Source organism: Manis pentadactyla, chromosome 5 (genome assembly GCF_030020395.1).
Source record: "Manis pentadactyla isolate mManPen7 chromosome 5, mManPen7.hap1, whole genome shotgun sequence".
NCBI classification, from domain to species: Eukaryota; Metazoa; Chordata; class Mammalia; order Pholidota; family Manidae; genus Manis; species Manis pentadactyla.
In genome coordinates this window covers 146,323,746-146,459,193 of record NC_080023.1, presented here as the reverse complement: position 1 = coordinate 146,459,193, position 135,448 = coordinate 146,323,746, and the positions used below count along the sequence as shown (strand labels likewise).

The following is a 135,448-nucleotide window of genomic DNA, read 5'->3' as shown; positions in this document are numbered from 1 at the left end:
CAAACAAGCATTTAAAGGTCAATTGCTAGAAATTAAAGACTTGGCACCCTCACTTTCTGAAGAATCAGCATCTACACAGAACTCAGAGTTTAAGATTTTCTGATTACTTTAAAATATCACTGCTTAATTTCTTAACACACTCCAACCACTCAAAAAATACATGCAATATAAAAGGAATATAAGAACAATCACACTAAGAAAACAAATTAGAGCTAAAGCCTGTAATAATAAATACACTATCCAGGGAACAAGAGCCTCCCCCTAATCACTTTCCAGGGTTAAATCAAGAAGACATTAGGGTATGGCATACAAAACATGATGGGTGTGCAAGCAGGTTGGTCCAACTGCTTTCCCAAACACAAGATATATTAAGTTATTTTAAAAATCCCAACACCTCTCTTTGATGTTGATAAAACTAACCTTAATGAATTTCTGCTAACATAGCTTAAAAATCCCTTAATAAAAAGGATGGTAGAGGTTAATGCAAATTCATACTTCGTAGCAATGAATTCAACCGGTGATCCATTTTAGGATAATGGAGTTTAATAAAATGACAAATATGCTAGTCTAAATACTAAAACCTCACTTTGAAACATGCATCAGCAGATATATAGAAAAACTTGGTAGGAATTCAGCTTTAAATTAATTAACTTATCTTATGTAATTACAATAACTATACAGTATGCACAATCAGAAAATTTTGATACTCACTGGAATTCCAAGTTGTTCAACATCTAAATCCATTAATTTCATTTCATAATCTGAAACCTTTTCTTGATCTACCAAAAGAAAGTATAATGTTGAAAAACACGTTGTTTATTACGATGTAAACTTTACACCCATCACAACATAAAATTTTTTCACAGCTCTGAGAAATACCGGTATTGCATTTTAATTTTCTCTAACAACTCAGTAAAAGGGTATGACTTACTTGGAGCTTCAAATACTAATGCCAAGGTGTCTGCATTATCTTCAGCCCTTAGTGTAATGATGTCTTCATTGCCAGCACATTTCAGTATTTTGGACATGCTAGAACACAGAAGACACATGTTTTAACATCAACACCATCTTCTCAAGATCGTTAGATTTTTAACGCAATTAAAACAAGGGATTACCATTTTTACCAACTGGACGGTCTGCCGAATGGATGAATTGGGTAAACGTACTGCAGGATTTTGGGGTCCAACCTAGTAATACTTAAACTAAAAAGCCCACACCTTGCCACAAGCAATTTCACTTTTAGATGTACATAAAAGAGCCGTATTGTATGAATTGCAGATCCCTGTGGTGGGTGCAGTAAGTAACTGGGCCTGGACGATCACGTAAAAAAAATCTAGTATTCCTTTTAAAACACACTTCATTAGTACGGGTAAATATTTCTCATAAGCTTTAAATATGTGTAGGTACTGTACAGGTAGTTATTGAAAAGTTGAAAGCCACTGCCCTGGAGAACTGTTTCCTCAAATTTGAGAACTTAAGAGTGCCCTCTGTTAACCCTGCGAAAGACCAGAAACGTATTACTCCGTAGGTTGGGTGACAGAACTGGGCACATTATAAACCGCTTAAAGTCGACCAGGACCAAGGTTTCTCAACCAGTGGCTGCTCGCACTTAATGACCGTAGAGCCGCTCAAGTCTTTCGCCTGCACGGTCGAGAAGTCCGTCATTTTCCCGCCACCACCGCTTTGTGACTTTGGCGCGGAAAGATCCGGTTCGCGCCGCAGTCAGCGCGGGCTTTCCGAAACGCGCGCTCCGCTGGGTCCCGCCCTCCGACGTCGCAGGCCAATGAGGAGGCGCCGATGGTCCATGCCAGCCAATGAGGGCCCCGGCTCAGAGGCGCTCCCGCCAAGATCCGGAGGTGGGGGTGGGCGAGGGACCCGCTCCCTTCTGCCCTGGAGCTCACCTGGTGAGGTTCACTCCCATGGCCAAGTTGCGGTCGCAGCGGTACGTGTCGAAGCCCTCGGACCGCAAGGTGAGCTGCACCAGGGAGACGTGGGACGAGTCCATGCTCTGCAGGTTCACGCCGCTCGAGCTGATGTCCCAGCAGGCCTCGTTGATGAGGTCCTTAAGTGCCTCCAGCACCTTCTTCAGGATGGAGCCCTGGACCAGACGCGCCTCGAACATGGTGGCGGAGTTGCAACAACGCGGCTACAGACAGGAATAAGGAGTAAAGTGTAGCCGGCTTTGGCGTCACAAAATGAAGACGAGAGCCTGAGAACGAAGATCACCAACAGCCCGCTGCGCCGGCAACTGTTTAGTACCGCTGCGTCTGCGAGCGCGCGCGCTCAGCCCCAGCGCCCCATGTGGAGACGTCATCACGCTGTTCCGCCCACTGCTTGGGCGGAGAGACTCCAGGGCCAATCGCGTCCCAGCTCTTTGAGAGGCCCGCCCCCTCAGGACATCCATTGGAGAATGCTAGTGTGGGGGTGGTGGGGGCAGGAGGGTGGCTCCTCTGCGGGGCGGGCGAAGCAGCTTAGGGCGGGAGTCCCAACGTTTTTCGTTCCGTCAAGCTTGGGACATGTCCCCGACCGAGGTCGTTGAGCTACAATTTTGTGCTTCCTCAACCTTCCAAGTCAGGAGTAGAAAGTTTCTAGACGCGAAAGTGAAAGTGAAACGCAAAATCCAGCCATCAAGAGGAAAAGTCTCCTTGGAACCTGAAGAGTACTACTGCTTTGAACTTTACACTATTTTTACCATTGTAGAAGTGACGCGCTCCTAAAAGTAAAAATGATAAAGCGGTGTACAGTTACGATTTTAAAGACGTTATTTCGGCTCCCACATAATTTCTTAAAACACCCTCCACATACACACTGTATACAGCTTTCTAAATTTTTAATACGAACGTTTTTAAAAAGGGGTCATTACCGTAAACATTTCTGCAAAGTACTTAATAAACTTTAATTTTATGCCATCTTTTCTGCCAACACCTCTTAAAAAGGTGACATTCTATGTATGTATCTTAATTGACCAATTGTAGTTACAAGCACCTTTGAACGCTTGGTGATTTTTGTGAGGTCAACTCCTTGAAGTAGTTTTTCTTGCCGGGGAAGAGCATATGCATTAAATTTTTTATAAATGTTGCAAAATTGACCGCCAAAAGATTGCAATTTCCCTTCCAGCCGAGACTACGAATGAGCATACTCATTTCCCGTATTTTTCTAGCTATAGTTATTAGCAATGTTGTTTTTAAATCGTGCTCATTTGTGTGAAAATTTAAATTTGCATATGAAAAAATTGTTACAGGTTGGATATCCTTCATGTATTTCCTGACCTTCGCATGTTAATTTTTTTAAATTGAACCTTCTAATGGTTAAAAGGAACACTATCATTTCTCTATTAGATATGTCTCCCATTTGTTACTACTTTTTTGCTTTGATTGCAGCATTTCACTTCAGTTCCATTTGGTGCCTTATCTTGGTCTGTAGAATTCTTTAGTTTTTCTACCATATATCTAGGTCTGGATTTACTTTTATTTATCTTGTTCAGGAAATTTTGTATCCCCAAATCAGAAGATTCATGTAATTGCATCAAGTCTAGAGTATTCTGAACCATTATGGCTTCAGATATTGCCTTTCCCTACTCTAATCTCTCTGGCAATTCTATTAAATGTATCTATTTCATTGAATTTAAGATACCTTCAATTGTCAGATGTACGGCTGTTTTATGTAGCTCAAGAAAGAAAAGAAAATATCAAACTGTTAGGAAGAAAGATAGACTTGAGCAGCCGGGAAAGGGGAAGGTAAGTTCAAGGAAAAAACTGCCCAAACTATGCCCATGTAGGGGAGTCCCATGTGAAGACTACAAAGGCTTTGCAGAGAAATAAATTCTTAGTGAAAGGAAAGGAGCGACACACAGCAGCAATTCACGAGAAAATTCCGCTTTATTAGGGAAAGGTGCTGGGTTATATAGGAAGGGGCATGGGGTGATTGTGGTGTCACTTTTACGGGGCTGGTGGCTATTGGCTAGGTGCTGGGATTAGGAGGGCAAGGGGTGATTGGGGTTCAGGTGGCGCCGGCGGGAACCGAGGACCCGGAAGAGAAGCAGGAATTTCGCCATCTTATGGGTGGGGGCCCTTCATTCCCCCCTTTCTCCTCTATGGGTTCTGGACGTTGCTTTCTCTCTGACTGCTTCCTGCTGAATGGGGGTGGAGAAGGGAGTGAGGGCTTGAGAACTGGGAGGAAAGGGTTGATAGGACTCCCCACAGTAAGGACGAGTAGATGTGGACTTCCTCAGGTTGGAAATCAATGAAGGTTCCCTGTAACCATAGGTTGAGGACTTGTTGATTCTAATGGTGCCAAGAGGATACGGGTGCCAGAAGCCAGGCGTCTGAGGCCATTGTTTCCAGGAACAGTTTCTAGCGGAGAGAGGGGTCCATCTCAGCGTGTGGTGAGGAGGTTACGTGAGGGTGAGGGGTCTTCTGTGGCTAAAAGCTGGTAGTTCCTGAGTAAAAGCTGGTTGAAAGTTTGATTAGAGATTTTACCAACTTGGGATTTGATAAACTTTACAAGGCAAGAAGAGACAGGCGAGGAGAATGATTATTATAGGGCCTGCAATGGGCCAAAGCCAGGTAAGGAAGGGGTTTGTTAGTATTGAAGAGAATGGGTTGGAGGAGTAATACTGTGGGTACCGGGAGTTACTCATGTAGTGAATGGCGCAAGACCTGTAGGGACATCCCCCGTAGGTGTCTGGCCATCGCCTGCAACAGGCTTGTTTTTGGTCATAGAGGAAGCAGAGGTAGGGAGAATAAAGGTAGCTGCTAGTGAACACTTCGGGGGAGGGAGGAAAGTGGAGGTATAAAGGCTCGGAGCAGCCTTTCAGAGGGCAGTCTGATGTGGCAATGAGGGCAGTAATTTTTGTTAGATGCTGTGTGTAAGTCTGTCTGACTTTGAATCGCCATACAAAGGAGGCTGGGGTGGCGGGGAAGACAATAGGACTGAGGAAAAAAGCGAGAGAGAGTGAGGGAACGGTAAAGGAGGAAAAAGTCATGATTCGGGTATGGATGGCAAAGGGGGTGAACGGGATTTTGGAGGAAAGAGGACAGTAAGGTCAGGAGTCTGGAGGGAGGGAGAGTCTGTAAACTTTTGTAGGTTAAGAGATCCTTTAGGTGATGTGGGGACAGAATAGTAAGGGGCACCCCAAATGTCAGTTTATGAGCTTTCTTCTGCAAGAGCTGTCCAGCGGCTAATGCCCGTAGGCAGGGGGCCCATCCCCAAACTGTGGGGTCTAATTGCTTGGAAAGATAAGCTACTGGGGCAAAGGATGGGCCATAATATTGGCCTAGGACTCCTAAAGCTTGACTGGACCTCTCATGAATGTATAATGAGAAGGGCTTCGACAAATCAGGAAGATGGAGAGCTGGGGCTTCCACAAGGGCTCGACGGAGCTTAATGAAGGAGTGGCGGGGTGAGGAGGATAATGGTTCTTCAGGGGGGCCCTTGCTGAGGTCAGGTAGGGGTCTTGTCAACAGGGAGAAGTTAGGGATCCATGCTCTAAAATACCCAGCCAGGCCTAGAAAGGAAAGGATTTCTGTCTTGGTTTTGGGAACGGGCAGGTCAGAGAGGAGCCGTTTTCTGTCTAAGGTAGTGGACTTTTTTTGTTGAGATAGAAGAAATCTGAGGTAAGAGACAGAAAGGGAAGAGATTTGAGCTTTGATGGGGGATACCCGGTAACCTCTGGAAGCTAGAAGGTTAAGTAGGGAGGCAGTGTCAAGTTGAGACTGTTCTCACGAGGGACTGCAGAGTAGAAGATTGTCCACGTATTGTAATAAGGCGGACTCGGAAGCCTTGTGGCAAAACTGTCCAAGTGAGTTGTTCAGAATGTCTTGTGTATGGGTCCGTCCAGGTGAAGGCGAAAAGATCTTGGGAGGAGGGGTCCAGAGGGATAGAAAAAAAAATGTGTCATTGAGATCTAGAAATGAGAAGTGGGAGGCCGAGGCAGGGATCTGCGATAAAAGGGTGTATGGATTTGGGACTAAGGGATGGATAGGGACGATGGCCATGTTGATGAGGCGAAGGTCTAGGATGAGGCGGAAAGATCTGTTGATTTTTTTAACAGCTAATATGGGGATATTAAACGGGGAGTGAGTGGGTCTGAGGTAATTTTTGTTTAAAAGATTTTGAATGATGGGTTGGAGGCCTATGAGGGCTGAAGTGGTTAGTGGGTATTGGACCTGACAGATATACTGAGAGGGGTCATGTAATTTGATAGAGGCAGGAGGACATAGAGCCACGGAGGGGCTTGTAATGTCCCAAACTCTGGGATTTACAGGGTGTATGAGGGCGGAACTGGAGCTTTCATTGGGTAGAGGGGGGTCGTCGGCTATGAGGGCCATCAGAAAGGGAGTACTGGGGGCTGTGGGAGTGGATATAGTTATGGAAACATGGAGGAGAGAAAGGATGTCCCGTCCTAGTAAGGGGATGGGACACTGGGGCATAACCAGGAAGGAGTGGGAGAAAGGTATGGGATTGTCTTGGATTGTGCATAAAACGGGGGGTTTAATGGGAAAATCTGTTTACCTCCTACCCCAACTATAGGAGTAATGGCAGGCGTGGTAGGGCCCCGGTATTCTCGCAAGACTGAGAAGGTGGCTCCTGTATCTAGGAGGAAGGAGATGGGGTGACCATCTACTATTAGAGTAACCCTGGGCTCCTGTTTGGTGATGGAAATGGTCGGGCGAGAAGCTCCCGGGCCCCGTCAATCTTCTTCTGCCAGCCCCACTACGGAGGGCTTAGGATGGGGGTTGTTCGTCCAGCCTCCCCTTCAGGTGGCTGGGCAATCAGACCCCCAATGGCCCTTTTTGTGGCATCTGGGGCATGGGGTGGTAGGAGATCTGGGGGAGGGGCACGCCTTTGACCAATGTCCTTCTTGTCCGCACTTGAAACAAGCTCCTGAGGGGGGCTTGTTTGTAGAAGAGCGCCCAGGTTGTGGTTTTATCAGCTGGGCCAACATTTGGAAATTGGCCTGATCAGCCTTTTGTTTACGGCATTCTTTCTCCTCCTCCCGGTTATTGAAGACTTTAAAGGCCACTGTTAGGATCTCAGTCTGTGGGGTAGTGGGGCCCTGTTCTAACTTTTTGAGTTTAGCTTTAATGTTGGGGTAGCTTTGAGCTAGGAAGTATGTCATAAGGACATGTCTCCCGTCAGGCGTTTCTGGGTCCAGGCTGGTATACTGTAATAGGGCTTGAGTGAGTCTGTCTAAGAACTCAGAGGGAGTCTCCTCCCTCCTTTGAATTATGTCTTGGAGCTTTTGAAAATTGACTACTTTACGAGCTGAGTTTTTCAGACCTGCTACTAAGCAGCAGGCGAAGATATCTTGAGAGCGGAGACCCACGGCAGTGGGGGACTGAATGGTTCTGGCTCAGTCTGTGGGGGAGAAACAGGTGATGGGGGCGAAGACGGAGGAGGCTCCTGGGACTTAGAGGGGGGCTGAAAGGCTCAGGCTTGATCTGCAGGGGAGTGAGGTGGGGGAGGAGATGGTGGTGGAGGAAGGGGGAGGGGCTGTTGTAGGAGAGGAGGGGGAAGGGAGTGAATGGGAGGCTTCTGTGGGGGAGACGGCTTGCAGGCTAGGAGAACTTGGGGGGAGGCGGGGGGAGGAGGCGGAAAGCTTTGGTATAGGGAATCTCCTTCCAGTTTTTCAGGCGCTGGCAGTAGTTAAAGAGATCGCGAGTGATGTTAGGATCAAGAGTTCCCCCTGCGGGCCATTGGTTGTTATTGTCTATGGGGTGTGTCGGCCAATCTTGGGAGCAGTATTAACGGAGAAGTTTTGGTTTTATATCAGGTGTCAGGGAGAGGGTGGCTAGATACTTGAGCAGGCATTCAAGAGGTGAACTTCCAGGGAGGGATGAGGAGGCTCCCATGGCTAAAGGACAGAGAAGGAGACAAACAGGGGAAGACGAACGGAGATCCTCGGACTGGAGCAGACGGCAAGGAGACAAAGGGCGTCCCCGATGACCCTTGGTGGTCTGCGGAAACTTGTATACGAGTCAGAATTTCTTAGGAAGTGTGGGTCGTCACCCAGACTTCTCTAAGAAGGCAGAGTGCTGGAGTCACGAGGTACCTAGTACTAGGAATTTTCGGCGAAAGGAATTTTCGGCGGAAGGAACAGAAGGAAGGGAGGGGGGAAAGGGGGAGCGTTCTCATCCGCAAAGGAGTCACCTTGTTTATGGCTGTTGGAGGAGGGGACTGAGTGTCCGCCGCAGCCGTGAAGGCCTAAGGTGGGGAGAGTTCCCTCCTTGTCCCCGAGCGTCAGGGCCTTGCTGGACGATCACGGTCAATGGCGCTGCGATAGCTCGGGGAAGAGTGGCCCACTCCGGGGGAAAACTTACCCAAAGGCCAAAGAGGAGTGGTGAGTGTGAGGAGCCAGCGCCAGAAAAAGAGGATGAGGGCAAGCTGCTGCTGGTGTCGGGGGGAAGACGGGGCCCAGTTAGGGTGTCCCGTCTCCCGGGTTTCGGCACCAATGACAGGAAAAGAGCAACACACAGTAGCATTTCACCGGAGAATTCTGCTTTATTAGGGAAAGGTGCTGGGTTATATAGGAAGGGGCATGGGGTGATTGTGGTGTCACTTTTACGGGGCTGGTGGCTATTGGCTAGGTGCTGGGATTAGGGGGGCGAGGGGTGATTGGGCTTCAGGTGGCGCTGGCGGGAACCAAGGACCCGGAAGAGAAGCAGGAATTTCGCCATCTTATGGGTGGGGGCCCTTCACTTAGCCTACTGGGACCAGGCCATACTGGTCCCAGTCTGATCCCAATGTGGACGCAATGGAATGACACTAAGAACTGCCCCAAACACACCGCACTGATGCTGGGGTTCTTGTTTGTGGAGTCGAAGAATGAACTTAGCAAACACCCTAGGTAGGAGAGCCAGGGCAGCGGCTTTTATTTAGAAATAAAGTGAGAGGACAGAGCACCTGGCTCTTGCCAGGAGGGGACAAGAGAGCCCCAGGGTAGTGCGTTGTCTAGGGGATTTATAGGCAGTTGAGGATTTTGAGGAACTGATAAAGGATTTAGGGTGTGGACTTATTAAAAGTGGCCTTAGGATGTTTGTCCTTGATGAGATATTAAAACCCTTTTAGCATGCTAAAGTGAATCTTACATGTGATTACAAACAATCAGCATAATAAAAACATGGGCTACTTTCCTTTATCTGGGGAATATCAACTGATCTAACTGAAGAATGACTCTAGAGCTTAATGTTTAACACAAGAGTTTTGGTAGGGGGTTTCCTTGCATGTAGTTACATTGCTCTGACTGTAAGTGTCTTGCCTTGCTTTTTCCAGAGGCCCTCACCCTATTATGACTACACCCACGGTCCCTGTCTCAGCATCATGGAAAAGCCATGAGCACTGTAAGGCTGGAGGCATTGGAGGGAGAAGGGCGAGGACAATGCCGGCGGAGCAGATATGGTACCAAGTAGCTCTGTGCTGTATGGGGAAGGAACAAACAGCTCTTCCTGGATTCCAGTCCCGTGATGTGCTGACAAACCCCGGATGCAGACCCCCTCCATCTGGAAGGAGGAGACCTCTGGCTATCCATCACCCAACCCTGAGCCAATAAAAATTCCCCACCTACCTCTAGCACGGCCCACCTCCCCTTCCCTTCCCTGTTCTCTTAAAAACTCCCTGCCTCCCCTCCTGGACGCGACTTCCCTGGCCTGTGATAGCTAGACCGGAGGACCTCACCCAGGAATTGTGCTCAAATAAATTGCCTGGCCCTTTGTTGCCTCTTGTCGCCTGCTTATTTCGGCTAGAATTTATCTTACAAGCACTGAGAGGGATGGCTATATAGCTGGACCTGTCAATCAGATAACCCTACCTTGTCAGTCAAAGAGGCGCCTCCTAGCCAGATTGTAATATAAGGGCTTCCCACTTAAAGGATGGAGCCCTTTAACCTTGACTCTGGCCCACTCCACTCTTGGAGTGTATTTAAATAAAACTTCCACTCTGCTTCGCTGTTGTATCTGGGCCTTTCAGTTCTTTGTTTTGGTAGGGACAAGGATGGAGAAAAAACTGGACTGCAGTGAAACTGTCACACAATGTGTTGTTTAGAATTTCAGTTTTGTAATTATCAAAAATTTTTAGACTTTGAAGGTGTGAAGGTAAAGAAAAAAAACAACTTGTATTATGTATTGCTTTTGTGCATATGTGAAATATATATATAAATAAAATAGTTTAAGGCATTCCTAACATTACATTCAGTTTCCCACTCAGTTGCTGTCATGTAACATCATATTATGTTGTCAAGGGTGTTGATGATGGAGCATTCTCAGTACTATTCTATCATCTTTGGAACTTCCAAGTCTCTGCCACCCACTTGTACATTTTTTTAATTAAAAAATTTTTAAATACAATTTATTTAAACTAAAAAAAAAAAAAAAACCCAGTTCATCCATTTCTCCCCTCTCCCCACTCCCTGCCCCTGGCAACCACCAATCTATTTTCTATCTATGAGCTGGTTTTTTGTTTTTGTTTTGTTTTTTTTAGCTTCCACATACAAGAGCAGTCATAAGGTATTTTGTCTTTCTTAGTCTGACTTACTTATCATAATGCTCTCAAGGTCCATCTATATGTCACAATGGCAAGATTTCATTCTTTTTTATGGTTGAATTATATTCCATGGATATTGTACACCTTTATCCATTCATCCATGGAGGGACACTTAGGTTGTTTCCATATCTTGGCTATTGTAAACAATGCTGCAGTGAACGGGTGTGCAGATATCTTTTGGAGTTAAGTGTTTTCATTTTCTTCAGTTAAGTCCCCAGAGGTGAAATTGCTGGATCACATGGTAGTTCTGTTTTTAATTTTTTGAGAACCCTCCATACTGTTTTCCATAGTAGCTGAACAAGTTTACATTCCCACCAACAGCACATTTTCTCCACATCCTTGCCAATCTGTTATTTCTTGTCATTTTGATACTGGCCATTCTAATTGGTGTGAGGCAATATCTCATAGTGGTTTTGATTTGCATTTCCCTGATGATTGGTGATGTTGAGCTTTTTAAATATACTTTTTGGCCCTCTGTATGTCTTCTTTGGAAACATGTCTATTCAGATCTTCTGCCTGCTTTACATCAGATTATTTTTTTGCTATTGAGGTAAGTACTCTATGTATTTTGGATATTAGCCCTTTGTCAGATAATTGCTTTGCAATTACTTTCTCCCATTCAGTAGAATGCCTTTTCATTTTGTTGGTGGTTTCCCATTTGTAAATTTTGATACTGACACTTTTTTGCTTTCCGTGTGATCAACTATCCTTTTGCATATATTTTAATATCAAAATGTAACAGTTTCATCTATTTGTGAGTATTTTCCTTTCTTAGGTCTTTTAGAGTGTCCAGTCCTTTGCAAGATAGGGAATGTGTTCATTCCTCCAGCAAGGAACATTTGCTTCACTTATAAAAAATGTATGCTCTGCTACCCTATTTCTGTGGTCTTTGTCTACATAATAACATTTTGGTTTAATGCCAAATCAAAGTCATCTATTTGAAGTCATCTATTTGAAGACATTTTAAATGACAATTAATCTCCACTCATGTGGTACCCACAATGAACATGATTAGTTGAAATGAGGGCATATGAATGGCTATAACCTAGGTCAGAGACGGCCTCTCCAAGGAAACAGCATTTTACCTTCAATGCTAGCTGTTTGGAAAGTGGAAGAAAGAGTATTCTAGGCTGAAAAAATAGCATGTTTAAAAAGTATAGCATGCTTAGAAGCTGCTCAGATAAGAGTTTGTTTTAGAATTCAAATATTTTTTTGAATTCAAAGTTCATTGAATTCCTGCTCAGCATAGGGCAGATCCCTTGCCAACTCCTAAAGCCAGGGTCACCTGGTGTCCAGTGTCTGCTTGATTGCATGGCATGGGAACTAAGCCCCTACCATCCTGGAATTGGGGGAAACCTCAGAGCACTGGTTGAAGTAAGATTATGTTCTGAGAACTTCCCAAAGGCAAAGAAAGGAGACTTTTGGGCAGACTACTAAAGAGCATGATCACATAGCTGCAATCTCATCCAGGTCACACAGGTGACAGGAACTTGCAAGCTCAAATCAGAGATCTCAGTAGCCCTTCCCTACTGGTCTGAAGTAGAAGAGAGAAAGAGATAAGACTATTGTTTAAATCTAGAAAACTGAATGAAGTAGTGAAGTAACAAAGATGGCATGAGGAAAGGCATCTCTTTTTAAGCTCCCCACAGTCCTGGAAGAGTGTGGAGACAAAACATAATAAGCTGAGCAGTAAGGTTTTATTTCAGGCAAAGTACACACTTTCAGAAAGGGGAGTGTGGGCAACCTCAGAGAAGAGGTGCACTTAAAGGCTTAGGATTCATGTTTTTTAAAATGATTTCAACAATGCGGCAAAGGACCAAGGGAGTTTAGGCTTGACATGATGTCTTTCTCTGGTGAGAGATCTTGTATCACCATACATAGCCAGTCCTCTAAATATTCTGTAAGATAAACTTAATACAAGGAATTTAATGATCCTGTTGTCCTCCAAGTTACTGGTTAACCTCAAGCAGTGGGGACATATCATTTAGGACTCTTGTCCTGCCTGAAGATATGGTTGGTTGTTGGCTAATTGTCATAAAATGTTATGTCTTATCTCCTAATTCCCTGATTTTTAAAAAGTGGAATCTTAGCCTTAAGATGGAGTGCCTCCTGTTTTTAGTATATATACCTAGGCATTTTTCATCATGGTCAGGAAAAGTTAATCATGATGCTTGTTCCATGTCCCTGTTCCACATCACAATTGATGCCAGGGTTTTTGTTTGCAGAGTCAAAGAATGAACTTCACAAACATTCAAGGTAGGAGATAAAGCAAGAGGACAGAGCTTCTGGCTGAGGCCAGGAGGGGACAAGAGAGTCCCAGGGTGGTCCGTTGTCTAGAGGTTTTATAGGCGGTTGAGAGACAAAGGGCTAGGGATGTACACCTGCTAAGTGGTCCCAAGATGTTTATCTTTGAAGAGACATTAAGTTTCTTATTACTCTTCCTGGTTATTTACAAGAAATTTACTGCTCTGATTTCCTCCCAGGATAGCGGCTTCCTGGTCTGGGAGCATATCACTCCAGACTGCCTGCTTTGCTCCCAAGGTGGGGTGAGTTATTGTCTGTTAAAGAGCATGTTAAGAAACTTACTTTTTAACTAATTGGGTTTAAAGATGCAATCTTATTTTCAAGATGGAATCCTTCCTGTTTGTTTTGGGCTTGCTTGTTAAATTGCCCAGGTGGCAAATCACTTGACTAGGGCTGGAGGAAGAAAAGCAGCACCTGGGTAAAGTCAGAAAAATAAGCTGTGCCCCCCAGCAGGCCAATCAAATCCCACAATGGATTATCTTGCTTGGTCTTTTTCCAGAGGCCCCCACCCTACTCTGACTACACCCATGGTCCCTGCCTCACAATGATATTAGTCAAAATGGTGACCACACTCTTAATCTCATTGGATTAAGTTTTAAAATCACAATCAGCATGTTATTTACTTTTATAAATAACATTAAAAGACAAAACACCAAAGAAAAGCTTTCTGTAAATAAATTATGGCTTGAAGAGAGTAGTCTGTTTCTCCAAAAAACAAGTATTTGTGCAAAGTTTTTAATAGGAAGCAAAGCATACTGAATTCTGTGTTTTCAATACCTATTTTGCTGCTACTCTAAAGCACTATTACAGGAACTTGGGAATATACTCTTATAGAAATCAAGAGAATATAATGGTTTTCTCAGAATTATCACAACTTTCCCACAAACCCTCAGCTCAGGTCAAATTTGGTAATACAAAAGTACAACTCCTACGTATTCAAGTTTCACTCCTTGTTAAATTACAATATGCTTAAGAGAAGGGACCCCATTTTATGCTTGCTTATATGACTTACAAGGCAGTGCTTGCACAAAACAAGTATTAACAGTTTAGGAAGGTGGGAAAAAAATATAGTGATTAGTGTAGGCTTTGGTAACAGATCTGTGTTCCAACTCCCTGTGGGCACTTTCTAGCTGTGAGACCTTAGGTAAATCATTTTCTTTTAGGAGAAACTGAATTCATTCTACAAGTGCTTAGAATATGTCTGGTACAAAGAGGATTCAGCTGTGAGCTAGGTAGACAGCATTCCTATCCAAAAAAGTCAACAGGGGAAAAGACAGAAGAAGAATCTGAAAAATTGTGTAAGATCATTTTAACTTCCAAGTATTATACGGATTAAATTTGATAAACGATTACTTAGTTCAGGGCCTTGAACATAATTATGCTCAATAAATACTAGAGACATCTAGGCGGAGCAACAGGCCCAAGTTTGGGTTTAAATCATTTTTTTATAACATGATACCCTTCTTACACAAGAGGGCTCCCCAGGCCTTTCTGCTCAGGGCCTGACAAATGTCTTTTTATATGTGTGAGGGAACAGCACTTGCTAATGATGCCGCGAAGTCGAGAGCAGGGAGCAGCAGGGAACCCAGAACCTCTGGGTAGCCTCGTCTCATGCTCCGCAATCCGTTATGGCTAATGACCCAGGGCGCCAGCACCCGCCACCCGCAGTCAGGCCGGAGCTCCTATTGGCTCGTCTCCCTCGGAACTCACGCCTTTTCCCGCCCCCTCACGCGGCTATCCAATGCACGTCTTTCCACTGCGCTCCACCCCGTTCCCCACAGCCCCGCCTCCCTGGCGGATTCGCCCCATTGGTGGATATCCGGAGCCGGGATGGCGGCGGTGCGCGTGCGCGCTCACTGTCGGGCACTCCTGCCGAGAGAAGCTAACTGGCCGAGGCTGGAGGAAGCTGGCCGAGGCTGGGGGAGGCCGACCTCGCTACGCTCGGGTGAAAGGGCTGCGGGGCTGGGTGGGACCGAGTTCCAGGACTGACGCCCGGGGCTGCCGTGAGTGCTGCGAGCCGCTGCGGAGCCGCGCGCCGCTCAGGCGGGGCGGGGCCGGCCCAGCGGCGTTCGCGCGTGCCCGTGCCGAGGTGCCCGCTCCGGCTGCAGCGCTCCTTGCCTGCGGCGACGTCGCACCGGTGTCTCCAGCATGACCGAGCTGAGGCAGAGGGCGGCCCGCGAGCCGGATGCAGCGCCCGAGGATAAGGTAGCGGCGGTGTCGGGCTGGGAGCGGAGGGTCCTCGGGTGCGGGGCCGCGGAGCGCGCGTCTGAGGTCAGCGGCTCGCAGTCCTGGGACTCGGATGTGGGGGTGGTATCTCGGGGCGCGGGAAGGAGCGCGCGGCGGCGGGGGGCTTGAGCACGGCCGCCTACCTTGCAGGGCTGGCTGGGGGTCCGCGTCCAGTCCTCCTCCTCTCCGGGGCCTTTCTGGGTGTGAATACTTCTAGAACCCCTCAGAGCTTTCTCTGGCGACTCCTCTGAGCTCGACTTAGGCTCTTCGCTCCCCTTTACAGTGTTATCCTTTGGGGAAGATTATCGAGACAAAACTGTGGGATTTGCCTCTTAGGACGTTTAAGGCCCTTCTTGAAAGTTAAATGCGTTGGCTTTGAGCAGAGAAGTCTCTTGACTTGTGGAGTCAGCCGGTGTTGGAAAGTATACTCAGTAGATGGGCTTGTTTCCTGCTTCAAGTGTGGGCATTGATGGGGTAGAGGAGGAGGGTAAAAAGGCCATCATGGCGGGGACGCAGCTGGTTGGGGGGGTGGGGGTGACAGATGAGGGGAGCAGACTCCTTTCGCTGAAGTGAAAGGTTTGTGTAGGGGAGTTGAAGAAGGTGGAAAGTGGTTGTATTACTGTGAATGTTGAATGACAGCCAGGGTTGGGACTTGGTGGTACTATTTTGAGCCTTGAATTAGCAGTGGTCAGGAGCAGTGTATTTGGTAAATTGACCTGGTGGTGATGTGCAGAATGGGCTAAGGGAGTCCGAACCAGCGTGAAAGAGACTGGGTAACTCGGGCGTTGCCAGTGCAGCACCTGCAGCTATTTTCTTTGGACTACATGTTGCTTTAAAAACCGGAAGATTACTCCTACCAGTCTGAATTTCTTGCTTGTTTGGATAATTGGAAGATCTGCCATCACATTCCCACCTGATGAACAAACGTTTGGCTGGAGCTGATGAACAGCTGGCCCCTCCAGTGTCTCTACATGAGGCCCACTACAACCATATATGTGGCTTGCAGATTTGATAACTGGAGGAAAGAGACATACAGAGACATCAGGAAGGATGAAATCACAAGACGGTGACAGGGAGGCAATGGAGCAGGTAAACTAAGAGGAATGTTTTGGGTGAAAGAGAATGGGGTGTTAAAACAACTTCTTTGTTGTTGCTATTGATGATGGATCATCCAAGGTGGGCTCTCCGTACTGGTTTTTAGAATAAATTCTGGAGAAAATTTAGGGTTTCAGCACAAGTTCAGGAGTTGCTTGCAGAGACAAGGTACCTTGAAATCTCTAATCTTCCCATTAAACATTGTGGTTGAGCTTGAAAGAACTCTGTCCACATCCTGCATATGCTAGTTGGTCAGTGTTCAGATGTTTGGAGGTTATGTAGCCCTAATTAAGGGTGAAACACCAGACTTGATGTTAATGGGACTTTGTGGGCCTAGAAGGTGTGAGAAGAGGTAGAAAAAAGAAGGCATGCTAGCTAGTGGGTTGTATTTTTGAAAAACTATTTTACCCGTAAAAACAAAGCAGAGTCACATGCACAAAAGAACCCATGGGATTATGAGGTGAAATAAAAATTTTAACCTCCCTACCCGACTCCTTGGGTCCAATCCCAGAGAAAAGTACCAGTTAATTCTTAAATACTTTCTCATTCCATTTTTTAGGTAGGGTAGGCATGAGGAGCTGTCCAGCTAAGGGTGACTTAATTTTTTACAACTGCTCTTAAACCATTTATGTAATGACAGAATGCGTGGGGGTTTAAGTCCACTGAGTGCTGCTCCCTAAAACACAGCAGCTACTGCATTCTTTTAAAACCTGATGTCATCCATTAGCCCTGAGCAAGACCCTTAGCTCTTCACCCCATCACTCAGTATCTCTGAAATAATCGTGTATGGTATATTTTTAATAAGATATGTTTTAAGAACTGCAAAATACTTTTATTTGCCCTTGATGAATGTAATGTATATAGTGAAGTTTTAAAAATGTTGATTCATTCAATTTCATAGTTTGAAAAACCTACTTCCAGCATTCTGGCTTTGCCAATATTCTTGTGTGAGAACTTGAGCAAATTAGAAATAATAAAACAAGGATATCTTTTTAGGGAAATGAATTGATAAATAAGAACTTTATTATTTCATAGTAGAACTCAGAAAACAGTATCAGGTGAACTCATTAAAAGAAGTAGAAAAAATTTGGAAGATTCTTTAAAATGATACAGCTGCTTAAATGTGGCAAAATTGTAGATAAACATTAGCTTCAGAATGATCTGGTGAATGTTTATTATTAAAGTCAGAAGGTATTTTGTTATATTTAGCATCTTAGAATGGAATTTTCAGAGCCAATTGCTAATAAAGGAAATGTTTCCCTCTGGGAACTGTGCTTACAATTTTAAAGTCCCAAAGCACAGTATTGTTGCCAAACTTGGAATTTAAGCTTTGGGAATAATTCTCTTCCTGCCCAACCATGTTTTTCCAATGGAGTTTAGGAAAGAAAAGGATGAAACATGGGTCAAAAGATTGGCATCTTAAAATGTATCATTGGCTTGACATTTCAGTAAACTTTGTTATGGAGGTTAGAGAGAAGTTTCTGGGGTTTTCTGCTGAACTTAGGTGCTGGAGTGCTATTTAAATTAGAACTTTTACTTGTTGTAAGACTTCCTTTCTAGATGGATGAAACCAGTTTGGGGAGGAAATAATGACATCATTTAGAAAGGGGAGTTTAAATTTTAACTGAAGACAATGGTTAAAAAGCAGGGGCATAAGAGTCAGTCAGATCCATCTTGAGCCTGGGCTCTGACACTTACCAGTTGAGTAACTGAGCAAATCACTTGATTTGTGTAAAAGCCTCAGTTTGACCATCTCGAAATGGGGACTGATAAAATAGCAAGTGCTTCAAAGGATATTCAGGTGGGTTAAATGAGTATGCATGTTACATGGTAGGGCAGGAACTGTCACATTGTAATAATGTGTTAGCTAATTGCTTCTGCTTGAACTACAGTATTACAGCAAAAACTTTAATATTTGCCTTCCATCCTTGGAATATGATTAAATCTTCAAGTTAGAAGTGTTTGGAGTCATCTTTTCCTGCTTGACACCTTTTAAGTAAAGTGGTACAGACAGGAATTGGCCATTTGTGACCTATATTTTTCATTTCATTTTCTTACTGAGTTTTTCAGTGCTCAGAATCACAGTTAGCTTTGGCTGCAGAAGGAGCATTGCTGTATGCAATTATCTTCCCTTCATAGCCCTAGCTATAATACATTTTAGGACAATGGTGAAAAATTAAAAGTGGTTTTTTGATAGACAAGAGGGAGCTAGTGAAATAAAATTTTACTCTTAAGTGCTATAACTACTTCAGATGTAGGAGAAATGCTTTCTTTCAGAAAGAATTTTTTACATTAAGAAATACTTTGAGTATTGAAGAAAAATTAGGAAACCTTAACTATTGTTCTCAGACTTAAATAGGGGGGGAATAATGATATTGATTTGTTATATGACCCACCATTTTTTTATTGAAGTATCATTGATATACAATCATATGAAGGTGTCACATGAGCAACATTGTGCTTACTACATTCACCCATATTATTGAGTCCCTCTCCACACACCATTGCAGTCACTGTCCATCAGCCTAGTAAGATGCTATAGAGCCACTACTTGTCTTTTCTGTGCTATACTGTTTTCCCTGTGACCCCCTACATTATGTGTATTGATCATAATGCCCCTTAATCCCATTATCCCTCCCTCCCCACCCACCCTCTCTTACTCCCTTCCTTTTGGTAACTGCTAGTTCCTTCTTGGAGTGTGTGAGTCTGCTGCTGTTTGTTCCTTCAGTTTTGCTTTGTTGTTATATTCCACAAATGAGTGATATCATTTGGTACTTGTCTTTCTCCGCCTGATTTATTTCACTGAGCATAATACCCTCTAGCCCCATCCATGTTGTTGCAAATGGTAGGATTTGTTTTCTTCTTATGGCTGAATAATATTCTTTTGTGTATATGTACCACATCTTCTTTATCCATTTATCTATTGATGGATACTTAGGTTGCTTCCATATCTTAACTGTAGTAAATAGTGCTGTGATAAACATAGGGGTGCATATGTCTTTCTGAATCTGTGGTCTTGTTTTCCTCAGGTAAATTCCTAAGAGTGGAATTCCTGGGTCAAATGGTATTTCTATTTTTAGTTTTTTGAGGAACCTCCATATTGCTTTCCACAATGGTTAAACTAATTTATATTCCCACCAACAGTGTAGGAGGGTTCCCCTTTCTCCACATCCTTGCCACCATTTGTTGTTGCTTGTCTTTTGGATGTTGGGCATCCTAACTTGTGTGAGGTGATATTTCATTGTGGTTTTAATTTGCATTTCCATGATAATTAGTGATGTGGAGCATCTTTTCATGTGCCTGTTGGTCATCTGAATTTCTTTGGAGAAGTGTCTGTTCAGATCCTCTGCCCATTTTTTAATCGGGTTATTTGCTTTTTGGGTGTTGAGGCTTGTGAGTTCTTTATATATTTGAGATGTTAACCCTTGTATATGACCCACCATTTTGTTTCTTTTCATATTGATCAAGCAGTCTAATTTTATTTTAAAAATTCATTTGCTTTCTGATATAAACTACTTAAAATTAATTTTTTTTAAAAAGCTAATTTTGTTTAAAATGTCTTGTGTTTGTACAAATTTGTGACATTTCCTTAGAAGAATTTACATCTCTTTAAAATGTTAAATTGCTCTCATTGGATGTTAGAAGGGATCTTACAGGTCATTATTTGGTAGAAGAGGATACCAAAGACCAAAAATTTGTTACTTGCCAAAGGCCGCTTATCTGGTTAGATGCAAAATAGTATGAAGGTTTGCTAATTCCTGTTTTTTCTTTTTCTCATGTTGCAAAATTCTCCCTTCCAGGGTGCAAACCCACTTGCAGACTTTAAAAGGTCCTGCAGTGATTGACTTTGATAGAAAAAAATAATCAAAATATCAGCTGTTTTTCTTATGAGGCTACAAAAAAAATCAGAAAAATAGCAAAATCTTAAAAAATGTTAAGTGTATGGAAAAAAATAAAATCTCAGGTAGTAAATGTGGAGGTTCTGAGAAGAAAAATTTTTTGGTAGGAAAAATTAAATAGGTCCTGTTTTCTTAGTTATTGGATGATGGATGATTTATGTATTTTGAAGCCCATCTCTGAGAGCAGCCACTTGGATATCCTTGAAAGGAACTCCTGGCGCAGTGTGGTCCCCTCACTCAGAGCTGCATGGGAGGCTGCTCAGAATAAATGCTTTCTGTTTGATGAGTCTCTTAGTATCATAACCTTTGTCCTAGCAATAAACAGTCATTCTGTATTCAACCACCTTTTCCTTAGAACATTAACTGAATCCAGTGTCAACTGGATACAATCTCCATTAGCTCTGAGGGAGGGCTGGTCTTTGTGTTCATGAAGAGAATGTTATGGATTTTATACCAGTTTTAGCTCCAGGTAATCCATGGTTTCTTCTGTTATTTGAAGAAATTATATAACTTTGAATGCACTGGGAGACTTTTGAAATGAATTGTGTAACTAATTCACAGTGCCAATGAACATCCTTTAAATTGTTTGAAAAAATGTGAGTGTCAATATAGTAGTGTTCCCCTTATCTGAGGGGGATATGAAAGGAAAGGAGCGACACACAGCAGCAATTCACTGGAGAATTCCGCTTTATTAGGGAAAGGTGCTGGGTTATATAGGAAGGGGCATGGGGTGATTGTGGTGTTACTTCTACGGGGCTGGTGGCTATTGGCTAGGTGCTGGGATTGGGAGGGGGGAGAGAGGTGATTGGGCTTCAGGTGGCACCAGCAGGAACCGAGGACTCGGAAGAGAAGCAGGAGGTTCGCCATCTTATGGGTCGGGGCCCTTCAGGATACATTCCAAGACCTCCAGTAGATGCCTGAAACCATGGATAGTACCAAATTCTATATACACTGTGTTTTTTCCTATACATACACAGACCTATGATTTAATTTAAATGTGTAGTTAAATTTATCATTTAATTCATAAATTAGGCACAATAAGGAACTAACAACAATAACCAATAATAAAATAGAACGATTATAACAACGTGCTTTAACAAAAGTTATGAGAATGTGGTCTTTCTCCCTCAAAGTATCTTGTTGTACTGGACTCATTGTACTCATCGCTTCTTGTAATGATGTGGGGTGATAAAATGCCTGTGAGATGAAGTTGGGTGAATAATGTAGGCATTTTGACATGTTGTTAGGCTACTATTGACTTTCTGATGATATGCTAGAAGGAGGACCATGTGCTTCCAGACAGTGCTTGGCCAGGGGTAACTGGGACTGCAGAAAGTGAAACCATGGGTAAGTGGGGGGACTATTCTATTTCCAATTTGCACACTCTTCCATCTTTTCTAGGATCCACAGAAGCGGGAGTAAATTGAACTTGTTAGTGATCCAGGGAGCTTGCTGAGTAACTGCTCTACACACTGCTTCTTAACTTGTTCCCTGTGCTGTGCCAGCCTCCCTGAACCCTTCTTGACTGGTGCTGGGGGTTTCTGGGGGTAAGAAAGCACAGCCTTTCACACATACTGCCTCGGGTTTAGAAAAGAGATGGAGAGACCCTGAGTTACTTATTTTGCCAGCGTCTTGTTGGAAGAATACTAATTTGTTCCCAGTGTCAGAGTTGTTGCCGTCCAAGCCTTGTCACGTGGTGGTTGCTTGGCTGGAGTAGTGGTGCAATGCCAGTGAGGGCAGACCTGGTCCCCATCAGGCAGCTTTCCCTGACAGTCCCTTATCTTTGTTATGCTGTTTGCACCAACAGTGGGGATGGCATAGGGCCCACTAAGTTGAATGACCTTTTAGAGAAAAAGTTGAACTTTATTATGTTATTTGACTAGGCAATGCACATTCAGAATTTGAAGGGTGTAAAGGGTTCAGTGTGAACGTCTCCTTCTCTCCTACTAGTCCTCTCTCCACAGTTAGCCCCTTGAGCAGTTGGTGGTACAGAAGCACCTGATGTATCCTTCCAAAATCAAATGTTCTTGTGATATGTTGCCCTCTGGCCACAGCTCCTTTGTATTAGGATCACTACAGGGCCACTTTGGGGCTTCTCTGTGAAGACTTCCCTGTATTTTTTTTTTTTTTTTTGGTATCATTAATCGACTTCCCTGCATTTTTGAAAAGTCTTTGAAACTTTGGCTTTACTGGCAACCCTCTTTGCTCCTGGGTTCTGATGTTGAGAGGACATTGACCCTCGGTTCCTGGGTAGGTGACTCTCAGAGCCTCATTCTCACAGTCTGTGCCCTACTAGTCTTGTGGTTTTAGTGGTCTGCTGCAGGACATTCCTAGAGCATGTCCCTCAGTCATAGCAAACTTACTTTGTCTCATATCCGAATTCTATCTTTGCAGATGTTGACCCTCCTCCTCCTGTCGCCTCTGCAAGTAGAATCGGATCTCTGAGTTGCTCCAACTTGAAACTCATTAGACCCTATCTGCTCTCTTACCTCGTCCCAGGTCACAGGTTCTAACTGGGTGTTATGTAGAATCCTTATCTGTTGCTCTTGCATATTTAACGTAGTCCGGGATTTGATGCCTGTTTTGTTGTAAACCTTCTAATTGAGCTCACAACATTCAGGATTTGCTCTCAGTCCCTTTTAGCCCACCAGTTCTTTTGTATGTTGTGTCAGCTCTGAAATCATCCTGTGATTTACAGGGGGTGGGTGGAAGGAATTCTGGTCCCTTTTGCAGGTCTTTTAGACTTGGTCCTTCATAACCTTCCCTCCTAACTGGCCCTTCTCCCTCTTGGTGCTTCTGTGGTACATACCTTGGCTCTTGCCGTTCTGAGCCCCTGAAATGCACTTTCTCTGTCATCGCCTCCCTACCTCCACCTGTTTAATTCTTTCTCAGAATCCAGTTCAGATCTTCCCCATCTCAGTACTTCATCCAGGCATGTATTCATTGTAGAAATCACATAAATGTGTACATATGAGGATGAAATCCATCTGCGATCCCATCATTCAGAGATACAACCATTGTTCAAATGCATATCTCTCCTATGCATATTGCTACACATGGCTGAAATAATAGTAGTGACCTTGTATGATCTGATAACTAGCCTTTTATGCACTCAGAAGCATTTTGCCACATTGTTAAGGTTCATTAAATTCTTTGTAAACATTTATTTCAAAATTGTTTTTAATTATGAAAGAAAAAGATAAAAATAAAAGATGTAAGTCCGGGGAAAGGAAATCCCAGGAAAAATACCCCTAAAACCAAAATCAGTCAAAGGGAGAAATAAAGTTTAAAACCTGTTTATTGCTTACAAACTGCAGTCTGCGGCCGTATCTTTCCTGCTTCGGCTGAAGTAAATCAGACCTCCCTCTAACCTCTGAGTTTCAGGTAAACCCTTGGTTGCCCAGGTAATTAATTACCCATTGATACTGAGATGAACCATTTTCCACCCCTTAGGAACGCCTGTTGATATGCAGATACCCTAAAGCCAGGCAAGATATTCTGAAAATACTACAATTTTACACACAGGCCACCCCTCCAGAAATCTCGCCTTACAATTTTCTCGTTCCCCTTCTTCCACAATGGTCCCTGGGTGGGAAACCAGAACATTGTGACCAGACTAATAATATACAATAGCAACAGAAATAAAATCATGATAATCCTCAAGCTGGAGGATTCAGCTAGTTTCAAAGTCTTACGCAGATTAAGTCTAAAGCTCATGTATTCCATAGGCAGGCAGTAGCTGAAGAGGTAGAGGGTTCAGAGCAATCATCACGTGGCAGCTGCAGCCAGGGGCCGCATCCAGGCCACAAGGACTGTAGGAGAAAATAACCTTAAGGGCGATAAGATACATGTTTTAATGATGCCAGCATAGGCAAATCTTGTCTATCAGGTAGGATACATGCAAGAGAGTGGTCTTATGATAAAAACAGTGGCAGGAATGGGATCTCGTCCTGGTCTAGTATACCAAACTTTCACCCCCCTCCCTGTGGGAATTACAGATGGGTCAACATATAGGGCTGCTGGAGGTACATGCACTGGCTGTAAAGATGAAACTTTGCCACAGGATGCTTTTATCTCCTGGACATTTTGGGTACACTACTGTGATCTTTGGGGGCCACTCTGCTGATACTCCAGGAATACACACAAGGCCAGCTTCCAGGTCTTTTCTCCAAGGTGCCAGAAGGGCCAGGCATCGCTGGTTGTCCATGTGTCGAAATGTCAAGGGCCATGTCCATTCAACAGTGTCTCCAGGGTTTAATGCTGTAGGGGCTGGCAGCAGGATGTTGCTTTGTTGTCCATATCCTGGCTTTAATAACTCTGGTTTGGACGTACAATAGTATAGGAGAGGCAGCAAGGTATATGAACATATCCACAGGGCTCAAAGCTCCTTTACATGGCTTTTCATTCAAACGCTGTAGCACTGTCCATAGGTGAACTGACCAGCCCCATACACTATTGGTGTCTGACTTCAGGCCAGATTTCAAAAAACTGTTGTACCTCTCTATCATGCCTGCCCCAGCAGAGTTATATGGTACATGAAATTTCCACTTTATTCCTAATTGCTGCACCCATCCTTGTAATGCATGTCCAGTAAAGTGGGTGCCTTGATCTCTCTCAATCACCTGTGGCCAGCCATAGGCTACAAAGAGATGCTCTAGGCTCCTCTTGGTGGTTTGCTGATCTGCACGATGTGCAGGAAAAGCAACCAATAGTCCAGTAGCTGTGTCCACACAAGTCATGGCGTACTGATAACCTCCTGATATGGGCAGAGGCCCCATATAGTCTATCTGCCACCTGACAAGGGGTACTGATCCCTTTACTATTGTTCCATGTTGCTGTGGGACTCAGTGTAAGTCCCTCTTAGAGCACACAAGGCACTCCTGGGTTCTGCTGACTTCTTCAAAGGTCAATGGCAAGCCCCACTGACGGGCTACAGCTCACATTATCTTTTGCCCTGAGTACAACAAACGCTGGTGTAGCCATTGGGTGACATCAGAGACAGGCATTCCTTCTAGCCAGCATACCTGGGTCAATGTGTCTGCTTCATCATTCCCTTCGGATGCCAAAGGCATATGTCCAGTCACATGATATATGGTAACAGTCTTAGTCTGACCAGAGGCCCATAGGTCATACCACAATTCTTGCCCCCAAAGGGGCCGATGTCCAACCATCCACTTGGCATGGTACCATGTCAGTAGCCACAGGGTCAAGCCCTGATAGATGGCCCAGCTGTCAGTGCAGACAGCTATGGGGGAAGGTTCCTACGTGATCATGAGCCCCATACTGCCTGCATGTCAGCTCATTGGCTGCTCTTCCCCTCTCCATCCTCCATCCATATTGTCTCAGTCTTAGGGTGGAAAGTCACAGCCCTCCACTTCAGGGGCTGCCCATGACTGGAGCTGTCTGTATACCAAACATCTTCAGATACAGGGGCTTTTCCACCCTGATAAGGACTTTTGGCTACCAATGGCTCAAAAGCAATCTCTTCCTGCTTTCCATTGGTATACGTCACTGGCCTCAGTAAGCGGTGGAGTTCTCCACTTAAGGAGCTAGTAGAGAGGGTGCTACACTGCTGTAAATATGTACCCCATTTGGTCAGTGTAGGCATCTGTGTGTGCCATGCCCCTCCGTGGCTGTTGGGGCCAGTCTCGCACCCACTCTGCAGTGGGATAGGTACTTATTACCTTGGTTGGTGCTGTTCTGGCAATGGGCTCCATAGCCAGCAAGGCGTGGTAGACAACAGCCAGTTGCTTCTCTATTAAGGTGTACCAGACCTCTGCTCCTTTCCATAGTTGTGACCAGAATCCAATAGGTTGGCGTGTTCATTCAACCTGCTGCCACAGACCCCATCCATAACCATCTTCAGCTACATGAACATATAGTTCACAGGGCCTTGATGAATCCATTACATTCAAGGCCTATACGGCCTTGACTGCCCGCTTTGCAGCAGTAAAAGCAGCTGCACATGTCTCATCTCAGTCCCACCTGATGCCCTTTCATACCAACCTGTATAAGGGCTTCAGAATTTGTGCCAAGTGCAGGATAAACACTACAGTAGTCCAAAAGACCCCAAAACTCTTGTAATACTGCCATAGTGGTAGGGGTGGGGAAAGCCTGGACCTTGTCTATGACTGCTTCAGGAACAACTTTAGTTTTACCCAACCAGACAACCCCCAAGAATTTCAGAGACAAACCAGGTCCCTGAACCTTGGTGCTGTTCACAGCCCATCCTTTTTCCTGTAGATGTTGCAACAGTCCAGGAACTGCCCCTTCTAAATCTGAAAGAGAATCAGATGTGAGCATAATATCATCAATGTAGTGATACAGCTGCACTGTTTGCGGTTTCCTCCATGTGGCCAAGTCCTGGGCTGCAAGTCCATGACAGATGGTGGGACTGTGGAGGTATCCTGTGGAAGGACAGTGAATGTCCACTGCTGGCTGGTCTTCCCACGTGAAGGCAAACTGTAGCTGGCTTTCCTGTGCTATGTCAATAGAGAAGAAAGCATTAGCAAGGTCTATTACATAATCATACATTCCCAGCTCATGGCTGAGGGTGTCCAGAATGTCGGCTATAGAGGGGACAGCAGCATGCAAAGGGGATGTGATTTTGTTCAATTGCCTGTAGTCCACAGTCATATGCCAGGAGCTGTCTGGCTTTCTCACGGCCACACTGGGGAATTAAAAGGACTATGAGTGGGCTTTATGATGCCCACCTTCTCCAACTCCTGCAAAATCTCTCCAATTTCCTTGTGCCCCCCACCCCCGCAGGCAATTACATTGCTTAATATTTGTCACCTGCCAAGGTACAGGCAGAGTTACAGGTGGGTGCTTAGCACGTCCCCTCAGAACTGCCTTTATCACACGTACCCTCATTCTGAACTCACCTGCAGTGGTCTGTAACCACAGGCCCTGCAGGATATCTACCCCAAAATATATTCAGGGATGGGAGAAATGTACATGGTATACTCCTTTGGGGGTAAACGCCCTATCCCCAGTGAGATTTGGGCTTTCTTCACTCTAATTGCCTTACCCCCATAGCCATCTATCAAAGCAGGGTCTTAGGAAAATGCTCAGGGTTGCCATAAATCAGAGAACACTCAGCTCCTGTGTCCATCAGCACCAGGACACATTGTACATTCACAGGGGACCAGTGAATTGCTAATTTTACATACATGTGGCATCCAGTCCTCACCATGTCCCCCAAGGTGGGGACCTTGAGCCCTGCATCAGTCGAACCACGAAACCCAGTCCTCCTCCTGTGGGGTGAGGGCTCAGGTGAATCCTGAGTACTGTCTCCCAGGAAGTTTTGCAGGGACACAGGTGAGGCCTTGATCCCAGTTTCTGTGTCCTGGACCTCAGTGGCTGGAACTGCTGCTCTGGCTTTAATTGGTGCCACAGTTCTAACAAGATTCTGTTTGGGTGCCCATCAAATTTTTCTTAAACTACCCCAGCCTTTACCAAATCAACCCACACTTGGGTCCTCGAGACCTTCGCAGGGCCTTGTGCACCTCTCCTTTCACTTGTAGCCTGTACTTCTTTCTGTGCCCTTATCGTTTCAATCTCCCCAAGATCTGCCAAAGTATGAGTCACTTATGGGTTGCCCTGGGTGGGGGGCAAGAGTAATCACAAGGGGCCCAAAGAGAGATGTGGGAGCTGTATGCAGCACCAGATTTCTCATTCCTACAGTGAACACCTCCTCATCAGGGCCTTGGGGTCCATATTAAAGATGATATTTTTCATACCCAATTCCTACAGTACCTGTTGGAGCTCTGCATATGTTTTCCAACTACTGGGTAAATATGGTAAATCACCCTGATCTGGCCAAACTACCCTAATGGCAGCTGTCATCCATTCCAGAAGTGTCTGATTCCCTGAGGCATGGTGGGCATTTTGCAACTGCTGCCAGAGGGAAGGGTGAGTCATTAGGGAAGCCATTCTACTCATCCCAAAACCCGAAATAACAATGTTTTCCACCCCCATATCCCAGAGACATAAAAGCCATGTGGGCAGAGATTCTGATGGCTTCTGCCTATACTGGACACTCATGTCCACCAGCTCATCCTGTGTTTAGGCACAGAACATGGAATGCTCCACAACCTGGGGAGGCGGATCCTCCCCATGAGGAGCCCGTGGTTGTTTTGTTTTTATTTTCTTAATTACAGCTGGGTGGGCCTTTAAAACAGAAGAGGATGGTACTTCCAGCAGTGGCCTCGGTAGCAGATCCGCCTATGGCCCCGCCTCCTCCTCTCCTCCCTCAGGCTCTTCTACCATCTCCAGGGCTGAAGGCACCACTCTTTCCTCCCCCTCCCCCACGGCCTCCTGAACACGGCTTTTTCTGCCACCTCCCCCCTCATGGCTGCTAAGGAATCTTCTAGGAGTATGACTTGCCTTTTCAGTAACTCACTCTCTTTGCTAACCCTCTTGATAATCCCCTCTTTCTCCTGTATAACATCTTCCACTATCTCAATGAAAAGAGACCCTACAATTCCAGCCTCTGCATGGCCCCCTAGGGTCTCCAAACAGCTTTCCAACTCAGAGGACTAATTCTGCAGCTTCTGGTGTTTCTACCCTTCCCCAGTTTTGGGGAAGGCCCCACCCCTCTAGGAGGTACTTTACCCTAGACCAGTTCTCCACTAGGGGCTCCCAAATTGGGAGCCTCACAGCTGGGGGGATAATAATACATGCAGCTGCACCTTTTGCCGCTGTATCCACTGGGGCCTCCCCACCATCCACAGGGGGTTTCTGGGCATCTCCCCATATCTCTAGGGGCAGCCCTCCCATAGGTTGCACCTATTATGGCAGATTTTGGGTTCAGAGGTCCTGCCAACTGCGCCAGATGTAAGTCCGGGGAAAGGAAATCCTGGGGCAAAATACCTCTAAAACCAAAATCAGTCAAAGGGAGAAATAAACTTTAAAACCCGTTTATTGCTTACAGACTGCAGTGTGGGGCCATCTTTTTCCTGCTCTGGCCGAAGTAAGTCAGACCTCCCCCTAACCTTTCATGTTCAGATAAACCCTCTGTTGCCCAGGTAATTACCCATTGATATTGAGATGAACCACTTTCCACCCCTTAGAAGCACTTATTGATATGCAGATACACTAAAGCCAGGCAAGATATTATGGAAATGTTACAATTTTGCCCACAAAGGTATTCATTGTAGAAGCACCAAGAAGAAAAGAAATCACCTAATCTTGTCTAAACTCAGAGAACCACTGTTTATATTACGGTGTGTAACCTTCCTTTTTATACACAATGCACATTCCTGTACTGTGTGTGCATTTTATAACTCATTTTTTAGCTTAAGAATATGTCCTAAACATTCATTGTTCAGGTCTTTAAACATTTTAACCCAGCATTATTTTTAATGATTATGTGTCATTTTGTTGTGTGGCTGTACCTTAATTTATTGAAGCAATTAGACATTTCAGTTGTTTTAAGTTTTTTGCTGTTGTGAGCAAGCTGCAGGAAATACTTGTTAAAAAAAAAAAACCTTTCAGCATATGCAGGATATCTTTAGATAAGTTGTGCATTTAGAACTGCAGACTCAAAAAGGAATGTACATTGTTTAAGCTTTTGACACAAACAATACATTTCCTTCCCCAGTAAATTTGTAGTCACCATTACTACATGAGAGTGTCCTTGCGGTTTCTACCCCAGGATAAAGGAATACTGAGTATTCATTTGTTTCCTGATCTCAGGAGAAGCATGGTAGTCTAGTGGTTACCAGCACATACTCAGAGTTGGACTACTTGATTTATAACCTGGCCTCACCACTAATTTACCTCATTTTCCTCATCTGAAGAAGGGGATTTAGGGAGGTTTGTTCTGAGGCATTATCATGCCTGAGGCCTTTCCTATATGAATAGTACCTTAGAGTAACCAAATAGTGGATTTGAAGCTTCTCTTTATGGAATAAATGGAAAAGCAGTGATAAAATATTAATATTGTCAACCCCCATTGAATTAATAGAGGAAGTAATTACCAATGCTTCCAAGTTCACAGAGGCAACTAGATACTGTGTATCTCCTAATGGAAGTGTATAATACTACCAAGTGGAGGAATCTTGTTCAAAAATCATACCTGAGCTTGATCAAGACTCTAGTTCTAAGTTCTAGTTTACAGGAAGTTCAAGGGACAGAACACATTGAAAAACACCACTAGACAAATGATCTGGTTGTTTTAGAAAATAAATGGCAAGGAGAAACCCTTCTCTTCTACTAAAAACAAAACAAAAGGGAGAGAGGGGAATGATAGATATGGAGTGTAAAACCTACAGATTAAGTGATTTAAGGCGTATTAGTGATTTCTGGGTTTTCTTTCAATCCTAATTCAGTCAAACTGCTATAAAGACAAAAAATTGAAATATTGGATATTTATTATAAAGATATTGTTAATTTTTTAAGGTGTGATAATGGTATAGTGACGTTTAAGAATCCCTGTTAAAAACACTATAAAGGAAACAGTTGATAAATTGAGCTACATTAAAATTAAGAACTTATGTTTATTGTACTATGAAGAGAATGAAAAGGAAAGCCACAGGCAATGAGAAGATATTTATAAAAAATATATCTGACACAGGAGTCATATCCAGAATCTATGAGGAATTCCTATAAAACGGGTGTATAAAAAAGAACACAATTCAGAAATGGGCAGTTCAGATGGTCAATAAGTATAAAATGTGCCCAGCATCATTAGTAATCAGGGAAATGCAAATTAAAACTACAATAAGATATTACACACCCACCAGAATGCCTAAAATTAAAAAGACTGTAAATACTAAGGGTTGGTAAGTATGTGGAACAAATGGAACTGTCATATTCTGCTTGTGGGAGTATACATTGGTACAGTCACTCTGGAAAATAGTTTAGCAATTTACTAAAGCTAAATACACACAAACCTTATGATCTGGTAGTTCAATTCTTAGGTGATTACCTGGTAGAAATCTGCATATATAGTCACCAAAAGACAAGTTCATTGAAAGCCATGGTCTTTGTAGTAACCCCAAATTGCAAACAACCCAAACTGTGAATAATGCTGCTATGAATGTGGGTGTACAAATCTCTGTTGGCATCTTTTCTTTCACGTATTTTGAGTGTATACCCTGAAGAGGAATTTCTGCATCACAGTAATTCTATCTTTAATTTTTTGAGGAGCCACCATACTTGTATATTCTTGTGTTTTAGAAACTTATGTTTTAATTTCTAATAATGGCAAGTATTGAGAGCCTATGTAAACAACTATGGAAGTTCTCAATAATTCAGGGTGTAAGGAGATCCTGAGAGTAAAAAAAAAGTGCAGGTACTGCTGCATTAATGAACTGCGTGGCTCACCAAGGAAGACAAGGGTTAAACCAGTCGTTGTTGTTAATGGGTGTAGATAGGGCCGGGTTGAGTAGGGTGACACACCTTTTCTCCAGTCTCCCAGTTTGGATGATATATTATACTGTTGCCCTAATGATGGGGTCATCCTTGTCATGTAGACCGTCAGCCTCAGTAACCAGTCAGCTTTGTTTTGGTGATGCTGTAGAGCTTCCTGAACTGGCAAGCTTTCATCTTCCTATGGACCATGCTTGAGGATGAAAAACCGCAGAATGAATATTTGTTACATTCCTGGTTGTGGTATTAAACATTTCTTTGTATGGTGCTAATAAGACATCAAGCCATTTTTAAAAAGAAAGCTTCATCGTATCTTCACAGAGCATATGTTGCCAGCATGGCTCTCAAAATACCAGAACCTTTGGAGACTATACATCCCTTTTGAAATTTGACTAATGATTTGAAATTTGTCTAATGATCCTGACCTCCTAGTGTTATTTGAAACATAACTCAAAAATTTGCAGCAGGGGGCTACTTATCAGGGCCATGATGTCATTACAAGGCCTGACCTTGCAGTGACCAGCTGGCTACTTGTATATATTTCTAGAGGTGTGCTCACTGCATTAGTAAAAGTATTGGCTCTTATTTTATAGGGGTGGACAAAAATCCCTGAAATTTAAGTTAGAATTTGAACCCAGGTAGGCTGACTCTGAGTTCCATACCTTTTGCCTTAGCCACTTTGCCTTCCTGGCCACCTAGTCCCTCAGTCATTTTTCTTCCATGGTTTGGCCCAAGAGCCCCTAACACAGGAGGACCTGTGAGCATCTCAGGTTAGTCAACAGGACTGTGGGGATGGGAGAGCCCTTGCCTCACTCTGCACCAGTCTTGGAGACAGGGGTGGTGGGGGCTGGTGACAGTGGCTACTGCAACCCTTGTGGCCTGCAAGCTGGAAGCAGGGGCATCTCTACACAGCCCTGCAGGCTGTGCCTTCTATGGCTGGTGCCCTCAGACCCGGAGACCCAGCACCTTTGTGGATGTCTTTTGACTCCTACACCCTGTTTCTCTGTCTCCTTCCCTTCTCCGGCTTCCGTGGAAACTGGCTGTCTGAATCCTGGTTCAGGGCTGTTTCCTGCCATTGCTTCACAGATAGAGTCTCTGGATTTGGACTCCTTGTTTTGGATTTTTGTAGCCCTCTAGAATCAGTAAAGGCATGTTGATCTGTAGTGGGGGTTCCTGGCAGGGTGGCAAAACTGAGTGTCCCAAGGGGAACAAAGTAGGCAGAGCTCGAAGGCACAGCACTCCTGCTGACTTGGTCGCATACCCCTGATCACACAGACTTGCTGTTCTAGCACATAGGGTTGTCAGGAAAGTGAATGGTGCTAAGTCAGTTATGAAGATGAGCAACTGGCGGGCAGTGAGAAGCAGGCGTCTAGTTTCCAGAGGAATTTGTTGAGCTTAGTGACTAGAGTTATAGAGCAAAAAGCAAAGACTGGTATGTCAGTATTTATTTTTAGTATTGAAGAACCATGCTACTTGAACTTTTGATGTGTTTTCTGTCAATCCCAATATTTTGTTAAAAAGTCTTTAGAATTTATGAAATTAAAAAGACAGTAAAACTAAGTCGTTCAGATGCACAAAGTTTGGACATACTGTGGAATATCGAATAAAAACTTAAATACATAAAAATGTGAATACTGAACATAAAAATTACTCTTCCTGTGTAGGTTAGGAGATAAAATAAGTTAAATTTAATTTTATTCAAAAATAGTATTTACTAAAATGCACCAAATTAACTACATTTACTAAGTTCAAAGTTAAAATGTACACATTTAACTTGCAAACTCTTTTCAAGCATTTATCAGTGGTGACATTGATTTATATAGATTTTGTTTCGCTTTTTTCCCGGTGCTGAAAAACTAACTTTGGGAGTGCAGGAACAATGAGACCCCTGAACCCCAGCTCTTTTCCATCTCCAAAGAACCCCACCTGTTGTTGAATAACTTTGAGAAAAAAAATTTGGTGGGGCACAGATCGCAGCCTTTTCATTGCTAGTGTGCTAGGGTTTTTTGTTCAGAGACAGCATTTCCTGGTGGGGTTGGTAGTGGTCAGGTTCATCATTAGTTTTGAAGTTTTTTGAACTGGAGTAAGAATCAGTCTTCAGACAAACGTTTTGCTTTAGCCATTGATTTTCTTCGTCTTGCAGAGGATTTTGGAGAGAAAGCAGCTTCCCAAAGAGGCTACTACCTAGGGGTGGCAATTCTCAGATGTGAACAGCATTCTGGGTGAAGGACCACACAGGTGCCATGTTTGTATGTTTTCAATTTTCATCTGTAAACGTGAGCAGTACCGTGTCTCTCCTTATTCCTGCCCCTTCAAGAACAATCTGTAGTTGTGTGGTGGTCTGGTTTACGACATATTTTGTTGCAGGGCCTTTCGGCCTTTTTTGTGGCTTTGATCCGCAGGAATAAATGTGTTTTACACTGTGTTCCAGTACAAGCTTGCATGTATATGCTACTATGAAACAGAAGTTTCATGACGCAATGCTTTTATTGTTATATACTTAAAAGTTTTCTGTTTGGTTTGACTCTTACTCTGTTTCCCATGTAAAGTTTTTATTGAAGTGTAACATGTACAGAAATGTGTCTGTAACATAACCACACAATGGGATGACATTTCCTTTTTTTAATTAAAGTATCATTAATACACAATCTTATGTTGGTTTCAGATGTACATCACAGTGGTTCAGCAGTCCCTGTGATCAACTTAGTTGTAATTATGAATTATTGTGTCCTTTTTTCCCTCCACCTCTTGGTAACCACTAGTCACTTCTCAGTGTCCATGAGTCTACTGCTGTTTTGTTCCTTCTGTTTTGCTTTGTTTTTATATTCCACAAATAAGTGAAATCGTGATACTTGTCTTTCTCTGCCTGGCTTATTTCACTGAGCATAATACCCTCCAGATCTATCCATGTTGTTGCAAATGGCAGGATTTCTTTTTCTTTTCATGGCTAAATACTATTCCATTGTGTATATGTATCACTTCTTTTTTATCCATTAATCAATTGATAGACACTTAGGTTGCTTGCATATCTTGGCTATTGGAAACAGTGTTGCAATAAACATAGGGGTGCATATATCTTTTTGAATCAGGGATTTTGTTTTCTTTGGATAAATTCCTAGGAGTGGAATTACTGGGTCATATGGTATTTCTAGTATCAGTTTTTTGAGGAACCTCCATACTGCTTTCCGCAGCAGAAGTACCAATTTGCAGTCCCACCAACAGGGTAGGAGGGTTCCTATTTCTCTGCATCATTGCCAGCATTTACTGTTTCTTGTCTTTTGGATAGTGGCCGTTCTAACTGGTGTGAGGTGATACCTTGTGGTTTTTATTTGCATTTCCCTGAAAATAAGTGATGTGGAGCATCTTTTCATTTGCCTGATGGCCATTTGTATTTCTTCTTTGGAGAAGTGTCTGTTTAGATCCTCCACCCATTTTTTAATCAGGTTAGTTGTTTTTTGGGTGTTGAGGCTTATAAGTTCTTTATATATTTTGGATATTAACCCTTTATCAGAGGACTTGTTTATAAATATATTCTCCCATACTGTAGGATGCCTTTTTGTTCTGCTGACGGTGTCCTTTGCTGTACAGAAACTTTTTAGTTTGATGTAGTTCTGCTTGTTCATTTTGTATTTTATTTCCCTTGCCAGAGGAGATGTGTCCAGTAAAAAGTTGCTCATGCTTACATTCAAGGGGTTTTTGCCTATGTTTTCCTCTAAGAGTTTTATGGTTTCATGACTTATATTCATTGATCCATTTGAGTTTACTTTTGTGTACGGAGATAGACAATCATCCAGTTTCATTCTCTTACATGTAGTTGTCCAGTTTTGCCAACAACAGTTGTTGAAGAGGCTGTCTTTTCCCCATTGTGTTTTCATGGCTCCTTCATCCCATATTAATTGACCATATATGCGTGGGCTTATATCTGGGCTCTCTATTCTGTTCCATTGACTTGTGGGTCTGTTCTTGTGCCAGTACCAAATTGTTTTGATTACTGTGACTTTGTAGTAGAGTTTGAACTCAGGGAGCATAATCCCCTCAGCTTTGTTCTTCTTTCTCAGGATTGCTTTGGCTAGTCAGGGTCTTTTGTGGTTCCATATGAATTTTAGAACTATTTGCTCTAGTTTGTTGAAGAGTGCTGTTGGTATTTTGATAGGGATTGTATTGAACCTGTAAATTGCTTTAGGCAGTTGGCCATTTTGACAATATTAATTTTTCCTAGTCATGAGCCAAGGATAGATTTCCATTTATTGGTGTCTTCTTTAATTTGTCTCATGAGCATCTTGTAGTTTTCAGAGTTAAGATTTTTCACCTCTTTGGTTAGGTTTATTCCTAGGTATTTTATTATTTATTTTATTATTTATTTATTAATTATTTTTTTAGTTTTATGGTATAATTAATCTACAGTTACATGAGGAACATTATGTTTATTAGACTCCACCCATCACCAAGTCCTCCCCACAAACCCCATTACAGTCACTGTCCTTCAGCATAGTAAGATGCTGTAGAATCACTACTTGTCTTCTCTGTGTTGCACAGCCCTCCCCATGCCCCCACACACATTATACATGCTATTCGTAATGCCCCTTTCTTTTTCCCTCCCCTTATCCCTCCCTTCCCCCATCCTTCCCAGTCCCTTTCCCTTTGGTAACTGTTAGTCCATTCTTGGGTTCTGTGTTTCTACTGTTGTTTTGTTCCTTCAGTTTTTTCTTTGTTCTTATACTCCACATATGAGTGAAATCATTTGGTATTTGTCTTTCTCTGCCTGGCTTATTTCACTGAGCATAATACCCTCTAGCTCCATCCGTGTTGTTGCAAATGGTAGGATTTGTTTTCTTCTTATGGCTGAATAATATTCTGTTGTGTATATGTACCACATCTTTTTTATCCATTCATCTACTGATGGACACTTAGGTTGCTTCCATTTCTTGGCTATTGTAAATAGTGCTGCAATAAACATAGGGGTGCATATGTCTTTTTGAATCTGGGATCTTGTTCTATTTGGGTAAATTCCTAAGAGTGGAATTCCTGGGTCAAATGGTATTTCTATTTTGAGCTCTTTGAGGAACCTCCATACTACTTTCCACAGTGGTTGAACTAGTTTACATTCCTACCAACAGTGTAGGAGGGTTCCCGTTTCTCCACAACCTTGCCAACATTTGTTGTTGTTTGTCTTTTGGATGGTGGCAATCCTTACTGGTGTGAGGTGATATCTCATTGTGGTTTTAATTTGCATTTCCCTGATGATTAGCGATGTGGAGCATCTTTTCATGTGCCTGTTGGCCATCTGAATTTCTTCTTTGTAGAAGTGTCTGTTCAGCTCCTCTACCCATTTTTTAATTGGATTTTTTGCTTTTTGTTTGTTGAGGTGCATGAGCTCTTTATATATTTTGAATGTCAATCCTTTATTGGATTTTTCATTTATGAATATATTCTCCCATACTGTAGGATGCCTTTTTGTTCTGTTGGTGGTGTCCTTTGCTGTACAGAAGCTTTTCAGATTGCTATAGTCCCACTTGTTCATTTTTGCTTTTGTTTCCCTTGCCCGGGGAGATATGTTCATGAAGAAGTCACTCATGTTTATGTCCAAGAGATTTTTTGCCTATGTTTTCCTCCAAGAGTTTTATGGTTTCATGACTAAAATTCAGGTCTTTGATTCATTTCGAATTTACTTTTGTGTATGGGGTTAGACAATGATCCAGTTTCATTCTCTTACATGCAGCTGTCCAGTTTTGCCAACACTAGCTGTTGAAGAGGCTGCCATTTTCCCATTGTATGTTCATGGCTCCTTTATCATGTATTAATTGACTGTATATGTTTGGGTTAGTGTCTGGACTCTCTATTCTGTTCCACTGGTCTGTGGCTCTGTTCTTGTGCCACTACCAGATTGTCTTGATTACTGTGGCTTTGTAGTACAGCTTGAAGTTGGGAAACGAGGTCCTCCCCCAATTTATTCTTCCTTCTCAGGATTGCTTTGGCTATTTGGGGTCTTTTGTGGTTCCATATGAATTTTAAAACTATTTGTTCCAGTTCATTGAAGTATGTTGTTGGTATTTTGATAGGCATTGCATTGAATCTGTAGATTGCTTTAGGCAGGATGGTCATTTTGACGATATTAATTCTTCCTAACCAAGAGCATGGGATGAATTTCCATTTATTAGTGTTCTCTTTAATTTTTTCTTAAGAGTGTCTTGTAGTTTTCAGAGTATAGGTCTTTCTCTTCCTTGGTTAGGTTTATTCCTAGGTATTTTATTCTTTTTGATGCAACTGTGAATGGAATTGTTTTCCTGATTTCTCTTTCTGTTAATTCATCGTTAGTGTATAGGAAAGCCACAGATTTCTGTGTGTTAATTTTGTATCCTGCAACTTTGCTGAATTCAGATATTAGTTCCAATAGTTTTGGAATGGAATCTTTAGGGTATTTTATGTACAATATCATGTCATCTGCGAATAGTGACAGTTTGACCTCCTCTTTACCAATCTGGATGCCTTGTATTTCTTTGTTTTGTCTGATTGCCATTGCTAGGACCTCCAATACTATATTGAATAACAGTTTGAAGAGTGGGTATCCTTGTCTTGTTCCCAATCTTAGAGGAAAAGCTTTCAGCTTCTTGCTGTTAAGTATGATGTTGGCTGTGAGTTTGTCATATATGGCCTTTATTATGTTGAGGTACTTGCCCTTTATACCCATTTTGTTGAGAGTTTTTACCATGAATGGATGTTGAATTTTGTCCAATGCTTTTTCAGCATCTATTGAAATGATCGTGTGGTTTCTGTCCTTTGTTTTGTTGATGTGGTGGATGATGTTGATGGATTTTCGAATGTTGTACCATCCTTGCATCCCTGAGATGAATCCCACTTGATCATGGTGTATGATCCTCTTGATGAATTTTTGAATTCGGTTTGCTAATATTTTGTTGAGTATTTTTGCATCTGTGTTCATCAGGGATATTGGTCTGTAATTTTCTTTTTTGGTGGTATCTTTGCCTGGTTTTGGTATTAGAGTGATGCTGGCTTCATAGAATGAGTTTGTAAGTATTCCCTCCTCTTCTATTTTTTGGAAAACTTTAAGGAGAATGGCTATTATATCTTCTCTATATGTCTGATAAAATTCAGTGGTGAATCCATCTGGCTCAGAGCTCTTGTTCTTGGGTAGTTTTTTGATTACCGCTTCAATTTCTTTGCTGGTAATTGGTTTGTTTAGATTTTCTGTTTGTTCCTTGGTCAGTCTTGGAAGGTTGTATTTTTCTAGGAAGTTGTCCATGTCTTCTAGTTTTTGCAGCTTGTTAGCATATAGATTTTCGTAGTATTCTCTAATAATTTTTTGTATTTCTGTGGGGTCCATCGTGATTTTTACTTCTCATTTCTGATTCTGTTGATATGTGTAGATTCTCTTTTTCTCTTAGTAAGTCTGGCTAGGGGTTTATCTATTTTGTTTATTTTCTCAAAGAACCATCTCTTGGTTTCATTGATTTTTTTTCTATTAATTTATTGTTCTCAATTTTATTTATTTATTCTCTGATTTTTATTATGTCCCTCCTTCTGCTGACTTTGGGCTTCATTTTTTCTTCTTTTTCCAGTTTCAATAATTGTGACTTTAAACTATTCATTTGGGAATGTTCTTCCTTCTTTAGATATACTGGGATTGCTATGTACTTTCCTCTTAGAACTGCCTTCTCTGCGTCCCACAGAAGTTGGGGCTTTGTGCTGTCGGTGTCATTTGTCTCCATATATTGCTTGATCTCTGTTTTAATTTGGTCACTGATCTATTGGTTATTTAGAAGCATGTTGTTAAGCGTCCATGTGTTTGTGAGCCTGTTTGTTTTCTTTGTACAATTAATTTCTAGTTTTATGCCTTTGTGGTCTGAGAAGTTGGTGGGTAGAATTTCAGTCTTTTTGAATTTACTGAGGCTCTTTTTGTGGCCTAGTATGTGATCTATTCTGGAGAGTGTTCTATGTACACTTGAGAAGAATGTTTTTCCTGTTGCTTTTAGGTGTAGGGTTCTGTAGATGTCTGTTAAGTCCATCTGTTCTAGTGTGTTATTCAGTGCCTCTGTGTCCTTACTTATCTTCTGTCTGGTGGATCTATCCTTTGCAGTGAGTGGTATGTTGAAGTCTCCTAGAACAAATGCATTGCATTCTATTTCTTCCTTTAATTCTGTTAGTATTTGTTTCACATATGTTTGTGCCCCTGTAGTGGGTGCACCCCTTGTTGGGCTGACCCCTTTATCATTATGTAATGTCCTTCTTTTTCTCTTGTTACTTTCTTTGTTTTGAGGTCTATTTTGTCTGATACCAGTACTGCTGCACCTGCTTTTTTCTCCCTGTTGTTTGCATGAAATATCTTTTTCCATCCCCTGACTTTTAGTCTGTGTATGTCTTTGGGTTTGAGGTGAGTCTTGTAAGCAGTATATAGATAGGTCTTGCTTTTTTATTCATTCTGTTACTCTGTGTCTTTTGATTGGTGCATTCAGTCTGTTTCCATTTAGGGTGATTGTTGAGAGAGATGTACTTATTGCCATTGCAGGCTTTAGATTTGTTGGTACCGAAGGTTCAAGGTTAGCTTATTTACTATCTAACTGTCTAACTTAACTTGGTTATTAAGCTATTGTAAGCACAGTCTGATGATTCTTTCCCTCTCTTCTTATTTCTCCTCCTCCAATCTTTATATGTTAGGTATTTTATTATGTGTTCTTTTGTGTTTCCTTTGACTCCTTTTGTGAATAGTTGATTTTATTTTTTTGCCTTTAGTTAGTATTTGGTTGGTCTGCTTTATTTGCTGTGATTTTGTTTTCTCTGGTGAAATCTATTTAGCCTTAGGAGTGCTTCCATCTAGAGAAGTCCCTCTAAAATACCCTGTAGAGGTGGTTTGTGGGAGGCAAATTCTCTAAACTTTTGCTTGTCTGGGAATTGTTTAATTCCTCCTTCATATCGTGCTGGATACAGTATTCTTGGTTCAAGGCCCTTCTGTTTCATTGCATTAAATATATCATACCATTCTCTTCTGGCCTGGAAGGTTTCTGTTGAGAAGTCTGATGATAGCCTAATCGGTTTTCCTTTGTAGGTGACCTTTTTTCTCTCTCTGGCTGCCTTTAATACTCTGTCCTTGTCTTTGATCTTTGCCGTTTTAATTATTATATGTCTTGGTGTTATCGTCCTTGGGTCCCTTATGTTGGTAGTTCTGTGGGCCTCCATGGTCTGAGTGACTATTTCCTCCCCCAGTTTGGGGAAATTTTCAGCAATTATTTCTTCAAATACACTTTCTGTTTCTTTTTCTCTCTTCTTCTTCTGGTACCCCTATAATGCGAATATTGTTCTGTTTGGATTGGTCACACAGTTCTCTTAATATTGTTTCATTCCTGGTGATCCTTTTATGTCTCTCTGCATCAGCTTCTCTGTGTTCCTGTTCCATTAACAGCCTCTTGCACCTCATACAGTCTGCTCTTAAGTCCTTCCAGAGATTGTTTTATTTCTGTATTCTCCCTCTGTACTTGCTCCTTTAGCTCTTGCATATTTCTCTGCAGATGCATCAGCATCGTTATGACCTTTATTTTGAATTCTTTTTCAGGGAGATTGGTTAAGTCTATCTCCCCAGGCCCTGTCTCGGGGGTTGTCTGGGTAATTTTGGACTGGACCAAATTCTTCTGCCTTTTCCTGGTGATAGAGGTAGCTGTAGGCAGGTAGTGCATGTGTCAGCTGGGAGAACAAAGTCCTTTACTGCTTTCTGGTTGCCTTGTCCTTCTCTGCTGCCTGTGTCGGTTACCTGCACTCCTGGAGCAGCCTCTGGGTTAATACCCTAAGCTGCTATGGGTGGGGTCTCCATCAGAGTAGTGCAGAGCCCTGAGGGGAGTGGCAGGCATGCCAGGTGTGCTCTCCTGCGAAAGCAGCGCCTCCGCCTGGCAGCTGTGTGCTTGCTGCGCCTTTTGGTCTGGCCCGGGCGGCTGCGCACTGGGCTGAGATTCTGGGTGGCTGCTGGGGGCGTGACTTTTCCTGGGCTGCTCCTCCGCCGGCTCCCGTGGGCCGCTCCCAGGCCCCTCTGGCGCCATTGGCTCATGTGGGCCGGTCCCGGGCCACTCAGCTGCCGCTGCTGTGGACTCACGTGGACCTCTCCTGGGCCCATCTGGCACCACCGCTGCCACCAGCTCTCACAGGCCTCTCCTGGGCCCCTCTGGCACTGCCACTGGCATGCATGGCTGCTCTCCTGCTACTGGGCCGGTGTGTCAGGATCTGCACCAGTTGGGGGAACGACTGGCAGGCTGCTTATCACTGTGAGGGGCTTCAGAGCCGCACTGCCGCTCAGGGGGTTAGATCGCCTAGAGTTCCCCGGGTTTCCCAGGTGCTGGGCTGAGTGTGCCATGACGACTTTGTCCAACTGTGAGGTCCCTGTCCCTTTAAAACTTGCAAAAAGCACTCGCTTTTCTTTTGTCCAAGGGGCACCAGTTGCGGGGACCAGCTCGCAGGTTTTGCTTTTCCGTTTCTCTAATATCCTGCACACCGTGCACTGTGTGTCTGCGCTCCCAGTGTGGATTACTAGAGCTGGTTGTTTAGCAGTCCTGGGCTCCCTCTCCCTCCCCTCTCCGACTCCTTTCTTCCCACCAGGGGGCTGGGGTGGGGGGGGATGCTCAGGTTCCACTGGGCTGCAGCTTGTATCTTACTCCATTTGTGTGATGCTGAGTTCTCGCAGATGTGGATGTAGCCTGGCTGTTGTACTGTATCCACTGGTGTCTCTTTTAGGAATAGTTGTATTTGTTGTTATTTTCAAAAATATATATATATTTTTGGGAGGAGATTTCTGCTGAACTACTCACGCCGCCATCTTGGCTCCTATTTTATTTTTTTGATACAGTTGTAAATGGAGTTGTTTTCCTGATTTCCCTTCCTGCTAGTTCATTGTTGTGTATAGGAATACAACAGATTTCTTTGTGTTGATTTTGTATCCTGAAACTTTGCTGAATTCAGTGATTAGTTCTAGTAGTTTTTTGGTGGATTCTTTAAGGTTTTCTATGTACAATATCATGTCGTCTGCAAATAGTGACAATTTAACTTCTCCCTTACCAATTTCTCTGAAATTGTGATTTCAGACTATTTATTTGGGATTGTTTTTTTTTCTTCAGGTATGTGGGACGACTTTTCATAAAGTAAGCTCATGTGTACAAGCGAGCCCCCAGGTCAAACAAAACATGACCAGTGTCTGGGAAGTCTCCCTCATAATTTCTTCTAATCACTCTGCTCTCTCAGGGGTAGCTACTAGTGTCTTGCCAGTGGGTTTCAGCCCTGGACAAGTTCACTATGGATTCAGTGAGACTGAAAAAAATGACAGTGGAATGTTCTTGGGGTGAAAAGGTTTATACCCAGTTTTGTTATCATGGTGGCAGGTCAGGCACAGAATCCCACCCACCTTGGAGCAAGTCTGCATACAGCAAGCCAGCCTCTGCCTCTGGGCCTCTCTGTCTCTGCAGCCATCTCAGTCTCTGCTCTCCTGCAGCCATGTAGCCCAGAGCACTGGGCATAGCTCTTTATATAGAGTCAATAGCAACATATTTATCACATGTGTATAGTGAGCAAGCTGACCCAGGCCAGATGAGAATCCCTTGGCCATAGGATCCTTCATTTTCTCCACAACTAGCCTGACTTCTAGCACTGTATTTTACTTCATTTTTGGCTAGTTTTGATCCACTGAATTGAATTTTTTGAGTTTCAGTTCCAGTACATCTCAGTTCACAGCCCAAAAAACATAGCCTTATCTTAATATTATCTCCCTAATATCACTGAGATAGTAATTGTATATGTTTTATAGGTGCAAAAATTGGGGCCCTCAAGGTATTACGATGTCTCCCAAGATCACACAGGTGGTACTGGTCTCGCCTTTAAAGAGTGACCTGCTTCTTGAAAGTCAGTTGCAGCCTTTTTTTAAGCTCCTGTCTTGTTTATCACTCTCTCTTGTGCTTCCAGGATTTATATTCATTATTAATGTAGCTTTAGTGAATTCTGTTATTACCATTCTTAAGTACCAAGAATGTTTTTTTTTGTTTGTGGTTTTGTGATTATGAGTTGTATACATTTACTCATTGCTTTGGAGGTTGTGTGGTTTGGAGGCTTTCCTGGTGTTCATCCTCTGCCTCCCTAATAGAATGAAACTCTACAGGGGCATAGATGGCATGCAGTTGTGACTGATGACTTAGACTGGCTGTTCACATCCTTGTCACTCTCACTGTGCAGCAAAGTATTGTGTTTCCTTGTTTTGCCTTCCCAGCCTGTGGAAAGATTTCTTCCCATCCATATCTCCCTCAGGCTTCAGAATACCTGCCTGCAGGGCCTAACTGCTGAGCTGCCCTGTCATCCTCAAATCTTTCTGGTTGGTCATTGCTCCCAGGCAGGGCCTCTCCCAGTAGATGCTATGAGAACAGCAAGGGCTGATGTCCCACAGTCTGCACCAGCAAGTCCTTATTAGACATCAAGCTTGTAGACCCTTTTGGGTTGTGAACTGTTCTCTGGCTCTCTGTCCATTCTTAGCTCAGGCCTAGTTTTGAGAGCCTTGACCTTCTGAGTTCTCCACCCTTGATAGAGTCCTCTGGAGACAGGCAGTTTGGAAATGTCCTCAAGGCAGGTATGCTAATAGCCAGTGGTCTGATAAACTCTTGGATGCGGTCCTGAGCACTGAAGCCCAGAGTCTGTACAGTTGGGGCAGACAGCCTCTTCCGTCCTAAGCTCTGCACAGGCAGAAGAGCAATGAAGATTCCACATGTTGAGAACACAACAGGTCCAAAGTGCAGCTGTGTATGCTAAGTCCTATCTAAGTCCTATCTCACCAAACGGAGACTTAATTACAGTTTCTGCTCTCCCAGAAATGGAATGTTAAACTGCAAATACCAGTCAGGACTCTTCTGGCCAGCACTAATTAGGGATCCTGCCTGTTAGACCCCCTTCCCTCCCCTAAAGGAAAATGATCTTGCAATAACCAATCCAGTTTTTTGTCTTGTGTACCTTCCTTATCCCCACTGTCTTCTCCCTGTAAGAGTCTTTCATTTTGTATAGTTCCATGGAGCTCCTTTTATCTGCTAGAATGGATGCTGCCTGATTCATGAATCATTAGATAAAACCAGTAAGAGCCTTAAAAGTTACTCCGCTGGATTCTGTTTAACAAAGGAAACTAGGATAAGGTCCTGCAAAAGTGTTGCAGCAGTGCAGCATAATGCTTGGGCAGAAGATTTGCAACCCCAGACATTTAAAAGAAAGCTCTGTTGTATTGGTGAAGCAGGTAAGCTTTGGTTGTCTAGAAATTTCACTATGGATTAGCAGGTTTTTCCTTGATATCAGGTGACTGAGGCGTTAGAATTTATTCTATTCATCAGACCTCAGTCTTCAACCAAGATGGAGCTGAGTAGAGAGACAACAGCCTGTTCACAGTGTGAAGATTAAGGGGCTCATGCTATTGCATTTGTATTTAAGAGGCTGAGTAATTACTTTTTGGGTTGATGCTTTTATCTTGCTTAGAGCGGAAACCAACTTGGCATGGAGTTCAGCTTCTGGAAGCCTGAACTGCAGGAGGCAGCTGTCTCCTTTTTGCAAGAATTCTGAAAGAGAAAGCAGTCAGTAGCTTCTTAAGATTCCCTTCTCCTAGTACTCACCTTTATACTCCTGGATGTTTGATGGGTCATCTTTATGACATTCTTAAGAATTTAACATTCCTTCCACTTACAGAACCTGTATGTAAAAGTCTTTTATAATCACAATGAGATGTGGACATTTTGTGCAAAGTGGCTGGGACTGTGGTGTGATAAATTAAGCTTGCTATTTTAGGGTACAAACTCAGAAGTGGGGAACTCCTTAGTTATTCCTTAACCTGTCGTCTTTGCTCCCGTCCTCCTTTTGTGAAGAAACATTTATTGAGGACATCTCACGGAGATGATCATGTGGTTTTTGTCTTTCTTTTTGTTGATGTGGTGGATGATGTTGATGAATTTTTGAATGTTGTACCATCCTTGCATCCCTGGGGTGAATCCCACTTGGTCATGGTGTATGATCCTTTTGATGTATTTTTGAATTTGGTTTGCTAATATTTTGTTGAGTATTTTTGCATCTACATTCATCAGGGATATTGGTCTGTAATTTTCTTTTTTGATGGGGTCTTTGCCTGCTTTTGGTATTAGGGTGATGTTAGCTTCATAGAATGAGTTTGGGAGTATTCCCTCCTCTTTTATTTTTTGGAAAACTTAAAGGAGAATGGGTATTATGTCTTCTCTGTATGTCTGATAAAATTCCGAGGTAAATCCATCTGGCCCAGGGGTTGAGGACATCTCATAAGCCTGTTGCAGTGTTGTAGGCCGTGGGGATATAGCAGTGAATAAACAAAAGTCCCTTCCACATGAGCTTATGCTCCAGTGGGGGAGATAGACAAATAGGTAATAATTTTAGTTGGTAGTGATGTTATGAAGAATAAAGCAGGTGTTTCTTAATATGAGGGTAGTGCTTTGAAGTGTTAGCATTAGGAGAGGCCTTCCAGTATGCAGTCTGATTCGCTCAGCAGACGGATGTATTCTGTCTCTGCCTGGAACATTTCCCATTATTCAAGGGAAATGAGTAGAAATATGCACAAACCTATACATTCTTAAGGGCAGGAGTGAACCATTTAGAACTCTAAAAGTTCTATTAGAACTCTGCCTACTGAGTCATTCTTCCTGGCAACACCTTAGTTGCTGTCTGGAAATGAAATTCATTACCACCTGGGTTTTATGGGTGTCTTCTAAGGGCTCCCCCCTATCATTTTAACCTTTGGAAAGGTCTGAAAATGCAGCTCTTATAGTCTTAGTTGCATTTATATAACTGTAGCTCTAGGATTGTCTTCTCTACAAAAATGCTGGCATGCCATTATTCTAGGCCTTGTAGATAAGGCTGATGAATTTGATTAAAATTCAGTGAGTTAAAAAAAACACTCTTTGAGCTTTTACCACATTCAAGGCAAGGAGCTCTCAAGGCAAACAAAGATGAAGAGGGCAGTCCTTACTTTTTGTGTGTGTGCTTTGTTTTTTCTTCTTCTTTTTCTTCTTGGAGTGTCATTGATACACAATATTATATTGGTTTCAAATATACAACACAGTGGTTTAACAGTTACCCATATTATTAAATCCTCATCCCCTCTACTGCAGTTACTATCTGTCAATGTAGAAAGATGTTGCGGAATCATTGACTATATTTTCCATGCTGTACTGCCATCTGTGTGACCAACTTATATAATGATTGAGAACTTTTGTGCCCCTTTAACCCCCTCACCCTCCCCTGCTCCAGCCCCTCTCTTATGGTAAACCACCAGTCACTTCTAAGTGTCCTAGTCTACTGCTGTTCCGTTCATTCTGTTTTGCTTTGTTTTTATATTCCACAAAATGTGGAATCATTTCAGTCCCTACTTTTGATGAGTTTGAAATCTAAATTAGATTATGGAAAGTACCCTCTTGACATAAACACAAAAGGCAACAAATGGTATAAGGGAGGTACAGGTAACAGGTTGTGGGAAACTTACTGGAAGTGGAGATAGAGGTGGTGAGAAGGATCTTCGTATTAGTTTCCTGGGTCTGTTTTGACAAGTGACCCCAAACTAGGTGGCTTAAAAACAACAGAAATTTATTTTCTGCAGTCTGGAGGCTGGAAGGCTGAAAAGAAGGTGTCAGCCAGACCACACTACATTCAGAGTCTCTACAGGAGATTCTGTGCATTGCCTCTTCCCAGCTTCTGGTGGTTATTGGCATTCATTGGCTTGTGGCTGTGTCTCTTGCTCTGCTGTGCTCTGTCTTTACATTGCCCTCTCTGTGTGTCTGTGTCAGAATTCCCTCTCCCTCTCTCTCATAAGCATACAGGAGGTTGCATTTAGGATCAACTGGAAAATGCAGGATAAATGCCTCCTTTCATACCTTAATCACACTTTTTGCAATGTAAATTAATATTCACAGATTCCTAGGAAGTCATGTTATTTTGGGGAAGGGGCATTTTTAATTTCTGTCTACTATAGATGGGAATCAGGAAAGACTTTACTTGAGGAGTCTTAGTGGCTTCTAAGATGGGACTTGAAAGATGAGCAGGGAGGAGAAAAGGCAGGGAGCAAACGGGGGGGGGGGGGGGGAGAAGAGGGAAGGGTGGGGATGTAACCAGGGCCAATGGGTAGTTGTGCTGGGTTGGAGAATATGGTGTATGCAGGGTGTAGCAGATGGATTATGGAGGACCTGGAGTGGGAGACAGGCAAAAATGAGTGAGAAGGGGTGTAATCAGAGCTGTGCTTTATGAAGATCAGTCAGGAAGTGTACAGAGAATAAAGTAGAGATGGGAAGAATTGGTGGGGAAACTAGTTGGGAGGCTGGTGTAATAGAGAAGGGTTGATGTACAGACTTCAGCAAGGCTACTAGCAGTGGGAGTCGGAGGAAGGAAGGACCCAGCGGTGATAGTGAGGTAGAGCAGGACATGGGACAAGCATCATGATTAATTTTTCCAGCCTCTGATAAAAAATGCTAAGATATTAGTAGTGTAGTAAGAACAGAGGGGACTCTGTCTTAAGGCTCAGATTCCATTTTAAAAACCAGGGAGTTAGGAGGTAAGATTCCTAACATATTTTGTGGTAATTAGCCAATAACCAGCCCTATTTTAAGGCAGGCAAGCAGTTCTAAACGGTATGTTTCTGCTGCTTGAGGGTAACAATTATCTTGGAGAAGAATAGGGTCAATAAATTCCTTGTGTTGTTTATTTTACAGAATATCTAGGGGACTGACTGTGGATGGTGACATAAAGTCCCCCACCAGAAATAGACATCATGAGACCTCATGTCAGGCCTACACTCCCTTGGTCCTTTACCCCATTGTTGAAATCCTTAAAAGACCCCATTCTTGAAATCCTTAAAAGACACGAATCCTAAGCCTTTAAGCACACCTCTCTGAGGCTGCCCAGACTCCCCTTTGAGTATTTTGCCTTAAATAAAACCTTTGCTGCTCATCTTAGTGTTTTGTCTCCACACTCTTCCAAGCCTCTTGGGAGGTTATTAAGAAATAAACATCTTTCCCAGTAGTAAACATCTTTGTTACTTAACTGTTTCATTCACTTTTCTAGACTTAAGCATGAGTCTTCTGTCTCTGTGTTCTACTTTAGACAAATAGGGAAGGGCTTCTGAGAGCTCTGATTTGGGCTTGCAAGTTCCTGTTGCCTGGGTGACCTGGAAAGGACTGCAGTTGTTCAATCATTCTCTTTAGTAGCCTGCTTGAAGATCCCTTTTTTTTGCTTTGAGAAGTTCTCAAAACAATCTCACTCCATCCAATGTTCTGTGGCTCCCTCAAATCCTGGGGTGGTAGGGACTTAGTTCCCATACTGTGCAGATTCAAGTGAACACTGGACCACCAGGTGACCCTGGCTTCAGGAGTTGGCAAGGGATTTGCCCTGTGCCAAGCAGGAGTTCATTGAACTTTCCTTTTCTCTCTCCTTTCCCTTGCTTTCTACTCCTGCATGGATGCTGCCATTCGCTACTATTCTTTCTCATTAATTCCTTCCTTACCTAACTTATCTGATCTGTTTGAAATTCTTTCTTGATGGGTTGAGGTTTCATATAGCGCACTGGGAGAGAGCTCCTCAGACGCAGCTGCCGGCAACAATAGGGTCATGGAGTTTGAGAACTGATGAGGTGTAGAGCGGGGGTTTGGAGACTGGTGACGATCAGGTTCCCTGTGGAGCACATCTCAGATTAGGGCCTTGAAGAAAAGCAGAACAAAGAGCTAGTGTCGGAGGGAAAGGAGGTGATTAGTTTTGAGCTGTTGAGTCTGAGGTTGGACATTGAAGTGTCTTGGCAGATTGAAATGTAGTGCTGTAGCTTGGAGGAGAGGACATAACTAGTGTTATGGAAGATGGATCCATAGAGGAGAGGCTGATGGCAATGGATCACTCCCTAAGGGTGTGGTGTAGAGATACAAGCTTGCGGAGCACCAGCATTTAGGAAGTATGGGCAGGAAGAACAGAGCAGATGTGACTGGAGAGGAAGAAAACAGACTATTTTAGTTTTAAGTGCAGGAAGCCACTCAAACTTGATCAAAAGGGAACAAGGAATCCATTAGCTCATGTAACTTAAAAGACCAAGGGAACTCTAGCTTCAGGCCTAGTTTACGCTAGGGGCTCAGATGTCACCAAGCCTTGGTCTCCCTCCGTCTCTTGGCTGTCCTTCATGTTGGCTTCACGTCTAGGCTTTACCTGGTTGCAAGATTATCCATCAGGTGAAATTCCCATGGACGGTCCTGTCTTCTTGGGGGCTCCAGAAGAAGCATGGGGAGTCACTGATTTGTTCATGTGTTCACCTCTGCCCTGATGGTTGTGGTCAAGGGAGCCCAGTGCTCTAATTAGGTCTAAATTACTTGCTTACACCTGGTGGGGGAGGAAAAGATTGCCCCAAAACATAATTAAGGAACTATAATAAAAAAAGGGGGAACCAAAGATGCATAGTAAAACACTAAATGTGCACAATAGCAGGATTGATCCAAGCCCACCAGAGTCACCAAGGGTCCAGTCTGATAATGTATCTAAAACCCAGTATAAATAGTTTTTTATCCTGCCTTTTCATGTTGCTACCTGGTGTTCACAGTTGTCTTATTAAAAGGAACACAGAAAGTTGACTTACCCTGATTTACATAATAATTTTCCCTGACTAAGGACATAAAGCCTGTTTCTACCTTTTTATTTTTAGCAGTGCAGTAATGCACGTTCATTTCCCAGTTGTCCTCAGGCTCAGCCCCTTTGGTTGCTTTATCTATTCCTGTTGTGGTCTTGCTCCTCTTGTGTCTCTGTACTGTTTTAACCACTGTACTGCATGTATTTACCCTTAGGTAAGGTCTGGCCAGTGCTAACTAGACCATACCTGTGTTTGTACAGCCTAAGATTTAAGATTAATTCTTCGTTAGGTGACATGGAGCTTAGCATAAGCAACTCTATTTTGGGCCTGTTGTCTTGTTTTGAACAAATAGCATTAGTTTTGAACAGATAGCATTAGTTTTGTTTATTTGAACTGTGAACTGGTGATTGTCAACCAAAGTCCTTAAGTCTTTGTGTGTGTATGTTACTGTTAAACTGTGTCTCCCTCAGTTAGTGCTTCTGAATTGTCTTGTGCTTTTTTTAAAGATTTTTCTAGCTGGCCTAAGAATCAAATTTACATGAGACAGATTAACAGGAGAAAAAAAACAAAGTTTAATTGCACACAGACTAGGAATCCATAAACATGAGATTTCAAAAACAGTCAGGAACAGTGTGGTGTATATGTCATCCTGAACTGAGAAGTGGGGCAGGGGTCTGAGGCTTCAAAGGAAAAGGGAAAATGAAAGAGAAGATGTTTGGTAAACAAATGTTTGTTATGCCACCCAGAAACAATGGGACAGAGAGAGAGGAATTTTAACAGACTTAGCCACATCCGTCTCTGTCTACCACACTTAGTTCACATAATGTTATCTATGGTGGTAGTTTTCTCTTCAGGGAGCATATCTAAATTCTTTTGGGCAGTTAGGGGAAAGGTCAAAGTTTCTTTCTGTTTTCTAAGTCTTTGATTGTTTTCAGCTCTGAAATAATCTACATGTCATGGATGGCACATCTGGGGCAACTTGCCCTTGGTCCTTCCAAATTCATTTTAGTTCCCAGAGCCTGGGACATTACACTGAGGCTACTTTAATTTTTCTCTGCTGAGATGCTGGGTATCTGAAAGCAACTTGAGTTCAGCGAAGTGGCTCTTTTTTTAAACTTTTTATTAAAGGAACTTCTCAAACACAAACGAGAATAATTTAATTAGTTCCCTTGTGTGCGTTTGTAGCTCCGGGCTGGATGGGGTCCTGGCTCTGGGCAAGTTCACTCTGGATTCAGTGAAACCAAATAAAGACAATGGATCGTTGGCGGGAAGAAGAGGGTTTATATCCAGCTTTATTCTCCCTGTGGCAGGTTGAGCACTAGGATCACGTCAGCATCATCTGTCAAGTCTTCTGCTCCGAGCCCCGCGTAGAGCTCTTTATATATATAACACAGGCGATAATGACTTACTGCCAATGCATGTGCAAGCATGTGCCTGCGCCATAGGCCACGTATTACATCATTACATGTGAACAGTGGGTGAGTAGATTAGGATCCTGGCTATGGAACTTCCATTTTCCCTATAGCATTGTAATAAAAGCTCTTTAATTATTTTTCAAGAGATGATCTGGTATCCCAGCAACCTTCAGAGGTGGCCAGGGTGGGTTCTTAGAATTATCAGTATAAGCTCACAGATTTTCATATACATGTGTTTAAGTCACTTTTAGTTTATTATTAGTTATTTTAATACTCAAATTGTCTCATCTTTGGTCATTCAGAGTCTTATTTCTTAAATGGCTTTCTCATTTTCTCTTTCATCTTTTCACACGTAGCCATCATGATTTATCAAAAAAAAGAAAAATTTTTGCTCTCATAATTTCTTCTACAACTAATAGGACAATTTTGGGACTGAGAACACTGTTAACTTCTTGTTCTTCAAGGGAGAAATACTGGAATCTATTTGATTGGCACTTGTTTGCATGACTATTGGTTATGACCAGGAATACCAAAAAAAGTGACAATATAATATCCCGCTGCTGCAAACAGCTCAGGGTGCTTGCCCACTTACAGGGGCAGTGGTGTTGGGGTATTAGGCACTGGGGAGATAACTCTCATGTCCACTTGTCTAGTAGTCCTTCAGTGAGCATTGTTGGGGATAGGTGACAACAAGCCAAGGTACTGGATGGTAATTTATGATTTAGGGGTTCATCAGATGTGAAACCTAGTACCAATTCTGGTTCCACTTTTTGGCAGAAGTTGAGGGAGCACACTTGAGCCCAGTTTTGAGATTTGCAAATGTATTTTTCTTTCCCATCTTAGTAGATTTTGGGGTAGTACTTGATACTTTCTTCTTTGGAAGGACCTTATTCTAATAAAGAGAAAACTTTTAAAAATTTACTTTCTCCCCAGTAAGGCTGAAGACGAGAAGAGGGCCTATTGGACTCCAGCAGGATTTCAGGTTTTGGTGTCCATGCTCTAACTGTGGAGGACAATGGAAAAACAAGTGATATCAGAACAGAACCGTGTGCAGAACCTCCCAGGAGACAGGCAATTTTCCCACCTCTGGTAGTCTTTGCCCTGAATTAAATAATCCCACCTCTGGTAGTCTTTGCCCTGAATTAAATAATGTGTTCAGATGATGATTGGTCCTAGATTAGAGCTGTATGCTTCTTTTTTTAGTAAACAGATGCATTTGCTCCAAGAGAGGCTTAAATGGGGAAGGTGCGAGAGAGCTTGGGGAGAAAGGAGAACTCCCGTTCGTTTTGTGTCATCTAAATAAACTGAGGCTGGGACCCAGTCAGTGGTGTCTGTTTGAATTAGAAAACCTTTCATTCAAGCAGGCTTCCTCTTCCTTTTCTGAACTCTTCCTCAGTCATGCCTCTGTCACAAATCCTGGTGCCTTTTTAGAGCCCTGGTCAAGTTTTTTCTCCTCAATTCTTGTCCTCCCTGTAACAAAGAATTAAAAGTAGAGACATGTAGTAAAGCAGAGGGAAAGTTTTATTTGAAGACACTCCAAGGGAGGAGTGGGCCAGAGTTAAGGTAGACAAATGCCTTGATATGTTAGGCAAGAGGCCTTTTTATTACATTCTGGTTAGGAGGTGCCTCTTTGACTGACAAGGTGAGGCCATTTGATTGACAGGTTCATTTATATAGCTATCCCTCTCAGTGCAAATGTCCTTTCCCAGAGTGCACACAGAAAAGCCCACAGGGGTCGAGGGGGCAGCAAAACTGTAATCTTATTTTAATGAGATTATGATGAGATGTGGTTTCTTAGGTTTATTCCATGGTGTGAATTGGGATCTGGTTGGGACCAGTTTGGCCTGGTCCTGATAGGTGGAAGTTATTTCCCTGCAAAGCCTTTGTAGTCTTCCTGTGGGACTCCCCTACCTGATCAGATTTTGGCAGTTTTTCCCTTGAACCTTGTCTTTCCCTTTGCCTTCTGTTCATGTCTGTCTTTCTACCTCACTCCTATATCACCTGGGGGTACATTTGGCCACAGTGACTGAAAACCCAGAATAACGGTGTCTTACCAAGGTAGAAGCTCTTTCCTTTCTCGTGTAGTAAGCAGCCCAGGGCCCACACTGCTTTTGTCTTCCATAGGTGGTTTTTTTCATGGTTTTGTCCATTCATGTTGCCTCGTCATTTGTAACAGGTGGTTTTCACCTCCTAGGTCAAGATGGTTGCTGTAGCTCCAACTAGCGTGTTCACATTTCAGTCAACATGGAAGAAGGATGCTAGAGTCACACACAACACTTCTGCCAACATCTTATTGGCCACAATTGGAGATTGTGGTCTTGGTTCTAAGCCCAGCTAAACACCAGGGCTTCTGTTATGATGTCTAAGAAAGAAGAGATGGACAGTGGGACAATGGGCTAGAACCCTGAAATGCCTTATATAGTGCTTTTCAGAGTGCAGAATATGTTAAACTGCTGAATTCAACTGTATGTTGCCCAGCGATCTGTGAATCCAGTGAACCCTGGATCCTCTCTGAGTGATCAGCTGAGGCTGCTTAAGCAGATATGATGAGACCCCCTTACTGTCTTCTCTGTTGTAGGCATCACGCCAGATGTTGGTACCATGGTGAGGAAGTCAGTATGCTCCCTGCAAAGAGATTATGGTCTATAGGAGGAGACCATGTAATGTGGGGTGTGCTCTTGAGGAAGGACACGGGGCCACTGGGACACCCAGGCAGTTGGGGAAGGTTTGGAGAGATCCTAATGATAGATTAGAATTGGCCAGGAGAGAGGAGTGTCTACAGAGGGTGGTTTGCTGAGACCTGTCTACGTAGGTACAGAATGAGCAAAAGACCTAAAGGTGAGAAAGTGCAACTTGTTCTTGGAACTGGCTGTAGTTCAGAATGGCTGTGAGAAATGAGGCTGAAAGGATAGACAAGACCCTGATCTCAGAGCAGCTTGCACACCATTTAAAAGAGGGTAGCCCTACCCTGTAGTTTGGGCTGTCCTTTAGGCTACCACAGGTGGAAAATCACCTCTGTTGAGACCAGGGAGGCTTGGGAAGGAGTTCAGGTCAGAGAGTGACATGATCAGATTTTCCTTCTGGAAAACTCCTTCCTTGTGCAATGTAAAGGGTAGAGTGGAGGTAGGAGCCGGCGCAGGCTGAAGGGGAGGTGGCCAGCTGGGCTACCCCGGTAAGAGATGATGTTGGCTTCAGTTAAGGGAGTTCCCGAGGCTCTGGGAGGGAGATTGGGCTGAAAGCTGTTTGGGAGGGAGCCTGAGCAGACTTGGTGATAGAGGGTTCTAGGGGCTGAGGGTGGAGGCACCAAGGGTGATGGCCACATTGGTCACTTGATAATTTAGGGGAAAGGGAATGGATGTGATTTTGGATACATGGAGAATTTTAGGTGTCTGTGGGACACCCACGGGGAAACATCTAGTACATTTGGGTGTATGGGTTCTGAACTTCTCTTCTGAAGCTCAAGAAGAGGCAGCTGGAGGCATCAGAGTGAATGGGAGGAGTGGTAGTAGGAGACAAGAGTGCCTAGGACAAAATGCTGTGGAGCCCCCAAATTAAGGGACAGGCTGAGGAAGAGGAAGCTGCCAAGGAGAAGGCCAGCTAAAGGAGGCCTGGCTTGGGCAGGCAGGTGGGAAACAAGGATGTGCTGCTTGGAAGCCAGGGGAAGAGTGTTTCTCTGCAGTAGCATCAAAAGCTGCTTCCGGGCTGAGGGAGAGGAAGACAGAGCACATGGGTTTAGTAATCGGGTCATTGTTGATGGAGAGTGTCAGCCACATGGCTGGGTGTGATGTGGCTTCTGTGGTTTGAGGAATGTGCAGTGAGGTAGGGGGATGGGTGCCCACAGCTCTTCCCAAAGGTTCACCTGTGAAGCAGGGAAAAAAGTGCACTGGGTGAGTTGCCAGAAACTTTCAATTGGTGAGGCTGCTTAAATGTTTGTAAATTATGGCCTATGGCTAGGGGGAACAGGTAGGACAGAGGAGGAACAGAGATGATCCATGGAGTGAGGTCTCAGAGGAGGTGGGAGGAAAGGGGATGGTGAACAAGTGGGCAGCTCCCAACTGGGCTGTGCTGGACATCCTGAGACCAATTGTCCATTTGCAGGAGCTCTGTCTGGGCCTGTGGCCATCAATAGTGTGTTCTCTGCAAAGGTCCCTGAGGCCCCTTGTAAATAGTATTGTCTGGAGGTGAAATGGTCCATTGCCAGAGTTAGGTTTTAAAAAGCTGTATCTCCCACACAGGTGTCTTTTTGTTTCCTTTCTCTGGAGCTCATTGGTGTGGAGAGCAGTTACCTGTGGAGGTGCTTTACGTAAAGCAGTCTATGTGGAGTTGCTGAATGCATTTTTTTTTTTTGTAGATAATTATTTTTTATTGAAGGGTAGTTGACACACAGTATTACATTACATTAGTTTTAGGTGTACAACATAGTGATTCAACATTTATATACATGACAATTCTAGGTACCAGCTATCACCATACCAAGCTGTTACAATATCTTGACTATATTCATTACATCCCGGTTACTTATTATTTTACCATTGGAAGTGTATACTTTTTTTTTGTTGTTGTTGTGAGGGCATCTCTCATATTTATTGATCAAATGGTTGTTAACAACAATAAAATTCTGTATAGGGGAGTCAGTGCTCAATGCACAATCATTAATCCACCCCAAGCCTAATTTTCATCAGTCTCCAATCTTCTGAGGCATAACAAACAAGTTCTTACATGGAGAACAAATTCTTACATAGTGAATAAGTTCTTACATAGTGAACAGTACAAGGGCAGCCATCACAGAAACCTTCGGTTTTGCTCATGCATTATGAACTATAAACAGTCAGTTCAAATATGAATACTCAGTTGACTTTTATACTTGATTTATATGTGGATACCACATTTCTCTCTTTATTATTATTATTTTTAATAAAATGCTGAAGTGGTAGGTAGATACAAGATAAAGGTAGAAAACATAGTTTAGTGTTGTAAGAGAGCAAATGTAGATGATCAGGTGTGTGCCTGTAGACTATGTGTTAATCCAAGCTAGACAAGGGCCATAAAACATCCACGTATGCAGAAGATTTCTCTCAGAACAGGGGGGGTGAGGTTCTAAGCCTCACCTCTGTTGATCCCCAATTTCTCACCTGATGACCCCCCTGCGACTGTGCCTGTCTTAGGTTGTTCCTCCCTTGAGGAATCTTACCCGTCTCTGGCTAACCAGTCATCTTCTGAGGCCATACAGGGAAATGTAAAGTTGGTAAGTGAGAGAGAAGCCTTATTGTTTGAAATGGTTAGCTTTTTATTTCTTTGCATATTTATGCCCTGTAGCTTCTATGCCCAGCATTTGTCTTGAGGTATCTTTACCACTTGGAAGAATTATGATACTCGGTAAATTTGATATGAGGCACGAATTCTATTTAAGGGTTGTAATTAGGAAGGAAGAAGAAAAGCTATAGAAGTAGCAGGCAGCAGAAAACATGGGAAGATTGATTATTTCTTTGACATATCTTCTTGTAGAGTAACTTCAGCATGTATAGGTTTTAAGCTACTACTTAAATTGCGCACACACATTAACATAATAGGACTATAGTTACTTAACCAAAGCATACCTGTAATTACCAGCCATCTCCAGTGAAACCAAGAAAACCAGTGAGGCACCTTAGACATTTGTGAAAACTTATCTGTGATATGGTGGATATTGTCCAACTGAACTTGAACACTCTGAAAGAAATCAGACAAATTAAAGCAACCCATTCCTGGGGAATGTTCACATCCCTTATGTTCTGTTAACAGTAAATAGTCTGTAGTTGTAAGATTTTGGAGCACTACAATTTGCACTTCTCCTAATTCTTGATTTAGGATTTAGTTCCAACAGTATAGATCCAGTCAAATTTGTTGTTTTACTGTATGCACAGGCCAGCTTAGATATCTCCTTCCTCATTCCCATGGCAAGTCCAGGAACTGATGGGATGAGTGCATCTACAGCTGTAGGAGTGCATGGATTTTTGTTGGGGTTTTTTGATGATCATCTTCTAGCATGAGTCTTCCAGAGAGTGCTGATGTTGGAAGTTCTTTTTCATATCGTATCTTAGTTCATTATTGGGGTAGCCCAATTAGGCTTTGATCCTCTGTATAAACACAAACAGACCCTTTCCCTACACTTTTATATGCCCTTTATACTCTTGTGTAGAACTCATTGGAGGTTACCACACAGCAACTGCACTTTTCTTTTTTTTTTTTTGTATCACTAATCTACACTTACATGACGAATATTATGTTTACTAGGCTCTCCCCTATACCAGGACCCCCTATAAACCCCTTTACAGTCACTGTCCATCAGCATAGCAAAATGTTGTAGAATCACTACTTGCCTTCTCTGTGTTGTACAGCCCTCCCTTTTCTCCTACCCCCCCATGCATGCTAATCTTAATACCCCCCTACTTCTCCCCCCCCTTATCCCTCCCTACCCACCCATCCTCCCCAGTCCCTTTCCCTTTGGTACCTGTTAGTCCATTCTTGAGTTCTGTGATTCTGCTGCTGTTTTGTTCCTTCAGTTTTTCCTTTGTCCTTATATTCCACAGATAAGTGAAATCATTTGGTATTTCTCTTTCTCCGCTTGGCTTGTTTCACTGAGCATAATACCCTCCAGCTCCATCCATGTTGCTACAAATGGTTGGATTTGCCCTTTTCTTATGGCTGAGTAGTATTCCATTGTGTATATGTACCACATCTTCTTTATCCATTCATCTATCGATGGACATTTAGGTTGCTTCCAATTCTTGGCTATTGTAAATAGTGCTGCAATAAACATAGGGGTGCACTGATCTTTGTCATACTTGATTGCTTCATTCTTAGGGTAAATTCCTAGGAGTGCAATTCCTGGGTCAAATGGTAGGTCTGTTTTGAGCATTTTGATGTACCTCCATACTGCTTTCCACAATGGTTGAACTAACTTACATTCCCACCAGCAGTGTAGGAGGGTTCCCCTTTCTCCACAGCCTCGCCAACATTTGTTGTTGTTTGTCTTTTGGATGGCAGCCATCCTTACAGGTGTGAGGTGATACCTCATTGTAGTTTTAATTTGTATTTCTCTGATAATTAGCGAAGTGGAGCATCTTTTCATGTGTCTGTTGGCCATCTGTATTTCTTTTTTGGAGAACTGTCTGTTCAGTTCCTCTGCCCATTTTTTAATTGGGTTATTTGTTTTTTGTTTGTTGAGGCGTGTGAGCTCTTTATATATTCTGGACGTCAAGCCTTTATCGGATGTGTCATTTTCAAATATATTCTCCCATACTGTAGGGTTCCTTTTTGTTCTATTGATGGTGTCTTTTGCTGTACAGAAGCTTTTCAGCTTAATATAGTCCCACTTATTCATTTTTGCTGTCGTTTTCCTTGCCCGGGGAGGTATGTTCAAGAAGAGGTCACTCATGTTTATGTCTAAGAGGTTTTTGCCTATGTTTTCTTCCAAGAGTTTAATGGTTTCATGACTTACATTCAGGTCTTTGATCCATTTTGAGTTTACTTTTGTATATGGGGTTAGACAATGGTCCAGTTTCGTTCTCCTACATGTAGCTGTCCAGTTTTGCCAGCACCATCTGTTGAAGAGACTGTCATTTCGCCATTGTATGTCCATGGCTCCTTTATCAAATATTAATTGACCATATATGTCTGGGTTAATGTCTGGATTCTCTAGTCTGTTCCATTGGTCTGTGGCTCTGTTGTTGTGCCAGTACCAAATTGTCTTGATTACTATGGCTTTATAGTAGAGCTTGAAGTTGGGGAGTGAGATCCCCCCTACTTTATTCTTCTTTCTCAGGATTGCTTTGGCTATTCGGGGTCTTTGGTGTTTCCATATGAATTTTTCAATTATTTGTTCCAGTTCATTGAAAAATGTTGCTGGTAGTTTCATAGGGATTGCATCAAATCTGTATATTGCTTTGGGCAGGATGACCATTTTGACGATATTAATTCTTCCTAGCCACGAGCATGGGATGAGTTTCCATCTGTTAGTGTCCCCTTTAATTTCTCTTAAGAGTTACTTGTAGTTTTCAGAGTATAAGTCTTTCACTTCTTTGGTTAGGTTTATTCCTAGGTATTTTTTTTTTTGATGCAATTGTGAATGGAGTTGTTTTCCTGATTTCTCTTTCTGTTGTTATCATTGTTAGTGTATAGGAAAGCCACAGATTTCTGTGTGTTGATTTTGTATCCTGCAACTTTGCTGTATTCCGATATCAGTTCTAGTAGTTTTGGGGTGGAGTCTTTAGGGTTTTTTATGTACAGTATCATGTCATCTGCAAATAGTGACAGTTTAACTTCTTCTTTAACAATCTGGATTCCTTGTATGTTTTTGTTTTGTCTGATTGCCATGGCTAGGACCTCCAGTACTATGTTAAATAACAGTGGGGAGAGTGGGCATCCCTGTCTAGTTCCCAATCTCAGAGGAAATGCTTTCAGCTTCTCGCTGTTCAATATAATGTTGGCTGTGGGTTTTATCATAGATGGCCTTTATTATGTTGAGGTACTTGCCCTCTATTCCCATTTTGCTGAGAGTTTTTATCATGAATGGATGTTGAACTTTGTCAAATGCTTTTTCAGCATCTATGGAGATGATCATGTGGTTTTTGTCTTTCTTTTTGTTGATGTGGTGGATGATGTTGATGGACTTTTGAATGTTGTACCATCCTTGCATCCCTGGGATGAATCCCACTTGGTCATGGTGTATGATCCTTTTGATGTATTTTTGAATTCGGTTTGCTAATATTTTGTTGAGTATTTTTGCATCTACATTCATCAGGGATATGGGTCTGTAGTTTTTTTTTTGGTGTGGTCTTTGCCTGGTTTTGGTATTAGGGTGATGTTAGCTTCATAGAATGAGTTTGGGAGTATCCCCTCCTCCTCTCTTCTTTGGAAAACTCTAAGGAGAATGGGTATTATGTCTTCCCTGTATGTCTGATAAAATTCTGAGGTAAATCCATCTGGCCCGGGGGTTTTGTTCTTTGGTAGTTTTTTGATTACCACTTCAATTTCGTTGCTGGTAATTGGTCTGTTTAGATTTTCTGTTTCTTTCTGGGTCAATCGTGGAAGGTTGTATTTTTCTAGGAAGTTGTCCATTTCTCCTAGGTTTCCCAGCTTGTTAGCATATAGGTTTTCATAGTATTCTCTAATAATTCTTTGTATATCTGTGGGGTCCGTTGTCATTTTTCCTTTCTGGTTTCTGATACTGTTGATTTGTGTTGACTCTCTTTTCATCTTAATAAGTCTGGCTAGAGGCTTATCTATTTTGTTTATTTTCTCGAAGAACTAGCTCTTGGTTTCATTTTTTTTTGCTATTGTTTTATTCTTCTCAATTTTATTTGTTTCTTCTCTGATCTTTATTATGTCCCTCCTTCTGCTGACCTTAGGCCTCATCTGTTCTTCTTTTTCCAATTTCGATAATTGTGACATTAGACCATTCATTTGGGATTGTTCTTCCTTTTTTAAATATGCTTGGATTGCTATATACTTTCCTCTTAAGACTGCTTTTGCTGTGTCCCACAGAAGTTGGGGCTTAGTGTTGTTGTTGTCATTTGTTTCCATATATTGCTGGACCTCCATTTTGATTTGGTCATTGATCCATTGATTATTTAGGAGCGTGTCATTAAGCCTCCATGTGTTTGTGAGCCTCTTTGCTTTCTTTGTACAGTTTATTTCTAGTTTTATGCCTTTGTGGTCTGAAAAGTTGGTTGGTAGGATTTCAATCTTTTGGAATTTTCTGAGGCTCTTTTTGTGGCCTAGTATGTGGTCTATTCTGGAGAATGTTCCATGTGCACTTGAGAAGAATGTATATCCTGTTGCTTTTGGATGTAGAGTTCTATAGATGTCTATTAGGTCCATCTGCTCTACTGTGTTGTTCAGGGCTTCCGTGTCCTTACTTATTTTCTGCCCAGTGGATCTATCCTTTGGGGTGAGTGGTGTGTTGAAGTCTCCTAGAATGAATGCACTGCAGTCTATTTCCACCTTTCGTTCTGTTAGTATTTGTTTCACATATGCTGGTGCTCCTGTGTTGGGTGCATATATATTTAGAATGGTTATATCCTCTTGTTTGACTGAGCCCTTTATCATTATGTAGTGTCCTTCTTTATCTCTTGTTACTTTCTTTGTTTTGAAGTCTATTTTGTCTGATATTAGTACTGCAACCCCTGCTTTCTTCTCATTGTTGTTTGCTTGAAATATGTTTTTCCATCCCTTGACTTTTAGTCTGTACATGTCTTTGGGTTTGAGGTGAGTTTCTTGTAAGCAGCATATAGATGGGTCTTGCTTTTTTATCCATTCTATTACTCTATGTCTTTTGATTGGTGCATTCAGCCCATTAACATTTAGGGTGACTATTGAAAGATATGTACTTATTGCCATTGCAGGCTTAAAATTCGTGGTTACCAAAGGTTCAAGGTTAGCCTCTTTAGTATCTTACTGCCTAACTTAGCTCGCTTATTGAGCTGTTATATACACTGTCTGGAGATTCTTTTCTTCTCTCCCTTCTTATTCCTCCTCCTCCATTCTTCATATGTTGGGTGTTTTGTTCTGTGCTCTTTCTAGGAGTGCTCCCATCTAGAGCAGTCCCTGTAAGATGTTCTGTAGAGGTGGTTTGTGGGAAGCAAATTCCCTCAGCTTTTGTTTGTCTGGGAATTGTTTAATCCCACCATCATATTTGAATGATCGTCGTGCTGGATACAGTATCCTTGGTTCAATGCCCTTCCGTTTCATTGCATTTAATATATCATGCCATTCTCTTCTGGCCTGTAAGTTTTCTGTCAAGAAGTCTGATGTTAGCCTGATGGGTTTTCCTTTATAGGTGACCTTTTTCTCTCTAGCTGCCTTTAAAACTCTTTCCTTGTCCTTGATCTTTGCCATTTTAATTATTATGTGTCTTGGTGTTGTCCTCCTTGGATCCTTTCTGTTGGAGGTTCTGTGTATTTCCGTGGTCTGTTCGATTATTTCCTCCCCCAGTTTGGGGACGTTTTCAGCAATTATTTCTTCCAAGATACTTTCCATCTATTTTCCTCTCTCTTCTTCTTCTGGTACCCCTATAATACAGATATTGTTCCTTTTGGATTGGTCACACAGTTCTCTTAACATTGTTTCATTCCTGTAGATCCTTTTATCTCTCTCTCTGTCAGCTTCTATGCGTTCCTGTTCTCTGGTTTCAATTCCATCAATGGCCTCTTGCATCCTATCCATTCTGCTTATAAACCCTTCCAGAGTTTGTTTCATTTCTGCGATCTCCTTTCTGGCATCTGTGATCTCCCTCCGGACTTCATCCCACTTCCCTTGTGTATTTCTCTGCATCTCTGTCAGCATGTTTATGATTCTTATTTTGAATTCTCTGTCAGGAAGGCTGGTTAGGTCTGTCTCCTTCTCTGGTGTTGTCTCTGTGATCTTTGTCTGCCTGTAGCTTTGCCTTTGCATGGTGATAGGAATAGTTTGCAGAGCTGGGACGAGTGACGGCTGGAAGAACTTCCCTTCTTGTTGGTTTGTGGTCCTCCTCTCCTGGGAAAACAGCGACCTCTAGTGGCTTGTGCTGGGCATCTGCGCGCAGACAGGGCTTCTGCTTCCTGCGTGGCTGCTATGGAGTTTATCTCCGCTGTTGCTGTCGGCGTGGCCTGGTTCGGCCCTCGGCTCCAAAGTGGTGGAGTTGCGTTTGAGGGGGAGCGGCCTGGAGGCTATTTATCTCCATAAGGGGCCTCCCTGCTCCCTGCAGCCCAGGGGTTAGGGTGCCCAGAGATCCCCGGATTCCGTAACTCTGGATTAAATGTCCCGTCCTGCCCCTTTAAGACTTCCAAAAAGCACCCGCCAAAAAAAACGACCACAAAAAAAAAAAAAAAAATTTAAATTAAAAAGAAAAAGGGTGGCCGCTCATTTTTCTTTATTCCCCTGCGCCAGCCTCTGGCATCTGCTCACCAGTCTTGCTGCCCTGTTTCCCTAGATTTGGGGTCCCTGTCCCTTTAAGACTTCCAAAAAGCGCTTGCCAAAACAAAACAGCAAAAAAAAAAAAAAAAAGAAAAATTGGTCGCTCGATTTTCTTATGTCCTCCGGCGCCCGGCCTCCGGTGCCCGCTCACTGTTCTTGCTGCCCTGTTTTCCCAGTATCGAGGGCCCTGCACTCTGGCCCGGATGGCTGGGGCTGGGTGTTCGGCAGCCCTGGGCTCCGTCTCCCTCCTGCTCTGACTCCTCTCCTCCCGCTGGGAGCTGGGGGGAGGGGCGCTCGGCTCCCGCCGGGCTGGGGCTTGTATCTTACCCCCTTCGCGAGGCGCTGGGTTCTCTCAGGTGCGGATGTGGTCTGGATATTTTCCTGTGTCCTCTGGTTCTTTATTCTAGGAAGGGTTGTCTTTGTTATATTTTCATAGATATATGTGGTTTTGGGAGGAGATTTCCGCTGCTCTACTCATGCCGCCATCTTCCGCCCCTCCCCTGAATGCATTTTTTGTAGAGCACATAATCGACAGAAGGCTTTTGGAGAACCAGGGTATGGCCATATTAAGAATGATTCTAAGCTTTCTGAGTAGGGTTCCTCCTCCTACTTGATCCTTTGTTCAGACAATTGAATTTGTCAAATGGGATTAGTGTTAGAAAAGCTAGAAATATTTTCTTCGCTGTTCCTAGCACTATACAGACACACACAGACAGACACACACACACACACACACACACAGCTTTTTCAGGGAGAGGGACACGTAAGTCCCTGACACTCTTATTAAGGATAAACCAGTGTCTGGTAGAGTCCCTCCCGGGCATGAGTCTGTAAGTGGGGGAGTCAATTGCCCTGGCAGCTGCCATGGGGCTTGATCAAGAAGATTTAAGGTGGACAGGTTAGGCTCAGCCTGATGGACAAGGTTTATAATTTGCATCTAAAGCAGCACCAGACTTTTAAGTTCTGGAGTCATTCAGTAAATGAAACAGGAATTTGATTTAGTGCCAGTGAAGAGGACAGAGTTTTGGAAGCATAACCAGCCAAGTGCATGGAGCTCTGCCTTTAATGAAATTTCCTTGAAAATGAAAAAAAAAGGAAAGCCCACTGGATGTTATAGTTTCTTTCCCTAGTTTTTCACTCCTCTTAGGCAAACATAAAGAGAATATTAATATATTTTCTTTAGCAAGCTGTACAAAACTGAATAGCATCTGGTGAAGAAATGGGGCATGGAGGTACATGGGTTCCATCTGCCTGGATCCCGGGTGGCACAATGCCAAGAGCTCCTGTCCACCTGGCTACAGCCACATTTGTTTTGTCAAGCTTTGACTATCGCCCCTTGTGGGTGTCAATTGCAGAGTCTTGAGAAATTGCAAGGTCAGAGGGTGGGCCCCTGACACCGCTGATGACCAAAAGGGAGCCTCAGAAGGATGCTGTGTGGTCAGCCCAAAGCAGGCCTTCAGGACATCCTGAGAATTGAGGAGTGGGAAAAGATAGGGTCTTCTACCTAGAGAATGATAGTGAAAGTGAGTTCTACAAGTGCTGTTTGCAGTTCAGCCAGGTCCCTCCCCAGGCCAGGAAACGCAAACCGACCACAAGAAACCTCCCCTCCCAGCCTGCTGCTCCCTCGGGGCCTCCTTTGCTACCTCCTCTTGCTTCTGTAGAAGGAAGGCTTCTGTGCTTTTCTGAGCCCCCGCTTGGTTCTAGGGAGCCCCAGGTTGGTGCTCGGTTGGCCTCTGGGCAGTGATGGGGGCAGAGGAGCCCTGGAAGGCATGTAGGGAAGCCTTTTAAGCGTGGGTTTCTCCAGAAGTGTTGACAGGTCTTACTGAGCCCTTGGCACCCAGAACACACCATGTGTCCTTCACCCTAAGTGCTTTGCCTTTCCCTGTAGGGTCTAAATGATCCAGAAGGAAAGAGGCTTGGAGAGAGCTTTTCTTCCTTCCTTTTAAAGCAATACTTTTTGTTTCCTGTTTACGCCAGCACCACAACCCCCTTGGGAAATGGCTGAGAGACTGTGGAGGATGGGTGGTGATTGAGAATCTGAGAAACAGGGTCTGTTCCACTTAGCCTGTGATCTCGGCCCATGAGCTGAAAAGCTAAAAAGAAAGAAAGGAAGGAAGGAGGAGAGAAGCCTGGGAGCTGGGCTGAGACAGTTTGAAGCCTCTCCCTGCTGCCCTGTGTGGTCCAGGGAGCTGACCTGGGTCCTCAGACCTACCCTGCAGCAGGGAGCACAGGAATGGGGTTACTAGTCTTCTCCTGCTGCGAGGGCCGCTGTGGAGGCAGGGGCAGGAGGCCTGGTGCACGGGCTGGAAATCAGACTGGGTTCTGTATACTCTCAGTGCCGTCTGGGCACTTCGGTCCATGGCAGTTCAAGTAGAAATAATTATTAGCTCAGTAGTTCAACAAATGTTTGGGTGCCAGCTGTGGTCCAGGCACTGCTCAGTGCAGTTGGAAACAAGAGGCCCAGGGCTGCTGCACATTTTTTCTGAACATCCAAGTCTGGATTCATGTGGCCGATGCATAGTAAGCCAGTCTCTGAGTCACCCGGTTTATTGAAGTAGAGGAAGCTTTATTATCAGAGGGCAGTCCGATGAGAAGGCAAGGGACCTTTCCCAAATCTGCCTTAACAATCAGCCAAAGGATGGCAAAGGAATGTAATTAGAGCAGAACTTGGAAGGGCCTTGAAACTTTTTGGAGTTGTGTGCCCACCCCACCTTTCTGGAGCCACCTGAGGGGTCTTGGTTCATGCTGACCCCACATCTGGAACCAGTTCTGAAACATAGATGTTATCAACTCATATCCCCTCCACCCCATCCTATAACCAGCATCAGGGGAGAGGACAAAGGACAAGGTTAATAATTCCTGCAAGGTCGTGGAGCATGTCAGCGGACTGGGCAGGGGAGAGCCTGGTGGAGGTGTAAGTGCATAAGGAAATACACGTCCGGGTTCGACACCACTGTGTCCAACATGAATGTGATGTTTTAACCATGTGCCCCAGCTTGAACCAGCTTACCACATTATGTGCATGCACTGATAGCTCTGTCATAAAGCACACACAGGCAAGAAAATATGAATGAGATAAATAACAGTAGGCTCTAATGGTTCTTCCCGCACCTCCAGTTGCATTGCATACAGCCCACTTCAGGGAGCATCAGTATGGACTGCTGCCTTTGTTTTGGACCTCCACCTTCCATGGTAGCTTTGGAAAGTGGATCAGTTTTGAGTTGGGGCTGCCTATTTGATGAATGGAAGGTATGAAAGAGGAAGGCAGGCTGGCAGATGCTGAGCACACATAATTGGTTAGAATGTGGACCCAGCAAGGTCTGATGGCCACCATTCTTTCTCCCTCCACCCTCCCAGGAAGGTGCCTTGTATGCTGCCATGGTATGCTCCCGTCCTGGGGCTGTGGTCAGGCGGCCAGGGCTGGAGCAGGGGTGTTGCTTTTCAGTCCCGTTATTGTTTTCATAGACTTTCATTGATATTGCGTCTAATAATCCCAGCAACCATCCAAGATGAGGGATCCTTTCCCCACTGGGATAGAGAGTGGAAGCCTCAGCAGAGTGTAAGGCGCACTGGAGCCAGGACCTGGACTCTGCTCTGCCACCTGGCTGCTGCCTCCTGAGAGAGCTTTCCTTTGCATCTGTCTTGCCTTCTTCTGGAGGAGCAAACCGGTAAACATGCTCCACACCTCTGACTCTTGGTTCAGCATGTGACCCTTTTCTTCTGAGTGAGAACTTGGGCTCTAGGTCCCTGCTTCCTTTGGAGTCTGCTGTGGAAGCTGTCACCAGCGTTTGGCCTCCATTACTCAGGCGTAAGTAGCGCAAGTCGAAGTCCTAGTGTCCAAGTGTAAGGTCTTTGCCCATGAGTTCAAGGGGAGTCCAGAACATTGGAGGCTTCCATTTTCTCTGAACTTTCTTTTCCCTTGGCCTGCTCCCTTGTGACAGTCACACCTGGGTGGGGATTGGGGGCCAAGAGCCCACAGAGTTGGCTGATTTGCCTCCTCCCCATCCAGTTCTTTCTGGGCTGTGCCCTTTGCCCTTTCCCCTTGGCCCAAAAATTTGCCCTTCTGCCTTGTTCAGCCCTGTTTCAGTGTGTGCGAGAGTGGCTGGCTGTATAGGTGTTAATCTTCCTGCTCAGAGGGTGCTGCCAGGTGAGGGCTCTGGGAATGCTTATTCAGTGTGGCCAGGGATGAGGCCCCTGGAGTACTTGATTAGAGGCAGGTAAAATCTAGAAAGTTAATCTTCAGGCAGGGCATTTACCTCATTTCTTAGTTGTTTATCCCTGGCCTCTTGCGTCTTGTTAATACAAGAACCACAACCTCTTTGTAATAGTTCTATATTCCCGTTTACTCTTTCCGCTTCAGGGTACTTCTGTCTAGTTCACCCCTTCCTAGCAAGGAAGGAGAAATCTGGTACGGGTATGTTCCTGGACAAAAGGCTGGGCTAATGTTCATAAAAGGGCCTGGAAGGTCCAGGAAGACAGCCCAGAGCTAGAGCTCCCTGTCCCTCCCCTGCAGGGGCTCTCTCTGGGCTTCTTCCTGCTCTTCCTTGCCTGGGGAACCAGAGCCTTTGTGAGTCTCCTTGACAACAGGATGGATAAGTCAAAAATAACCTTGTGCTGGGGCCTCTTTGTGTGTGTGCATGCATGTGAGTGTGTATGCTCATGTACAGGCATGTGCCCTTTCACCTGCTGTCCTTGATCTCAATCACTGTGGCTTCTGGATGCTTCTGGAGAGCATCTCTGGGCAGCCTTGGTGGGGCCCAGGTGCTTATGTTTGAAGTCCCTTGGTTCAGGGGTCAAATTGAGATCATGCCATGCCATTACCTCATTATCACTGATGGTGTTGGGAAGTGTGGGTATTAAGGTTAACATAAAGAATGGGAAGCTATTCTGAATGCCTTGGTCTTCATTCAGCCTAACTGAAGAGGGATAATGCTGGAGGTGCTGTTGTGTTTCAAAACCTCTTGGGGTGGTGGAATAGGACACAGCCCTGGGTGGGAGTTTGCATCTCCAGGGAACCCCCCACAGGTAAGGGGGGCCCTTTCTGGATCCTGAAGTAAGGAGACACTTGTGGGACTTGTCCAGAGCCACATTGGCTCAGCTGTGGCAGAGTGACCCCATCATGTTTGCCTCAGATCCCAGGGCTGGGGCCACCTCTGTAGGTCCTTTACCCAAGCCAGCTGTTTCTTCTGTATCACCAGTCTCAGGAGCACTGGTTAGGGCCTTCTGTTTTGTGGTGTTCTCACAGTTGTAGGTCTAGAAATAGCTGTTACCGTGGAGGTAAGACTGGGGATCTCTACCACACCTGGAATTAACTCTGTGCTTCCCTCCTTCCATCCATAAGTAAGTATTTTGCTGTGTGCCAGGCACAAGGATGTCCTGAGAACAAGGTGCCATGGTCCCCATCTTTAGGAAGTAACAGTCAGTTACAAAATCTTCCCTTAAGTCCCCACTGTGTCCAGTGCAGAGGGGGAAAGGGAGATGGTCTGGGTGTTAAGTGAGGGAATGACTGGGGTGAGGTGTGGGTTAGGGAAGCGTGAGAGAACATGTCACTGACACAAAGTACTTAAATCTGGAATGTATAATAAACTCGTACAACTGAAAACAAGGCAGGAAGATAAGTAGAAAACTGGCCAGTGACTTGAGAGATACTTCATGAAGGAAGATATCCAAATGGCTGATAAATATATGAAATGGTGCTCATTTCAAATAATAGGGAAATACAAATTGTTAGTTCAACTTTAAAAAATAAGTAACTGTTTCTGTGTTTGCACATGTATGTTAGGAAATCTTTGAAGATGGAGTGAAACATCTTTCTGCCATTTCTAGTTTACTTCATTCTGAATTTCTTACTGAAAAATAAAAGGGATTCCACGATGCTTAAATGAAAAAGAAGTCTGGTGGGATGAACACAGTGAAGTCAGAAGACCTGGTTTAAGAGGAGATTGGGACCAGCCATTGAACTTCTCAGAGCTCCTGTTTTTTCATTTGTAAATAGGAATCTTTTGCCTTCCTTCCCTTCCTCACAAAACTGCTCTGACAGGTATGGGAAGCTGTCTTAAAACTGTGAAGGGCTATACAAATACTATGAAGTATTATTATATTCTTTCTAATTCTAAGTGATTTGATTTCTCCTCTACTTCTCACAGCAACTATCCTAAATTCCCCTAAGAACTAAGTGCTCTGAATAGTAGGATGGTCCCTAACGTTCAGAGCAGGCTGCTCCTTGGCCTCCCCTGTGAACTGGGAAACAGTGCTTTCGTGCGGGCATTCCCTGGCATGGCAGGTCCTGGGTGACAAATTGTTGAGTGAAATCGCAGGGTCTGCTGATGCTGGGCCTGGTGGCAGGACAGGGACTGGGGTGTACCAGTCCTGGTGAAGCCTTGACTCCAGTAAGTGTTACTACGTGGCTTCCATACTGACTGGGGCTCTCCTCCTCTTGGGCTGCCCTCATGTGGTCTGGAAGTAACGCTGTGGACTTTGGGAAATCCAGTGGGGGGCATTAGCCTGCACATCCAGCTTTCCCTGAAAGAGCCTGGCCAGACCCACTCATGGCTCTGGATCCATAGCACGCTGTGGCAGGGCAGGGACTGCTCCCTGCATGATTTAGGTCTTGGTAGAGAGTGGTTTTCAGAGCTGGATGGGTCTTTTTAGGTGCCTGCAGCCGAACCTTTATAGGCAGTAAACCTGGCATACTTGCAGGAGGGCAGGGTGAAGGATGAGGCCCTTATGAAAGCCAGTCACAGCCACCTTTTGCATTCTTTGGCTACAGAAGACCTCCATTCTCCCTTTTCCAGACTGTTCCTTCCCTTGCTCCCCAGAATGAAGGGGGATTAAGCAGATCTTGGCAGTTAACTTACCCTCCCTCAGTGCAGATGCCCCTCTTCCAGCAGAGAGCTGGCCACTTTGCCACATGTCAGAGCAGGGTCAGGATTGCTGTTCTATCATGTGACTGGGCCAGGTCTTCAAGCCCTGCCTGGGATCTTTTCCCACAGGTCTCTTATGACAGGCATGTGTTTCTCAGTGTCCTACTTGCCATTTTGACCCTTTCCTCTTCTGTTTTTCTACCATGTAGGAATCAGAGTCAGAAATAAAAGTAGATGGAGAGACTGCATCGGACAGTGAAAGCCGAGCAGAAGCTGCTCCCATATCAACCTCTGCAGATGATACCCCAGAGGTCCTCAACCGGGCCCTTTCCAACTTGTCTTCAAGGTAATGGACTTCATGACGCAAGTGCTTATTGGGGGTCAGTGTCCAAATGTGACGGAAGAAAGACCCAGAGCTCTCAGTCCACAGCCTGTGGTGTGAGCCCAGTTCTGTTTCAGTGTTTGGGGCAGGCCTGCCCACTTGCATCAGCCACAGTGTTCCCTGCCTCTGCCTAGGGCTCCATGGAGTATAATCTAGTGCGTACCAGCAACTACGAGCACAGCCTGGAAAGATCTGGCCCTTGAAGGGTGTAGGCTGGGCTGGGAGGTACAGTCCAAGGAGGGGGAAAGTGTGGACAGAGGGATGTGGTGGTGACACAGCACGTGAAGAGAAATGGCCCTTGAGGTGTGGCTAATGGGTGGGCTGCTTTTCACAGAGGGGCCCAAGTTTCTAGCTCAAAGTGTAGTTTTCCCTCTCCTATACACATCTATTATGGACATCCCTTAAATTCTCTTGGAAGAATTGAGAAACATCTCAACTTGGGTGAATCCGGGGTTAAAATTTTGGTCCCTTGAGACTTTGGTCCCTCGAGACTTTGGTCCCTCCAGCACCAGCTATGTGGGTAGATTAAAAACACAAACTATAAGACCCAAAACATTGTCTACAGTGTTCTCGTCTGCCCCCCACACATGTGTCTCTTTGAAAGGTTGTATTGTGCAGTGGTTAAGGGCATGGGTTCTGGAGCCAGACTCCCAGGATTCAAATTTACATATATACATGTAAAGTCTTTACTAGAAGTGCTAGGTGCATGTTTGTGATAGCTATTATTATCATGGTTTAACACTGTTATCAACGTAATGATGCAGGGGCAGAGCAGTGTAGGATTCTGCTGCAGGAAAAGTGTTCTTTGGTTTTTCTTTGGATAGAGACAGCCGCAGAAGCTATCCAAGTAGATACAGAAGCAGAGGGCACTGCATTTCCCTCAGGATTGCTGCATGAGGGCACAGATGGGTGTATTTTTCTGTAGTCCTTGGAGTGCCTGCCGAGTTTGGAGTGGATGCGGCAATGGCTACAGTGGCCCTGCTCCTGCCAGCATGTGGCTGGTGCCTCTGTCCAGGTGAAGGAGCTGCTCCCGGAATGCCTTGACCTCAGTCAGGGTCCTCAGGGAGAGCTCAGATTTGAGCTTTGGTTCTCTTAGGGCCCCTAACGTGTTTTCTCCTTTCCCTCCTCTCTAACTTAGATGGAAGAACTGGTGGGTGAGAGGCATCCTGACCTTGGCCATGATTGCTTTCTTCTTCGTCATCATTTACCTGGGGCCGTTGGTGTTAATGATGATTGTAAGTGCTGCCTGCATTTGCTTCAGTCTGGCCTTCAGGTTTTCTGATGAGAACAGACACCTTCAGTGCCCGGTCCAGGCTCCTCAGACCACATCTGCCTTAGAATACCTGTGACTTGTCACCTTTCAGCAGCCAACTGGAGGGTCATTGGCATGGGCCAGTTGTATGTGGTTAAAGATGTCTCTTAATTTTAAAATTTGATTTTATTCCTTTAGCAGTTTGATGAAACTGTGATCCCAGCTCTGACTCTGTGTGATTCTTGTTTTGCTCCTTGTTTTCCTGGGGCCCCACTAATGGGCTTAGAACTTCTACTAAGAAATCCCAGTCCACAGTGCTTCTCTCCTAGTCTCCCACTGTCATGAACAGAGTCAGGTGACCAACAGCTGACAGCTGAGCACAGTAGTTGGGGCTTTTCATGTATTTCTATTCGAAGTCTAAAGGGGAAGAGATTGAGTCCTGGGAGGTTCCACAATAAAAAAAACGAATTGAAGCTTCAGAGGTGTGTATTATTGTGAGACACTGTGTGACATAAAGGGCTGCATTGCTATGTGGGGTGGGGTGAGAAAGAGAGGAGGAGAGGAGAGCAGAACCACTGTAGGACTGACATTGTTCTTAAATAGAACGGTTTTTCTTAAAGGCCTGTGACCTGTTAGTTCCTGTATCCAAAGATTCTAAGAATTGGGAAGTTAGCAAATATTTTCATTTTGTGTCCTGCAGGTGATGTGTGTTCAGATTAAGTGTTTCCATGAGATTATCACTATTGGTTACAACGTCTACCACTCCTATGACCTGCCCTGGTTCAGAACCCTCAGCTGGTAAGCTCTCTAGCCCCACTGGGACCCTAATTAGATTTGGATGATCAGTGTTTGGTGGTAGGTGTTTACAGGCATGGTGGGTGGGAGGGAGTGACAGCCACGGACTCCCACAGCACCTTTGCAGCCCAAATGTTTCATAACTACACAGGCTGTGGCTGACCTGTGAGGACTATTTAGTAGTACCTGGAGTCTGGTAGGAACTCAGAAGAATCCAGCTCGGCTGCACCTGTGACCGTGCTTGCCTCGGTGCCTGGTTTCCGGAGACTGCACAGTGCCCCCGTTTCCTAGACCAGTGTATTTCAGGCTCTTGTATCAGCCTCCTAGGAGAGCAACCTGGATGTTGTCAGTGCTGGTGTTGCTATCTCTGGAACTTGCTTTCCTCATCCTTGAAACAGTAGTTTTCCAGCTGTGGATTTGGGGCTGAGGTGCCCTAGGTGCCAGAGGGAGCAGGAGCATGGCTGCATGCAGAGGCTCTGCATCCTCAGAGAAACTGCTTTCTCCTCCTCCTGGGAAAGGACCTGGCTGGCTTAAAGCTAAAACAAAGTCAACACCCATAGAATAGATGGGTGTTGATCCTGATCTGAAACTCTGCCTTTTCGGCCACGCTGTGCTCAGGGGGTGGTGTGTGAGCAGAGTGTGTCCCCGTGCTGAGGAGCCTTGAGGCAGATGCGGCCCCTCCTTGCCCCACTGTGCTGGAGCTCCAGGCTTGATTCTGTGACTCAGCAGACTGGGGTCAAGTGTTTGGGACCTCAGATACCCAGTCATGGCCAGCGGAGCAGATGTGCTCAGACCTGGGCTGGACATGTTCTTGTAGAGGTGCTTCCCCATCAACACAGTGCGAGCTGCCTTGCCTCTCCACCCAGGCCTGTGCCTGCCACCTGCCTGAAGATGTGGGTCTCTCTTACGGCTGTTCTTAGCTGGAAAATAGCGTACTAAATTTTGTTAACATACCAAGGTGTCTGACCCCTAACTGTAGCCACTGTTCCAATGAAGTGCTTTTCATGTAACAGAAAATAAGCTCAATATGAGAGTTCTTGAACTTTCACAATTAGCTGCTTGCCCCCCACTAAACATCACCAAGGCTGCACAGGTATGAGCCATGCCTTCGCCTTTCCCAGAGCTCCAGCTGAGGAGAGAGGTTATAAGCAAGTGAAGAGTTGATGCTAGTGAGAGATTTATGTGTCAGCCAGGCTTCAGAGAGGGTGGCAGACACTCTGAGATGGGGTTTAATTATTTACTTAGTGAAATGGGCAAATACTGCAGCACAGAAATAAATGCATGGAAGGCAGACGTCATGTTAGGTTGTGCAAGGTTTTATGGGGAAAATAGTATTTGAGCAACAAGTGAAAAAAATGGAAAAGTGAAGAGGTGGTTCGAGGCAAGGAAGATAGGAGCAGAGCAGAAAGGGGGCCAAGCCACAGTAAGCCTTTTTGATGTGCTCACAGGATTCCTGTTGGGAAGAGCGGAAAGAAGATGGGGGAGGCAGGATGGGGCACGAGCTAGAGGGTCATCTTACGGTTTCCTGTTCTTGGGTTAGGCATGGAAACTCTAAAAGGGGCAAAACACTAGTCCCATGTTTGTGAGAAATGAAGTGAATGAAAGCTGCCACAAATTTCTAGATAAATTTCTCACATGCGTTGTCACTGGAGAACAGGCAGCTGTGGTCTGCTTGTCCCTCTGAGAGGTGCCCCTGGGGTCTTGAGAATGGGGTGGACTGCTGCTGTGGTCCTGGGCCTTTTTGGCAGCTTTGCTGTAAAGGAGAGGCCATGTGTGCTGCCTATGGCAGTGACCTCTCTTCATTTACAGGTACTTTCTACTGTGTGTAAATTATTTCTTCTATGGTGAAACAGTGACAGATTACTTCTTCACGCTGGTCCAGAGAGAGGAGCCTTTGCGGATTCTCAGTAAATACCACCGATTCATTTCCTTTACCCTCTATCTAATCGGTAAGCATTGAGAAGTTCACTAGTTCTTGTGTCTGTCTTCTGGTTTTTGTATGTCTTCTGAGTAGGAGTTGGGAAATTTCTTGGTTAATGTGAAGTTTTGATGATGGTAACTGAATGTGGGGGGAAGCAGAACTGAGGGCTCTGCCTCACATGAGCTGTGACAGACCTTATTTATAAGAGAAATGAGACAAAGGGGCTTGTGTGGCTGTGGGGACTTCTGTCTATGCCGTCTGTCCTTGTGCTATAGCATAGCACAGCTCTGTTCTGACTTCCCATTGGCAGAGACTCTGTGGTGTGACTGAAACAAAAACCACCCAGAATCTTGTGTATACAAACAAGTGGCCATCTTCAGGGAGTCATCTTAGGAGGCTGCGTGAGAGATGCTGCAGTGTGGTGGAAATTTACGGATTTGGGTTTAAAAAGACTTTGTGACTTGCGAAGAGCTGGAAGCTTAATCTTTGAACCCAGATCTTCTGTAATCTAGAGGTTAAACAGCAGACTTACTGTGTGACTATAATCAGATACATTAAAGCTTGACAAAGAGTAAAGTGCTGTGTTAATTCAAACTCAGTTAACTCTGGGCACTAGTTCTAATAATGCTGGTGTTTTTCATAGTTGCCCTTAAAGCCAGTTTGATGCATATGAGAAATTTGCTCTGACCTAAATTTCAGTCTGACCTATTTTTGGTCAGCTATTGATAGCAATCCTTGATTCTGTAAATGACACCTGGCTACTAAAATACATAATCCATTGCCAAGAGATCTGCTTGCATTGAGGCTAGTCAGAAAGCATGCCTGGGAGCCTGAGAGCAGCCCCCTGCAGAGAATGATCAGGGGTTTGGACAAAGAGGGCCATGCTGTCTTTTGGCAGGCTTCTTTTGGGGGCCCTGCAGATTTTTTTGCTACCATATGGGTCATTGTGAGAGATGAAAGGGTGGCTTTGACCCCACACCAGGTGGATCCCTCTTCTGCCAGACTATTCTTTAAGACAGGGAATGGCAAACTTTTTCTTAAAGGTCCAAATAATATTTTAGGCTTTGGGAGCCATAAGTCTCTGTTGCAACTCCTCATTTCTGCTGTTCTAGCACAAAAGGAACTCTAGACAGTGTGTAAACAAATGGGCATGGCTGTGTTCCAGTAAAATTTTATTTGTGACAACAGGCAGCTGGCCTGACGGTTATTTATTGGCCCCTTCTCTAGAATCAAAACATTTGCTTCCGGTGGACAGTGCCCTAAATTGAGTGTCATCTGCAACCTTTTAGAATATTGCCTTCCTTTGATTGTCTTGAAAGGAGTCATTTTTTCCATCTGACTGCCTGTCTGAATAACCAACTCTATTCCTCTGCAGTAGAATTGTGCCCTGGTTAACTACTGCCAGGAAATCAGCCAAAGGATGCCACTTAACACAGCTAAATGAAATAACTAGGACAAAGATAAATACAGAATGTCATTCATTTTGCTCTTTTTTCCTCTTCCCTCCTCAAACTAGGATTCTGCATGTTTGTGCTGAGTCTGGTCAAGAGGCATTATCGACTGCAGTTCTACATGGTAAGGGAAATTGTGTGTGTGTGTGTGTGTGTGTGTGTTAAGGGAAATTGTGTGTGTGTGTGTGTGTGTGTGTGAATTCTTGGCTTAAGTTGTGCAGAAACTCAACAGGCTTCTCATCTTTTCTGTGATGAATGGAAACTCTGTAATGCAGTCTGTTCTGTATGCACTAGAACCTAGAGCACTAAGGAAGAGCACCCACATTTAAGTTCAGTGGCTCTACATCCACCCAGACCCAGTCACTGTTATTTAATTTACACCCAAAGCAATCTGTCCACTAGGACCTGAAGGTGGCCTCCAGGTAAGGCTCAAGGTGAAGCGAAGCTTCGGGCATTGCCAACAGATCCTACCTCTTACATCACTCCCTCAACTTGAAAACATGCCCTCTCTGAGTGACTCAAGCACTTGGTACCTACTAGGAAAATGAGTAGTACCCAGGCTTTCACTCACTAGCAGGCCATGTGGTCCCTCTTTTTGGTGGGAACTGTAGCCGGGGGACAGTTACTTCCAGAGGTTTGTTCTGTGCCTTGCCACTTATAGTAAGACAGGTCAGGAAGCAGATACCTTTTCTGCCTGTTTCTCAGAAGTTTTCTATTTGGTATTGACTGTTATTTGAAGTTCCTTTCAGGGTAAGCCAATAGATAAAGTTTATTCTTTCTCTTTTGCAGTTTGGCTGGACCCATGTGACATTACTGATTGTTGTTACCCAGTCACATCTCGTTATCCACAACCTGTTTGAAGGAATGATCTGGTGAGTGATGTCAGATGAGGGAGACCTCCTGTTAGTTTGTGGGCATGCTCATGTACAGGTGGGCCGGAATGCCTGCTTACCTTCCAGCCAGGGGTTCCCACCTTGAACTACATCGGAATCTTCTATAGGGCCGATTACAACAAAAGATTGCTGGGCTCCACTCCTGTGTTTCTGCTTCAGTAGATCAGGGGTGGGGCCTGAGAATTTGAATTTCTAGAACATTCCCCGGTAATGGTGATGCTCTTGGTCAGGACCTATGCTTTGAGAACCACTGTTCTAGACAGATAGGTACAGGGATATTTAAAGAACCAAAGACAGTGCATCTGTATGGCAGCACATTTGAAATCCTAGAGGAAAAATTCATGATTTCTGGTAAAATGTACACTATTAGAAATCATACAGAAGAGAACTTGAAAAGATCAGTAACTATAGAACTTTGAAAACTGCTTAAGAGTCCACACCATGATAAAGATACAACTAATGATAACAGCTGCGTTGTGTCTAACCCTTCATACTAAAGCCAATAAGCATAAGGAGCAAGAAACAAGAACAATAAACTGATTTTTTTTTATGATTGTAGATAAACTCTTCTAAATAAACTGTAAGCAAATAGAATCTGACAGTGTGTCAAAAGAATGGTATACTATTAGTTAGCAGATTTTATTCCAGAAATGCAGTGGTTTCAGCAGGAAATCTATCAGCATTAATAGGAATCAGCCGGCTGACTGAAGCAGCTGGATGATCTTAGTGGAAAGGTGAAGTCGCATCTTGGTGTATATAAGGGCTACTAAAATGTGTGGCGAAGACTCCAGCCTCTGTTTCCAGATCTCAGAGTGAGGATACAGTGGTACCCATGTCCTGGGGAATTAATTAATAAATGTATGGAAAGTGCTTAGAACAGAGACTAGCTCAAATAAATGTTAGCCTTAGACGTCATTATGTTTAAAACAGTGATCATGGCACAGCTCTGTCACTTTCCTTCAGAGTTTTTGTTAGGTAATTCTAAAGAGTGACTCTTGCAAAGTCCTCCCATTACACTGCTTTAGAATGATTAAAGAACAAATGACGTTTTATAGGCTGCCAGCTCCATTTATTAAGTAATCATTCAGTAACCACTGGAGTGCCTGCTGTGTGCCAAGTACTAGGTATGGCTTTTATTTGGTGTTTTATTTCTTGTTTAACCTATTCCTTAATGGGTAGCAAATAGTGGGTGGGTTCTTTTGGTACTGGGATTTATGAATAAGGTGGTTTTATGTACATCAGATGTAATACTGTCTTGGTAGAGTTGATCATTACTTTGGTTTATTTCCTAGGTTCATTGTCCCCATTTCCTGTGTGATCTGTAATGACATCATGGCCTATATGTTTGGCTTCTTCTTTGGTCGGACCCCACTTATTAAGGTCAGTGGATCACCCTAGCAAAAATGTCACCAGGAGGGAAGGGTGGGTGGCACGTTCAGTATGAGTAGGTTGGCTTGGGGGACAGGAGTTCCAGATGGTGTGTATATCTTCCTGTCATCCTGGAGAAAGGATGGCAGGCAGTGTTTGACAAAAAAAAGCCGAAGGAAGACATTGACAGCTGCTCACAGGAAAAAAGTGCTAGTGCTAATAGAAAAAAATTTTTTATGGACTGTATAGGCATACTTCTTGATCTGAATTGGAGTATCGTCATTTAATCTGTATACTGTTTTATAATGCAGTTTTTTGAATGAACAACTGAAGCAGAAACTGAGGGGTATTGAGCAGGGAAAAAAGAAACCAAGCATGGGGGTATTTAGAAGGTTAGGTGATTAACAGAATGAGTTTTTTTTTAATAGGGGAGGTTTTTAACAAGTCATCATTATTCCCAAAGCCAGAGTTATCAGAAAGTCCTATGTTAAGAGTCTGCTCTCTGTCCACAGCTCTCCCCGAAGAAGACCTGGGAAGGCTTCATTGGGGGCTTCTTTGCAACTGTGGTGTTTGGCCTTCTGGTAGGTGGTGGCTCTGGGCTGGGTAGGGGTGTGGACAGAGGCCGTATATCCACCTTCAAAGCCTGTCCGGGGCTAGAGGACATGTCTCCCATGGCCAGGGACTCCGTCCTGCTGAATGGTAGCCTTGGCCTGTGAGGGGCTCAAGCATGGCATACTCTGTACTGGCTTGGGCAGCACCAGCTGCCCTTTACCTGCCATGGCAGGGTCTGGGCTGAGGACCATGGGTGTGTGTACCTTGTACTGCTCTCATGCTGAGGCATGGCAGCCCTCAGCAGGTGGCGTTCTTGTCCAGGCATTTGATATTCCAAGGCTGGGTGATTGGCACCTGAGACTAAGAGGGTGAGGTGAGAGATGCCACCCCAGCACAGATTCTCTCCTCCATGTGCATTGCCCAGAGGTGGGATGATTGTCCAGCCCTTTCTAGAGCACTGTTCCCTGCTTCTGACCCTCAGACCAGTCTCCCTTCTTTTTCAGTGCTGACTCTCCTTCTTCATTGCTCTTGAGCCTTCTTTCTCCTGGCTGTCTTCCTCTCACTATACCCTCCCCTGCGGCCTGCCTCGAGTTTGAATTAAGTTAAGAGATCCTAAGAAAAATGGACCATAGCTCCAGCATATGGGGAGAAACTTCTTGTACTTCTTTGCCCAAATTCCATCAGATCTTTCCTGGATTTATTCAGGACCTGGGTGTTGGGGCAAGTATGTGTGAGGCCTCAATGGGCCACACATACTTGGAAAATTTTCTGTTTTTTAGTGTTTTTCCAAATTCAGATAAAATACACATATGAAAAAAGCATGAACCTCTGCCTCAGTGCACAGATTGTAGTTAGTACGGTGCTGGGCACAAGGGATGGGGCACCTGGTGTCTGTCACACAGGTGGGATGGCTAGGATGCATCTCCTTCGCTGGTTTCTCTTGTTTTTCATCCTCAGCTGTCCTATGTGATGTCTGGGTACAGATGCTTTGTCTGCCCTGTGGAGTACAACAATGACACCAACAGCTTCACTGTGGACTGTGAGCCCTCGGACCTGTTCCGCCTGCAGGAGTACAACATTCCTGGGGTGATCCAGTCGGTCATTGGCTGGGTACATGCCACTCACATGGGGGAATTGTCCTGCGTCGCGATCACGGACAGAGAGCCCCTGTCCACCGCCGCCTCCCCTCAGAAACCCGAACCTCACGCACTAGCTTCCTCCTTCCCCAAAGTTGTTAGCCCCAGGATGAAGGAGAATTAATGGGCAAGTCAGCTCAGAGTGAGGGCAGGAGACCTTCTTCCCACTTGAAATCATTAAGGCTGTGGTTCTCACAGTGTGCCTTGTGGATCCCTGGGAACTCTCAGATCCTTTCAGGGGGTCTGTGAGGTCACGATTATTTTCATAATAATACAGTGATACTACTTGCCTTTTGCCATTTGCCTTGGTGATGAGAAAGCAGTAGTGGGTTAATGTGCTGGCCCCTTAGTATGAATGCAGGCAGTGCCACCAAACTGGATTAAGTCGTTGGATTTTCAGGCCACACACTTGTAGTAAAAATAAGCCGGTTCCTCCTAAGAGTGTTTGATGAAATAGTAAAATTATTAATTTTGTGAAGTCTTGCCCCTTCAATACACACGTTTCTAATACTCTTCTTACCAAAATAGAAAGTATGCATAAAACACTTCTAAATGCTGGAGTACAGTGCTTCCCTGAAAGGAAGGAAAGCATATAAGCACCTGTTTGAGTCATGAGCTGAACTCGCTGCTTTTTAATGGGGACATAATTTAATACTTGAAAAGAGCCAACTATAGTTTTCAGACTTGGATATTTAGCAGCCATTTTTCTTGAAAATGATTGAAATGAGCTTGTCACGTCTAGGAAAACAATTGACAGTAATTGTTATCAGCGATAAAATTTGGCTTTTGAGTAAAAATTAAAATTTTAGCATACATCTGCTACTGTGAGCTTGGCAGCTTCCTAATACTTAAAGGCATTTCTGATAGACCTGTGGTGATTTTATTTTATTTTTTTGGTGATGATTTTAATATATGTTGTTTTGATAATGTGTAAGTAAAATGAGTCTGTATTTGGAGATATACACAACTCAGTGAATTAGTAATTTTTAAATGGCCAGTGCATGGTGTTATATTTACATATGGGTAAAAAGAACCATTTAAAGTGCTAGACAGACCAATAGATTTTAATGTAAGAGTGCAGAAAGTTTGTTGATAGGATTTCAGATTCCACATTGTGCCAGCTTTTTAAGAAACTACACTTGTCAAGCTCTGGTGTAGAGGTAAAGAAGAATACCCATAATTTTCATAAAAGCAGTACCTAAAATGCTCTTTTTTTCAGCTACATATCTGAGTAAGGCTGGATTTTCTTCCTATACTTCAGCCAAAACATCCCATCACAAAAGACTGAATGCTTAATGACCATGTCTTCTATTAAGACAGATATAGGAGATTTACAAACATAAAACAAAACCCTGTCTTCTTACTAATGTGGGTTTTTTGAGAAATATAGTTTAGTTTCATAAAGAGCTTTTTATATTAACAAGTAATAAGACTGGGCTTGCAAGTATCTTGACTGACTCTGTTGCTCTCCTCAGAAAACAGTCCGGATGTACCCCTTCCAGATCCACAGCATTGCCCTCTCCACTTTTGCTTCGCTCATTGGCCCCTTTGGAGGGTTCTTCGCAAGTGGATTCAAACGAGCTTTTAAAATCAAAGTAAGACAGCCTTCTCTTCTGTTCCTCTCATTGTCTTCCTCCAGGCCCCTTTGCACCTCTTTCTGCCTTTCACCTCCTGTCCCTCCCATCAACCGCCACCCTCTACAAAATGCCAGGCTCTAAAGCCAGAGTATTAATGTGCTCTTCTTTGCCCATGCACAGAATTTAGGAAGGTTAAGTAAAAATACATTGTTTCCAAGAAAACTCAGTAGTTGGATTTTCAGTTTGTTAATATACCTTATATCTTTCTTCAAAAGGGACATTTGTAATTTAGTAAGATGTGTCCTTTTGTAGCCTCAGTATTTGAATAAGTACTGAGAAAAATAGAACTTGCCATTGCCCTCAGCTACCAAGGACAGTAGCTGGACGTTGAGGTGGGACTGCAGGCCAGTGTTTGATCTTGCTGGAGCCCAGGCTCACCAGTGCTTCCTCTGCCCCTCACAGGACTTTGCCAACACCATTCCTGGCCACGGGGGCATTATGGATCGCTTTGACTGCCAATATCTGATGGCCACCTTTGTCAATGTGTACATCGCCAGTTTTATCAGGTATAGTGCCTTTCTGTCTGATCCAGATTGGTGGATTTTTTAATGTGAAATTCTAAAATTTGAGCTACATTGCAGTTTGAGTGAAAAGCAATCTAGATGAGTGCAGTTTCCAGTCACTACTGTTGATGATTCTCTGAGGCCCTGTCTTCTGTTCGTGGGGAGCAGCTAAGCAGTCCCAAGAGGTTCTGGTCCCTGCTCAGTGCTGTTTCTTCACATTCTCTTTCAGGGGCCCGAACCCTAGCAAGCTGATTCAGCAGTTCCTGACCCTGCGACCAGATCAGCAGCTTCACATCTTTAACACGCTCAGGTCTCACCTGATGGACAAGGGGATGCTGACAGCTGCCATGGAGGGCGATTAGGGGCTGCCAGGGCCAGGAGAGCAGGAGCAGGACTGAGCAGGACGGGGCTCCGAGGCAAGCCCAGCGGTGTGACTTAGACAATGATGAGGCTTCAACTCACTGTCTTTTTTTTTTTTGTAGTGTTTTTTATTTGTGGCTTTTTAAAAAAAACCTGTATATGCAGTCTATGTGCTTGTGATTTGGATTGTGAGTGAATTACAGCTTTGAGTTGGAAAGAAGTCATGGGGGTAAAACTGTTTGGGGTTTTTTAAACAAAAGGTTTCAACAAATTGGAAGACGGTGTTGCCCAGCTTGGGAGTGTCTGCTTGGCACTTTGGGCTCCCAAGCTAAGAGCTTCTGTTTCTGGGCCCAGTCAGAGTTTGATGTTCATCTATGTCCGACCTGTTCAGGGGCCACCAGCAGGATGGGGTGCTTGGATGTCTTTGCTGCTGGAGAGCTGTCACCTGGGCTTCTCTGTAATCCCTGCCGTGGGGCTGCAGGCTGGCTGCCTTCCGGAGTCTGGAGGGACTGAGGCTTGTTAATCCCAGACAGGCATTCTGCCCATGGAATCCAGGGAGCCTGAGCTCTGCTGTGTGATACGGGTTTACTTTATCACAGACTGAAAGAAGCCTTCAGTTATTTTTTTTCAGAGAACACGAAAAATTACACAGCCTGGAAAACCAATGTACTATTTCAAGCGTGTGCGGTAGAATGTACTGTGACTGAGCCCTTTCCCGTGGTTTCAGGTTCAAGTGGCTCCTTAGGGCAGTGCAGCTAACTGTGGCTTTTCAGGGATGATGCTGTTTGTGCTCTAGGCATGTTGCTGCTGAATTCTTCCTGGGGTCTTTCCCCTTAGGCAGGGAGCGGGGCTTCTCGTTCATGCACCCTTTGCCTGAGCAACCACCCACGGAGCTGCTGTGTTGTGTATATATTACCTTAGGGCAGGTGTGTGTCTGTGTGTGTGTTTCTCAGTGATTTCAGTTGTGCCGTGACTTCCTCATTGAAACCACAGAGTCTTGCTTACCACTCTGGAAAACCTAACCGCATTCGAGGTTTGACTATCCTGAAGATTAAATGCACACTTTATAACTTTGTATAATGTGACCAGTTTAAATGTAGTTTTTGTTTTATTGGAAGACTCTTTTTCTTCTAAATTGTGATTTTTCCACCCCCTTCCTGATTATAGGAGTGAGGTTGACTTTGGGAAGACTAGTTCTTTGTCAGGATAACAAGCAAGGGAGTACAGAAGAGAGAACTTGGTGCCTAAATGTGTTCAATTTTTCATGCCACAGTGGTTCTCATTGCCAACGAGGGTGTAATGGCTCACTTTAGCACCTTTGCTGTTGGCTTGTTTCATTTCTGTTTAAGTCAGCCTTCTGCCCCCTCGGAAAGCTCACAGTCAGCCCAGGTCACTGAAGTGTCCAGCCCTCTCGACACCCCAGCTCACTGCAGAACCTTCCGCATGCATGCAGCCCTGGAGCAGCTTCTTTCTTCTGAGCTTGTACTTCTTCTGTCTTAGCATATGGCTTTTCCCTTTCAGGTCCAAGGCCCTCTTAACAGGAAAATGTGTTTTTACATGGGGTTTCAGTCCTGACTGTGTGACTCTGGGCAGGACACATCACTCTGTGGGTTCCTGTTTTCTGAGCTGTCTTCTAATTCCAGTATCTATGATTCTGACTGAGCAAGTTCATGTCACCAGAGGCTTCTGGTCGGTCATGTCCGGGGCACCAAAAAACAAGTGCTTTCGGGCCTTTTCTAAATACGTGTCCTAGAGATGAGTCAGGAGCTCAGTGACAGATCTTAAACATTGAGGTAATTAGTAACAAATCTAGTTTTCTCATTGACGAATGAACTTGGTTCCCAAACCAGGGACAGAAGGCTGCCTCATTTGTCTCTGTTGCCCCATTGTGGGCCTATGGTGGGGCCCTTGGTTGCTGGGGCCCAGCAGCTGAGAGCTGCTCTTGAATAGGGTTGCCTTTGGGATCAGCAGTACCTGGTGCGTTCCTTTGTGGAAACTGTCGCTGGTGGGGGTCCTGGGCAAGCAACTGAAGCTGGAGGCTCACCAGGGCTGCCAGCAAGGTCAGAGGGTCAGCTGGGTTATTTTCTTCTGCTTTCCGCACACACTCTCTGGTGAAGAGGAATTTCCTAGTTCAGTAGCCAGGAGAGCAATACCACATTGTGTCTGTAGTGCCACACTCTTCTTTCTTCCATTTCTTGAAAATATTTTGCCATACAGTCAAGATGCAAGAGACTCACCATCAAACTGTGCAGATCTTGAAGGCATGGCTTGCTTCTGATCCTTTTATTTTTAATTGAAGTAAGAAATAAAATGTGACTGAAACTATGTGCTCTCCCTTGTCATGAATTCAGTTTTTCACTTCTATGCATGGTTTTGTGTTTCCCACTTGTTTTTGTATTCACAAATACTGTGTGGCCCTGCTGTTGCAGAACTTCATTTTGTTTTGCAGTCTGAACTCTATACATCCTCATAACATCCTTGTGAGGCGTGTTGAGCATGAGTCACGGGTGCCTTCCAGGTGAAGAAGCTGAAAGGCTGGAGGAGACAGTCCTCCCCCAGGGTCAAGTAGAGTCCCAACTGATCAACCCCATCCCACTTGCTTTTGCAAAAGTGGCATAAGAGCGCCTGAAATTTTGTGTGGCATCCCTCTCTCCCAGGCCTAGGAGGCCTGACCTAAGTACCAGATGGGAGCTTAGTTGCTGTTAGCCCATAGCTAGTGGCGTGAGGAGCTGATGAACAAGGGTGTGGCAGAAACCAGGGAGCCTCTGTGAAGGGCTGGGCTGGAGTGTCCTCCCTGCTGAGTGCTTGTGGCTGTTCATGGGACCCCCAGACTTTTCCCTGTATGTGTACGTGCCCCTTAACTGCCCTCAGCATTGAAAAGTACACATTTATCTTTTATTCCTAAAAGTGAAACCCTCTGAGGCAGCCTGGGCCTTGTTTGTGTTTATTAATTACATTTTACTTGTTCCATATTCTGAGCATTTTGGCAGCCATACTGTAACTGTATTTAAGATGTATTTATCCTCAGTGTTGTACAATCCTGTATGTTTGAAACCACTGTTTCTTTCGCTTGCAGAAGGGGCGAAATGTAACTTTTAACCTACACAGGTGGACTTTGAGGCCATTTGTATGGTATGTATTTTTTCCCACTGGGGTTTTTGTCCTGTTACTTGTACAAGAAGATTCCCAAAATATGTTTTAAGGGAGACTGAACAGACTTCATGATGTGAGTTGAAGTTAGTAGCTGAGTTGGCTGGAGGATGATTCAAATGGATTCTTGAGTTCAGACCCTCAGATTCCCACTGAGCCCCCAGGAAGCTCAGGAGCATCCCCCAAGTTGGTGGGTGGGCAGGGGGAGGATGTGACTCAGGGTGAAGAGCATCACTGCCCCAAAAACTACAGCAGTGGCTTTGTTCTTAAGAAGCCTGTCTGAGGTCGATTTCTCAGGGAGCAGGCTTTCATTGCTCTGCCCAATGTGATGGTCCTTGCTGAAACCTCTTCCTCTGTCACTAATGTCTTAGGCACCAAGGCTGTCTTTTTGGAGGGACTTGCCTTTTTATTGCACCCACCTTGATTGTGCATTGTGATTATGTGCTGAGAAAAGGGGGATGGGGTCAGTTTCACTTGGACCTGGGTTCCCGTCCTCACAGAGTCAGGGTGGGGGAGGAAGGCTAAGAGGAGGATGTCCGGGTGACCGCTGTAAACACATCAAAGATGGTAAACCACTGGTGGACTCGCTGCTTTTCTGCAGCAGGGGATGCGAACAAGTAGCTGGAACAAAACATCAGCTCCCTGGGTGGATTCTCATTATTCTGCCCTTGTCATCCTGGTCAAAATAAACTTCCTTTTCCCCTGATCACTCTCCACACGTTGGCCTGGCTTCCGCTTTTTAAAGAAACTTGCTTTTCCTTGTTGGGTGGGCCCCTGTGTCCTGATCTGCATGGGCTGCTGCTGTGTAGACCAAGTGGTGTGAAAGCGCCTCCTCTTGATCCTGGACTCTGCTCACCCACATCCTGGGTAGAAGGTGGGCCGCTTGCGACCCAGCTTCTGCCTGCCTGAATCCTTTGAAAGTGGCCCCTCTTTCTGTTCCTTCCAGCACTGCTCTGTGCCCTCCCCTGCCGGCTGACCACCTCACTGGGCACTCAGGTGAGTAGAGGGTGTTCCTTCCTGGGGCTGCCTCCTGAGTAAGGATTCACCTGTTGCACATTTTCAAAGGTAGAGAGATCGCAGTGTACAGGCAGTTTGGGAGGTGTGCTTTGGATGCTGAAGTGTTGGTGATTTTAGAACATGGACGGTTCATGATGACAGAGGGGCAGAAGAGGTGACATCTAGGGTTTTAGGGCCGTTGGGTTTCAAATCCATTGGCTGTTTGAAAACCCTGTCCCCACTCCTCCCATCCCCCACCAGATGCCTATCTCTGAGGCTCCTGTTCTTATTCTTGAGATAGTAATATACCAGCAACATGTTTATTCATAATAATTGCAATAATAGTAATAGTGCTTAATATGTGCTAGGCACAGTGCTAAGGGTTTACATACATTATCCCTTTTAATCCAGAAAACCTTTTGATTAGCTATTGTCCCCATTTTATAGATGGGGAAACAAAGGCACCTGACAGGCTGAGCTTACTGGTTAGGAAGATAAACTTCAGACTCAGTCTTTGGTTTGGATAGGTTGCTAGGTATAGCTCTGACCCAGCTGAGTCAGCTGAGAGCACCTCCCTTTTGGGGTTGTTGTGAGGATTTCATGAGATAATGCACGTAAGTATTTAGCATAGTGCCTGGCACATAGTAAGCACTCAATAAATAGTAATTTCTGTAGAACACAGCTGGTAATTTTGAACCCATGTTGATGTCATCCCAGAGGCTGGTTTCTCATCCTCTACACTGCACCTGCCCTGCAGGCAGCCTGGGTGTTCCGGGTCTGGGAAGTAACCACATGGCCCTTGTGAATCATTCCACCCACCCATAGGACCTGGGTACTTTGTACTTTGAAGGCCAGCCCATCAGAAGGGAGAGACATGAGGATGTTCAGAAATTCTCCCTTCTGAGTTGGAATGGTTTGTTGAGGTCTTGCCCATGGCCCGCTGCCCTGGCCTGGGCTTTGCATGGAGGAGGAGGCCTTCTCCCTAGGCAGAGGGCCTGTTTGTGACTCTCTGGGCCCTCTGGCTAGGGCCTGGGCTCTGGTCACAGCTCAGACACCTGCAGCAGTTTCCTGTACGGGTACACGTTTTGGGCCAAGGAGAGCAGGGAAGAAAGAAAGCTGTGTAGCAGATTATAACGTGGACGGAAGGCCTGAGAGCTCTGCTGGAAAGCTCTGTGGCCACATGAGTTGGGCGTTGGGTTTCATGCTTACAAGTTCATAGGCTCGAGGCGGTGACCACTTGAGGATGGGTGGTGTGGGTGCTCCTGTTGGATTCTGGGTTAGCAAAGGATCAAATGGGTGGTTCGTGAACAGGGGAAAACCGGCCCTGGGCAGAGTGGAAAACATTTCATTAACTTAGCTTTCTGAATGGAGACAGGGAGTTGGGGAGGGAGTGTGAGGTGGAGGTTCTTCATTTTGAAGAAATGGTGCTGACAAGGAGGATCTGTGAAATTTTCAAGCCAAAAGAATAATAATGACTTAGAACTATGGGCTTGATGGGGCTGCTGTTTCCTGGGTGTTAGTGGGCAATGAAGATCAGATCCAAAGGCCCCTGGTGTTTAAATAATGGTTTCTCCACTACTTAATTAATCAGGTAGTGATTTTGACAGGATCAGAGAATATGGCTGTGGGAGTGTTCAGTGAGCTGCTCTGACAGGCTGACCCTGGACTTGCCTTCTTGACCTCTGGACCCTTCTGCCAGACTTGGCACTCCCTCCGTCATTGTTGCATCTAACAGATCAAGGCAGCTTTTTGCTTTGGAGAAAAGGCTCTTCTAGACCGGGGGCGATGGCTGTCTGGGCACTGGATCGGAAATGCCTTGCAGGGTCTCCCGGCGCAGGGCAGGGCCTCGCTCTTGGCCGTCTCCTGGGGTTCTTGTTGGGTATGTAGTGCTCAGAGGGCTTAGTGGGTCTGGGCATCTGATGATCTGTTCCCAGTGAGACTGTGTTTGCTGATAATCATCCCCATCGAGGTCTCCATCCTCAGCCACTGGAACACCTGTTTCTCACCTTCCTTCGTTTAGGTTCGTGTACCGAGTTTGCAGGCTTTGTGTGGAGAACAACAGAGTAAAAAGGGAGTGAGGAGTATTCTCTAGCAGGTGAAACGTGCATACCTGTTCTTTTAAGGTATCCTTTGTGTGCTGTTTCATTTAAAGCCTCCATCCACAAAATGCCATGTTGCTGCCTTCCATCATGCTGCCTGGGTGTCTCAGGACTGGTTACTAAGGGAAAGGGCTGAGCAGACATCAGGGCCAATAAAACCAAAGGACTTGGAGCCCGGAGCCCAAGTAAGGGAGAGGATACAGTGATTTACTATCTAGCCAGAGGACTGTGGAGAAGCCATGGGGGCAGAGGAGAGGCCAGGGTCCTGGGCACAGATCAGGCCAGCCCTGTGTCTCTTGTCTGTGTGGGGACTAGAAATGGGCTCAGAAGTCCACCTGGGGACATTGGAAGCCCACTAATTTTGGATTATCTTCTGGAGTTGATGCAGATACCAAGTTTAAATTTTCATTGATGTTTAATACTTCTAAAACAGGAGGGGAAGACCAACATGTAGAGATGAGAGGCCCCTCGGTTGAAGAGTTTTGGGAACTGCGGGTGTTGGTTGGGCCAGGCATAGCCGTGGACCTCCTCAGTTCTGTCCACTCTGAGGATCTGTTCAACAAGGAAGCTCTGCCCAACACGGAAATGGTCTCTCTGCCCCACTGGGGAGTGCCAGGCAGTCACATATAGCCCATCACTGCCCTGGTCTTGTGTGCTCAGCCCCTTTTGCCTGGCCCTGCCTCTGTGCCCTGGCAGTTTCTCTGCTCCTCCCTTGTGGATGGACATGGTGGGATTCTTTCTGATGCTGAGCAGCTTCGTGTTGATAATTCGGTTTTTATGCTCAGACACGGCGACTTTGGAGCAGCTCTTGGGCGTGTGTGGAGCCCATGTGAGAGTCCCTTGGGCCTCCCCAAGGTGTGTGCCCATTATCTGGCCTGATGCTCCTCTAAGTCCATGTGTATTTGCCGCAGCTGACCATTCTCTGTGCACTGTCTGGTTGGTGTTGAATAATACTCATAGATTCTTTTTCAATGCAGTGTCAGAACATGATATACTGTATATCGGAAAGTATTTATCTTATTTATGTACCTGAATGTTCCTACTACACAAATAAACACCTATTACCTTCTAGATCCTGTGTGGTTTTTGATGCGGGGGTGTCGACCTGACCTGAGATTGGGGTGGTTGGTTGTGTGGAACCTCTCAGGATGCTGCGGACCAATCCCTGCTTCTAGAGACGCCCTCTGCTCTTGGCAAGCTGCTCTCCTCCTGTTCTTGGCTGTTCCTCCTCAGCTGCCTTTCTGGGCACCTTCTGCCCACTTAGAAGGGGCATTCTGCCCAAGGATCCCCTCACTCCCTGAATTCTCCCAGCCATTCTGGCCCACTCCCAGGGCTCTGATTGCCACACTCAACTTCTGTGGTTCCCAAGTCCATGTCCCTAACCAATGTGGGCTGTCTTTGTGATGTGGATTCTGCATGATCAAACCCCCACCCTGGCCCCGTCCTACACCCACCCCACCTCAGTGCTATTAACCCCAACCTGTGCTATTACACAAGCTGGTAATTAGGAGGGAATCGAGACAGCAACCAAGGCCTGCCCGTTCTGCCTTCATCCTGGCTGCCAGCTTCTCCCTGCAGCCTGGCCACCTCTGCTGATCCCTTCCTTACTCCAGCTGGAGTGAGCTTTCTCTGCTTGGAATCCTTTGGCTTTGGGTCAAAGTTCAGACTTAATGAAGTTCCCCAGGCAGTCTGACCCCACGCTCGGCCTACCTCTCACAGCCACATGCTGGGCATGTCCCTTGTATGTCCCAGGTGCTCTGTCTTTTGGCCTTCAAGCACACCCATTTCTCTGCCTGATTTCTCTGCTTCTCAGCTGCCCCTCAGCCTGCCCAGCTCCTTTTCACCTTGTGTCCCGCCATGAGTGGCACCTGCTTAGGGAGGCCTGTGTGCCCCCCACCTCTGGACTCTGCTTCCCTGGAGAGGCCGTGGGTCCTGCTGGGAGAGTAGAGGGTCCTGAGTTGGAAGTCCTGGGTGTGAGCAGGCCAGTGGGCCTGAGCTGATGCCTCAGGCTTGTGGGACCTCCGTGTTTGCTTTTTGGGTAGGGGTCTCTGCCTTTCTTGTCCACAGGGTCCCTGGAGGTGGTGGAACTTCTGGAAGCAATTGCTTCCTAACACTAAAGGTGCAAAAAATACTGCATTTATTTACTTTCCTAAATCCAATAAAATCATACTCCAAGCCACCAGTTTGCAAGGTTGATGAGACGTCTGATTGAAGATTGATGTTTGGGAAAGGCCATTAAAGCAAAGGCCTGAAGGGAGGGTGGGTAGAGTTCTCTAGAAGGAAGACCCGGGGGGAGGAGAGGGATTCTAGTCAATGGGAACAAGGTGGGTGAAGTAGCCCCTGAGGAAGGAGCTCGACTTGGCTTTGACGGCAAAGGGGCAGAGGGGCAGGGACAGGTTTGTGAGGACCCGGGAGTGGCACCCCCTTTCTCCAGGAGCGGGAACTGGGGAGCCCCCGGGGTGCCATGTAGCAGGAGCCAAGCACTCATGTGGTGCCGAGGACCTGGAGCCCCTGTCTCCAGGCCAGCTGCCAAAGGTTCTTGTTGTTCAGGCCTGTGAGGTCCATCCACTCACTCCCAGGGGGCCCCAGTCTGTGGCCCACCTCCCCTGGGCCCTGCACAGGTGCCTGGATCTGGTGTTCTTCCACCTCAGAGCCCCTGTGCTCTGGCTTTCATGATCCCCATGCATTCAGTCAACACTTGTGGAGTGCCTGCTCTGTGCGAGGCCCCGTCTGGACACTGGGGATACAGCAACAAAGCCCACGGCATCCCTGTCCTCGTGGAGCTCATTTTAGGAGAGGGTGGCAAACGTGTGAAAAGGAAGCCTGGACACATGCAAGTGTATTTTTTTTTGGAGGTCCCAGTCATTGCCTTGTGGACAAATTTGCAGTCCCTCATGGACTCTCAGTTACTGGAGAATCTCCCAGGAACCCTGTGGTTGGTAGCTTCCTGAAGGTGCAATTTAACTTTTCACACACACACACACTGAATTGAAAGTTGCAGAACCTTTTGAACTGTTCTGTAACCTTACTCAGATTTCACAATTATGTTCTTCATAGCAACTGTGCTGGCAGCCTTTGCTGGCCTACCCTTTATCAGGTGAAATAAGATGAAATCGCTGAGGGCAACTGTGCTGGGCAGCCTTTGTAAAATGTGGTGCACAGCACAGTATGGCAGTGCTGCCATTTGCCCAGCAGAGGGCGGCATTGGGTCACAAGTGAGGCGTGGGGCTTTTTACTAAGAGACATAGCTGGGTGGATTCTTGGCCCAGGAGTCGCTAGCTTTGTGACCTTGAACAAGGCACTGAGCCGCTACAGAATGGAATCATTGAGAAAATATGCAGAGTACTTGTCCAGCAACTAGCACCTACTAATCACTCATCAAAAACTTCTTTTTGTCATATTACCACCTTGGTCTGAGAAGTGAATTTCTGGGGGATACAGGGGACAGAGCTGGCCCCCACACTCCAGTGGAGGCAGGGGCAGGGCTGGGCACTGAGGCTGGTGCCCAGAGAAGGAAGGGTGCACTTGGGAAGGGAGGTGAGGAGAACTCAAGTTATAACTGCAATTGAGTTGGGCACCTCAAGTCCAGTTGAAGCTAAAATTCATGCTGGAATGATGGCTGAGCAGGTCATGGCATTGTCCAGACTCCCCCTGTGCAGGAATCCCCCTCCACAACCATCCTGAACAAATCCGTTAAGGAGGAGTGGTTTGTCCTCCTGTCCGTGTCGGTCGGGAGAATGCCTGAGCTTGTTTCCTGACTCTATCCTTTACTGGCTGTGTGACCTGGTGGCTTTGGACAAGTTACTTAACTTCTCTGTGCTTTGGTTTTGTCCTCTGTAAAATGGGGGTAATAATAGTGCCCACCCCATTGGTATTGCTGTACTGTAAGAATTAAATGAGTTAATACTTGGAGAGTTTATATTATTTCTAAATCCAGTGAATGAAGGGAAAGAATCAGACATTTATCCTGCCTTTCCTGAACAACCTGTACCATTGGAATTAAATGCCTGTTGCTTAAAGATGAACCAATTAGCAGCCCAGGTAGTAATTTAAAAACATAAATAAAGTGAAAGAAGAGAAGCGTACCTTGCTGAGTATACCCAGAAAACATATCTCCCCACAGAATAATTGATATTTTTTTGCCTGGCCTACAGCAGCCTCGCTGGGAGATGTGGTTTGGTGGTTGAAGGATGGGAATGGAGGGTGAGGAAGGCAGATCTCTTCTGCTTCACTGACAGCTGATGTCTGCTATCAAGTGCTAAGACTGTGAAATTGGCCATCGGTGATGAGTAAGAATCTCTTGAGTTCTGTGGGGACGGGATGGGTGGTGGCACTGAGAACATAACCAGGGGCATTTTGGGAAATGGTGAAGTTGCTGTGTAGAGCCTTGGCCTGATCATCCCTGAGATCAGAGAGAGTTCCTTCTCTGTGTTTCCGTCTTCTCCCTGGCCCACTTGCTGCCCTTCCCTTGCTTTATACTGTGGGCCTGAGGCCTCAGGTACTGAAAGGAGTCAGAAAAAACTCATTGGCCTGATATTATTCCTTTATTTGTTCAGCAAAAAACCCCAAAACAAAATGAAACAAAATACCCAAAAATAAATCATCCAGAGATAGACTTAAAATGGACCATTACAACACTGTGGGAATGATTATTAATAGCTAATCATCAGTGACATTTATGAAAGCTTTCCATGGACTAAGCAGTATACTTGACCCTTTTTTTTTTTGCACCATTTCCTTTAATTCTCATGACATCCCTATGAGCTAAATATTCTGCTTATTTCCTAGATTATGAATCTGGTCAAGTGTATTGTTAAGGATCTCAAGAGAATCCTCTTTACAGGTCCTGGCCCCTCACTTCGTTGTTGCTTGGCAATAACTCTTCCTTATTCTGTTATCAAACTGCCTCCCAATTTATCTGAGGCCTAGTTAAAAATATGGCTGATGGCACTTGATTATAAGGTGACAGAGTGCTGATGCCCTGTTTGAGCAAGTGAATCGTGTTTTGGCTATATATTCATTAAGAATTGATTGTGGCTACTTATGCCTCAGGGCAGCACCCTCTTGATGCCCAGCCACTCCAAGGAGGGTTAGAGCTATAGCTGGTTGGCCCAAATAGAGAAAACTCAATGACTACCTTTATGGAGTGGCCTGAGGCCCAGCACACAAATCTGTCCATGCCATAACCCTTGCACCTGCTGACACCTCGGTGGAAGACTCTCTTCCCATCACAAGAGATGGAAGGTGCCAGCTTCTTGGGAATATTCAGATTGCTTTTTCTGCGTTCAACAAATGCTGCGCACTGACTGGAGTAGTGAAAAATAGAAACTCCTAGCTTTCTTCTTTAGCTAGGGACCCCCTTCTTTCTTTCTTATTAGTTCTCAGGGGGCTGAGAGGTGACATTAACCTTGCTTAACCTTTCATCTTAGGTTGGGTTTCCTCTAGGTTCTTAGGGGATGTGAGTGCATGCAATTTATTTGGGAGATGCTCCTGGAAAGCTAGAAGTGGATGAGCAAGTTTGAGACAGATGAGGAAAGAAACCCAATACATGGCGTGCTAAAGAGTGACTTTTCTCTGACGAGCTAAGATGTAAGAAGATAACTAAAAAATATAGTGAAAAAGGCAATTGGAGCCAAGATGGCGGTGTGAGTAAAGCAGCGGAAATCTCCCAAAACCATATATATCTATGAAAATATAACAAAGACAACTCTTCCTAGAATAAAGACCAGAAGACACAGGACACCATCCAGACCACATCCACACCGGCAAGAACCCAGTGCCTCGTAAAGGGGGTAAGATACAAGCCCCGGCCCCGCAGGACCCAAGCGCCGCTCCCCCCAGCTCCCGGTGGGAGAAGAGTAGGCAGAGCGGGAGGGAGACGGAGCCCAGGACTGCTGAACACCCAGCCCCAGCCATCCGCACCAGAGCGCAGACACAGTGCGTGCACGGGGCCCTGGATACTAGGGAAACAGGACAGCAAGAACAGTGAGCAGGTACTGGAGGCCTGGCGCTGGAGGACATAAGAAAAGCAAGCGGCCATTTTTTTTTTCTCTTTTGTTTTGGCGAGCGCTTTTTGAAAGTCTTAAAGGGATAGGGACCCCAATACTAGGGAAACAGGGCAGCAAGACCGGTGAGCAGATGCCTGAGGCTGGTGCCGGAGAATAAAGAAAAACGAGCGGCCATTTTTTATTTTTTTATTTTACAAATTTTTTTTTTTTTTTTGGTGGTTGTTTTGTTTTGGCGGGTTCTTTTTGGAAGTCTTAAAGGGGCAGGGTGGGACACTTAATCCAGAGGTAGCGAATCCAGGGACCTCTGGGCACCCTAACCCCTGGGCTGCAGTGAGCTCAGAGGCCCTTTATGGAGATAAATAGCCTCCCAGCAGCTCCCCCTCCAACGCGACTCCACCATTTTGGAGTAGCTGCCCGAGCCAGGCCACGCCCACAGCAACAGTGGAGATAAACTCCATAGCAGCCGGGCAGGAAGCAGAAGCCCTGTCTGTGCGCAGCTGCGCAGCACAAGCCACCAGAGGTCGCTGTTCTCCCAGGAGAGGAGGGCCACAAACCAACAAGAAAGGAAGTCCTTCCAGCCGTCACTCGTCCCAGCTCTGCAAACTATTCCTATCACCATGCAAAGGCAAAGCTACAGGCAGACAAAGATCACAGAGACAACACCAGAGAAGGAGACAGACCTAACCAGTCTTCCTGACAAAGAATTCAAAATAAGAATCATAAACATGCTGACAGAGATGCAGAGAAATACGCAAGAGAAATGGGATGAAGTCCGGAGGGAGATCACAGATGCCAGAAAGGATATCACAGAAATGAAACAAACTCTGGAAGGGTTTATAAGCAGAATGGATAGGATGCAAGAGGCCATTGATGGAATTGAAACCAGAGAACAGGAACGCATAGAAGCTGACAGAGAGAGAGATAAAAGGATCTACAGGAATGAAACAATGTTAAGAGAACTGTGTGACCAATCCAAAAGGAACAATATCTGTATTATAGGGGTACCAGAAGAAGAAGAGAGAGGAAAATAGATGGAAAGTATCTTGGAAGAAATAATTGCTGAAAACGTCCCCAAACTGGGGGAGGAAATAATCAAACAGACCACGGAAATACACAGAACCCCCAACAGAAAGGATCCAAGGAGGACAACACCAAGACACATAATAATTAAAATGGCAAAGATCAAGGACAAGGAAAGAGTTTTAAAGGCAGCTAGAGAGAAAAAGGTCACCTATAAAGGAAAACCCATCAGGCTAACATCAGACTTCTTGACAGAAAACTTACAGGCCAGAAGAGAATGGCATGATATATTAAATGCAATGAAATGGAAGGGCCTTGAACCAAGGATACTGTATCCAGCACGACGATCATTCAAATATGATGGTGGGATTAAACAATTCCCAGACAAACAAAAGCTGAGGGAATTTGCTTCCCACAAACCACCTCTACAGGACATCTTACAGGGACTGCTCTAGATGGGAGCACTCCTAGAAAGAGCACAGAACAAAACACCCAACATATGAAGAATGGAGGAGGAGGAATAAGAAGGGAGAGAAGAAAAGAATCTCCAGACAGTGTATATAACAGCTCAATAAGCGAGCTAAGTTAGGCAGTAAGATACTAAAGAGGCTAACCTTGAACCTTTGGTAACCACGAATTTTAAGCCTGCAATGGCAATAAGTACATATCTTTCAATAGTCACCCTAAATGTTAATGGGCTGAATGCACCAATCAAAAGACACAGAGTAATAGAATGGATAAAAAAGCAAGACCCATCTATATGCTGCTTACAAGAAACTCACCTCAAACCCAAAGACATGTACAGACTAAAAGTCAAGGGATGGAAAAACATATTTCAGGCAAACAACAGCGAGAAGAAAGCAGGGGTTGCAGTACTAATATCAGACAAAATAGACTTCAAAACAAAGAAAGTAACAAGAGATAAAGAAGGACACTACATAATGATAAAGGGCTCAGTCCAACAAGAGGATATAACCATTCTAAATATATATGCACCCAACACAGGAGCACCAGCATATGTGAAACAAATACTAACAGAACGAAAGGTGGAAATAGACTGCAGTGCATTCATTCTAGGAGACTTCAACACACCACTCACCCCAAAGGATAGATCCACTGGGCAGAAAATAAGTAAGGACACGGAAGCCCTGAACAACACAGTAGAGCAGATGGACCTAATAGACATCTATAGAACTCTACATCCAAAAGCAACAGGATATACATTCTTCTCAAGTGCACATGGAACATTCTCCAGAATAGACCACATACTAGGCCACAAAAAGAGCCTCAGAAAATTCCAAAAGATTGAAATCCTACCAACCAACTTTTCAGACCACAAAGGCATAAAACTAGAAATAAACTGTACAAAGAAAGCAAAGAGGCTCACAAACACATGGAGGCTTAACAACACGCTCCTAAATAATCAATGGATCAATGACCAAATCAAAATGGAGGTCCAGCAATATATGGAAACAAATGACAACAACAACACTAAGCCCCAACTTCTGTGGGACACAGCAAAAGCAGTCTTAAGAGGAAAGTATATAGCAATCCAAGCATATTTAAAAAAGGAAGAACAATCCCAAATGAATGGTCTAATGTCACAATTATCGAAATTGGAAAAAGAAGAACAGATGAGGCCTAAGGTCAGCAGAAGGAGGGACATAATAAAGATCAGAGAAGAAATAAATAAAATTGAGAAGAATAAAACAATAGCAAAAATCAATGAAACCAAGAGCTAGTTCTTCGAGAAAATAAACAAAATAGATAAGCCTCTAGCCAGACTTATTAAGATGAAAAGAGAGTCAACACAAATCAACAGTATCAGAAACCAGAAAGGAAAAATCACGACGGACCCCACAGATATACAAAGAATTATTAGAGAATACTATGAAAACCTATATGCTAACAAGCTGGGAAACCTAGGAGAAATGGACAACTTCCTAGAAAAATACAACCTTCCACGATTGACCCAGAAAGAAACAGAAAATCTAAACAGACCAATTACCAGCAACGAAATTGAAGTGGTAATCAAAAAACTACCAAAGAACAAAACCCCCGGGCCAGATGGATTTACCTCAGAATTTTATCAGACATACAGGGAAGACATAATACCCATTCTCCTTAAAGTTTTCCAAAAATAGAGGAGGAGGGAATACTCCCAAACTCATTCTATGAAGCTAACGTCACCCTAATACCAAAACCAGGCAAAGACCCCACCAAAATAGAAAACTACAGACCCATATCCCTGATGAATGTAGATGCAAAAATACTCAACAAAATATTAGCAAACCGAATTCAAAAGTACATCAAAAGGATCATACACCATGACCAAGTGGGATTCATCCCAGGGATGCAAGGATGGTACAACATTCAAAAGTCCATCAACATCATCCACCACATCAACAAAAAGAAAGACAAAAATCACACGATCATCTCCATAGATGCTGAAAAAGCATTTGACAAAGTTCAACATCCATTCATGATAAAAACTCTCAGCAAAATGGGAATAGAGGGCAAGTACCTCAACATAATAAAGGCCATCTATGATAAACCCACAGCCAACATTATATTGAACAGCGAGAAGCTGAAAGCATTTCCTCTGAGATCGGGAACTAGACAGGGATGCCCACTCTCCCCACTGTTATTTAACATAGTACTGGAGGTCCTAGCCATGGCAATCAGACAAAACAAAAACATACAAGGAATCCAGATTGGTAAAGAAGAAGTTAAACTGTCACTATTTGCAGATGACATGATACTGTACATAAAAAACCCTAAAGACTCCACCCCAAAACTACTAGAACTGATATCGGGATACAGCAAAGTTGCAGGATACAAAATCAACACACAGAAATCTGTGGCTTTCCTATACACTAACAATGAACCAACAGAAAGAGAAATCAGGAAAACAACTCCATTCACAATTGCATCAAAAAAAAAATACCTAGGAATAAACCTAATCAAGGAAGTGAAAGACTTATACTCTGAAAACTACAAGTCACTCTTAAGAGAAATTAAAGGGGACACTAACAGATGGAAACTCATCCCATGCTCGTGGCTAGGAAGAATTAATATCGTCAAAATGGCCATCCTGCCCAAAGCAATATACAGATTTGATGCAATCCCTATGAAACTACCAGCAATATTCTTCAATGAACTGGAACAAATAATTGAAAAACTCATATGGGAACACCAAAGACCCCGAAGAGCCAAAGCAATCCTGAGAAAGAATAAAGTAGGGGGGATCTCACTCCCCAACTTCAAGCTCTACTATAAAGCCATAGTAATCAAGACAATTTGGTACTGGCACAAGAACAGAGCCACAGACCAATGGAACAGACTAGAGAATCCAGACATTAACCCAGACATATATGGTCAATTAATATTTGTTAAAGGAGCCATGGACATACAATGGCGAAATGACAGTCTCTTCAACAGATGGTGCTGGCAAAACTGGACAGCTACATGTAGGAGAACGAAACTGGACCATTGTCTAACCCCATATACAAAAGTAAACTCAAAATGGATCAAAGACCTGAATGTAAGTCATGAAACCATTAAACTCTTGGAAGAAAACATAGGCAAAAACCTCTTAGACATAAACATGAGTGACTCTTCTTGAACATATCTCCCCGGGCAAGGAAAACAACAGCAAAAATGAACAAGTGGGACTATATTTAGCTGAAAAGCTTCTGTGTAGCAAAAGACACCATCAATAGAACAAAAAGGAACCCTACAGTATGGGAGAATATCTTTGAAAATGACAGATCCGATAAAGGCTTGACATCCAGAATATATAAAGAGCTCACACACCTCAACAAACAAAAAACAAATAACCCAATTAAAAAATGGGTAGAGGAACTGAACAGACAGTTCTCCAAAACAGAAATACAGATGGCCAACAGACACATGAAAAGATGCTCCACATCGCTAATTATCAGAGAAATGCAAATTAAAACTACAATGAGGTATCACCTCACACCTGTAAGGATGGCTGCCATCCAAAAGACAAACAACAACAAATGTTGGCGAGGCTGTGGAGAAAGGGGAACCCTCCTACACTGCTGGTGGGAATGTAAGTTAGTTCAACCATTGTGGAAAGCAGTATGGAGGTACATCAAAATGCTCAAAACAGACTTACCATTTGACCCAGGAATTGCACTCCTAGGAATTTACCCTAAGAATGCAGCAATCAAGTATGAGAAAGACCAATGCACCCCTATGTGTATCGCAGCACTATTTACAATAGCCAAGAATTGGAAGCAACCTAAATGTCCATCGATAGATGAATGGATAAAGAAGAGGTGGTACATATACACAATGGAATACTACTCAGCCATAAGAAAAGGGCAAATCCTACCATTTGCAGCAACATGGATGGAGCTGGAGGGTGTTATGCTCAGTGAAATAAGCCAAGCGGAGAAAGAGAAATACCAAATGATTTCACTCATCTGTGGAATATAAGAACAAAGGAAAAACTGAAGGAACAAAACAGCAGCAGAATCACAGAACTCAAGAACGGACTAACTGGTACCAAAGGGAAAGGGACTGGGGAGGATGGGTGGGGAGGGAGGGATAAGGGGGGGAGAAGAAGGGGAGTATTAAGATTAGCATGCATGGGGGGGGAGAAAGGGGAAGGCTGTACAACACAGAGAATGCAAGTAGTGATTCTACAACATTTGCTATGCTGATGGACAGTGACTGTAAAGGGGTTTATAGGGAGGACCTGGTATAGGGGAGAGCCCAGTAAACATAATATTCGTCATGTAAGTGTAGATTAATGACACCAAAAAAAAAAGGCAGTTCCTGTGTGGAGACCTCCAATGAGTTCTACACAAGGGTATAAAGGGCATATAAAAGTGTAGGCAAAGGTCTGTTGGTGTTCATACAGAGGATCAAAGCCTAATTGGGCTACCCCGAAAATGAACTAAGATATGATATGAAAAAGAACTTCCAACATCAGCACTCTCTGGAAGACTCACGCCAGAAGATGATCATCAAAAAATCCCAACAAAAATCCACGCACTGCTACAGCTGTAGATGCACTCATCCCACCAGTTCCTGGACTTGCCATGGGAATGAGGAAGGAGATATCTAAGCTGGCCTGTGCATACAGTAAAACAACAAATTTGACTGGATCTATACTGTTGGAACTCAACCAAGAATTAGGAGAAGTGCAAATTGTAGCGCTCCAAAATCTTACAACTACAGACTATTTACTGTTAAAAGAACATAAGGGATATGAACAGTCCCCAGGAATGGGTTGTTTTAATTTGTCTGATTTCTCTCAGACTGTTCAAGTTCAGTTGGACAATATCCACCATATCATAGATAAGTTTTCACAAATGCCTAAGGTGCCTAACTGGTTTTCTTGGTTTCAGTGGAGATGGCTGGTAATTACAGGTATGCTTTGGTTATGTAACTGTACTCCTATTATGTTAATGTGTGTGCGCAATTTAATTAGTAGTTTAAAACCTATACATGCTGAAGTTACTCCACAAGAAGATATGTCAAAGAAATAATCAATCTTCCCATGTTTTCTTCCGCCTGCTACTTCTATAGCTTTTCTTCTTCCTTCCTAGTTGCAACCCTTGAGTAGAATTCGTGCCTCATAACGAAATTGCCGAGTATCATAATTCTTCCAAGTGGTAAAGATACCTCAAGACAAGTGCTGGGCATAGAAGCCACAGGGCATAAATCTGCAAAGAAGTAAAAAGCTAACCTTTTCAAACAATAAGGCTTCTCTCTCACTTACCAACTTTACATTTCCCTGTATGGCCCCGGAAGATGACTGGTTAGCCAGAGACGGGTAAGATTCCTCAAGGAAGGAACAACCTAAGACAGGCACAGTCGCAGGGGGGCCATCAGGTGAGAAATTGGGGATCAATAGAGGTGAGGCTTAGAACCTCACCCCCCCTGTTCTGAGAGAAATCTTCTGCATATGTGGATGTTTTATTGCCCTTGTCTAGCTTGGATTAACACATAGTCTACAGGCACACACCTGATCATCTACATTTGCTCTCTTACAACACTAAACTATGTTTTCTACCTTTATTTTGTATCTACCTACCACTTCAGCATTTTATTAAAAATAATAATAATAAAGAGAGAAATGTGGTATCCACATATAAATCAAGTATAAAAACCAAATGAGTATTCATATTTGAACTGACTGTTTATAGTTCATAATGCATGAGCAAAACCAAAAGTTTCTGTGATGACTGCCCTTGTACTGTTCACCGTGTAACTTATTCACTATGTAAGAATTTGTTCTCCATGTAAGAACTTGTTCGTTATGCTTCAGAAGATTGGAGACTGATGAAAATTAGGCTTGGAGTGGATTAATGATTGTTCATTGAGCATTGACTCCCCTATACAGAATTTTATTGTCGTTAACAACCATTTGATCAATAAATATGAGAGATGCCCTCAAAAAAAAAAAAAAAGTGCACACTTCCAATTGTAAAATAAATAAGTAACCGGGATGTAATGTATAGCATAAGGAATATAGTCAAAATATTGTAACAACTTGGTATGGTGATAGCTGGTACCTAGGATTATCATGTATATAAATGTTGAATCACTGTGTTGTACACCTGAAACTAATGTAATGTAATACTGTGTGTCAACTACCCTTCAATAAAAAATAATTATCTACAAAAAATATATATATATAGCGAAAAAGATCATTGAAGGAATGGTGATGTCACCTTAGAAAATATTTACATAGTGTGAAAGAAAGCAGTAAAGGAGAAACAGGACAAAACAGGTGAGACATATAGACAGCAAAAAGTATAATGGCAAATGTAAATCCATCTATATCAATAACACTAAATGTGGATTATAAAAAAAGGCAGTGATTGTCAAATTGATTAAAGAAAACATGATCCAACTATAAGCTGTCTACAGGAGACAAACGTTTAGATTAAAAGACACAAGTAGGTTGAAAGTGAAAGGATGGGAAAGATATATTATGCAAACAGCCACCAAGGAAGTTGGAGTGGTGATACTACTACTATTCAAAATAGACCTTAAAATAAAAAATGTTAAATGGGCCATTTTATAATGATAGAAGAGTCAATGCTGCAGGAAGCCATAGGAAGTATAATATATATTCACCTAACAATAGAGCCAAAAAATGTATGAAGCGAAAAATGATAGAATGAAAGGAAGAAATAGACAATTGAACAATAATAGTTGGGAACTTCAACACTGTACTTTTAGTAATGGATATACCACCTAGCAGAAGATTTAGGAAATAGAAGACTTGAACAAGACTATAAACCAACTAGACTTAACGGACATCTGTATTCCACCCAGCAATAGTAGAATACACATTCTTTTCAAGCACACATGGAACATTCTTCAGTACAGACCACATACTAGGAATAAAACAAGACGCAATAATTTAAAAGGATGGAAATCATACAAAGAATGTTCTCCAACCACAATACAACAGAAAGAAACTAGAACTTCACAAATACATGGATGTTAAAACAACAAACTCCTAAATAAGCAATGTGTTATTCACAGAAGAAATCACAAGGGAAATTAGAAAATACTTTGAGATGGATGAAAATGAAACCATGACATACCAAAATGTAGAGATGAAGCTAAAACAGGGCTTAGAGGAAAATTTATAGCTGTAAATGCCTACATTAAAAAGGAATTCCATCTTAAGGTACTAGAAAAGGAAGAACCAACAAAAGCTAAAACAAGTACAAGGAAGAAAAAATAAAGGTGAGAGAGGAAATTAATGAATAGAATAGAAGAGTCAACAAACCCAAAAGTTTGGGTTCTTTGAAAGATCAACAAAATGGACAATGCTTTAGATAAACTAGTGAAGAAAATGGAAAGAAGGCTGAAATTACTATAATCAGGAATGAAAGAGGAGACATCACTACCAACTTTACAGAAATTAAAAAGACTAAAAGAAAATGATGAATAACGGCATGCTAGCAAATTAAATACATGAAACGGACACATTCCTACAAAGGCACAAACTACCAAAACTGACTCCAGGAGCAGACATGGTCAGCTAAGAGGGTACTGCAGTAATCCAGGGAGGGGTGGTGATGGTGGCTTGGAGGGGTGCTTGGACCAGGTGGTCAGGCTGGAAAGGGAGAGGCATGAGACCCTTGGGATAAAATTTAGGTAAGATTAGTTGAGCTTGCTGATGGATTGGATATGGGGTGGTGAGAGAAAGAGGCATCCAGACGAGTCTTAGGTGTGAGCCTTGCCCAGCAGGTGGACAGGGTGCCATTGTTTTCTCCTAAGAATCTTAGTACTTAGTTCTTAAAGGTGGTTATGGAGGTGCGGAGAGATTTGAGGGAGTGGGAACATAACCAGATGAAGGTTGGGTGGAATGTTTCAGAGGGAAGACATCTGAAACACTTCTCCCTTTCCCTCTCCCTACTTTGGAAATCAGAACTTCTCGTAGTAAACTCTTACGCATCTGGGAGTTGATAACACTGGCCAGGGTTGATTGCTTCGCTGCATCTGTTTCTGTTACCTTTGTTTTGACAGTCTCTCTTTCGCTGGCATTTGGTGGGCATCAGCATAATAAGGTTTGCAGAAATAACAGTAGTTCTTTTTCTGCCCATTGAGTGGAAATGATTTGAATGTCATTTGCAATGTAAAATTCCTCTGTAAAAATTACTTCCTGTCTACACAGGCATCTGAAGAATAGACTTGGAGACTTAAAGGAAAAATCAACTTTACTCATCCTTCAAACAGCTGCTCTAGGTTGGGCTTCTCCAGAAAAAGATCCTGAGACAAGTTTATTTGAAAGTGAGTTCAGAACAAACCTTCATGGGAGTGGCATGGATGGGAGACGGAGAAGTGTGTATTAATGAGCAGGTTGCTGTCAGGGACAACTAGGGCTGAATTCCCTGCAGAAATTTGGGAGCCTATGAAGAGCCCATTCCACAAGAACTGTCGCCACCAAGAGGTGAGGAAGTTCCTCCAAACTGCTTTGTCCCTGGTTGAAGAGAGCGTCTGGGGGCATCGAATCCTCCAGTTCATCCTATCCACTTTGCCAGATGGCTGAATACACTTCTACAGCCAGAGGTAGCTTTCTGGTAATGAGGGGCAAGCCTTGCTATAGGAAACTATTGCATGCTCGGGTATGGTGAGGACCAAGGGGATGTGGGTGGGTCACTGACATCATCTGGTACAACAGCTTTTAGGGAAGGCATGGGCTGCTGGACTGGGTGAACATGCAGGTGGTCTTTCCAAGCATGACATACGGATGACATTGTTGCCTGTGGTAGTTTTGTGGGTTGCGATCCCCACAACAACTTATAAGGAGTAGCAAAAGAATTTCCATAGTAGTTCCATCTCAAAAAGAGTCCACTAACTGCTGATATTTCACTCACCTATTGTGTTATTTTAAATAGCCGACTTGTACCTAGCCCGTGCAACTCTTGCAGAAGGTATGGGCTCATGGTGGCAGATCTTTTCCAGGAGTTCATGCATAAGCTATCTAGATAATTGGCTGGCTTTAATTTATTGACACCTGGCTCACATGGGCTCAGCCTGCTCGATACTGTGGCACAGACTGCATGTTACACAAGAGTGCTAGTGGATGGGGGCCAAATGCAGAACAGCTACACTCACCTAGTCCTACATCCAGTAAGGAGTTGTACCCAGTCTGTATGCATCTGGACAAAAGGAGTGCTTCCAGTCTGGAGGACGTTATCTTTTTCTAATTTGCACAAAGTTGCCATGTTGTACAAAGTTAATAAAGTTGCTAAATAGGAAAAGTGAATTCAGAACAGAATGAGCAGTATATCCACAGTATGTCATTAAGGCAACCATCAGGCACAATAAAGACATTACTGTTCAGTAGAGATAGGAGATGAGTCATAATTAGTTCTGGAAGCTGCCATGTTTTTTCCCACATCAGTCCAAATACACAACTACCCTTTTGAGGACATTTAACTGTTAACCTAGAAGGACTAAATGGGAAGTCACATCAGTTCTCTTTAAGAACACCTTCTATTTCAAAACAAGTCCAAAATAACCATTAGCCCCCTACTCTACAAATAAGGGCAGAAAGAAACACAGGAGCCTACCAGTTTGGTCCACAATATTAACCAGCTTTGGAAGGTGTGTGGATGTAACAAGCTTTGGAAGGTGTGTGGATGTTGACTCCAGAGTCTCTTGCAATTCAATATCCAGTAACGAGCGAGTTATTTGGCCTCAAATATTGTAATAGGCAAGCTGCGATCAGAAGTCCAGCTTTGGGCACTGTATGGGAATGGACCCTCCATGGGGGAAAATAGTGGATGTTCCAGGTAGGTCTTTGCCATTGAGAAGAGAAACTAGGAGGGGGGAGCGATCGGATGCTACTCCTTTCCTCTCCAAGCCCACACCTCACAAAAGCAGTGCCCATGTCTGGCTCTCTTCTTGCCATGAGGGTTTTTACGACGTGGATATCTAAAACACCACTTTTGGTACAAATGCATATTTTCCTTACCCTTTCTCTTAAAAATGATACAATTTTCAACTGATCTCCTCTTATACCTTGTTATCACCTTGGAATGAGCCACTGTCATCTCACACCTAGATAAGCCACCTCATAATTGGTTTCCCTTCCTCTGTCCTTGTCTTCACTCTGCTGTCAACATAGCTGCTGAGGGACCCAGTTCACTCACATCTTGTCCCTCTTCTGCCCGGAACCCTCTTCTCACTCAGTAAAAGCCAGAATCCTTACAATGCTTGTATGACCTGGCTTTATTTTCTCCTTATGTCCCCTTCATTCACTCAGTACCAACCCCACAGGACCCTGGAATAGGGTGCTGTTCCAGGCACCTCCCACCTCAGGGCCTTTGCACTTGCTGTTCCCTCTGCCTGGATTGCCTTTAGCCCAGATGTCCTCACCACTCACTCTCACCTCCTATAGGTCTTTACCTGATATCTCCTTCCTCAGCCCACCCATCTAACAGTGCACACACCTATACTCCATATCACCCCCTTGCCGTTTCCTGGATTTTTCTTTCCTTAGTGCTCATCACTATCTAACATACCAGATCTGACTTATTTCTTTGTCTATTGTCTCCTTCTTTCTGGAAGCTAAGATGCCTGAGGGCAAGGATTTTGCCTGCTTTGTTCCCTGGAGTGTCCTCATTGTCTAGAGCAGTGCCTGGGTCAGAAGTGAGTGCCCTGCAAATACAGATTAAGTGTGAAGAATGGGAAACCCAGAGGTGCTCATTCCATGAATTTTATCAGCAACCACCCCATGTGACCACTGGGATCACTTCCCTCATGGATTCCCAGGTGTGCAGAAGGTTAGCTTGTTCTGGTCCCCCCTTCCAAATCCCCTGCTTCTATCTGGCTGTATGGGCAAAAGGAGCCATGATATCCCCTGGGCTGTGGTTTCCTGTAAAATAATGGGTTTGGGCTGGATGGTCCTGGGGCTCCTAAATCCTAAATTTAGTCTCCTAAATCTTAGATTTTTCTTTTTTTCATTTCTAACTTCATGTGGCCAACCTTCCACAAGACTGTATTACCAGGGTATTTAATGACTCCCCTTGGTGAGCCCCAGTGTCAGCTGCTTATAGTAGGCACCATCAGTGATCAGCCCAGCTCTTCGCACTCACCGTTCCAGGATGTGCCCACTGACTCCATTCCTCTGAAAGTGCTGGCGCCTTTCTGCCTGTGCGTTTTCTCTCCAGAGTGGCAGAGGTTGGGAGTTCTGGGGAGTAGGTGTCCCTGGGAACAGTCTTCACTTGACGAGATGTATGAGTTGGTTTTACCCCTCTTGTGGGCTGACTCTTTGGGGTGTTCCATGCTGTCTCCCCCAGCTGCCCAGCAACTCTGAGCCCCAGCTGTCCTGGGTGGTATCCTGTCCATCATGTCTTCCTGCCATACCTCTGTTACTCACTCTTCTCCCCTCACCAGCGTTTCCTGGGATCATCTCTCCAACAAGCTGATTGCACTCAAATCCTTGTCTCAGGGTCAGCTTCTGGGGGACCACCTAAGATGGTCTTCCCGGAGTCCTGCTCAGTTGCTCGCTATGCCTCCTGCCTCCATGGATTCCCCTTTCTGTGGGATCGATTACATCCTGGCCCCATTCTCCCATCTATAGACCCTGCCTTCCACCATGTTGCTAGGACCTCTTTTGTCCCACCTCCTCTTCCAAAATCTTTTTTTTTTTCTAGCCCCTAGCAGGCAACTCCCAAATCATTATGCTGATTGATTCACCTGATCTTTATCTTCACCTCTCTCACCTACAGAATGTTCATTCACAGAGTATTCAGGGTAAGGCACACTCTCTTTCGGCCACATCAATAGTGATAAACAGTGATACAGACAAATTGTGCAAGACAATAGCAGTCCTTCCTAGAATTTCTCTAAAAGATAAAAGATGAGGACTCTGGATTGACATAGAGCTTCACATTGTCTCTCAGCTTCAAGCATACACTTGAACTTCTAATTTTTCTTGACTATCTGGCATACAAATGTTAGCCTCCATGTCCTTAACTAGACTAGCAGCAGGGACAGGCTGTGGAAATACTGAATTGGCTGCCTGGAGGCGAGGTGGACTTGAAAATAAATAATGCATTCCACAACCCCATGCAACACCATGTGTGGTGCCTTGAGAGACGTGCTGTGCCACCACCACGCCATGCTTCCCCAAGCACTTCTACTGAAGTGAAGGCCCATGGACCCCTGTGTGGGGTTGAGGGAGAAGGTGTAGGGAGGGCACACAGACCAGAGAGGTTTTTGTCTTCCTTCCCAGTTCTTATCTTTATTTGGCTACCCCAGACCAACTCTGCCTCAAAGACAAGAGGAGAAAAATAAACAAACCCAAAATTCAACTGATTGAAAGTCTATCCACCTACACATCCAATCCTGGGATCCAGTCAGGTAGGTGATCAAGGTGTGACCACGTGATGGATTACATTACAGCCCTTACAGTCATGTTCTAGAGAATACTGACTTACAGGGATAAATGCTCACAATAGATTTCAGGCTGCAAAGCAGAATGTATAGGATGTCCTTATTCTGATAAATTATATAGGCAGATGTAAATTATAAATACATTTGTAAATTACTCCCATATACACAACACATGTTTATATCACGCATACATGTAAATTACTTCCACATAGAAATCATATATACAAAAACACAGGGAGAGGAGACATGACCATATTCAAATGGGTACATTGGGAGAAGGGGTGACGTGGAATTTTTGGAAAGGTACTATTTGTGTGTTTACAGTGTTTTACATCGACCATATTCTTTTCGTAAACAGAAAAATATGTCAAGCAAAAGAATATTGTCTTTCCTCCTGTTTCCATGAGTATTGACACAGATAATAGGAGCAAAACTGTCCTCCCCAATGCCTCTCCTTCAACCTCATTGTGATTCTATCATTCATACTAACATGTTTCACCTAAGCTGGAGTGCTGGTCAAAGACTGGGGTGCTGTTAAAAGGTCAGCAGACCTGAGACCTATGCTCTTTGCCCTGAGCCTTTACCCCATGTAGAAACAGCAGTGTGCCCTGAAAGTCTCATCAGGCCGCGTCCCTGACTGGTTGTAATGGACCTTGCTCTTCACTGTCCTGTGTATCAGCTTAGATGGTGGGAAAATTGCTCTAGTTCAGCGATGACCCCAGACAACGAAAGCATTGCCCTGCTTCACCACAGAGATGGGGTCCACCTACTCGCCCAGCTAGGGCTCAGCCAGTTTTTACAATGATCCTCTTGCACTGAGGGATCACTTGTCTTGGCATCAGAAAAATCTGGACTTTAGTCCTAAGTTGAAATCTCAGTGCTCTGTGCTGTGTAACTTTGAGCAAGTTACTGAACCTCTGTGAGTTTTACTTTACCCATCTGTAAAACAGGATCCATGAGAGGGTTGTTGGGAGGATTAGGAAAGTCTATAGCCCAGGGTCTGCTATCTGGGTCAGTCACCACATGATGGTCATTATTTGGGTCTACTTCTGCCACTACTTCTACTTCTGCCATATACTATTTTTGACCTTGGGCTAGAACTCTTATCTTGCTGAGACTCAAGTTTTGTATTTATTTAAAAAAACAAAAAATGAAAAACAAACTTGCCTGATATTCCACAAGGGATCAGGGTCCAGTTTAAGTAAGGTGCAAGTGAGAAATAGTTGTTAATCCTAACCCACTGTTTGGCCTTAGAGAGGACCAGAGGGAAAGGTGAGTGAGTCCTTTGTCAACTGGCTGCAAAAATAGCTTCAACCCTTTCTCTCCTTATATCCACACCCTGCGGCTACGTCGGTTTGTAGCTCCTCCCATCAAGATGTGGACTTTATTTCTTCCTCCTTAAAATTGGGCTTGGCCATGTGACTTGTTTTGCATTGCAAACAGAAGCTTGAAAAGTGATTGCATAATGAAGCTTGCCCTTTCCTGATGCTCTTGGGAATCCTACTAATACCAGTGTGTGGATGAGCCCATTGAAGGATGAACAACACATGCTCTGCTAACGGGTCCTTTATAGTCCCTGCCAACAGTCAGCCATCCAGCAGATGTGTGAGTGAGGTCATCGATCATGAGCTAACTGCAGCGCATGAGGGGAACCAGCCAACACCATGTATGGCAGCGTCTCCACTAGCCCCACACATTTATCACACACACATCCCTTCATATCTACAAGTAAAACCACTCTCTGAATTATTGCCCTTATTAGTAACCAAGCACAGCTCACAGCTCTATCATTTTTGTTCCATGTGTATTTGTAAGCAAATGGCAAAGTTCCAGGCACAGCCAAGGTTCTTGCCTTGCTGGGGAGACCCATAGATGGATGATGTAAGCCAAGGCAAGATAAAAGGCTGGAGCAGTGGCTTTCTGAGGAATAGTTAAAGCAGGTTTCTCAGCCTCAGCACTGTTGACACTTTGACCCAGACAGTTCCCTGTTACATGTGTGGGCAGCTGTCCTGTATAGCATAGGATATTTAGCAGCACCCTGGCCTCTAGACACTAGATGCTTATGTCCCCTGTCCCCCACAGTGTGACAACCAATAATATGTCCACACATAGAGGTCCCCCAGTGGGGGCAAAATTGCCCCCTAAATCTGCACAGAATTAAGGGAGAGGATTCTGAGTAGCTGTGGGCATTATGTCTGGGTAATGGTGAGCAGCTGCCCCAGAGAGAGGGCTTCACCCAAGACCCATGAGCAGGACTGGGAGGTCAGGAGGGCTGGCCAGTGCTTCTGGGGCTCAGTGCTGGAGTTATTGAGCCCCTGTAACCAGGCTCTGCAGCTCAGTTTCAGGGTGACATGAGCTTTGAATGATCCAGTTTGTGATACACATCTCCCCTTTCTCTCCTGCCACCCCTCCCAGACCCCAGAACATGCCACCTCCCCTCTTCACTGCTACTCCCCCGCCAGTGACTGGACAGAGGAAACTAAGACTTAAGAAACTCTGGGCAGCCAATATGTTTTTGTTTCAGGATGGGGGGAAGGGAGAGGAAAGGATTGAAATTGCCTTGTGGGCACCTCAGCCTCCTCAGCCCTTTGTCCCCATTATGGAAAAGGTAATTAAGACTTTGCTTTCTTTCCATGAACAGTGACAGGGGCCTACAGCAGTTCCTTACCAAAAAGCAACTCACAGCCAATTGTTTAGAAGACGGTGAAATCAGAGAGCTGTGCGTTTTCTCCACACAACACCACAGAAATCAATAGCTGTTTGAGTACTTCATCATAATCTGGTAAGTCTTCAGTAAATCTCTGTTGTCATGTAGTTACAGAGCCTTTGTCCATCTGTGACATTTTAATATCCCCTGACACCATTACAGAGTAAAGATGTCCTATAAACAGAAGACAATGTGCATGCCTGCTCTAATAGCTTGTCTCTCCCACTGTTACTCAAACCACCCTAATGCAGGAACTCTCAGATTTGGAATTCTTAGCGAAACAAAGCCTGCTTCCTGGCTGTATAACCACCCTGATATGGGTGTGGGAAATACACTAAGGAGATGCATGAATGTAAGCATGTTTCTACAGATGAGGAACATTAGATGAATTTGTTTTTATTGGTGACCTCTGGGCACTGGGGATAATGAAAGACTATGGTCAGAGATTTCTGACAGGACTGGGAGATGAGATTTCCAGGCTAACCAGACGTCCTGGCTTTGGAGAGCTAATGAATATAGGTGACTGTGTTAATTTGTCATGAGAAAGTACCACAGACTGGGTGGCTTAAACAACAGAAATTAATTTTCATACAGTTCTGGAGGCTGGAAGTGCCAGATACAAGTGTCAGCAGGGTTGATTTATTCTGAGGTCTCTCCTTTGTAGGTGGCCGTCTTCTCCCTGTCTCCTCACATGGTTCTTTCTCTCTTCATGTCTGTGTCCTAATTTCTTCTCATAAGGACACCAGTCACTGGATTAAGGCCCACCCAATGACCTCATTTAATTTCTTTTAAACTAAAGTATCATTGCTATACAATCTTATATTGGTTTCAAATGTACAAACAGTGGTTCATCATTTACCTGTATGATTAAATCCTCACCCTCTCTAGTGCAGCTACTATCAATGTAGAAAGATGTTATAGAATCATTGACTATATTCTCCATGCTGTACTACCGTTCCCGTGACAAACTTCTATTATGATTGAGAATTTTTGTGCCCCTTTATTCCCCTCACCTTCCCTATCCAACCATTCCCATCCCTTCCCCTTAGTAACCACTAGTCACTTCTCACAGTGTCTATGAGTCTATTGCTGTTGTGTGCCTTCTGTTTTGCTTTGTTTTTATATTCCACAAATAAGTGAAATCATATGGTGTTTGTCTTTCTCTGCCTGGCTTATTTCACTGAGCATAATACCCTGTAGGTCCATCCATGTTGTTGCAAATGGCAGGATGTCTTTTCTTTTTATGGCTGAATTATATTCCGTTGTGTACGTGTACCACCTCCTCTTTATCCAGTCATCGACTGATGGACACAAGTTGCTTCCACATCTTGGCTATTGCAAATAGTGTGGCGATAAACACAGGGGTGCGTGTATCTTTTTGAAATGGGGTTTTGTTTTCTTCAGGTAAATTCCTAGGAGTGGAATTACTGAGTCAAATGGTATTTCTATTTTTAGTTTTTTGAGGAATCTCCATACTATTTTCCACAGTGGTTGCACCAATTTACATTCCCACCAACAGTGTAGGAGGGTTCCTCTTTCTCCACATCCTTGCCAGCATTTGTTATTTCTTGTCTTTTGGATAGTGGCCATCCTAAATAATGTGAGGTGATACCTCATTGTGTTTTTAATTTGCATTTCTCTGATGATTAGCGATATGGAGCATCTTTTGATGTCCCTGTTGGGTATACATATTTCTTCTTTGGAGAAGTGTCTGTTCAGGTCCTTTGCCCATTTTTTGACCAGGTTATTTGTTTTTTGGGTGTTGAAGCACATGAGTTCTTTATGTATTTTGGACATTAACCCCTTATTGAATGAGTTGACTGTATTTAATCTTAACCTCTTTAAAGATCCTATCTGCAAGTACAGTAATATTCTGAGGTACTAGGGGTTAGGACTTTAACATATGAACTTGATGGGGGAAGGGGGCACACTGAGCCCATAACAATGACTATAGCCAGGCACACGTCCTCTCTCCCTTTCTCTTTCATGCATACATCACCAAGTGTACAGAATGCCCGATGCCCGTTATCAGCCAATGCACCATCTCTCAGCTGCTGTAAGAATTGGCAGCAGGCTCACAGTTGCCCCCTTCTGTGCAGAGTTTTCCTTGTCCAGAAGCTTCCTTGCTCGAGAAGGTATGCCCCTTATCCTCTGGCAGCCCACAGCTAATGACCGACATATGAGGGGACAGAGGGCCAGCCCCCTGGCCTTAGGTGGGACCAACGATGTGGTAAAGTCCATGCTTCAGGGCTCCCTGTGGACCAGGCTGACACTAGACTCTAGCTGATGACATCCTCACTCAACTCCTTCCCCTGCCCGCTCCTGCTTCTCTCAGTCCCCTCCTCCGGGGAGTCACCCTCAATAAATCACATGCACCTAAATCTTGTGTCAGCCTCTGCTCTTAAGGAACTTACCCAAAGACTGTGAATTTCAAAGAAATCACTCAAATGCACTTAACACGAACATTTCTCAAAGGCAATTTTGTTGTTGTTTGATGATTCAGAAGGCATTGCCTGACTGTGCAGTGTCACTGGGCACTTATGAAAGAACACCAATTACTTCTAGAGGTGGGAAGAAATATCCTTCAACAGAGCACTCCTATAACTAGAAGGTGAAATTACACATTTTAATTTAACAATAGCCAGAACCCAGCATGTTTGGGTCCAGATGAAGTCAAATCTGAGAGCCAGAGGTCAGAATGATATCTTCTGTCAACACTGTCCACACTGGCGGCCACAAGCATAGGCACTTTGCTCTCATATGTGCAGCTTTTTTGACAGCATTTCACAGTGTTCATCTCATATAGATACATACAGGCCATCAGTGCTGAGAGGGTCTGTAGTCCCTCCAATAATAATATAGAGTTCTGTGATAGGTTGGATTTTGTTCCCTAAAAGATATGTTGAGGTCCTAACCCCTGGAGCCTCAGAAGGTGACCTTACTTGGCCATAATGTCATTGTAGATGTAATTAATATGAGGTCATACTGGGGTAGGTGGGCCCTAATCACAAGTTCCATATGTTGTCATTGTTTTGTTTTTGAAGTCATGGAAAACCTGACTCAGAACTTGACAAAATTTCATTAAACTTAATGGCAAATATGTAGAAAGCCTCTTTTGATACTTCCTTGTTAAGAGTAAAAGATGAAAAGCTGCATGCCATGTGTGTAAAACCTTGCTCACTGTACCAGATAAAAACAATTGAAAGACTGTATGGAAACAATATGGTGGCAAAATTAAAATGCAGTCTTTGTTTAGAGAATACACGGGAGACACCTAGAAAATATTTCTGGAGGTTTGGAAAATATTAAACAGACTACACAGGTGGGAAATTTACAATACAGTTTGATAAAAGTACAGACAGATGTTCCTAATGTGTCCTAGCTTACAGACCTTGTTAGATTCTGTGAGCAATAAAATGCAAGAGGTATTTCTTAAGGAGCTGTGAAAGGAAAGATGAACTAGATAATTGATTCAACAGTAGTTTTCTAATAAAACCAGGGTTTGATGAAAAGTAAAAATTAAGAACAAACAAACATAGCTGTAACCACCAGGAATCATCTGCTTTGATTCAAGAGGGGCACAGAAAGGATTTTAGAGTGAGGATAGCATCTCATAAAAAGGAATCACCATTATTTCAGAAGCTAGGTGTTGCAGCAAAGGGGTGGAGCCAGGTATACTCCATTGATGTAGCTTGCTGAATAAAGACATTTTTAAAAGGACAAGCATGAAAATCATTGATGACACAAGAGTTCACTGGTTATCTGGTGGCAAAGTTTATAAAAGAGCCTTTAACTTAAAGATAAATTATGGTTTTCCTTTAAAACAAGCCAGACCTTTCACATTTGGGAGCCCCTCCTGGGACAAGCGGCTACCAAATAGAACTGACAAATGGCAGTAGAGAGTCAGATTGTCAGGAAGCCAAGAAACAAACATGGATGAGTGAATCAACAAGGTTCACTTATCTCATGGATGGGGAAGGAAGCTGACAGAGTCAGAATTCACTTCAAAGAGAGTAGGAACATTAACTGAGCCACAGAGTGGTATAAATGTGTGTACTTAATCTCTCAGAACTATAGTGTCAGATGACAACATCTGATTAAACAAGGATTCCATCAGAACTTTTAGAAACTTAACTGTCTCTCTGGCTCAAGATTTTCATAGTAAGTTCTGCACAAGAGCCAGGAGCACCTCATCACTCTTGGAGTTTATTATATGCAATATTATTATAGGTTCTAGTATCCTCAGCCATGAACACAGCCTTTTGTGTCTCCCCTGGCCTCCCAGGCTAACACAACCTTTTTCAGACACATACCTGAATTTAGTGCTGTCTAGCTGTTTTTGGATTAAGAGGGACTTGAGAGACCTAACAACCCAGTGTAATGTGCAGTTCTTTTGTGGCTTTTGGCTCAGACAGAACAACTGCAAAAGACATTTTAGTGACAACTGGGGAAATTTGAATATGAATTGGGTACTAGGTGATAGCAAGGAATCTTTATTCATTCTTTTAAGTATGATAATGGTGTAGTCCTTACTTGATGCATATGAAAGTATTATGAGGTAAAATGTCATCATCTCTAATTTATTTTAAATACTTTGGCAACAAGTTACATGAAGCAAATGTGATTAAGAATGGTTAAGTCTAGGTAATGGGTATATGGCAGATCATCATACCACTTTTTTCTGTTTTGTATTTTTTTTTTTTAAATAATAATTTTTTATTGAAGGGTAGTTGATGCACAGTATTACATTACATTAGTTTCAAGTGTACAACACAGTGATAAAACATTTATATACATAATTCTAGGTTCCAGCTATCACCCTACCAAGCTGTTATAATATCTTGACTATATTCCTTATGCTATACATTACATCCCGGTTACTTATTTATTTTACCATTGGAAGTCTGTCCCGTTTTTTTTGTTTTTTTTTTTGTGAGGGCATCTCTCATATTTATTGATCAAATGGTTGTTAACGACAATAAAATTCTGTATAGGGGAGTCAATGCTCAATGCACAATCATTAATCCACCCCAAGCCTAATTTTCGTCAGTCTCCAATCTTCTGAGGTATAACAAACAAGTTCTTACATGTAGAACAAATTCTTACACAATGAATAAGTTACATAGTGAACAGTACAAGGGCAGTCATCACAGAAACTTTTGGTTTTGCTCATGCATTATGAACTATAAACAGTCAGTTCAAATATGAATACTCATTTGGTTTTTATACTTGATTTATATGTGGATACCACATTTCTCTCTTTATTATTATTATTTTTAATAAAATGCTGAAGTGGTAGGTAGATACAAGATAAAGGTAGAAAACATAGTTTAGTGTTGTAAGAGAGCAAATGTAGATGATCAGGTGTGTGCCTGTAGACTATGTGTTAATCCAAGCTAGACAAGGGCAATAAAACATCCTGTTTTGTATTTTTTTTAATGTTCATAATAAAAACTTTTATAATAAAAAAATCTGTACCATCAAGGTGAAAATGTTTTCGTTTTGAGGAACAAAGCAAATATTTTTTGAAATAAAATATATGGAGAGAACATTTTCAAAGTTTCCATTGTTATATTAATTTATTGATTAAAGAAACAGAATGGGTCATCTACCAGCTTTCCTCCTGCTTACTTAAAAAATATTGGGAAAAACAAAAAAAAAGGAAATTAAGAAAACAATTCCAGTTGTGATAGCATTAAAAAGAATACAATGCTTAGGAATGAACCTAACCAAGGAGATAAAAGATTTCTGTGCTGAAAACTACAAAATGTTATTGAAAGAAATGAAAGACAACAGAAATAAATGGAAAGAGATCTCATGTTCATAGGTTGAAAGACTTAATATTGTTAAGATGTCCATACTATCCAAAGCAATCTACAGATTTAGGCAATCCCTATCAAAATCTCTATTACTTTTTTTGTAGAAGTGGGAAAATTCATCCTAAATTCATATGTAATATCAAAGGACCCCAAATAGCAAACCAATTTTGAAAAAGAGCAAAGTTGGAGAACTCATGCTTCTTGGCTTCAAAAGATATTACAAAGCTACAGTTATCAAAACAGTGTGGTACTGGCATAGAGATGGCAAAGTAGAACAATGGCATAGAGAGCCCAGAAATAAACCCTTGTGTATATGGTTAAATGATGTTTGACACAGATGTCAAAGCATTCAATGGGGAAAGGACAGTTTCTTCAACAAATGGTGTTGGGAAAATTGGATATCCATATACAAAAGAGTGAAGTTGGACCACGTATTACACCATATATAATAATTACCTCAAAATTGATTAAAGATCTAAACTTAAGACCTAAGACTATAAAACTCCTAGAAGAAAACATAGGGAAAGCTCATGCACTGGACTTAGCAATGCTGTTTTGGATATGACACCAAAGCAGAGGCAATAAAAGCAAAAATAGACAAATGAGACTATATCAGACTCAAAAACTTTAAGACAATATCAACAGAGTGAAAAGGCAATCTGTGGAATGGGAGAAATATCTGCAAATATCTGCAAATATCCAGAATATAGGAAGAACTCTAACAACTCAAAAAAAAATTCAAAGGATCCCATTAAAAAATGGGCAAAGGACTTGAGTATATATTTCTGTAAAGATGATAAGAAATGGCTAACAAGCATGTTAAAAGATACTCAACATCATTAAACATCAGAGAAATGTAAATCGAAACCATGAGATAGCACCTCACACTCATTAGGATGGCTATTATAAGAAACAAGAACTAACCAACCGAAAACAAAAACAGAAAACAACAAGTGTTGGTGAGGATGTGGAGAAATTAAGGTCCTAGTGCATTGTTGGTGGGATTGTAAACTGGTGCAACTGCTATGGAGAATGGCATGGAGGTTCTACAAAAAATTGAAAATAGAACTACTATACGATCCACCAATCCAATTTCTGGGTATATATCCAAAATAATTGAAATCAGAATCTCAAAAAGTATTTACATACCCATGTTCATAGCAGCACTATTCACAATAACTAAGAGACAGAAGCAAATATCCATCAGCAGTTGAATGTATAGACAAAATGTGGTATATATACATACAATGGATTAAAAAGGAAGAAAAATCACATCACATACTACAACATGGATGAAACTTGAGAACTTTATGCTAAATGAAATAAGAAAGTCACAAAAAAGGCAAATACTGTATGATTCCACTTACATGTGGTATCTAAAGTAGTCAAATTCAAAGAGACAGAAAGAATGGTGGTTTCCAGGGGCCATGGGGAAGGGGGAAAAGAGGGGTTGTTTAATGGATATAGAGTTTCATATTTGCAAGATGAAAGTTCTGAAGATCTGTTCGAAATAATGTGAATATGCTCAACACTATTGAATGTATACATAAAAATGGTTAAAATGGTAAAATTTTTGTTACACACTTTTTTAACCACCATAAAAAATGGAGGGAAAATAAACTTGGGAACAGAATTGTTGAGCTGTTTAAAAGCTTCCAAATGAAGTATTTCAGTAGGTTTTGAACTGAAATCTTTGTTAAGTATATAAGAATACAGCACCCTCTCATTAATCTGCAAGAATATTAGGGAGCATAGTGATTTACTTACTAAGTATCAACAAGAATCTTTGCCTAACTGGTGGTGGAAAAGATGGAAAAATGAGTATGAAGATTTAGGAGAGTGCATCCAATAATGTCCTTATGAGATTTACTTTTTGTGACAAGTCTTTTCAGCTCTGACAGTAATCAAAAGCAAATTTTGAAAGAAATTGGCTTTCAGATTACATTATCACAAAATGTTAAGTCGATATTTTAAAAAATTAAATTGAATTAATTATGTTTAATTTAAAATACTATTAAACATTTTAATGCTATCTTGAGAACTATTCATTATAAGAAACTATTGACCTATTAATTTATAAAAATATTTATTAAATATTTAATTCTGAATTAGTTCATTCTCTGCAAATTTCCTTTGATTGCAGCTCAAGTATTTTGACAAGTCTGTTTTACAATCCTAAAAATTACATACTGAATAATTCCATTTATATAACATTCTTGAAAGGACAAAATTATAGAAATGGAGAGCAGATTAGTGGTTGCAAGGAGTTAGGACACAGGATAGGAGGCAAGAGTTTCTGGTTATAAAAGTACAATCTGAGGGACCTCTGTGGTGATAGGAATGTTCTGTATTTTGATTGTATAAATGTCAATATTGTGGTTGTGATATTTTACTGTAGTTTTGAAAAATGTGATTATTGGTGCAAATAAGACCAGTGGTATATTGAATCTTTCTATATTATTTCTTTTCTTTTTATTAAGGTATCATTGGTACACAATCTTATGAAGGTTTCACATGAGCAACATTGTGGTTACTACATGCACGCATATTATTGAGTACCCCTCACACCCCATTGCAGTCACTGTCTGTCCATCAGCATAGCAAGATGCTATAGAGTCACTTCTTGTCTTCTCTGTGCTATACTGACTTCCCCGTGGCCCCCCTGCATTATGTGTGCTAATCATAAAGCCCCTTAATCCCTTTCTTCCCTCCCTCCCCACGCACCCTCCCCTACCTCTCGCATTTGGTAACTGCTAGTCCCTTCTTGGAGTCTGTGAGTCGGCTGCTGTTTTGTTCCTTCAGTTTTGCTTTGTCGTTATACTCCACAAATGAGGGAAATCATTTGGTACTTGCCTTTCTCTGCCTGGCTTATTTCACTAAGCATAATACCCTTTAGCTCCATCCATGTTGTTGAAAATAGTAGGATTTGTTTATTTCTTATGGCTAAATAATATTCTGTTGTGTATATGTACCACATCTTCTTTATCCATTCATCTACTAATGGACACTTAGGTTGCTTCCATATCTTGGCTATTGTAAATAGTGCTGTGATAAACATAGGGGTGCATATCTTTTTGAATTTGGGATCTTGTTTTCTTTAGGTATATTCCTAGGAGTGGTATTCCTGGGTCAAATGGTATTTCTATTTTTGTTTTTTGAGGAACCTCTATATTGCTTTCCACAACGGTTGCACCAATTTACATTCCCAGCAGCAGTGTAAGAGTAATCCCCTTTCTCCACATCCTCTCCAGCATTTACTGTTTCTTGTCTTTTGGATGTTGGCCATCCTAACTGGTGTGAGGTGATATCTCATTGGGTTTTAATTTGTACTTCCCTGATGATTAATAATGTGGAGCATCTTTTCATGTGCCTGTTGGCCATCTGAATTTCTTCTTTGGAGAATTGTCTGTTCAGATCTTCTGCCCATTTATTAATCAGATTATTTGCTTTTTGGGTGTTGAGGCATGTGAGCTCTTTATATATTTTGGGGTTAACCCTTTATCAGAGGACTTGTTTACAAATATATTCTCCCATACTGTAGGATGACTTTTTCTTCTGCTGATGGTATCCTTTGCTATATAGAACCTTTTTAGTAGTCCCACTTGTTCATTTTTCATTTTGCTTCCCATGCCTGAGGAAATGTGTCCAGTAAAAAGTTCCTTGTGCTTACATTCAAGAGATTTTTGCCTATGTTTTCTTCTAAGAGTTTTATGGTTTCATGACTTACATTCAGGTCTTTGATCCATTCCAAGTTTACTTTTGTGTATGACGTTAGACAATAATCCAGTTTCATTCTCTTACTTGTAGATGTCCAGTTTTGCCAACACCAGCTGTTGAAGAGGCTGTCATTTCCCCATTGTATATCCATGGCTCCTTTATCATATAATAATGACCATATGTACTTGGGTTTATATCTGGGCCTTCTATTCTGTTCCATTGATCTATGGGTCTGTTCTTGTGCCAGTACCAAATTAATTTGATTACTGTAGCTTTGTAGTAGAGTTTGAAGTTGGGGAGAATAATCCCCCCAGCTTTATTCTTCCTTCTTAGGATCTCTTTGGCTATTTGGGGTCTTTTGTGGTTGCAGATGGATTTTAGAACTATTTATTCTAGTTCATTGAAGAATGCTATTGGTATTTTGATAGGAATTGCATTGAATCTGTAGACTGCTTTAGGCAGGATGGCCATTTTGACAGTATTAATTCTTCCTATCCATGAGCATGGGATGAATTTCCATTTGTTAGTGTCCTCTTTAATTTCTCTCATGAGTGTCTTACAGTTTTCAGGGTATACGCCTTTCATCTCCTTGGTTAGGTTTATTCTTAGCTATTTTTCTTTTTGATGCAATTGTAAATGAAATTGTTTTCCTGATTTCTCTTTCTGATAGTTAATTATTAGTATATAGGAATACAACAGATTTATGTGTATTAGTTTTGTATCCTGCAACTTTGCTGAATTCGATTATTAGTTATAGTAGTTTTGGGGTGGATTCTTCAGGGTTTTTTATTTACAATATAATGTCATCTGCAAAGAGTGGCAGTTTTAATTTCTTCCATACCTATCTGAATGCCTTGTATTCCTTTGTGTTGTCTGATTGCCATGGCTATTCCAGTACTATGTTGAATAGAAGTGGGGAGAGTGGGCATCCTTGTCTTGTTCCTGAACTTAGAGGAAAACTTTCAGCTTTTCACTGTTAAGTATAATGTTGGCTGTGGGTTTGCTGTACAAGGCCTTTATTATGTTGAGGTACTTGCCCTCTATACCCATTTTGTTGATAGTTTTTATCATGAATGGTGTTGAATTTTGTCAAATGCTTTTTCAGCATCTATGGAGATAATCATGTAATTTTTGTCCTTCTTTTTGTAGATGTGGTAGATAATGTTGATGGATTTTCGAATATTGTAGCATTTTTGCATCCCTGGAATAAATCCTACTTGATCATGATGGATGATCTTTTTGATGTATTTTTGAATTCAGTTTGCTAATATTTTGTTGAGTATTTTTGCATCTGTGTTCATCAGGGATATTGGTCTGTAACTTTCTTTTTTTGTGGTGTCTTTGCCTGGTTTTGGTATTAGAGTGATGCTGACCTCATAGAATGAGTTTGGAAGCCTTCTCTCATCTTTTTTTTTAATTTTGGTATCATTGATCTACAATTACATGAGGAACATTATGTTTACTAGACATCCCCCTTCACCAAGTCCCCCCCACATACCCCATTAGTCACTGTCCATCAGCATAGTAAGATGCTATAAAATCACTACTTGTCTTCTCTGTGTTGCACAGCCCTCCCCGTGCCCCCCACACACATTATACATGCTAATCATAAGTCCCCCTTTCTTCTTCTCCCCCCCATCCCTTCCTTCCCACCCATTCTCCCCAGTCCCTTTCCCTTTTGTAACTGTTAGTCCTTTCTTGGGTTCTCTGATTCTGCTGCTGTTTTGTTCCTTCAGTTTTTCCTTTGTTCTTGTATTCCACATATGAGTGAAATCATTTGGTACTTGTCTTTCTCTGCCTGGCATATTTCACTGAGCATAATACCCTCTAGCTCCATCCATGTTGTTGTAAATGGTAGGATTTGTTTTCTTCTTATGGCTGAATAATATTCCATTGTGTATATGTACCACATCTTCTTTATCCATTCATCTACTGATGGACACTTAGGTTGCTTCCATTTCTTGGCTATTGTAAGTAGTGCTGCAATAAACATAGGGGTGCATCTGTCTTTTTCAAATTGGGTCTCATCTTCTTTTTGGAAAACTTTAAGGAGGATGGGTATTAGGTCTTCTCAAAATGTTTGATAAAATTCAGCAGTGAAGCCATCTGGTCCAAGTGTTTTGTTCTTAGGTAGCTTTTTGATTACCAATTCAATTTCATGGCTGGTAGTTTGCTCAGATTTCTTTTTCTTCCTGGGTCGGTCTTGGAAGGTTGTAATTTTCTAGAAAGTTTTCCATTTCTTCTAGATTATCCAGTTTGTTAGCATGTAATTTTTCATAGTATTCTCCAATAATTATTTGTATTTCTGTGGGGTAGATAGTGATTTTTCCTTTTTCATTTCTGATTCTGTTTATATGTGTAGACTCTTTTTTTCTTGATAAGTCTGGCTAGGGGTTTATCTATTTTATTAATTTTCTCAAAGAAAAAGCTCCTGGTTTCATTGATTCTTTCTATTGTTTTCTTCTTCTCAATTTTATTTATTTCTGCTCTGATCTTTATTATGTCCCTCCTTCTACTGACTTTGGGCCTCATTTGTTCTTCTTTTTCTAGTTTCATTGTGAGTTTAGACTGTTCATTTGGGATTGTTATTCTTTCTTGAGGTAAGCCTGCATTGCAATATGGGGGAGAGGGATTAAACAGTTTCCAGATAAGCAAAAGTTGGGGGAAATTACCTCCCACAAACCTTATCTACAGTGTATTTTGGAGGGACTGCTATAGATGGGGAAAGAAATAGTCTCTCAGGCCATGGAAGTGCAGAAATCTCCCAACACAAGGGGCCCAAAGAAGACAACACCAAGATATATAATAATTAAAAAGGCTCTTAGCATAGCCTTGGCTGCGTCCCACAGATTTTGCAGTGTTGAATTATTATTTTCATTTGTCTCCATATATTGCTTGATCTCTGTTTTAATTTGGTCATTGGTCCTTTGATTATTTAGGAGCATGTTGTTAAGCCTCCATGTTGTTAAGCATGTAGGCTTTTTTGTTTTCCTTGCATAATTTATTTCTAGTTTCATACCTTTGTGGTCTGAGAAGCTGTTTGGTACAATTTCAGTCCTTCTGAATTTACTGAGGCTCTTTTTGTGGACTAGTATGTGATCTATTCTGGAAAATGTTCCATGTGCATTTGGGAAGAATGTGTATTCTATTGCTTTTGGATCAAGTGTTCTATAGATGTCTCTTAGGTCCATCTGTTCTAATGTGTTGTTCAGTGCCTCTGTCTCCTTTCTTGTTTTCTGTCTGGTTGGTCTCTCCTTTGGAGCGAGTGGTGTGTTGAAGTCTCTGAAAATAAATGCATTGCATTCTATTTCCCCTTTAGTTCTGCTAGTATTTGTTTCACATATTTAGGTACTTCTATATTGGATGCATAGATATTTACAATGATTATATCCTCTTGTTTGACTGACTTCTTATCATTATGTTATGTTCTTCTTTGTCTCATGTTACTTTCTTTATTTTGAAATCTATTTTGTCTGATATAAGTACTGCAACTACTGCTTTTTCTCCCTATTATTTGCATGAAATATCTTTTTCTATCCCTTCACTTTTAGTCTGTGTATGTCTTTGGGTTTGAAGTGAAGTGAGTCTCTTGTAGGCAGCATATAGATGGGTCTTGTTTCCTTATCTATTCTGTTACTCTATATCTTTTGATTAGTGCATTCAGTCCATTTACATTTAGAGTGATTATCTATAAATATGTACTTACTGGCATTGCAAGCTGTTGCTTCATGGTTACCAAAGACTCAACGGTTGCTTCTTTACTATCTAACAGTCTAACTTAACTTGCTTAGTATGCCATTTCAAACAGAATCTAAGGGTTCTTTTTTCTTTCTCCCTTATTTTTCTTCCTCCTCCACTGTTTGTATGTTAGGTGTCACATTCTATGTATCCCTTGATTGACTTTGTGGGTAGTTGATTTAATTTTATATTTGCTTAGTAGTTTATTGGTCTACTTCCTTTACTCTGGTTTTGTCTTCTCTGGTGACAGCTGTTTAGCCTTAAGAGCACTTCCATCTATAGCAGTCCCTCCAAAATACACTGTAGATAAGGTTTGTGGGAGGTAATTTCCCTCAACTTTTGCTTATCTGGAAACTGTTTAATCCCTGCTTCAAATTTAAATGATGATCTTGATGGGTAGAGTATTTTTGGTTGAAGGCCCTTCTGTTTCATTGCATTAAATATATCATGCCACTCCCTTCTGGCCTGTAAGATTTCTGTTGAGAAGTCTGATGATAGCCTGATGGGTTTACCTTTGTATGTGATCTTTTTACTCTCTCTGGCTGCTTTTATTACTCTGTCCTTTTTCTTGATCTTTGCCTTTTTAATTATTATATATCTTGGTGTTGTCTTCTTTGGGCCCCTTGTGTTGGGAGATTTCTGCACTTCCATGGCCTGAGAGACTATTTCTTTCCCCATATTGGGGAAGTTTTCAGCAGTTATTTCCTCAAAGAGACTTTCTATTCCTTTTTCTCTGTCTTCTTCTTCTGGTACCCCTATTACATGAATATTTTTACATTTGGATTGGTTGCATAGTTCTCTTATTAGTCTTTCATTCCTAGAGATCCTTTTTTCTCTATGTGCCTCAGCTTCTTTGTATTCCTGTTCTCTAATTTTTATTTCATTTCATCTCCTCTACCTCATCTAATGTGGTTTTAAATCCTACCATTGTATGTTTCATTTCAGTTACTGCATTTTTCAAAGTTTCTATCTCTTCCTTGATGTCCTCCCTCAGATCTTGAATATTTTTCTGTAGCTCCATGAGCATGTTTATGATTTTTATTTTGAAATCTTTATCAAGAAGATTGGTGATTTCAGTTTCACTTAGTCCTCCTTCTGATGTTTGAGGGATTTTGGTTTGTACCAGATTCTTTTGCCATTTCATATTTCTAATGATTACTCTGGAATAATAAATTTGTTTAGGTAGTCCCCTCTAGTGCCCAGAAGCTCTATTCTCTGGAGCTGCCCAGCATCTGGAGCAATGGCTAGGGTCACAGGCAAGTGGCACCAGTGCCTGCCAGGAGGAAAGAGCTTTTCCCTGCTTCCTGGCTACAGTGCCTGTCTCCACTGCCAGGGCCAGTGGGCCAAATGCATAGGGAGGAGCCTCTGCATTTCACCCCTGTAGATGCCATAAGTGGGGACACCTTTTGGCTGGCCTGGCATGATGGTGGGGGCAACAGGTTTCTGAAGTGGTGCCAGTCAGCCAGGAGGAAGGAGTGGCAGGGTGCATATCATAGTGGGGGGGGGGCCTTGTGGCTACATTTTCCGCCAGGGGAATGGATCACCTGAAGCTCCTGAAAGTTCCCAACCTGCTGGCCTGAGTGTGTTGGGATGATTTTGTCCATCTGTCCTTTCTCCTGAGCAGCAAGCTCTGTGTAATCCTCACCCCTTAGCAGCCCTCTCACTGTTGGGAAGTCTCTCAAAGTGCCTGCCTTCATTTTGTCCTGAAACAGCTGGTTGTGGGTACCTGTTCTCCACAAGTGGCTAGAATCTCAGCCTCTCTGAATGTTCTGCCCTGTCTTTGCTTTCCAACCCCACTAATCTCCAGAGCACCATGTAATGTGAGTTTGTGCTGCTGGAGATCTCCAGGAGTGGGCATTCTGCAGTCCTGGGCTTCTACTCCCTCCCTGCTCTGTTTCTCTTCCTCCTGCTCATGCCACTTTACCCTTTTAAGTGAGGTCTTCTCTTTTCCCCAGATGTAGGCAGTCTTTTACAGTCTTCTTTCTGGTCGCTCTTTCAGGATTAGTTGTATTTGCTGTATTTTCATATTATATGTGATTTTGGGAGGGCATTCTATCTCACTTCTCATGCCACCATCTTTTATGAAATGTCCTCTATATTACTTCTTGCAACTGCATGTGAATCTATAATTATCTCAATATAAAAAGTTTAATTGAAAAGAAAAGCAACTCGTTATCTTTTAAAAAAATATTTCTACCTTTGTATTTAATTTCTTTAAACCTGTACATAATTAATTTTCAATGCAGTCTCTTTTTTCTCCCTTCTTTTTACTTGTCTCTTGTCTTCTTCCCACTGATGTCTTTATTCACCACCCCCACTCCAACCTCCTTCAATGTTGTTAACAGCCTTCTATGGAGAAAAGGAACCATAGGCAATGTTAGTAGATAAATGACTGATTAGGGAAAATGTCAGTAATGCAGATGACAGAGTTGATATCTTTAATATTCAAAGAGGTCTTACAAATTCACAAGGAAAAGATCAACTACCCAACATAAAAAAAAGGGAGACAATTCACAGTAGAGCAAATTCAAGTGGTGAATTTATATGCCACAGGGTGCCCAAACTCACCAGCAGCCAGGGGAATACAAATTAAAATAACAAGTATCACTTTCTACCCATCAAGACTGGAAAAAAATATCTCTGGCTGGGATGTGAGGGCAAATGGCACTTTCACTCATTGCTGTGGACAATGACTTGAAATGGAAATGAATTATTAATAGCAATCTGGCAACATCTATTACAATGAAAATACATGTATATCCTTTACAAATGCTTTGAGCCATGCACTTGAGTTGTGTACTTTACTGAAATACATCCACCTTTGCCCCAGTAACACTTCCCTAGAAATCTTTCCTATGAACTACTACTAAAACTATAGTCCATACAAAAGGGTACAGGTACAGAGATGTTTTTTACAACATTGTTTGTTGTGCCAAAAGAAACCGGGAATAAAGAAAATGCCTATAAATGGAGGCATGCTTGAGTATGGTGTAAGTACTATGGAATATTGTGCAGTCATCAAAAGAAGTATATCTGAGCTACACAGATGACTTGGAGATATTTTCCCAAGGTATTGTTGAGTGAGAAAAGGTAGATGTAGAAAAGCATGTATAACATGATCCCATTTTTATGAAGTAATTTGCCAAGGAACCCTGTATATCTGTGTATCTGTCTGTGTAAGCACATCCTTGTATATACTGTTGAGTTTCTTTTCTCACACTCATTAGTTTTAAAGTTGAGAGGGTTATCAAGTTGAAGATTTATATGAACTTGCTCCCTCCCATTCCCCACCCTGTGCATATATACACACAACTTAATTTGGTGAGCTGGTGAATTAGCCCCTCCCACCCATCAGTGAACTCTCCAGGCTTTCAGGATACACAAATCAGAAAACTTCTTTGGTGCATAAATGTCTATGTTAATGCTGCCACTTCCTGATGGATCAAATGCTGTGGATAAAATGGATATAATGTTTCAGTGACATAATGTCACCCAGGAATAGCAGAGGACTCCAGAATGGAATCATGTTGCTAAATTGTCTACCTGGTGCTTTCTCCCCATGGCATCTATTTTCAGTGTCTCTGTGGAGCCAACTCCACTTAAAATGCAGTGAGTTTATTTAAAGTTGTTTTCAAATGTTTTGGAACATTCTGGGGTAATAATATAACCATGATAATTATGATAATTTGTGTGTTCAGTCCATTTTTTTAAAATTAGAAAATTCCCAACTTACTCGTCTTAACAAATATTTCTTAATTTTATAATCTGGGAGTTGACAATGGTCTTAGTGTGGCTCCCTACCCCACAGCACACTGGCTCTCAGTCTGGGCTGGCCCTTTAGAAGCTTAATGAAACACAGAGACCCAGGCCCCACTTCCAGAAGTTCTGATTTCAATCCTGGAGTGGAGCCTAGGAATCTTCTTATGTGTCCTATAAATGCTGTTTAGAGACCATCTGTACAACTCCCTGACAGACGATCTACCAGACCTCAGATTACACCTTCATTGTCAGGTGGTGCAAATAATTAGATGATTTTGGATATTAGGGAATGATTTAACATATACAACTCAAATCTGTATTCTGAGGAACCTTCTCTTACTGTTTGCAGGTCTACTCTTTGAGATAATGCCTCTCTTATGTGGTTATTATTCATATAATATGATATAATTATTTTCACTTCCACCTTTGGCCTTTTCTTTTCATGGGCAAACTCTCCTACTCTTTCTTCCTAGAGTGTGGTTTTCAGACCCTTCACTATCCTGCATAGCTACTTCTGGGAACCAACTTCAGGCCATGGACATCCTTCATGGGAAGGTGGTGTTCCAAATGGGGCCCTGAACTCTGAGTGTGTGAGCTTTGACCTGTGGAGCAGTTGTTACATCCCTAGAGTCAAACTTTACATGTATCACTCTGGCTACTGATGATATTGTTTTGTTTCATTTTTGTTTTTAAAGCCCATTATTACAGATGGCTCAGTTGGTCTTGGAGCCAGATGCCCTTTCCCAGTGATATCTTCCATCGGGATCCCTTAAGTCAAGTCTCCCACTGTTACACTCAATAGTGGACTCTCTAACAGTGTGTTGATCATATAAATGGACTTTAATAGGAAGTTGAAGAGGCTTTTCCTGATGTTTATGGAATTTTGGTGTAGCTGTAAAGATGAAGCTGGTAAATAAAAGTTACCCTTACTTCCCAAAGAGAGATATTAGAATGAATGATGCAATATTGTTTACCCTACTATGAAGAGAGGTGCTAGACATACCTATGCCAGATTTACTAGAAAATGTTAGGGCAAGTTCAGTGGCCATCAACCCCATCTCCTACCTCCAGTCTTTATGAGAAGATTCTCTATTTGCAATGATTATTGGGGAGTCCTTGGGAAAGGGGAGTTCAGCCTAGTGGGAGCTGCTGTAGTTTCCTTGTCTTCTCTCCGTGGTTCTTCTGCACTCCCCTGATGTGGCCCCATCTTGTGTAGCATGGGGAAGGAGGGAAGTGAGAGCTCTCAGGTGAACCTGGACCTGTGGGTGAATTTATGTGAAACGTACTGGGGTCTATATCTTACCAGTACAAGCTAAAGGTGGAATGTTAGTAGGCACTGATTGTGAAGGCAGGGGAGGCATCAACAGGCAGGTAGCACTCTGCATTTAGAGAAGGAGATGGGTGAGTAGATATGGTTGGTCACCAGGTTTAAGCAGTCTTGATGGGAGCTTGCCCAAGGGTGAGGGGATTCCAGCAGGAAGAGAGTTTGGATGAATCTTGGGTTGGGCAAGAATAAGTAAGGAGATGTGGGTTACGCAGAAAGTGCATTGCCTACATCAGGGAATTATACAGCATGGGGACTTGTGTAGAGATACTTCCAAAGGACCCCCTGGTACACTCTACTCGGGGCAAGGTTGAAAGCCTGCCATGTACAGGCTGTGAAAACCTCTGCAGCCCAGAGACAACCACCAAGAGCACTAGGGAAGTACATGGATGCTTCCCTGTTTTTTCTAATCCCTCCTTCTCCTGCTTTGTTAAACTGGAGGGAAGAAGTGGAGGCAGGGCAGACAGCTGGTAGCCCCCTTCCTCTTTGCAAGGACTTGAGCCACAGTTTAGGAATGAGCTGCAGGGAGAACTGATGCTTGGAATTGTCAATGAAATTTAAGCTTCAACTTGGACTAGACTACTTGGCTTTTCAATTGCTGGATAATGAGTCAGTATCAAAATGAGACTGTTGTTATGATTGAAAATAGTCAGATAGCCTGAGATGTTTTCTTGGGGTAGGGACTGAACAGTTTTGAAGGAAAATGGACAAATGAAGCTATTTCCTGTTTGGACCTCAACAAGCTCAGCATATTTAATATTGAGTGAATGAATGAATTCAGGTTTGATGATAATGGATTCCTATCATTGTGCAGACCAAATCCAGAGAGCTGCTAGTTCCTTGGACTCCTAAAGTCCTTGTGATCAGATCTAACATTCATTCAATCATTCATCCACTCAACTTTTAACTGGCTTCTTTCTTTGTGCCTAGCTTTGAGATAGGTCCTAGGGGTCCTAGGTGAACCAGCCTCCTGACATCCAGGAGCTGAACCCTAAAAGATGGCTCAGGCCTGGGTTGGGAGAGAAGGGGGTATCAGTTCAAGATGGAGTGCTGTCTCTCAGAGGTCAGGCTTCCTGATACTCTGCTCTAGCCCTGGCTTGCTCGTTTGTTCATTCAAGAAATAGGTGTGGAGCATCTACCTACTTTTAAGATAATCTGCTTGGCATGTTTCTTAGAGGGCATCCCTGATGGGTAGGTCTTCCAGCATGACACGTCTATTTCTCACTGTCTGAGAAATTCAGATAAGCAAAGAGGTGGGGTGGGTTAAATGTCTTGGATTCTGTATTTTCTGACCATTAGCACTCTGACTTTTCCAGTTGCTCCCTAGTGCTCTGTAGACTTTCGACCAGACCTAAATCTAGAAAACAGGACAGATTCAATTTGTTGCAGTCAGAGCATTGAGGCCTTGAACACCCTCAGGGTAATGGGGAAGGGTCTGTGGCAGTTGTGGTGTTCCTGCCCCCCATCTAAACCTTGGGAGTAGGGTTGCCAGATAGAATTGCAATATTTGGACATACTTATTCCAAAATATTATTCATTGTTTATCTGAAATTCACATTTGACTGGGTATCCTGTATTTTAATTTGTGAATCTGGCAGCCACATCTGGGAAGGGCTCTCTCTGAGAAAGACCACAAGACTCATCTCTCACAGGTTTTCAGAAGTTTCTTCCCCTATAAATCTTCCTCTGACCCCAGCAAGCTGGGCCCAGCTGGACCCTGTGGTTGATCCCACATGATCAGATCTCATGGAGGTGGGACTGTGGATGGCTCTGTGTGCAGACCTTGGACTGGAGGCCAGTTTGGGTTCTAAACCATAGTCTGCCACCGACGGGTTCTGTGACTTTGCCCAGGGCAGTTTGCCTTTCTGGACCCCATTTCCCTGTTTGAAAATAAGACGGCTGGGGTTCTGTGGAACAGTCAAATGCCCCACATGCACCCAGGGCAGGAGCATTTGGTTATTTGTCCACTCTGTTCCCAGTCAGGGCTGTGTGTGTGGAGGGATGGGTGAGAGGCCCTAAAGAATGTAGGAAGTGACTTGTTAAGTACTAACTGCCATGCTCTTCAGGTTTTGAAGGATGGAAACCACTCCGGTACCTACTGAGCCAGAGGTGAATAAGGAGCAGTTAGAGGCCCAACCCCATTTACCTCTCAGAATGACCCTATGCCCAGTTTTCTGAGTTCTCTGAAGAAAACAAAAGTTCCTTTTTCTGTTACTAGAATACAGCAGGCTGGCAAAAGGGAACAAAGACACAATGGCAGACTGTTGAGCTGAGCTTGAAAAGGCCCAGCCACAGGGGCCAGTACCCACCAGAGCTGCCTGGGGCTCGGGTCACCCTATCTGGGAGGCTGCTCCCAAAAGGCCTTGCTATTCATTCATTCAGTCTTGTTCTGAAACATGAGGCAAAGAAGAGGGCCAGATCTATACAGAATCTGCCGGGAAGCCAGAGAAATGATGGCACTAAGAGCAGAGAAAATGCCTCTTTTCAAGAGCTGCTTTTATCCCTCACTCTGGGATCCTAGACATTTAGCAGGACAGAGAGACTGAGAGGCTGGGTAAAACTCACTCCAGGGCTGGAAAACTGAGCAGTGCATCCTTAGAACTGTCTGGAGGACAGAGCAAAGGCATCAGAGGGTCAGAATGTCTGTGGCCCTGAGAACAGCATTGGCTCTTGGTTTTGGAAGAGGAGCTGTGTGTGTCGTGGACACTATTGTTGTTTCTTGCAGACCCCCCGAGGTCTTCTGCCCAGCTCTCCTTGTGCACCCCCAGCTGTTGAGGGCTCTCCTGCTAATGCTGGCACCTGTGCCTTTGGGAGATCGTCTTGGTGGTGGAGTCACCCTGAACCAAAGAGAGCTGGAGGTGCTTGGAAGTTCCATGCGTCCATGTGCTTCCCCCAGACTCCTCCTTCCTAACGTAGGACAGCTGAGGGAGGTCAGAAGCTCAGCTCCCCAGGCAGGCAAAGTCTGAGGTGTAACATATGCCCCAGAGCTCCCCAAGGATCAGGCTGAGCCTGGGGCCCCACCTGAAATGACCCCTACTTAGCTTCTTCCCTTTCCATATCTGCTTTCTTTTTACTGGTTTCTCCTTAATGAATTACCCAATTCATTAAGGGGAGAGCAGGGGCTCCTAAAGGTCTGCATCATAACCTCCCAGGTTTGTATCTTTGCTTGGGGATCTTTGAAGTGATTTATACAGGAGATTCTTAATTTACTGGTTAATAGCATATGTTTTAGACCCAGGCAGATCTAGGTTCCTGTCCCATTTCGGACCCTCACAAGCATCAGGACCTGGGGCAAGTTATCAACCTCTCTGAGCCTCTGTTTCCTCATCTATAAAGTGGGACTAACAGTGGTCCAAACCTCAGAGGGTGGTTGAAGGTTAAATGAGCTCATGAATGTGCCTGCCTGCCTGGAGAGAGTGTGCACATTCTGGTCCCTGAGTAACATAAAATAGAAGCCCACATCCTCTGCTTTTCCAGGATGTTGTTCCAAGGTGGGACATGTCAACTGCTAAGTAATGCAGCCAGCCCGTGATTTTTGCAGGAGTTGTTATGGCAACCATATTTTTAAAAGTCACTAAAAGTTGGCAAGGAATGTGAAATTGGGGCTAGGTGACAACAAAAAGTGATGGGATGATATAAATAAACCTAGAAAGGGGAGGAAGGAACTGAGAATAAGGGATGTCAGGGCAGGATGATTGTATCCAAGTTGGGGTTGGGAGTCTGTCTCTGGTCTGGACAGATCGAAGGGCGTGACCTCGGAATGGGCATTGTTATATGGTCGACAGCCCTCCCGATCAGCTCCTGAGCCATTCTGCTCCTTGTTGGGAACCCCTTGGAAGCAGAGGAGGGACCATCTCCCTCCACTGTCCTGAGTGGTTGGAGCAAGGAATCCTGGCTTCAACTTTTTCGTCCTGTAGTCTTCCTCCCTTTTGCTTCTGTCCCAGCTGCCTGTGTCTCCAGTGAGAGCTCCCCGTGGGAGACATGCCCTCCCTGTCCTCTCACCCAGTAACTGGTAGCCTGAGAAAAGTATCGGGAGTGGGAGAAAGTCAGAGTCATGGACTAACTTACAGCTGAGTAGTTGGGATAGCATCATGGGAGACATAATGCCTTGGCTACTGCCAGGTGGACACCTTGTTAAGGACTTATGATTAAACCTTTGTGCCAGGAGGCCAGGAGGACCCCAGCCTGGGCATGACAGAGTGGCAGCTACCATTCCTGCAGGAGAAACGAAGGGCCTGACATGAGAGGTGTAGGCTGGTGTACTGTTGCCCATTCCAGATTCATTTGCTGCCCTTCTCTTCCTGCTCTGGGCTTAGATACTGACCCTTGGGGTGGCTTTTTCTGGGCTCACATGCCAGATGGATTCTGGCTGAGTTTGACCAGTGGAGGCACCTGAGACAAGAAGGCAACAGGAGAGAGAGGTCAGAATATATTATCTTTGCCTCTGCTTTAGTGGTGTCTCCTTCCCTGCAAGGGGGGCACCTCCAACAGGGGTTCCAGCTCTCCACTGCTTCTGTGTCACCATTTCCTTCCTTTGTTCTCCAGTCCTAAGGGTGGTGAAGCTGCCCTCTGCTGCTGGTCTCTGGGGGCCCAATCACCTCTTGTTGCTTCCCTTAGCCACACCCACACCTCTGTAAATAGTCCCTTCATTAAATTCCCTCACTTGAACCAGCTGAGTTGAATTTATTCCTACTAAGACCCTGACTGGCACGTGGAGAAAGAGTAAAGGCACCAACGATTTGGATGGGACTGATTTTCCAAGCCAGCAGTGGGACAGGTTAGCAGGGAAAGGAGGTGGAATAAATTTGGGAGATATGGATGTGGGACCCAGGAATCAAGCCCAATAGTAGAGCTGGGTCACATGGGTCTAAATGACAGGTCATCATTTTTAGTCTGTGGTGGTGCTGAAACCTGGAGGAAAAGGTGTGTCTCAGACAGGGAAGATGCCCACATGGAGGGTAAAGTTGCATTTTCACTCTGGGGAATCCTGCATCCATCACGGCTCTGTTTCAGTGGGGTGGGGTACACAGAGCTGGACATGAGACCAGAACCAGCCAACAGGCTGAGAGTCATTAGAGAGAGCCAGTTCTTCCAGAGAAACTGGAATAGGTAATGTGGATGAAGGAAGGGAGGTTGAGGATTCCTCTTACAGTCCTAGAGAGCCTGTAGTGGTAAGACCAGGGGCAGGCAAGAATGGACATAAGTCAGCTGGTGATAAACATATAGTGGCAGAATCATAGCTCATGAGTTATGCAGCTTTGGCTTGCTCTTTAATGCTGGTAGGGGAAAGAAAGGATTATTATGATAAAGATGGGTAAAGACACTTGAAAGCAGTGTCTCTGGTACAGAAAGGCTGATTGCAGACTATTTAGGAAGTGAGTTGCTGATGAGTTATGCATAGTAGGGAAATTCTGTTAGTAATATATGATATTTGATTGGGCTTGGGTAGAGTCATCCATGGGACAACCTCCCAGTCTCCAGGCCTCATCAGGTTAGTTTCTCCTCAGTCCGTCATGAGGCATCCACCTGGCAATGGCCAGGGAATCATGGCTCCCATCTCCACCTCTGCTCTCTTTGCTGCTGGTGACCCAGAATGCCTGCATACCCTATTCCCCCCATGACCCAGATATTGCTGCCTCTCTCCAGACATTAGCACAGGGCTGAAAGGGCAAACCA

At 43.5% G+C, this 135,448-nt stretch overlaps 2 protein-coding genes across 3 annotated transcripts in view; one reads left to right on the top strand and one right to left on the bottom strand.

The window, feature by feature from the left end:
• PCNA (proliferating cell nuclear antigen) overlaps positions 1-2,285 on the bottom strand; it is a 5,943-nt gene extending 3,658 nt beyond the window's left edge. The window contains exons 1-3 of the mRNA XM_036885084.2: positions 1,902-2,285; positions 932-1,029; positions 712-779 (exon numbers count right to left, since the gene is read on the bottom strand). Coding sequence (XP_036740979.1) covers positions 712-779; positions 932-1,029; positions 1,902-2,122 — 387 coding nt within the window. The 5' untranslated portion in view covers positions 2,123-2,285. The remainder of the gene's footprint in view (positions 1-711; positions 780-931; positions 1,030-1,901) is intronic.
• Positions 2,286-14,670: 12,385 nt separating this feature from the next.
• CDS2 (CDP-diacylglycerol synthase 2) lies at positions 14,671-84,853 on the top strand. 2 transcript variants are annotated; one of them, XM_036885075.2, is made up of 13 exons: positions 14,671-15,048; positions 70,486-70,622; positions 71,797-71,893; positions 72,611-72,708; positions 74,515-74,654; positions 76,143-76,201; positions 76,867-76,949; positions 78,263-78,350; positions 78,851-78,919; positions 79,848-80,000; positions 81,502-81,621; positions 82,066-82,169; positions 82,396-84,853. In XM_036885075.2, the coding sequence occupies exons 1-13, from the start codon at positions 14,992-14,994 to the stop codon at positions 82,526-82,528; spliced, it is 1,338 nt and encodes a 445-aa protein (XP_036740970.1). In that variant the 5' UTR covers positions 14,671-14,991; the 3' UTR covers positions 82,529-84,853. The 2 variants fall into 2 exon arrangements, with proteins under 2 accessions (XP_036740970.1, XP_036740971.1); XM_036885076.2 differs by lacking the exon at positions 14,671-15,048 and adding an exon at positions 69,262-69,453.
• Positions 84,854-135,448: the final 50,595 nt, after the last annotated feature.

Coding starts and splice junctions, on each gene's coding strand:
- CDS2 (XM_036885075.2), top strand. CDS start 14,992: ATGACCGAGCTGAGGCAGAGGGCGGCCCGCGAGCCGGATGCAGCGCCC. Junction 76,950..78,262: donor CTGTTTGAAGGAATGATCTG/GTGAGTGATGTC, acceptor TTTATTTCCTAG/GTTCATTGTCCCCATTTCCT. Junction 78,920..79,847: donor CTGTGGTGTTTGGCCTTCTG/GTAGGTGGTGGC, acceptor TTTCATCCTCAG/CTGTCCTATGTGATGTCTGG.